This window comes from Dipteris shenzhenensis, chromosome 15 (genome assembly GCF_047967505.1).
Source record: "Dipteris shenzhenensis isolate YYH24624 ecotype China chromosome 15, Dip_SZ_1.0, whole genome shotgun sequence".
NCBI classification, from domain to species: Eukaryota; Viridiplantae; Streptophyta; class Polypodiopsida; order Gleicheniales; family Dipteridaceae; genus Dipteris; species Dipteris shenzhenensis.
This window is the reverse complement of record NC_141610.1, coordinates 10,840,030-10,984,208: the sequence shown is the minus strand read 5'-3', so window position 1 is coordinate 10,984,208 and position 144,179 is coordinate 10,840,030. Positions and strand designations below refer to the sequence as shown.

Here is a 144,179-nt window from a genome sequence, read left to right as displayed (position 1 = left end):
CTCATGTCCTGCAACTTGATCCAAGATTCCATTAGCAAAGGGTATAGGAAATGGATCAGTGGTGGCTGTCTGGGCATTTAACTTTCTATAGTCCACACAGACTTTAAGTTTGCCATTTTTCTTAGGCACAACCACAATATGAAAGAGCCAATCACACTATGATCAATGGCATAGATAAACCCAACATGCAGGAGTTGATCCAACTTGGCTTTTACTTGTTTGGCATAGTTAGGATTCATTTTGTACCTCTATTGTTAAGTCGGTTTAGCATTTGGCACCAAAGCTATCTTGTGTTAACACAACTTAGGAGGAACTCCCCGTAAGTCTGTGTAAGTCCATACAAAGACATCCTTGTATCAGAAAAACAAATCTCTTATCATCCCAAGTTGCTTGGACGAGAGATTGGCACCTACCACTACCATGGCAGGGTGGTCTTTTGTTCTAAGGTTCAATTCTTGTGTTGGCTCTAGAACCAACTGTTTAGTATTGAGTCTACTGATAGTCACTGGCACCTTAGCAATCTCTCATTCCCATTCAATATCTTCAGTGTAGTTACTTAGAAAGAGATCTTTTTGCTTGGCAATATGCTTGTCCTTCAACTTCTACTTGTGATCTATAACCGCGTGGAAAATGTCAATCTCACCCAGAGGTAGGATCTATAATTCCATCAATCGTGACTCAACATCCTGAGGAAATGGATCTATGACCTCTAGATTCTTTGGTCGACAACAACTCAGAACCTTTCAAGGGTTGGTTGGTATACACATGCTGTGGAGGCTCTCTTCTTGCAGCATGTGGACATGGTCCACATACTACTCTGCAATCTGGACTTGCTCTTCAAGTGTGCGTAGTCGGGCTTTGTTCTACTGGGATTGCGCTAACTATTGTTGAAGGGCTACGTTCTGTGTTCACAAGTCTCGTTTTCTCTCCGCAACTCCTCCAATTGCACTCATTGGGCTCGTTGAGCTATCCATTACCGCGATAGCTAAATCGAATAGCGTCCACATGCCTCCAACTGGGCAAGTGGTGACCTTGATTGCGAGGTTCGTGGAGATGTCATCCATAGTTGGCTGCATGCAGTGATGAATAGTGCTCGTTGTAATGGCATGGAGCACACCAACTTGTTGACATTATGGTCGTTCCTTGTGTTGGCATAGGGACAACACTCGTTTGCGACACTAATTTGCGACACTAAAATGCTCAGGATCCACTCCCGCTACACTGACGGAGGGACAAGCCGAATCCGACTGTGCTATCGATCACTAATCTAATGCTGGAATTCCCTACCAAAGTGCTCACCAAACTTGTTATCAGACAGGGAATGGTAACCTCGTTCAATGCTGTTGTCCTCGCTAGACTGGTTATCACTGCCAAACTGGGCTAGGTATCCGCATGCTCCCTGGTACCGTCATTGCTGCTGTTGATCATGACTGCGGCTGCATCATGACTTCTCCAAAAGTCGATTGAGAAGAGATTGGTGGAGGCACAAGTAACAACGACACTACAGACACCAACTAGGAGGAGACCGATGCAGGCAAGGGTAGCACGAGAGCTACTGAGGTCAGCGTCGCCTGTGTGCACACTTGCGACAAACTGTCACCCTCTTGATTGCGCTTCCTCTTCCTCTATTGCTCAGTGTGGAAGATGCTTGGGCCATCCGGCACTAGTGTCTCGATGCTTCTCTTACCTTGTAGCGTGATGGAGAGCTTTAGGTAGCTATGGGGGAAAGATGTACTTCCACACGTGTTCCAACTCCCCCTACCTAGAGGACTTTATGAGGCTTCTACTTCAGCATCAAGGTCTATGAAGTACATGAATAAGCTCCATTTAATTTTGGACCTGACTAAGTAGATGGACCTTGTGGTCCAAGTCCAATATGTGTTATCTTACTAAGTCGTGGTCCAAAAGATACCTTGGGTAAAGGGGTGGTCCAAGGGATACATTGGGACCACTCATAGTCCCAATCAATATAAAGTAGCTAACATGTGTTTGCAAGTCTATGTGAACAAAGATAATTCTCAATGTAAATCATAGGAGGGCTTTCCAAAATAATTCCCATTAGTTTCTTTAAGTAATCCAAGTATTAAATAGAAAATCTCCCAAGCTCCAAGTACGTGCTCCAAATCTTTTCAAGGAATGTGCAAAAATATATATAAAGAGTCTATCATACTTTCGGTCTCAAACCTTTCCTTCATTGAGGCCAATAGCAAAGATGAGACTAGAGCACCAAGGATCTGTGCAGTGTCTGCCACATTTATAAGGCACCAGATTGCTCCAAGGGTCGAAGTAGATGCTCTCGAATAGTGTCAGGGTAAAATCTCCGTTAGAGCCAAGAGATACCATACTCCCTGCATTTAGTAGGCCTCTTTCTAGACCAAAGTAATATGAAAAACTTCAATGCAACCACCTATTCCCATGGGCCATCATTATGTTGACAAACCTGTAGTACACAAGGATCCCCAAGGGTATAAGTGAGTGAGTGAGTGAGCGTGTGCGCACATGTGTGTGTGTGTATAGAGAGAGAGAGAGAGAGAGAGAGAGAGAGAGAGAGAGAGAGAGAGAGAGAGAGAGAGAGAGAGAGAGAGAAGATCTAGCAATATTTCCAAATTCATCCTTTGAAAAAACAAGAAATAGTTTAATTTCAATCTCATAAAGGTTGAAAACCATAAACTCCATCACGCATAGCTAGGAGTAGCTACTATGACATCCATATGGACATTATTAACACCCAACAATACGTATTAGACCACAGTATAAATATATGCTCTCAAACATACATATCCATACTTGAGCATTGTTGTATATAAAGGTCTTAGTATTGAATCTCAATCAACATTCCGAAGGTGAAGGGCCATGGCCAATGCTAGCACTAAAAGAGAAGGCTAATAAAAAAGTAGTACACATTCTTTTCATTCACGGTGTAACTCATTGTGAAGACTGTATCCCCCAATTTAGCACTTCTAAGCAAAATATGCTTAGACAAGCTAGCTGACAAGGGAATGCACCACTTTAGATAGAAAAACTTTATCATAATAGGATCATCCTCAAGATCATCTTGCTCAAACTGTCATCTTGCTCAAGCTGACATCTTGCTTCAACTGTGGTGGTGGTGCACGTGCTCCCTCCTTAACCGAGGCTCAAGTTAAGCTCCGTCTTGGAACCCTGTGGTTAGGAGTAAAGCATTCGATGGAGTGGTAGCGTTTCAAGAGGTTGCAGGTGAGTATGGACTCTAGGTAAGCCCTCATTCCCCCACTAGATCATACAAATAGAGTTTTGTATGACACCACTCCAGATTGATGCCATCTTTTAGACAGTCACTTATATTCATAGGGTTTAGACCTTACCTATAGGGAGACTACCAATGGTAGCACTGGAGTCGTCTATATGATTAGCTGAGAGCGGGGTTCGCATGGATTGGTATGCATGCCTTTCAAAATGGTTTCACAGCCAAGGTATTTAGATGGAACGTCTCTCCCCTTTGCATGGAGCAAAGGCTGCAAAGGAGCTACAAAGGGCCAAAATAAACACCCATATATAGGGGCCTATTTGGGCTGCTAGGGGCAGCCAACCAGGTCGGTCTTGTGCAATAGACTCCATTGAGGGGCTACTAGTAGGCTATTTTGACAAGGCCTTGACCCAAAAAGGAGAGGCCTTGGGCCTAACAATTCATCCAGTAGTGCAGCCTTCTAGGAGCAGTAAAGAGTTGGTTTCCCTACTACTTTCACGACACTTTTAATGATTTGATAGCTTGGAATCACAGAAGTTACGAACTACTGGAAGCAGGGCTTTCCTAGCACCTCATTGTCTTAGATTTGTAGGTCCTAATAAAAATAAACAATTGAAAGATTCGCCAGGATTTGAAACTTTTACGCCAAAAAAAAAAGTTTCGCTATAGGATTTACATTTTTTACTACAAAATTCAAAAGAAAATAGATAAAACTGGACTGCATCTTATCAATATTGTGAAACTAAAAAAATGAGTTCGATAAACTTTGGCCAATATTTTATATTAATATATAAGTATAGCTTTGATTAAAACATCCATGCTTCCATTGTAGTTAAATTGGTGGATGGAGGCACAACTCATCCCATGGGGCCCATGGGGGTACTCAAAGACATTAAAATCAAAACCTTTGGTCTCACATATTAGGTGTGCCTTGTTGTAATGGATTTCTGAAACAACCCTGGGTATGAGGCTATACTAGGGAGACCATATTAGGTGTGCCTTGTTGTAATGGATTTCTGAAACAACCCTGGGTATGAGGCTATACTAGGGAGACCTTTCTTGCATATGGAACGATTTGGTCCATGATTGGTGCTCCAACAACATTATCTAAGGAAAGATCAGCAAGTCGTGAAGCTTTATCTCTAAACATGGAAGGCTCACCCTATGTTCGAAAATCTATTTGCAAACAACTCTGCTGATATCAGCAATAGGTCTGTGCTAATAAAGATGCTTAAAGCATATAAGGACGAGGACAATGAGAAGGGTCTTGAAGACTCTTGGTGTGCTCTTTTACCTGTCTTCACTTTCGCAGGAGGTGCAGTTTCATGGATGTCTCATTTGCAGGCATGTACTACATTATCTACCCGTGAGGTAGAGTATGTTGTAGCTACTGAGGCATGCAAGGAAGCCATATGGCTTTCTCATTTAGTGGGAGACTTGGGCATTGCAGCAGAGATTCCGGCTTTGCATTGTGACTGTCAGAGTGCCATCCAATTGGCACAGAATCCTTTGTTTCATGCAAAGACAAAGCACATTGATATGAGGTACCACTTCATCAGGGAAGTGCTTGAGGACAAGTGTATCCAGCTTGTCAAGGTTGACACGGATGACAATCCTGCAGATCTTCTCATGAAGAGCTTATCCTTCGAGTGGTTTGCACATTGTAGACTCTTGATGGGCATCGAGTAGCATGTTTATAGTGTGTGTGTTCTCCCTTAAAGGCATGTTGCCTTTAAGTGGGATGTTGTTGGGGTTAAAGGCCTCATGCCTACTCCTTGTGTGTATGAAGACTTCACTCAATTTTGATTTCAAATGACCAAACATCAGTGGTTAAAATTGGAGCTCTGGTTTAGGTAATCAGATTATTCCCAAAATGATGACTAATTCTTTGGAAAATTCCCTCAAAACTTTAAATGTTATTGGGTGAAATCTAGGCTAGCAACATCTTGACAATCTATCTTGATGACCATCTCTTCTAAATCCTAGTGATGGAGTACTTTTGCACTCTTCATCCAAGTCGTCCCAATAGTATTGGATATGCATGCTGTTCCATGGCAATCACAAAGAAGCTAACTGTATAATAGATGCAACCTATAGAAATGATAGCATCTTGCAACATACCATTGGGGTCAACTGGTCATTGATCTGCCATGCACACTCGGGCTTATATGAATTGAACTTCAATATTTGAGCAATCTCTTGAGAGATGATGTTCACTCCTAAAACACCATCTACTATAGCTCCTTGTATGGTTTGTTTCTTAACCTTGATGGTGATCACTGGGACTTACTTATCAACTATCAAAGTATCAATTACATGCATAGTAGCTAAGGATTGCACCTCTTTTGTTTGTTCAGATGATTCCTTTATCTACTGAGCAAAGAAATCATGATAGTACGGAGATTTTTGCATATATTTGGCGAATGTAAAACTGACTTACATATTCTTAAATATTTCCCATGCTTGGGATAGCTCTACACTAGATTCTTGTGAAGCACTCAGTTCTATTTTATTTGCCTTAGATCTTGAGGATTCCCCTCTCTCGATAATAGACTATTGAATCTACTTGGGCATCTCCACTCTTGGAGCTTTTCCTTTCAACTCCCTTGAAATTTTGGCTGCCAACTTCTTTTGGGCCTTCCAATTGATGTCTTTACTCGAAGCATATTGGACAATCATAATGCAGATGATTCACAACAGAAGCACTTGATCTTAGATGGATCAGTCTTCTCCTTACCATTCTTACCTCTGTCCTTCTGCTCGAGATGTAGTGGTTTACCACTTGGTGGTCGAGCATCAATCGCCACTTGGTTTGCTGACACTTGGCAATTTTTGCTATTGCCAACACTATGATTCATCATGCCCAAACTTGGTGCAGGTGTTACAATACTTAGTTTTTTATTCCCCTAGCTTACCTTGAATGCCCAATTCTTTTAAGGCCTTCTTTAGCTTGGTTTTGAGTTTGTCTTTCTTCGCTAGTGTCTCCTCGGTATCACTGTCAACATCTTTCTTCTTTGTCTTGTTCTTTGAGACTTCACTCTTCTCCAAAGCAACTTCTTGGTCTAGTAGTTTCTCATAGGTTCTAGTCGAATTGACTATCTCTCACTTGTGCAAATCAACCTAGGTGCAACTTGTGATCAACCAGGCTCACATAGACTTGTCATCCGGAACTGTGCTAAATTGGTTGATGAGAGCTCGAATTCTAAGCACAAAGTCTTGAACAACTATCCTTTGTTTTGCTTCAGCTCACTTAGCTTCGTCCAAACATCTTCTTGATTGATCTCCTACCATAACCTTTGTAGGAATGCTTCAGACATTGCATACCCATTGGGGAAATATCCAATGAAACCATCTCTGGGCATTTTTTATTAAGGTGCACAAAAAATAAGTCAAATAATCTTTGTCTATTGTTGTACCATTAATATGATAGTCACACAAGAAACTTTGCAAGTGACTGTAGGGGTCTTCATCATGAGTACCTTTGAAATTTTGAAGTTCACCTTGATGTTGACTTCTCTGCTCCAAACCCGAGTAAGCAAGTCTTCCACTCGGAAGGACCAAGTCACTAGCCTTTCACCTATCAGAACTGCCTTCATGTATGTGAGGTCGTTGTAGACTCTCCCTCAGTTGGTTGGTACCAACTATCTTCAGGCCTTAAAGGTACAGTTCAACATATGCCTATTGGCAAAGTAGAATTTCTATCTACTATGAGAGGAACTCGAGCAAATTGCCTTTGTTGCTCCATGTTTACCTCGAGTTTTCAATGGCTTATCTCTCCATCAAAAGCACGCTGCTCTTCCTATTGGTTGGTTCTTTGACCATTAACTGTAACTGGCCTTCTATCTTCATAACTTTATCGCTGCAATCCCTTTGGAATGACGGATGAGTAGTGTCAAAGATGCTCTCTTCATTCTCTGAGTTGGTCTTCTCATTCATTCTGATATTCCATCAAGGAAATGGCCATCTACTTGAAAGCCAAACTCTCTGTAAATGAGTGCTCGAACTGCACTTGCCATGATGAACCTTCATCTGCCAATCTTCTGGGTTACCTCGGCCCAACACCATCATTTTATCCTGGCTCTGGGCAGTAGTCAACTTTCACCTTTGGGGTAGCATAGTCGAGTCTCTCTCCTCACGCTCGTCGCTCCTGTTGGACAGTCGCTTCTGCTAGCCTCCTTCGGGCATTAAACTCCGGTTTCGAGACCACTCCATATCTCATGTTGGATATAACCAATTCCTTTGGCTAAGGTACTCTTCACGCCTGGCTGTGTATCTTCTCTGTCTTTATGAGCTTTTTTCAGCCATCGATTAAGGCATAAAGTATCCAAGTATCAATCCAAATACTTTGTGTATCCCACACGCCGGTCTTTAAGCACACCACCAATTGATGCCACTCGTCTCGAGTCAATTGGAGGAACTTTCTGTAGTAGCCCATGATTCCCAACAACAATTGTTTTACTTCGTCACACGGTTAACATGAACCTTACTGACCTCGACACTGAGCTTACTAACTTGGTTCTCTAAATATCCTAACTTGACAATTCAATTGAATCCTCCGCATCAGCAGGATCACCAAAATGTTAACACTTTGATTCCCTCACCCCATGTGGGCAACATGTCTCTCTCGAACCCTAGCCACATTCATATTTGGTTGTAGACAAAGTTGCTCGATGTTAACCCAACCCAGTATTGTGCTTAGTGAAGATGCCTTCTCTTGCAATCCTTGCTCGGGTGCATAACAGATGGCAACAATTACACTCGGAGGTCAAGGTTTGCTGTTGCAAGAGAATCATATGAAGACGGGAGAATACTAAGTCTTACACACTTAAGAACACTTAAAGGAATACACAATGCATCACAATAATAGAGTCGAGTACATAGAGAAGCAACATCAACTTGTATTGAAATCACTCAAACTGTCTTGAGTACAACCAAGCCATCTCGGCTTGTAATGAACACACCCTATCCTAGCAAGCTCATGTCATATGGAGAGAACTCGGCACACTGCTCTCCGGTGAGATCTCTTCTCTGCCTATTACAACCATAGCAATCTACCTAACAAAACCACCTTATAAATGGATACGGTGCACCAACCCACACTTGCTGATTGGTGGTGACGCTGCAATCTCTTGCACCTCCACTGCAAAGGTAGTGCTCAATTAAGACCACTTCTTCCTTTCGAGGTCATCAGCACTCAGTGACCACACTTAGTCATGGCTCCATGTTAGCCTAACCCAAGGGCTAACATAAAGTCTGTTGGAGACCCTTCAAGATCTATGGGATTGGCGATTACTACCAACTAATAGTGATCCCTTACATCCACTGAGAGAAAATAATACTGGTAATGTCTTGAGTCCTGGTTGGGCTAGCTTGTGTGCTGGACCTAGTACCTTATTGCGATGTTCCAAATCTCTTTCAAGTAGCTTCCCAGTAGATTCTAAGATCTTTGATGTCCCCATATCACATATTGTTCATTTTCTACTTTCCATGTGGGGTAGATTTTTGCAGGTTCTTTCTTCTTTGAGGATTCAGGGTCTTGCCCATCTATCCCTCTCTACCTTAAGATCATGTGAGCTAGTTATAGTTTTCTAGATTAGATGCCTTTTGAATGTTGATATGTCTTCCCCCAGGTATTTTTGCATTCATAGTTGTCCATTGAGTTAGTTTCCTATTTATAAAACTACATTTTTGTTGCCAAGGTTTTGCCAAAGTTTTTGTAGCATTTTCGTGCATGCGCGCACGTGAGAGAGAGAGAGAGAGAGAGAGAGAGAGAGAGAGAGAGAGAGAGAGAGAGAGAGAGAATAACCACTATAGAATAATCCTTAGTCTCTTTCGTTTGGTAAGACTTAACTCCTCCCATTCCATGCCCTAGGGTTCACATTGTAAGGACTTTTCATCCGATGATTACTTCTTAATTGCCTTTGGCCTTCCATCTTGGTCTTCAGTCTAGCTTGTCCTTTCATTGCAATTGGGACCCTTCATCGATTGTTGCATACTTCAGCTTTGGAGTGTCAACACAAGGTCCTAGAATGATAAGGTGTAGCTAATTCTTGAGTGGTTTCGTAAGTATGACATTTGAGTTTATTTTTAAAAATAGAATATATATTCTATACAATATATGCAAGTAATTGTTCAATTAAAAGTCCACTACTTAACACCTAACAATTGCATGCACACATATCTAAGGATAGGCTCTAGTGGTGGTGCCAAAAGACTAATTGGATATGATAGCCCTAGCTTGTTTGACTGATCCAAAACTGGATCTAATAGGAATTATGAACATTATATTGACTTTTTACAAATGCAACGCTCTTTGAAAAAATCCAACATTATTTATCATCTTTCATTGGCTTCTTTCCCATACACGTCTTTGGAAAAGGTCTCTCAAAGGGATAAATCATAGTGTCAAATCCACTAGGGTCCCCATTTTCCTTTTTATACTTTTACATCGCTTTAGCTATCTTAGTGCAATGACTAAGGGTCACCAAGAACACCAAGTTCGTGATGTGTGTGTCTATATACACACATACATATACATAAGTGTGTGTGACCCATGAATAGCACGAGTGCTCTACAAACTATGATAGATTTTTCAATCTAACTAGCCACACTAGTCTTTTTCCAACTTTCACAAATCCTACACGAGTTTAAAAAATTCATTGCTCTTTCTTTGCTTAGGTAAATTCAAATATATTACACTTTTTTCTTCTCCTATTTTCCTTTGTACTCCATGCTACTTATTTTTTATACTTTTTCTTTTTGAGTCCTCTTGTCTTGTCCTCTTCTGCTTTGTGCTTATGTCTTATTCAGAACTTATACTTCTATTTGGTTTCATCATAGGCACAAGTGTGCCTCGATTGATCATTCTAGCGAGACAATTCTTTAACCTTTTTTCTCACTTTGTTGCAAGCTAAAATATTATTAACATCTATTCCTAAGCACCACCTATGAGCAGCACCAAAGCTTCACCACCCAACCAACATGAGTGGCAAGTGCACAAGTGGCAACCTAGATTGTCTTTTTCAAAATTTGGGGAAGGCTGTAGGGCCAACGCTGGATGCCACAAATGAAATAGAATTTTGCAATGGATTTAGCTTCATGGCTAAAGAATGCATACATTATGTCTCAAACAAACTAAACAAGAAAATAGTTTAGTTACACAACATCAAACATGTCATTCATTAAAAATATAAACCTCACATTAACATGCCTTCAACAATAGGGCATAAAGAGGAAGCGATGTAGCACACAATGCAAAAAGAAGCCTATGGGTGACAATCAGATGTGCAAAAAGAGGCAACAAATTACTTGATGTTGTCATCAATATAGTGAAACTATTTTGGTATAACAAAAGTATAAAAGAGTATCTCAAAACAATAAGGATGCAAGGACCACCTCACACACACACACTTGCCACAACACTTGTCTTTTGTGTCGTTTTTTATGTTGTTCGTATCTTATCCAATAAGAAATAATCTAGCATTTCTTATTCCTTTAGTAATTATGGATGTGTCGATGTGATGAAACCCAAAACTGCACTCAAAGAGTGGGGGAAGATTATCCTAATAAAGCCGTCATCAAAAATACGTAAACAGTGATTTCTGTAAATGTGGAGCCCCAGTCTCTCAAACCAACAGCATGTATGTGCCGACTACCATCTCTGTCTCTCTCAACTGCTAGGGCCATAGAAGCGGATAGCTAGTCATGATAGTCTACGTCACCTTGAAGTGTAGCTCTGACCTGGTATACATAAGTGATTATCTAGAAAGCTACATCAAGCTGCAGTGTGACCAAAACTTAACCTGAATGATCTGATGGGGGACTGATGGCTTATTGCATATCATCCTTGATAGCATGAGAACCTAGAGACACTCTACTCAAGCCCACTCTACATCCGAGATGTTCAGTCCCTAACAAGGGCTACAGTATATGCTAGCTAGCTGTACTAGGGAAGTCAAAGAGGAGAGCCTTGGTCCAAGGGTTGGTAAAGTGTGAGTGAAAGCACTGTCTCTCCAACTTGGCCAACAAGACATATCCTCTATTCAAACCGACCTACATAGCCGATCGCATCGTGAGAATAGGACCAGAAAAGAGAACCCCTAGATAAGTGTGTGATGAAACAATCTCAACTGGTGAGCCATCAAAAGCGAATTGCATAGCTACTTCGAATGTTTTGAAGATCATGAACTTGGTTTTACCAAGGTTGACCTTCAAATCATGTGACTCACGAAAACTAAGTATCTCTAGAGGCCCTCTACAAAGGAGGACAGCAATACAATAACATCTACATACAACAAGAACTAAATCAAGAAACGAGAGAGAGAGAGAGAGAGAGAGAGAGAGAGAGAGAGAGAGAGAGAGAGAGAGAGAGAACATCCTTTTGAAACAACACCAACCCACTAAATTAATTGTGAAGCTAGATGGCTAGTAACTTATTGGTTAAGATTGCCAAATAGCTACCAAGATGCACATATGCATCACTCATGCTTTTGATTTTCATGCATCTACATTGTTGTATCCAAATACTTTATTCTTAGAAGTTACAGTAGGTTACCTTGGTTATGCATTGTTGTATATAGGAACACTGCACTACCATTGGTGCTTTAACCAACAAATTTGTTACTTGGGATTTTCAGATAGCTACTTTACGATGCACGGTAGCATTGCTTATGCTTTTAATTATAATTGATTTGCATAGTTTTTGCAAGTCTTTTTTCCAACAAGGTATATGGATAATGCAAGCGAGAGAGAGAGAGAGAGAGAGAGAGAGAGAGAGAGAGAGAGATGATGACATTACCATGCTTTTGGAACTATCCACTAGCTAACACATAGCTAGTAAGCTGCCTACTAGCTAGCGACCTCAAAATAGTTTGTGAATGGCTAGACCCAATCATGCTACACCCCAATATCTACGCGCAACACAAAAATGGAAAGTCCAAATCTAACATTGTCAACCATGGAAAGCATCCTTTAGATCGCAAAAATACTTATTTAACCACTTCAAACCAAGCTGTTTCTGATTAAAGTCATCAAATATCAGAAATATGTGAACTGTATTGAGACTTATATGGAAATGTAGCTTTTATCCAATTACAAAAAAGAGTGCAATGTGCATTTTTGTGCACAAACATGCAAGCATAGGAGTACATTCGTACAAAAGTGCATGTAATATATAAGTATATGCATGCTTCCATGAACTTGTGCATAAACATACTATCCTATTTGCATGTGTGCATTTGCAACTACTTACATATGCACACATGCACAAACATTGATGCACGAAGTTTACATGCATGTGTGCATGTATGTATGTATGTATGTGTCACAAGCATACACAAAAAATGCAAGATGTGCATATTTACGTATTTCCTGGTTTATGAATGGACATGTGCATCTTGCATGCATACATGTGTGCATGTTTTAAAGTTATGCATCTATGTATGCACACATAAATGTGCAGAGGGGGGAAGAGAGAGAGAGAGAGAGATCATCACCTTGAATGTACCATCAGTTTCACCTAGAATCGCATTCAATTTAAAGGAGGACAGACTTCTCGAGCATAGGTACTGTTAATCACAACAGAAGACTGGATGTCTAGTGTGGATTAGAAATCCATTGTGCATGCTTCAATGATACGCAGTGGAGAAATACGATCCTATGAGAGAATATATTTTAAGCTCTTTGCAGCTGCACTCAATAAACGATTAAGGGAGAACTAAAATGTGCATGATGGAACTCTTATGGCTAATGAGAATGGACTAGTGCTTTAATGGAAGTGTAAAAATCCGTTCTTTTTCTTGCTGCATCATGAATCATGAGCTTTGATTGTTCAAGCGTTCTTGTATTTTGATTTGTTTACACTTGATGTTCAAAGGATTGTAATGCACCTCATTGTCAGGTTTGGGCATTGTGTGCATGGAAGCTAACTAGGTTAAGCTGTCCTCAAAACCTCACAGAAGTCTGAAGGCCCTTGGTCATATGTAATGATGAATTGACTTCCTGATGATGGACAGCAAAACTTGCAGTGGATGCAATAAGCTGTGGGGCTTGCTTCTGGTAAATTTTGGGCATGCAAATTACTATTTTAAGATCAGTTTCAATTATAGCTTTTTGAAAAGAGAAAGCCAAATCATTGCATGTATTATTCTACTGTTTGCAGCACTACTTATGTGGCCAATACTGGGAATGGAAGAAGCCCATACATTCTCCACCTGCCCTGTTGGTGATACTACAGTCACGTTTGAGGAACCTGTTGCACGATCAAGGAGCACTTGTAAGATATCCAAGCAGTAGCCAAGTTTTTTTGTGTTTCAGAGTATCAGGAGAGTCAGACAGAATGCACATACAGTTGTAATCAACCCAACCAATGCGCTGCTGCTCAAGATCATAGACCACAAGTCTGTCTTTTAAAACCAAATCTGCCAATAATGAAGACAGACCTCAGTAGGCTAACATTTTCACCAGGTATTTAACAATCCTACCAGCAGGACAAAATATAACGAAGTGCAGGCTATCTTTACCTCCCAAAATGGTGAGATCCAGGCTACTTTGTCCTGGATTTTGAAAGCCAATGCACCAACCGTTTGCCTGATGACAATAATGAACAGAATACGTTTCCACCGAAATCTTATGACAGGGGCAAGAGGACTAGAAGGTAAATCCAATTGGCAGTTGAAATTCATATTACAAGATTTGCGCTTCTTTCAGAGAGGACACTTAATTTCAGTGCCAACGAGATGTGTTCAACGAGACTTGTGCACCCGAATGTTACACCCTAAAAGGCTACACCAAACTCACATTGCTCAAAGATAAAAAGATTACAACACCCTTGACATTTGTCCAAACCAAGCATCTGTGGAATTCAACAAGATTGTACAGCAGTTATAAAATGTGCAAAAGGTTTATTACTATAGGTTTCCTTACAGAGATAACAGTCTCACACAGGCATCATCTGCTTGACGCAGTGCATTTGTAGACTAATGTAGTGCTCGAGGATGATGGAATTGAAACAGATCCAAGATGCTTAGTACTTTGCAAGGTCAGGGTGGTTCATCTGGTCTTGAGGCAAAGCAACTGGTCTATTCTCTAATGAAAGGCTGCAGCCTGAAAGGTTGATACAGAATACACAATCCCCTCTTCTGTAGGCTTAGAAGCTGGCATAAGGTCCTTCGGTACCTTACTTCAGACCACCTACAAGCATCCTGGCTTACCAATCTCTGTTCCAATTGCAGCCTGCTGGCTGTGTATCACTGTCTGTCCGCCCTTGCTGCTGCTTGCAGCAGCTCGAAGCCTTCTTGCCCTGGCAGCCTGTGCTGTCCTGCCATCCCCTCCCGTCGGAACCAGCCTGAAGCTCCCTGCCACTTTTGTAGGGGGCTGGCCCCTACTTGCCTTTTTGTTCGCTTGTGGGCTGTTTGCAGCTCTCTCTTAGGCTAGGCAAAGCCTGGAGAGGCCTTGCCAGGTGATCACCTTCCCTCCTTTTTTTAAAAACCTTGTTTCGATCAACTATTCAGGACGGGCCCCACAATGGTACCCAAGCAGTCCCTCGCTACTTACTAATTTTCACACCCATCCTTTATGACTTGCCTCTAGATTCCAGATTTTACAACTCTTTGATAGTGTAACCAAACTTATTAAAACTAACTCCATGTCTATTTCAGTTATCTGATCAATTGATAAGTGATTATGTGCCATTATTGAAACAAAGAAAGCATCTCCTAAGCTCGCTTCAATACCTTTATTGCTGTTAGTTCCAATGTCTTCAATTAAATGCGAAGTATTATCACCCATGATTATATTCAATTTTGATTTTTTGTTTGGATGCATCTCTGAAACCCAGTTCTTCTGCTAGCACTTGAATCGAACCACCAAATTGTTTCATCATTAGTCTATTCCATTGGTGCTAGATCTGTTGCATATTGAGAGATAAGGACTTGATGTTGAACATGATTTTAAATTCTGATCATTGGCATATGTGCTGATTGTCTTCGTTGTTGTTAGCAATGCTGCCCTTGACCTTGATTTTGCCTTTATTTCAATTTCCAATCCTGTCCATTTGCTATGTCTCGCTGGTTCGACCCACATTCTGTTCTCATTGTCACGGATACTAGAGTAGTTGCAATTTCATGTTCTTTTTTAAGCATTCCCTTGGCAACCTCCTTTATTGCGGTCGCCTCTACCTCAAGGGCATATGCTCCCCTACTGATTAGAAAAATGTTGCCAAGGCTATGAGAGCTTTAGATCAAAGTAGTCATGATTCTGAATAGTCAGGCTCGTGGTCTGTGTCAACAGCTTTGCAGAAATCCACAAAGCGACAGTAAACTCTCTGCTTATGTGCTCGGGCCTCCTCAATGACAGCTCTCAATGTGAAAATGTGGTCAGCATACTGATCGGAAACCTGTCTGCCCCATAGCTCTGAATCCCTCACACTCTACAAAACAGACTAACTTGAGTGCTGCAACTTCTCATGCCTTTGAATGGAGGCTTTGGCTGCCTTTTATAGCTGAGCTTGCCCTAGATCTGGACAGCAAGATTTGGCTGACTTGTAGGCAGATCCCCAACCCCACCAGGCTGTCAGCCTGCCTCTAGAGGGCTGACTTATTAGTCTGTAGCAGGACCAAACAGATCTGTGGCCTTAACTGACATGGTCTGGGCCTATTTAGCCTGTTTGCTGCTGGACACATTCGTGAATGCCATGGAAACCTGTGTGGATGCCACATGACCGTCTATTGCTGGTTTGTGTCTAGATTTAACAGCCTGTGGCCATCTACTTGACCAGTCTCAAAGGCTGCCAACCCTCAGCCAAGGTTCTTGACCCCGTGATAGTGCATATGACCAAACCTTGCCAAATACTAGGTAGCATAAGAAATCTGAAACACAAATATGCATATTAATAATCAAGCAATGTGCAAGGAATAATGTTCAGCCAATGTTACACAGCAAAGATATCACAGGAGATATGGGAATGCCTGCAACACTCTATGTAGCGATGAGTACCTCAAAGATAGTGAGAAGCGCAGGACAATGAGATTGGTCATGCATACATTCTAAGACTTAAAGACATCAAGTCGATTGGCAACAGTCAGAGAAACAATCAAACCATAAGAATTTGTATAAGTGTTACTGACCAGACTAGGTAAAGTTTATGAGGACTTGATGGAAAGCACTACAATTCGAAAGGACAAATCGATGCTTGAGAATTTACATTTAGTCTTCTTAGTGAAGAGCTAAGAATAAAATCAATTCAAGCTGAGAAAAGAGTATTAAATTCACTTGCATTTGCAAGCTTGAGAGAGGTAGAGCATTTATAGTAAGTTGAGTGAATAATTTTGTTTCAATTCAAATAAAAAATTAGACGATCATATACAAAATATGGGAATTTTATCCCTCATGGAATAGGCTATCTTTCAAATGTAAGTACTCTTAGAAGTATTATGAAAAGGATTGTAGAAAGAAGCACTATGAAAAATGTCATCATCTAGCAATAATAACAAAGGGAATTTTAGAGGACGATACCATCGGCATTATTGTCTTTATGCAAATCAGGTGCATGAAAGCATTGAACAAAGACAAGACATGTTTATCTCAATTCAAAGCATGGAAGAAGATTATCAACAAGCAAATGGCTAAAATGCAGCCTTTATGGAAGCAAAAAGCCAAGATCCATGGTGTATTGATCGTGGAGTGTCATCTGATAAAGAATGGCTCAATCTTGGAGTAGTCGTCGAAAGCCTCTTCGACCCTCCATCTAACTGAGAGCACCCGTATAAACATTGGTCCCAAAGCAATCTACTTAAATCTCTAGAAAAACATAATAAAAACACATGCCCTGTGAACGAGCATGGAAGAGAATACACCCACATGAAACACCATCATCTATTACGGGGGAGAAGATATATTACAACATTTCATATAGATTACATTCCATCCATACATATAACATCTATACATCAACGATCTACCCCTTAAGCCTAGCATGAGCTTGTACATCACATAGATCCAAAGTATCTCTAAAAAGACAAAACTTATCTTTACCCAAGGACTTGGTAAAGAAATATGCAACCTGGGCATCTATCCTCACATATCTCAAGTCAATTTCTCCACTTATCAACTTCCCTGATATAGTGATAGTAGACTTCTTGGTGCCGTTCAAGAGATTTTATCACGCAGCTCATAAGGTCTATTAGGGGTTTTATGGGGTGGGCTAGATGTACCATTCAAGAAAACATTTTTTACATCATTTGATATAACTTTCATCTATGCATGCTTGCCAAAGTAATCACGGTCCGTATAGTGGTCATCTTTGCCACCAAGCTAAATGTTTCATCGTAGTCCAACCCATAACAAACCTTGTCTTGTATCTCTTCACACTTTCATCCGATTTGCACTTCACTTTATAAACCCATTTGCAGCCAATAGCTTTCTTTTCTTTTGAGAGTTTGACAGTGTCCAAGTGTTGTTCTTATCCAAAGCATCCATTTCTTGATCCATGGCATCCCTCCGATCTGAATTTTTTTACAGCCCCCTCAAAACTTGAGAGCTCAACATGTTGCACTTTGCTAACCGTGTATGCGTAGTGCATCCAGTGTCTAACCCTTTCCGATCTTCTTAAGGCCTGTGTATTTGCCATTGGCTTTCTAGCATGCGGTGGAACATCTTGAAGCATGCTTAGTCTCTTGAGCCTTTACAAGCCGTAAATCACTCCCTTCATCACTACTTGCATCCTCAACACTCTCTTCCACTTCAACTTTTTGCTTGCCTTTGTCCACATGCTTGCTCCCCCTCAATCTACCACTCCATGGGCTCACACTATCAATACTTTTCTCATCTTGTGATGGTGTCATAGGCCCATGAGGCCCTCCTGTAGACGTTAATATTTCTCTCTCTCTCTCTCTCTCTCTCTCTCTCTCTCTCTCTCTTCCCCCTGCCTAAACGTCTCTACCCATTTGGTTTGGATCAAGGTGGACTATGTACAAAGATATGACTGTTAAATCTAATATGATGTAAAACTTTTTCTCTGTTCACAAAATAAATAAATCCCCTACACGGGATGGAAACACGATCACTGCGCATAAGTGCATAACACCATAGTAAGCCAAGTAGATATCTGAAACAGCAAAGGCGACGATGCAAGTATGTCAAAGAAGATTTGGGAGGGTTGCAGGGAAAAGAGCTTACCCGACTGCTGCTGTCCTGGATGAGATACTCATGTGGCTTAATAATCATGATGGCCCCCTCTCCTTTGAAGGTTAAAGTGATGGAGGGAAATTCAACATCAACACTGCATTTTGAAAGCCAATATTAGCTGAATGTATACAAGTTTAAACATCAATCCACAAGAAAAACCAAGACCACCTTGCAGATCTGCCATCATAACTTTGGGATTGGAATATCATTTGGATCAAGGTTTTGCCAACAAATACTAATGAGTAGTAGTGAAAACTAAGTTGAGTCATCAAAAGCTGCTCTTCAAATCCCTTTATCTTACAGACTTTGCAAGCCCTTTGAAGCTAGCCACCAAGCTCTAGAACCATGGGAGAGGGACCACAATTGGAGAAAGGAATAGTGAATTCACATTGCTTGAACACATTTACAAGCTCTTTTGCCAACTCATTGATCGATGAAAAAGAAAATGAGTTTCATCTTACTTTGCAAAACAAAACTTGCGTACATACGTATGTAAGTAGGTAGATAGCAAGTACGTATATGTTGATATGTAAACAACAGACACACATATATCTATGAATGTGCGTTTACACACACAAAGATGTAGTGAGTACCCTTGTGCACAATTTTAATCCCCATTGGTGTAACCCCTCAAACTCGTAGTTGTCCAGTCATCAATTCTCATGACATGAAGAAGACAGTTCAGGGGAAAACACACTATAACCACAGGGAAGGATTACACTAACTATATCAGGGACAAGTTAGCACCTGCCCTTGATAGGTACGCAAGTCATTCCTTGTGACTTATAGATCTCCAGTGGCAAGCTTTTAAGCATCTTCAAAACAAACCAGGGTAAGCCAAAAAAGAATCAAGAAAAAAAGTCGTCGTAAAAAAAAAGGTTTAGCATGTCTGCTATGACGTACTGCTTCAAGTAGCTGCTCATATACTGCGTTTGCAAAATAAGCAAGCGTAGTCCCGCTATCAATGATAGTGCCTCTGTTTTGGCTCGAGGAAGAGACTGCTGAATCAACCCGTATTGTTACATCATTCACGGTAATGCTTTGCAAGTTGACATTATAGTGGGCTCTGCGTAGAAAAATTTATTATCGTAAATACAATCATTTTCTACTAAATAAGATTATCCAGCTCACCTATTCTAGAACCTTCTTTTCAGAGTTTTCACTTACTGCTCTGGAATTATGGGAGTATAAACAAGCCCTGCCGTTTGCACTTGGCCAATCACAAGGATTCCACCACCTTGCCCCTCTCCCTCCAAGCAATGTGCAAAGACCCCAGGGGCCTGCTTTTGATTAACTAACTGAGATATAATTGACAATTTGGATTGTCCAAACCCCATGATGCCATCTAAAGCCTGACCCTGTTGCTGCAACTCCCCACTCTGACTGGTTCCACATCTGAACAGGACATGCAACATAGAGCCAATAAGCGGAACGTTGATGACCAGAAATTTTACCGGTAAAAATGTACTAACCTATCAAAAGTCGAGAAGACGCTCCCCAAATTGTTACATATCGTTTCACCAAATCAAAGCATCCCGCGGCGCAAAGTACACCATGACACGACGGATGAGGGTCAGCAATCTATTAGTGTCAGCATCACACACCCAAAAGTCACTGTAGTATTTGCGGTTCTCATTGAGTGGTTTCCAGCCACTATGTCTAGCTGAAACGTATCTCGAACAAAAAATCCCTGTGATGAACTTCCATCCCCATATCCCAGTTCATAAGGGCAAAGCTGCCCGGTCACACAATCCACTGAGGAGGCTCCACTACAATATGCATCTCCGCAGTAAAGAATGTGGCTGGTTGAGGATAATCCCGGATCGTAAAGAGCAAGACGCACCTGTGAAGTGCAGAAAACCGCAGTAGGGTAACGCTTTGTTCATATGCTTTAAGCTTGCACTCTCTCTCTCTCTCTCTCTCTCCGCGCCCGCGCTTGCATCATGGTATTGATGTATATGTCTGTGCTCTGTCTCTCTCTCTCTTTCTCTCTCTCACTCACACACACACACACGCGCCCGCGGTCGCACCATGGTACTGGTGTATATTTGTGTGTGAGCGTTTTTGTTCGTGTGAGGTTGCATATGTGTGTGAGGCAGCTTCGTACAGCGGAAGTTCATGTCGCCCATATATGATCCACGCATAAAAGAAATATAAGCCCATAATCCTTGCTCGAGCGTTTGAATTCTACTTACCGCGCGTAAAAAATCTGAACGTGAACACGGTTTCTAATTTCTATACGCCTTTGATAACAATTTGCCAGGGGGCAAGAGATCGTTACCCCGAGACCAGTTGACGTCGGACAGGTCTGGCAGGACGCGCAATTTAGCCACAAGAGGTCACTTCCGGTATCCACTTGTACGTAATATTTGGAAGGAGGTGTTCCAAGTCGAAGCTCTGTGAAGTATAGACTGGAAAGTCCAAACATGCACATAGAGAGTTTCAATTGCTGAGCAGCAACCAATTTCTTCTCATTAAAACGACCGAAGGCTTTGTCAATGTCGATCCCGTGAGCAGGAATTGCCAATTGGCCTTGAGTGCATGGTGCGCGCGCGGCAAAGACAGCTTATTGTTAAACCATGACAGGCCCATGAAAATAACATAGAGAGCTAGGGAGACCAAGAGAGAGAGAGAGACCCTGCAAGGTTTGGATCGGCTTTTCCACCCAGTCGATAAGATTGAGCGCCTGAGAGAAATCGGGTGTGACGCAGGCTGTCAAGCGATCGTAGGAAATGCAGACGATCCGAAGTGATAAGGTTGTTGGGGTCGCGCGGGTTGTATGTGGGGAAGAGCTTGAAGAGGGTTGAAGCGGTGGCCGTGGATGGAGCAAGCGCAAGCCAGATGAAGATGAAGAGCATCAGAGGCAACGCCGCCGCAGCCATCACTCCCACTCTCTCTGAGCTGCGCCTCGCACTCCATTACAGCCGCCCCGTAACAGCGCAGTTATTGGCCGCCTTTGCCAGTGCTTTTTGCTGGTCCTTTTGCGAGTGCCAACTCCCACAAGATAAGTAGGGTGCGGTCGGCCGCGTAAGGGGAAGATTTATATTCTCCTAAATGGGCCTCCTAAATTCAAAAATTCAACATCTTCGTGACAATGATTCTAATTCACGTGGAATTTTTTGCATCAACATTGTAATTTTGAGCTTTAATCATTTGTGCACTTCAAAGTCGATTGAATTACAAAAAAGAGAGAAATTTACACGAGTCATTACAAAAAAAGATTTCATTTGTTGTTGCATAAGTACTTTCATAACAAACATAAGAAAATGAAAACACCTCTTTAGGCTGCCTACCGTAAATACTAACATAGCTACTATCCCTTCCTAAAGCCTATCCTAATGCCGCTACAACAACGATCCCCAAAACTTTGTCTTGGTAGGCAAAATAAGTTTTAACACCTCATGTTGCACTTGGAATTGCAAGTCTAAGGGCAATCTCCCCCGATTAAATACTATGTCATTCCTAATTCGCCATACATATTGGATGGTGGATGCTCTCATAAGCTGCCAAACTTTGCATTGCTTTTGTTATAAACCCACGATCGCCCAGCAATACGGTCTTCCACCAAAGGTCAATAAGAAGATGAATCCTTGCCACCCATCAGTGCAGGCCACACCAAATCACTCAAAACTAGGTTGTGGTAGGCAACCTTTAGCCATGGTTTATAGAAGATGAAACTAGATGCAAAAACCATTATGAAGAAAGCTCAAACATGAGAAAAGAAAATAGATAATAACATAATCACATAAAAATATAACGTTGTTCTAGATAGGTTTTTGAGGTAGAATAATGCCCTCACAAATGGTCACATCCTCTAATCACACTCCTCTTATTTATCCTTGGCAATCATTCATTCATTGATCATTGAGTATATTTCATTGTCCTTGGGATTCATTCATCATAGTCCTATTTTATGTAACTACTAAGTGAAAATTGAAATTGAATTTTACCACTAAAGAGGGGGGGATTTAAAAAAGAGGGGGAAAAATACAATTATGGACATGAGACATGACACAGAGTCCCAAACCTCCTTGCAAATGCAAAGGTGGTGTTTTATTACTTATGTCTAAAGAATTGTCCCTTTTGAGAATTGAAGTACAACAAATACATGAATAAGGCTATGTTCACAAGAGCTCATAATTTTCTTGTTGTACTCTATATAATATTTAGAATCACACGAATAGAGGTGTTGGCATCCTTCGATCTTGCATTCAACTTGGCTACCTCTGCTGATTCCAAATAGTCTCTCACATCAAATACATGCATCAAAAGAGAGGAATGTTGTAAGAATTTAGATTCAAGTAAATATATCTAGGGCAAGGAAAGATGAATAAGCAATTTAAAATATTTTTATAATAGTATATAGTATAATTATTATAACCACATAGTGTGGGTGGGGATGCGGTGTGCTTCCATCCTGAAAGAGTGATAATTTGAGGGAATGGCCCTTCCCTAAGCATTGAGATTGAGAACATCGAGTAGCATTGCGATCAAGTCTCGTGAATGTATAAGTTACTGACATCTTACATGAATGTCAATAGTCATATTCGTATTGGTCAAGAAATCAAGATACCTTGCATGCATGGATCTCTTTCACTTTTTGCAAACATTCAAAATAACATTCAAAACAAAAGGCATATTAAAACACGACGTCTATATTCTTGAACAGCACATTATTAGCCTAGCTTTTGTTGATACTTCATATATGAATTACTATATGATTTTGTTGGGGAGTAAGCAACCTTTTGAAAGAAGAATGGCCCAAGATGCATTATTGTAATTCACAACATGAATAAGCAAGAAGCTTAAGAGGAAGGGGGGAAGGCAACACTGCGTGAAAAAGAGAGCAGAGGGGAGAGACACTAAGCATAAGTAGGCTAAGTGGAGAGAGAGAGAGAGGGGGGGGGGAGGGATGAGTGAAGACTTTGAACAAAGTGGGTCGGTAACTTGAGACTAGCACTAAGCATAAGTAGGCTAAGTGGAGAGAGAGAGAGAGAGGGGGGGGGAGGGATGAGTGAAGACTTTGAACAAAGTGGGTGGGTAACTTGAGACTGGTCCTCTCTCTCTCTCTCTCTCTCTCTCTCTCTCTCTCACACACACACACACACACACACACACACACACACCTTGGCTCCTTACGGAGCTGAAGTTTTGTGGTTGTAGCATGAAATCATTGAATCTTAAGTTTTGAACTTCCAACATTTACCATCTAACTTTCAAGGATGCAACTGCAAGCATGGAAAACTTTAACTTCCAACAATGGAACCACGAGCATGATCTACGTTCGAGGCTAGAGAATCAGAAACTCTATGGAGAATAAACAGAGGTAAGCACTAAGTTAGAAAAGCATACGAGAGGATGACACCCATTAGGAACGTCAATTGTCGAGGTCTCTGCATTATATTTGTGGCTATGTATACATACATGACAACCTACAACTAGTGTTTCTTAACATGCCCACATCTCCTTCATGGTTCCATCCTATCTCTTTTTCTCTTCTCTTTCAAAGATAAGAGTAATCTGAGAGCATAAAGCTTATAGTAGCCAAATTCATGGTAGCTTTCCCAAGGAACGAATGCAACAAAGGCAATGAATTTTATGGATGGACAGATGCAATATCTACATGGGGTTATGCTTAAAAGAGCTTGCGTTGGCATAAAGGAGCTCCAAGTTGAAGCGCCCAAGATCCATTTTACAGACTAATTGCAAATTCAATCATCTTATTCTCTTCAGCTTCCTCTAAGCTTGGCAACAATCAATGGCAGTGAGAGCAACACTCTACCTACTCATGCTATGGTGTTCGCTTGGCCTAGCGAGGGCCGTTTGAAGTCTCTCCTCCGCTTCTTGTCAGCTTTTGGCCTCTCATGGCTTCCTCGTCATGGCCCTATCCACACCCTTCACAAACTCCATCTCCTCTCGAACAATAGTGGCTCTAATTATAATCAACCCACATAGCAACCATAGGTAGAGGGCAAATCCAAGCTGAAAGGGGGCGACAATTAGAGGAAGGGAAGAAGCTAGTCAAATTTTCAAGGCTCTAGAGAGCAAGCCTGGGCGAATAGTGTGCAGATGAAGCGAGTGGTTGTACAAGAAAATGGAGATTCATGCCATATGTTGAGCATGTTTATAATCGATGTTGATGTAGAAGAGGAAGTAGAAAAGCTGAGGGACAATGATGGAAACCTAGATCGATCGACAAATTAAAGGTTATCGACGAAGAAGATTCAAGCAGACGTAAAAGAGGTGGGCTATCATTTGATTGACGCTCACTATGGTGGATGATTGAGAGCCTGATGTATAAGGTCCATTGATTGCCTCACAACTATTCTAACAAAAAGGTTTTAGAGGCATGATTAGCTAGAGAAATACTTCAATTAAGCCAACCGCTAGATATTCAAGCTATGGGTCAACCTGTTGACTACTTCTAAGTGGTTTGGTCAATGTTGCACAACTCTAATCTACTTCGAAGCTTCAAGGGTCTCGAGTCCTATACACAAGTTATTAAAGCTCAAAGAAAAGGAAAAACTAAATTAATCACATGTGTATGCTGAGGTTCATTGTGTGAATCGATTAGCTTGAAAGGGATCGAATACAGAGGTTCGACTATGAAGCATGGAGTCAAGCATAAATGCTCAAATTCAGAGAGTTCAGGCAAAGTAGAAACGATACCATCAATTATTGAGGCATTTGAAAGGGTCCATTGATTCAAGAAAATCTATCAAAGCTAATTGTGACCAACATGAAGTTCGGGCAAATACAAGCTCAAAACGAGACCTGAGTGAATCAATGTAGCATGGATTCGGGTGTTGAAGGGCTTAATCCATCATGTACTGAGAGGAAATTCAGATGTAATCAGGCAAAGAGGTTTTACATGCAATTCAATGCCTCTTTTCAGCAATGATTCCTTTTGAAAATGGATCTGTGTATGTCTTTGTTTGTTTACAGCAAAATTAGGGGCTCCGTTGCCCATTGTGATGCCATAAGAAAACCACAAATCGTGCGCCACCTTGTCAAAATTTAGCCTTGGTTTCATGGTCTTCATATCGATTGTTCCTCCTCTGGGGCTTTGCATTCCATGAAAGGTATGCTTGCTTTGGGTCTCCATAACAGGTAGTAAGAAAACAAGCACTAGCTTTTTCACAACTTTTTCAAAAAGCAATCCAAGTTAAAATAACAAATATATCCTAAAATAAAGGAGAAATCCCATACGATCCACACCATTGATCTTCATAAGATCAATATTTACAATTGTGACATGTGGTTTAATGAGGGCTCAAAAAAGGAAAACTCCGACCGTTCCTCTTCTAGGGTTTCACATTCCGTTAAAGCTATGCTCTCTTTGGGTCTCCTAATAGGTAGTAAGAAAACAAGCACTTCGAGAGTTGCAAGTTGCGAGATGATATCTATTCAAATACTTACATTTTAAAATGCCAATGGACCTATTATGTGACTAGCCCAACATGATAGTCAATTTTCCAAAGTGTATATGCACCTTTATCAAAACTCCTCACACTCCTACAATTAATAATTGATGTTTGGATCCATGTGGGGCTTAGTAGAGAGAGAATTCACAAAACATTTGAAAGTGGTTTTCAAAGATACGATCCACACTCTTTACATACACGATTCTTTTGGTAAGCTAAAAGCTACTCACAAACCTCCTAAAAATTCATTTGAAAATGAAGATCATAACCAAAGTAGATTGGTTGAGACAATTAGCAATCAACTACTCCTATATAAGGGGCCCCTTGGCCCCTCTTTTGGCATTCAGTCCTGTAGCCTTTGGCCACAATTCCAGCCCTTGTGCCGCACCTCTGCCTGCTCAAACAACAACCATACAGAAGCCGTACATTTAGAAAGATTTGTGACGTCTCCCAGGCTTGAGTTCACAATCATGTAGCTATAGTGCATGGGGTCCACAAGAGGGTAAAGCACAATGAGATCGAGAAATCCCTAGATGCATGGTATGTTTCCACATTGAAATCATGATGGAGAATCTTTGAATTCCACTTTCATAATATACAAAGATTAGAAGTGCACCTTTCGTTGCATCTAGCAATCAATAACCTTTGTAAACCATCATGGCATCTGGGCAGTACCTGCATGTGCTAGGTGCATAAACTTGACCAAATGCATCCAATATTATGCCTTTCGTGAGGAATCCCACCACATCTATACCCTAGCTTTCCAAAGGACTAGATTTGGGTACCAAGGGAAAGATGGAAATGAAGGAAAGCTGGAAATATTGGCATTTTGTCCCTCCAGTGAGCTCAATTACTTGAGAAAGTTTTTAAATGTTGTCTTGAGTCCGATTAATTTGAGTTCCTAAGAACATGTTATTCATGGAGTAGTGTATCCAATATTCCAGCCTGTCTGCTCATAGGAGGGTTTACTTCAAGAAGACAGAGAATGGCATTGTGGAGGCATGTCATTCTTCTACAAAGTCCTTTCCAAACATATTGTTCCTTTGCAAGCTTGCCTACATATTCTAGGTCGATTGTAAGATTCTCACTTGATGACAAAGCTTGGATCTATGGAAGGAGGCAAGATTTAATAAGAGCAGAAGCAAGCTTGTTGTTTGGTGCATTGGCTGCATGATGTCTTTCTTGTAAGGCCTTTTCTATCATGTGCCTCATATGCATGATTCTACACTATTTGTGCCTCATCCTATATTATTAAACTAGAAGCATACATGAGTTCTGCAAGTTGTGTGTTCATTCCAATGTTGTACGTTTGTCCTTTGTGCATAATAAGCAGGGTTTTAAATCTTTAGTATAACATCCTTCCACTTATAGGTTAGCATGTAGTTGAAGATTAAATAACATCAAGTTTGTGCGAACATTCAAAGATTGGGCCTCGAGGGGTCAGCTCTTACTTTGACATATTGTATTTTAATTGTGAGTGCAAGTTGATCTAGGGGTAGACTAGCCTATTGAAGCAATTGCAAATGCAATCTAACCACATCCGTAGATATGATTTAGTTGATGTTTGCATAGAAATGTCTTCCTTATCACTGTAAGACCATCTAAGTAGTAGATTTCATCAGCCCTCATGTCCATGCCTTATGTCCACTCACTATATGAAGCACTTGTTCGAATTATTTGCTCAAATGCTTCTTTTTGCTTTTGCTTTAGCATGGCCTTGATGTTGGTAGATTTCCAGTGCAAGTTAGCACAATCATAATCCAATTCCTCTTCTATGATGGGATTCATCACTATAAGGACATTTTCTATGATATTCCATGGGCCCCTATATCCACTGTATGAAGGACTTGTTCAAATGCTTCTTTTTGTTGTTGATTTAGCATAGCCTTAATGTTGGTACTAGGTAGCTTTCCATTGCAAGTAACCGCAATCATAAGACAGCTCCTCTTGTATGAGGGAGTTCGTCTCTTAGCTTGTTTCCTAGAAAGAGGGTGATGGCATGCTAGTGAAATCAACAAGCATCTTGTTACGCGCACACAATAAAGACTCAATCTTGTCAAGAGCTCATAGGCAGCAACAATTGTTTCACCAAGCAGTTGTTGCCGGCTTGGTTTTTGTGCCAAAAAACATATATCAAAAGTCCTTGAGCATAAGGTTATCAAATTGATGCCACACATTGACGTAGGTCATAGGGTTGCAAATTATTAAGATAGTGGAGGATAAAACTCATGGTTAGTGGTTCATTTGTGAATGACATGCCTCCACAATGCCATTCTCTGTCTTCTTGAAGTAAACCCTCCTATGAGCAACTCAAATTAATTGCACTCAAGACAACATTTAAAAACTTTCTCAAGGAATTGAGCTCATTGGAGGGACAAAATGCCAATATTCCCAGCTTTCCTTCAATTTCATCTTTCTCTTGGTACCCAAATCTAGTCCTTTGGAAAGCTAGGGTATAGCATGTGGTGGGATTCCTCATGAAAGGCATAATATTGGATGCATTTGGTCAAGTTCATGCACCTAGCACTCGCAGGTACTACCCAGATGCCATGATGGTGTACAAAGGTTATTGATTGCTAGATGCAACGGAAGGTGCACTTCTAATCTTTGTATATCATGAAAGTGGAATTCAAAGATTCTCCATCATGATTTCAATGTGGAAACCTCGGGGGGTCCACCTTACATAAGCTAGCTGTACAATGTGCATTCAAAAGGTATTTAAAAAACCCCTCTGTAACCACATTTTATCTTTTTTTGCTCATAAGAATCAAGTCGTGCAATGTATATTATGTAAGCAATCTAGCCTTCGGAGCACTCCGGTCTCTTGACACAGTTTGCAATTCCCCTAGTAGAATGCTCACAAGAATCAAGCCGTACAAGAATCAAGACCTAGGGATTTGCCTTCATTCCTTTGATATTAAATTGAGCATCTACAAAATATAGTTTATCTATCAAATTGTGCAATCAATGTGAGTGATATGGATCTCATCGAAGCTTGAAACATCCCAAACCTCTAACTAAAATTTCATGTGAAATTCCATATTGTGCATCAGAAGATGGATTGTAAAACTCTAAAGGACTACTAAAGGAAGAATAGACTATATCCAAGAAACTATGTTGCCCAATGTACAGGTGGTGTATGGCTTCCCTTAAAGATTCACTCTTTTAATTATATCTATCAAAATAGCTTATTATTTTATTTTACATATGGTCTCAAAATTATGAGAGGAAGCATGGGTCCTTCAAAATTTTGAATTGAAATATAGTAGAAATGGAATAAAGGGTGCTTTTCAAACTGAAAAATTGTCAGATGCATTAATAATTAAGATTCGAATTCAATAAAGAAGCTATAATATTTCATCATTCTATAAATTTTCCTTTTATAAATATGAAAGCATGTAAATTAAAGAAAAGTAAAGCGACATAAATTGAGAAAAAGGTATGGATTGAGTGATAATAAGCTTAATAACTTTGTGCACTTTATGATGAGATGATAAACACTATCTTTTCCTAATATAAAAAGTGGCATATAGGCAACATGATGCTAGTGCATGCATCATATTGAATATAAACACTTGCACTAAATCAACATAATGCTACTATATGCATCATATTTAATATAAAAACTCCCATTAGATCAACATAAGGTTAAAGTTTGGGCCATCTTCTTATAAGCTTGTGCCATTTTATTCATAGTTCAATTCAAGTTACTTCATGCAAATCTCTAGTAGCTAGTGACAATTTGGGAGCGTGCAAGGGAAACAAAATTGGATAAGGTGGAGTAAATACATGAGATTTTGGGAATTGAAAAGATCAAAAGTTGAAAATACGTTCTATTAGGTACTAGTATGGGTGTAAAGCATGCGTCTCCATGACATACAAATTAAAGGGTTTTATTCAATTATACAATATAATTTCTTATAAGTTGCGTCTATTTCAACTTACACTGAAATGTACAAGAGGAGGACAAAAATATAGGCTTCTCAAATTTTGAATTTATTAAAGGGATATAATTATTGATCCAAAAATTCACAATAGGGGTGCTAGGTTGCTTGCATACTATATATTGCACGACTTGATTCTTGTCTGCCAAGGGAATTGCAGACTGTGTCAAGAGACCGGAGTGCTCTCGGGGCTAGACTACTTACATACTATACATTGCATGACTTGATTCTCTAAGCATTCTGCAAGGGGAATTACAGACCGTGTCAAGAGATTGAAGTGCTCCCTAGGCTAGATTGCTTACATACTTTACATTGCACAACTTGATTCTCTAAGCATTTTGCCAAGGGAATTGTAGACCATGTCAAGAGACCAGAGTGCTCCCGAGACTAGATTGCTTACATACTATACATTGCACGACTTTGTAAGCATTCTGCCAAAAAAATTACAGACCATGTCAAGAGAACAGAGTGCTCCCGAGGCTAGATTGCTTAATACTATACATTGCATGACTTGATTCTCTAAGAATTCTGCTAGGGGAATTATAGATCGTGTCGAGACCAGAGTGCTCCCGAGGCTAGATTACTTACATACGTAACTTGATTATCTAAGCATTCTACCAGGGGAATTACAGACCGTGTCAAGAGACCGAAGTGCTCCCAAGGCTAAATTGCTTTACATGCTAAGATTGGATTCTCAAAGTTATGGATTTCAAAGTTATGAGCTAAGACAACAAAGGAGTAAAATTCAAATACAATTTCTTACAGTGTTTAAATAGTTATTCAAACATAATAGATATGCATAATCATAAAGTAATATAAACTTAGACCTTCTCATTTAAAGTTAGCCTCACCATTCAGATTGAAGGGGACATGGGGCCAAATCTCAAACAATATCCCACACAGCACGTGCTACTAAAATATTTTTAGATTTAGGCTTCCATTGAGCGTGATTCTTTTTCTTGGAGAAATTGCCAAGATAGAAAGAGGATGAGAAAAGGCCATGTGTGCACACACTTTCTTGACCAACTTTAAACTAAGAAGGCTAGTAGACCTACGTTTTGACACAAATCCACTAATTGAAGACAAATAGGGATATTCTTTGCTCATCTTGGAAAGAGCTGAACAACCACAGACTCACTTCTTGCTTTGATACTCTAGCCTTGCTAAATCATCTAAAGCCTAAGGATAGGGGACAATAGGGATGAGGTATGGATCAGAGTAGCCACACACAAGTTGGTTTATGTTGTCATCTCAAAACTCAAAGACAAAGGTTATAAATTCATCAGATCTTGAAAAACCATGGAAGAAAAGAATAGCACTTGTGCGCATAGCCTTTGTGGCTTCCATGAATGGGATCAGCATATGTAGCTTGCTCCTTATGGAGAGGCTGTGTTCCTCATTTCCTACCTCTCCATTCTACCTACCTCTCATCACTTTGCACACTTCCACTCCATCTGCTTTCTGCCTTCAAACAATAGTAGCAGTTCATCATACTTCTTTCCTAGAGGTTGTCTATGTTGGAAATAGGAGAATAGAATAACTCACATCTCTAGACCCTTCAGCTCCAAGTTAAACACTTAATAGATAATCACATTGACACTAAAACTTTACTCAAATAGCACATGAAAAAGATAGACAAAACTCAGAGTATATTCTTCCACAAAGTGTGAGGTAGACTAGAGCACAAAAGAAACAGAAAGAATGCTGTACAAAACTGTTGAGTATCCTTAGTATTCTCCTCCTCAGATGCACGCTGCTTCGGTTTAGTAGAATGCCAAATTAGGTGTAAATGTCTAATTAGACATGATTTATACAGTGAGAAATCTTCAGCAAAATAAAAAACGTCCCTCTAGACAACATTTTGATTGAATACTTTAAAGTTTGAATAATCAAAGTGGCAGAAAAGAAAAATGAGATTAAGAAGAGACAAAAGGTTTGATGATCACCTCCACATATTGAATAAAAGGCAAGGGAGCTTTTGCCACCATGCGAGCTGCCTACATGAAGAGTTCCAATGTGCTATGCATAGTTCTATAAAGAAAATCAAGCTTTCCATCAGCCAGTAGACATTTCAAGACATTTCCAATCCAATGCATAGCAGCCAATAAAAGGCCCTAGTGTCTGCAACATAAATTTTTAGTTTGCTTAATCTTACTTAGTTTGCTGTGTCTTACCAGATTACACATCTAACAAGATATGAAGCAGGATAATGGAAACAAGATCCCAGAAAATTGATATAAAATTCCTCCTCCAAAGCCAGTAGCTAAATCAGATGGAATGATAAAAATGATAGTAGGAAAAAGAAAATGAAAAATTACGATGCTCTCTGGCCAAAAGCACAATTTCAGATACAGGTTATATGTAGCAAGAATCGTGTAGTATAGGAAAGGCAGGGTACACATACTAGATTTTGAGGAGAAATGCCAGCTGATCACAACTCTGTCAATGTGCACAAATGGAGGAATTGTCAAACTTAATTTTTTCATGACTAGCAATCACCCGCATAAGCACATGCCGATCAATAATTTCAACATATTAATCAATAAAGGTTACATTTATATCGAGAAGAGAAAAGGTAAGATGATTCAACACTAAAAAGGGTGATTCTTTACCAGTTATTGTAAGAGCAAGCACACTAATATGATCAGAATCTCACTATTTTATGATCAAAATTGAAAACAAATGCTCATATAAAATTTCCCAGAATACTCACACAACTAAGGGCCAAAATTTCATCACACAATTAGGGAGCTAAAATCGATCTTGGAGGAGCAAAAGAGGAGAAGGAAAAACTCAGAACCAGAGATCAAAATGCAAGAGCGGAGGTATCCAGACTTCAGAGATTGATTCAGAGTTTTCCTCATTCTCTTTTCATCAGAGGGCAGCTTTTGGAGGCTCAAGAGAGACTAGAGGAGATTCATGGCAGGAGGGCCCAGTTCAAGTTTTACTCCCAGCAGACATTCTGGATTTAGAAGGGGGATAGATGCTCTAGAGAGTTCTTCAGGGCAGTGGGTCAGAGATACTCCTTAGACAGTCTTCGTAGACTTGTGGATGAGGCCGGGTCTCTTCAAATGGACCCTCACCATCTTGTTGAGATCACTTCTGATTTCTATTCCACTCTTTACACCGCCGATCCAGTCACCGAGGAGATGATCAGAGCCAAAGAGGAGATTTGGAGCCATGTCCCTTTGATGGTCTCAGACAGGATGAGTCATGTTTTGGATAGCCCACTATCACTCCTGGAGATCATGGACGCATTACATGAGCTGTCGAGGAAGATGCCCGGGGGAGGATGGTTTGTCGCCACTTCTTTTTAGAGCTCTTTGGGATACGATTGAGCCTCATCTACTCTCTACCTTTTCAGAGGCTCTCGATATAGGATCTTTGGGCAAGACATTATGCACAGGTATGATTTGTCTCATCCCGAAAGGGGGAGACAAGACAGTCCTACGTAATTGGAGACCCATTACACTTCTAGGGATAGCCTACAAGATCCTAGCGAAGACCTTGGCTCTTTGCCTAAAGCCTATGCTGCCAGATATCATCAGAGCTACTCAGGCAGGATTTGTCCAAGATCGGAGTATCTTGGATAACATCTTCACTTTTTGGGAGGCCACTCACTGGGCGAAGGAGAGTGAGCAATAGATTGTAGTTCTTCTTCTCGATTTTGAGAAGGCTTATGATAGAGTGGACTGGGGTTTCTTGGAGGGTACTATGAGGAGGCTAGGCTTCAGTGATCAGAGCCAGGAGATCATGATTTCTTCATGTAGCGTTGCCAGAGATGGGGTCCCACAGAGGTTAGCATCATGGAGCCGCAGGATTTGCTTTTGGTACTTGTACCAGCTCAGGATTCCATGCCTACTTCACCTACAAGGTTAGTCTAGGAGGTGATTTCCAGCATTACCCTATGGCGGATATGGTGTTCGTGATGTTCTTTTGTCCTTGGGGGCCATTTATGCATGGAGGCTAACACTCTTGCTTCCATTTGGGTGGAAATTATCTTCACTCTCAGGAGTCAGTGGGAGCGGTGTACAGGCACCTCTTTGGCAGCTCGTGGGAGACTATTATCCTTCATGAGGACATGGGACTGCTCATTATTTTTTCATTTGACCCCTTTTGGGATGTCGTGGCATTTTAGACCACCACCATGGCTTTTTTGCCACATTGTTGAGGCTAGGGATAGAGCACTTTCTCTCCCACCTGTTGTATGATTCGTTTTGAATGGAATATATCGCTTTTTCTTTTAATCACACAATTAACGTCCAATTACACTATCGGCAAATTTTAGTGAAGGCAATCACCCTTCTTCCTAATTTGATGACATTGTTAACATTCAATTACACTAACTAGCTTTGTGAAGGGCTGCAATAGTTTGCATAATATACCATTCCATTCCATGACGCTTCCGTGTGGGCTAGACATAGCACTTATGACATCGCTATCCATTCCTAGATTTTGAGAAAGCTTATCATAGAGTAGACTAGGGTTTCTTGGAAGGTGCATTCATGGGATTTTGTGATCCTTGGATCAAATGTGTATCCTCACTTTATAGATCAACCCATAGTCAAGTTCTTATCAGGGACTTTAGATGGGACAGATTTCAGATTTCTAGATCACTCTAGCAAGAGTGTTCACTTACTCCTCTTTCGTACTTATTTGTGGCGCTATGAGTCTTTTTCTTAAATCCTAGTATAATATCCTGTTTGAGACCCCTCCTTAGACAAGATCATGAGTTGTTGGATAGCAAGCTTGCAACTTTGGAGCATGACATCACTCACCTAGGCATGGAGGCAACATCCTTAAACCTTGCGACCTCCACCAATAGTACACCTCTCCATTTTTTGGAGCACACCATGATGGCTCAACCAACCTCAGTTCAGTTTGTTGCCTCTGCACAGTGTGCCACCATGCAACATCAGCATGAGCTTGTTCTTCTAGCCTTCACTATCATCAAATTTGGAGACTTGTGCTTCTAAAACAAAAACACTCCCACTGAGAAAAAGAGATTCTGCAAGCAATGAATAGAAAGGCAATGGGAGGGATGGGATGGGAATGAAAGAGCAATGGGAGAGATGGGAAAGAAGGCAAAATGGGAGCCAGGTTAAAGGCAACAAACAATGTTGCATGTCTGCACAGCATCCAGGACCAAACTTGAGCAAATTGGAGCTAATTTGGTGGTCAAGGCAAAGCAGAATCTATACATCTCGCACTGGACTGATAAATGGCAGAAAGATGGCTGTTCCAGGGATAGGTTGGAGGCGTTTTACAAGTTAGACTAGGCTAGAAAGAGTCTACAAACAGAGGATATGCTTGTGCAAAAGAAAGCAGTAAATGATGCAACAATCAAGCGCACTTTGGAGCTGTCAGACAGGTCACTTGCGAAGCACAAAAAGTGTTTGACAAGGTGCCAGTTCATAATGAGGTCTTAAGAGATGTAGTAATGGTACGATATGTAGAGCATGCACTTTGTAAGGAAGGTCTGAATGCACTCTAGTTCATGCCTAGAGGTACTATCACCACATGATATAGGCCTTATGCAGGGCACAAAGACCAACCAGTAGGGGCTCCCTACCTACATACCGGGTGTGATTTTTTGGTGAGCTTTTTGTCATGAGCTTTTTTCAATTTTCATGAATATTGCGAGCTTTTCATTCACCTGAGAGAGAGAGAGAGGGGGGGGGTCATGGAGTGGGGTGGGTTGAAAGTTTGGGTTGTGGTTGCAATTAAGAGGAGAGAGGGGGGGGAGGGGAGATAAAGGAAAGGGGGAGGGACGGGCGCATGGGTAAGGTGGCATGGAGAAGGGAGGGGAGGGGAGTTGGAACATATATTCATTATCATAGTGGATAACGTAGAGGGGGAACTTATAAGGTATGAAAAGAGGAGTGCAAGGAGGAGAGAGAGGATGAGGAATGTGAAAGTTATGTTCATCTACTAAATGTAAAGGGGAAGGGAGAGCATGTGGGAAATTTGTTTATTTTCAAAGTGTATAATTTGATAGATTTGACCTCATATTTGGATTCCTCGTCGAATTCCGGTCATTTTGAGTACCAACATGACCATATTCTGATAAAAATTGGCAAAATGGTGTTTTTGTCATTTTGGCCTGTTTGGGGCCTGTTTTGAGTCTAGCGCAGGCCCCAAACAGGCCAAAATGACAAAAACACCATTTTGCCAATTTTTATCAGAATATGGTCATGTTGGTACTCAAAATGACCGGAATTCGACGAGGAATCCAAATATGAGGTCAAAAGTTTCAAGTTATACACTTTTAAAATGTACATATCTCCCATAGTTCCTCCCTTCTACTTTGAATATGGACATATCTTCCATAAATTTTTGCCTCCTACTGCCACTCATATCCTCCCCCCCCTTGTGCATAGTATACACTCTTCCACCCCTCCCACATGCTATGAAAATGAACATATCCTATATTCTCTCCCTCTCTTTCTAACCTCCCCATCTTTCTTATAACAAAAACATGTATGGACTTCTAAAAAAAGCTCACAAAAATAAAGGAAATGGTAAAAAAGCTCACATTAAAAAGCTCGCCAAAAGATTCCCCCCCTACATACCCAACTCTATGGTGCCCAAAATCGACCCTCAAGTTGGCCTATTTGTTGGCCCACTTGGCTGACCTTGAGTGGCTAGGCATGGCCTATAATTAGGCCCATGTGTTGAGCACATGGACTGCTACTGCTAGTCCCATATGCATCTCTACAGACCCAAATGATGGCCCTGTTACTACTCATCAGATGGCGTCACAAAAACTATGACATACTGCCCTCAAATGTTATGCTAGTAAGGGTGGATAATCTACTAGGAGCTATGAGCTGAAAGGTTGGATTGTATGTGCTACTTGCCCAGAATGCAACCTGCAAAGAGTGTCTAGAGCTACCATGCCTGGCCAACTTTTTGGTCTATCCATCTGACTAGATCTGGTTAGCTCTAATGAGGTCGACTTAGTCAGCCAACCAAGGTTGACTGGATTGGTTCCTACTGGCTTTTCTATGCCCTTTTGCTACCTTGATGGGCCCTAGTCTTACTGTGCATGAGCTGGCCCTAGAGGACCCAATAGATCTACAACGATTTGGCATTAAAGAGCTTCAAACTTGCAAATGGATACCTTGACCTGTTGATCCACATGGTGGCTAGGGAGATTTGGAGGGTGATGTAAGGCATGGAGCCAAAACAAATTGATGTGTTGGCTGCCCCAGGAAAGATCACCAAACAAGACAAGGAATTGATCTAACCTAGTCCAACCAATTGTGAGTGACGTTTGGATCAATTATTTGAACATATTCCATTAACCCTCTCTAACAATCTGAGCATATATTTATGAAGCCTTGGTCACTGCTCAGATGCTGCTACATAATTTAATATGGATATCCACCAAATTTGACACAAAATTGACTTACATTTTCATCAATGCCTTGCCATCCAAGATACCAGATATGCATGATACGACCTAGATAAAGACACCAAATTATATCTGTACAAGACATCATTTATCCTATAACTAACCCTACCCAACCACATGTACATAGCCTATTGGAAGAAATTTGAGAACACACTCACCATCAACCTCTACTGGTGAAGATTGCCATGTAATGCAAAACTTTTAATTGCAATCAGCTTGCCCATTGCCATCTCCATAAGCCCTTCAAGTTCAGCCACAAGTACGATTTATCAACAATCAAGAAGAAATGCAGAGTGATAGCCCTCACTTTGAGATGACTTCAAAATTCATCCGTAGATAGTGCATAATTAGGATGACTTTGAAACCTATGAGGCGGCTTGAAATTATGCAAAACATTCAAGGCTGCAAAGGACAAGAGAGTTGTGTCAAAAGAATCACGTTTACCTTCATATAATCCTTGAGGAAATATATCTTGTATAACAAGGATTGCATCAACAATGTAGTACCATCATACATGGCTGCCTTGAAAGTTAGAAACATAGTTGAGCCCTACTAGTTTCAAATAGGACATGAGGGGAAGGCTATGGCATCAAAAATGGAAATTCTAGGATATAAACCCTGCAAAGCACATGAAATACAAGGCATAGCCTATTTCCAACGTAGTGCATAGCCAGCTTAAGAAAGTTGCGAATTTCAGCCCCAAAGTTAGGAGAATAAGAGCCACAGCTTCTGGTAATTTGTCACTAAAGAGGGTTGTGATGCCCTCCAAAGAAGATATTTGGCAATCGGCAGGCCTACATTATCAATGCCAAATATTGCTTTACCTTGGAAAAAAAAACTATCTCTAGTTCCAACTCTTTCAATCTTCCTGGGAATACTCCAAGATATGGACCTGCAGTCATTCACCAGCATATGATTCAGTCAACATCATAAAAGCATGCTTGCAATAAGGCAATGTTCCTTTTAATTCTCCTGAAGCTTGCACTATAGAGCAGATTCCATAGCTTTTTAGAATGCCACCTCATTTTGGCCCGCTGTCACAAGATCGAGAAAGCCATGAAACAGGACGGATTCCTGTGCTGCTTCCTACAAAACACTTCCTGGCACGTCTACATTGTCAGACAAAGTAGTAGCCTTCTCCACACTAGAGGGAGGACCCTTGACCACTTTGATGACATCAAAAACCTTTGAAGTCATCGAAAACCTTTTTCTTCCCATAGATGACTGCCAGCAGTGTATATGCATATTTTTTGGTCTGAAATGCAGGTTGCGATTCATCATTCCTCAAAAACATGATAACCCAAACCACCAGAACGTCAAAAAAATAAATTCTATGTACGACCATAAAGTGCCCCAACAGATGAGTAGAACCTAAGCTCCATAATGCTATTCTTGGTCCTTGGAAACTCGAGAAATTCCTTCCCCACAAAACAGTTCTATTAATCGAAAATGCCCAAGTTGGTTGGTAACAACACTGAGCTGCCACAGCTAGAAACGTTAAGAAAATCCTCAGCCATGAAAGTTGCTAAGATTACATAGTTGCTGCTGAGACACTTCTTGGTCAGAAATGTGGTAGCTACCCAAATTCATCAGATCATGGAGATCACGCACCAAGCTAGGATGGGCAAGGCATTTAGGGCATGAGGGCAACTCCACTTGCTACCATTCAAGGAATTGTTCTCCATGGCATGGAGTTCCTGCTCTAGATTACGAAAGCATCTTGGCTGTAATAAAATGACTGGGCAGTCTTATATTGAGCCACAAGCTCTTGAATCGTCCCCCCTTCCTTTCTACTTCTGTACCATGCCCATCAGCTTCTCATCTTCTCTCTCTCGATCCCTTATCTTATATCTTTCTTCTTCTTTGCAGCATAATCAACAGGCCAAAGGCAACGAAGGGAGACGAAGGGACCAGATAACTTCAATAGGCACAATGAAAATCCCCTCACAAAACCAAGCAGGCCAAAGGCCAAGATGAGGAAAGGAAGAGCTAAGCATCATAAGGAATGGATGAGGTAGCAAATTGCCCGTCCTCTCTAGATCTCCACGAAACTTGGATGGGGTTACCCAAGCTCTAATTCCAACTACATAGCAACCTACCAATGATTTCATAGAGGATGCAAGGGACAAGCTAGGCCCTTCAATGATGTAAGTGATGTAAGCCATTCTGCTGATAGTTGCGATCATTTGGATGCTTCCATGTGGATTTATTTGCTCATCACTCATCTAGAAGGTGCTAAGGCTCCAATATGAGGCGACATTAGGTTACTAAATTGTCACTATCTCAAAGCATAGCTTAAAAGATACAATTTGAGTCCTCTCTCTCTCTCTATATGTGTGTGTGTGTCTCATTGAATCCAACACCAATATCTTATTATCATGAATACGAGGGCTAGTTAGCACATTAAAACTTTGAGCTACCCATGAACAAATTGTGACTGCTCTTACACATCATCCTAGATGAGACAATATTTAAAAAATAACTTTTAATTTGGATCTGAGAATAAACACACCCTACCTGTTAATTTAAAAACGGTGTATAAAATTACCCCTACTATAAATATATTTCTGTAAGTCTTGAGAATTAAAATACCCCTCATTTTGAACTCTCATAGTATACTTACATTTCCCAGATGGACCCCCCAAGGTGGAAACATACCATGCATCTATGGATTTCTCGATCTCATTGTGCTTTACCCTCTTGTGGACCCCATGCACTATAGCTACATGATTGCACAATCATTTCATCTATAAGCGTACTTGTAGGGGTGTATAATAGTTGGGTTGCTAAATCTCCACATTTCCATATGCCTTCTATTTCTATGAAAGTGTTGGATGACCAAATTTTTCTTAATTTTCTAGTGCCTTACATTTGTAACCCTACCATCTTTAACCTTCTATAAAGATGGTATCCATTACCATCTTCTATGGTTGAGTCACTAAATGAGCATGGGTATCGCTTCACAATCCATACAGTGACCTTGGATTCAACACATCTACATGGTCTATATGTCCACCAACAATGTAAGATCATTTCATGAAGTAGTGGCCTAGCAGGCTGTGATTATGTGGTGGGACAATGTATTTTACCAAAAACAAGCTTGTGTCTTAATCATCAAGTTCTCTCACTTTGTTAGCCTCAACAATACTAGTAGGAGGGGGCAATGTGGAAGGCCTCATATCTAAAATTCTATGACAGATAGGTTTTCCAAAAAGGTTATCTGTTTGTAAAGCTCCTTAATTCGATTTAGAAAGCTTGACTAACAATGCTAGTGTGATTTGCACTATGCTATCTAGGTTTGATTCCCAAACAAGATTGGTTGCATGTAAATATGATGAAAAGGTATCGACTTGCCACAGCATTGTGCACAATTGCCATTGTATATCAGTATATTGGTGCAATTGTTAATGGCTGGATCCTTTATTGGCAAGTCAATGTCTTGCCTAAAGATCACAGTGTGCAAACTAGTATCCTTCAATTCTTAAGTTTGCCTAGTTTTTATCTAGCCATGCTAGATGGAAATGTTCAATGCTTGCTCACATAAAATGAATAGTACTAAATTTTCATGACATTATTTTGTGCACGTTCTTGTGTTCTACTCTCCATGCTGGAGATCAGGTAGTTCATGCTAAAGATTATTTTGTCCCAAACTTTTTTCCTACTTTGAGATCTAGTAGGAGATTACAATAGAATACATCCCTTTCATACAACATTGTAGGTCCATCCACATTGTAAAAAAATGGTATGGGTTGAACAATTCTAATCCCTTATCACCAAGTAGAGCTAGTCCAATCATTGAGGTGTCAAATCCCAACCTAGGGGGCTCGGTTTGAATCCACTGGTGATTGGTTCGATTTTGTGAAACACTCTCTTAGGCAGAGTATGAGGCCACCCAAATTTTATTCTTGAGCCAAGCGTGACTCAATTTCCAGCTTATTTTTTTATGCATGATGGCTAGATGCTAGTGAAACAAAATAAACTTAGGTGTGAATTCTCATTGACTACGTTATTATACACTAATCAATGGGTGGATGTTTGTGAAACATCCTTAGGCTCTACAAAGAAGACCTAAAAGTTTTTCCAACATTTTGTATTGTAGTCATGCATTGCATATTGGCATGACGTGGTATAGAGAATCGTGGATTTGCTAGTAGTTCATGAAGTATATTGCTTCAATTCTTAAACGGGCACATGATAATGCAAAAGTTAGTGTACCTTCCATCTTCTTCCATGAGCGAGCATGCCTTAGGGTTGCATATGGCAAGCCTATTCATGGGGCAAAATGCTATGACCAAGTAGGTTCAGCATCTATGCGTATGGAAACCCAAGTGTATTGTGTGTATATCCTATGATTGTTTGCTCAAAGTTTCAATGTGAAATGTAAAATACAAGCCTTCCTTTGTGTTTGGTCATTTGGTTCATCTTTCGTGTTATGGGTACATGCATAAAAAGAAGTTAAGTTGTTAGCATCTTTTCTACCTTTACTAAGAAATGTGCATGGTCGCAACATTTATCATGCATTGAAGAAGAGAATTAAACTCATAGTTATGCACTTAGCAAGAATGTGTTTCACATACTTTTCACCCGATTTGGGACATTGAGGGAATGTCCTCACCAATGCAGTTTGCTTGTCTGTATTGGACTCCACTTAGTTTATAGTCAAGTGTGATTGCAAAGTCTTTTGGGAGGCAAAAGAGCCTGTAAAGAAAGAATAATGGTTTGTTTATATAGTGGGCAGTAGTTGATTTTGGCATTGCTAATTGTCTCAATCAATCTACTTTGGTTGTGATCTTCATTTTCAAATGAATTTTCAGGGGGTTTGTGAGTAGCTTTTAGCTTACCAAAAGAACTGTGTATGTAAAGAGTGTGGATCGTATCTTTGAAAACGACTTTCAAATGTTTTGTGAATTCTCTCTTTACTAAGCCCCACATGGATCCAAACATCAATTATTAATTGCAGGAGTATGAGGAGTTTTGATAGAGGTGCATATACACTTTGGAAAATTGACTATCATGTTGGGCTAGTCACATAATAGGTCCATTGGCATTTTAAAATGTAAGTATTTCAATAGATATCATCTCGCAACTTGCAACTCTCGAAGTACATTTTTAGAGGCTAAGCTTTGCAATGCATGCTGACGGTGCATTACTAGGAAAACTTGCATGCTACATTCAAGGGGGGTAATATCAGATTCCTACTTACATGCAAATCTTTTAACTTTTTTGATTTTGTGAATTGAATAGCTTTTCCATATATGTAAATATGTTTATGTGAATTTTTTCATAGGACAAATAACCCATTTATACTAAACGTGTGTGAAATGGTTACATACTTCTTTGGTGCACCCCTCAAAGACTACACAACTGCAATAAGATATCAGGGTTCTTTTGTGGGTTAAATCAAGTGTGGAATATTTAAGTATCATGTACAAAATGTTTACTATATACGCATGTAGTAGGTATTCTTCCTAGCATAATTCTGTAGTGGAAGGGAGTTTAGAAGTTCTACCGATTTTCTTAGTCATAATTCTCCGTGGATTGAATTGATACTTGTTCTAGGCTTAGGAGTGTAGCATTGCTACATGTTGTTTTGTCTATATTTCTTGGGGAAGGATGGCTTTGTCTATGCAGTAGTGTTCCTTTACCTACTCGAAAGAGACATTCTACAAAGTCCTTTCCAATCATATTGTTCCTTTGCAAGCTTGCCTACATATTCTAAGTCAATTGTAAGATTCTCACTTGATGACAAAGCTTGGATCTATGGAAGGAGGCAAGAATGAAGGGCAAGATTTAATAAGAGCAGAAGCAAGCTTGTTGTTTGGTGCATTGGCTGCATGATGTCTTTCTTGTAAGGCCTTTTCTATCATGTGCCTCATATGCATGATTCTATACTATTTGTGCCTCATCCTATATTATTAAGCTAGAAGCATGCATGAGTTCTGCAAGTTGTGTGTTCATTCCAATGTTGCACGTTGGTCCTTTGTCAATAATAAGCAGGGTTTTAAATCTTGAGTATAACATCCTTCCACTTACAGCTTAGCATGTAGTTGAAGATTAAATAACATCAAGTTTGTGCAAACATTCAAAGATTGGGCCTCGAGGGGTCAACTCTTACTTTGATATATTGTATTTTAATTGTGAGTGCAAGTTGATCTAGGGGTATACGAGCCTATTGAAGCAATTGCAAATGCAATCTAACCACATCCATAGAGATGATCTAGTTGATGTTTGCATAGGAATGTCTTCCTTATCGCTATAAGACCATCTAAGTAGTAGATTTCATCAGCCCTCATGTCCATGCCTTGTGTCCACTCACTATATGAAGCACTTGTTCGAATTATTTGCTCAAATGCTTCTTTTTGCTTTTGCTTTAGCATGGCCTTGATGTTGGTAGATTTCCAGTGCAAGTTAGCACAATCATAATCCAATTTCTCTTCTATGATGGGATTCATCACTATAAGGACATTTTTTATGATATTCCATGGGCCCCTATATCCACTGTATGAAGGACTTGTTCAAATGCTTCTTTTTGTTGTTGATTTAGCATAGCCTTAATGTTGGTACTAGGTAGCTTTCCATTGCAAGTAACCGCAATCATAAGACAACTCCTCTTGTATGAGGGAGTTCATCTCTTAGCTTGTTTCCTAGAAAGAGGGTGATGGCATGCTAGTGAAATCAACAAGCATCTTGTTACGCGCACACAATAAAGACTCAATCTTGCCAAGAGCTCATAGGCAGCAACAATTGTTTCACCAAGCAATTGTTGCCGGCTTGGTTTTTGTGCCAAAAAACATTTATCAAAAGTCCTTGAGCATAAGGTTATCAAATTAGAATTGCAAGATGTTGCCACACGTGTGCTCTCTCTTGCTACATCATGTGGTGCATGTGAGCAAAACTAGAGTGCATAGAATTTCATTCATTTGAAGAGACACAACAGATTAAAACCATCAAGAGCTAATGACTTGGTTTAGCGAGACAGTTGAAAGGGTTGAATATTGTAGCTAAGGTATATAGTGGACCTAATGCTTTAAGAATCGTGATGAACGATTAACTATAAAACTATTAGGCAAATATTTCCACATATGTGTCGTAGAAGTCGACATCTTAACAAGCATGCATAGTGACCATTGTGTATTCATAACCCGTATGCCCTTGTAATCATCCTCAATTGAGCTTCCCTTCACCATCAAATGGCACCAATTCCCTCTACAGCCCACTTTTGAAATGACATAAAGTGAATGAAATTAAGCTTGTAGACATCAGTTTTCATGCATTAGAAATCAATCCATTGCTTGTGACCACTTAAAAATAATAGCAATGAAGATCTTCATGACTTCTCATAAGGCAAACTCACTATGTAGTAGCTGGATGTAGCTAGGAAGAATACCTACTACAGGCGTATATAGTAAACATTTTGTACACGATACTTAAATATTCCACACTTGATTTAACCCACAAAAGAACCTTGATATCTTATTGCAGTTGTGTAGTCTTTGGGGGGTGCACCAAAGAAGTATGTAACCATTTGACACAGGTTTAGTATAAATGGGTTATTTGTCCTATGAAAAATTCACATAAATATATTTACATATGTGGAAAAGCTATTCAATTCACAAAATCAAAAAAGTTAAATTTTTATAAAGGGAAAGGAATGTAGGATTTGCATGTAAGTAGGACTTTGATATTATATGGTTCATTGCAGGATTAAGAAAGAAAATCCGAAAGGATATGAAAAAGATAAGTAGCTATGAAACGTTCAGTGCAGCTCATGCAGTAGCCATGGACATTGAGGATGGCATGATCGACTCAGACACTAGCAGTGATGACGGCAGATCTAGTACACGAGATAAGTGCTCGAAAAAAGGCAAATCTAAGTTCCCTGCCGAAACATCAAATGAAGATCGCCTAGAGGCCATGACCATGAAGCTGAAAGAAGACATGATGCAGGCCATGAAACAAAAACTTTACTTGTCTCAACTGCCAACTCAGACATATCCATGGCGAGAAAATGTCTGGTGTCCACACTGCATGGCCAATCATACAGCAAATGAGTGCCTATCGGTCCTAAGAGCCAGGATCACTACACAAGCAAATCCACCGCCAAGGTTGTGGTGCCATATCTGCATCATCGACGGCCATGATGAGAACACTTGCATCTTTGACTTGCACAACAACCCGCCTCATCCTCAACAATACCAAGCGGCATCCATGCCAGTATATAGGCAACCTCTGCACTTGCACAAGCGCCCCCAGCTCCAAGGCTAAATTCGGACACAAGTACCACAACTACTCAGGAATCCGAATCCACGACCATATCCAAGAGCACCAAATCCAACTCCTCAGGCAGTTCCAATACATAAATTATAAGCCGAGGAAGTAGACTTGCCATTTGAGTATGAAGCAGAGTACCTAGTATACTATGTAAAAGGTGTAGAGGGTCTAATACTATTTTATGCAAATCAAGTACATCCCAACACATATCATGCACCAATCAAGTGCTACGATCGTGGAGAAAATCATCGGATCGTAGAGTGTCCTCATCGTGGTAGCCCAGCTACTTTCCAACCACTTTGTAGAGATTGTGGCATAGGACATGCTTGTATGGATTGTCCCATGAAAAATAAGGTCCCAGAACAAACAAAGGTTAAGCTTGATGTCCCCATCGGCATCATTGGGGTGGACCATCAAAGTTTGGGTCTGGCAAGTGTAATATCACAACCTGTAAATGTAATTACACACCAACAGAAAGAGGCCACCAAGGACCCTAACATTCCAATCCAACCAAAGCGACTTCTGAAAAAAAAGCACAAGTGCGTCCACCTCCGCTAAGCAATGAGTAGTTGCCGAGCTCATCCACATCAACTCCCGAGCCTCAAATAAAAGAAGCTCCATACCCAAATGCAGAGGTGGAGAAGGCTCGTTTTCAGGCACTTCAACAATGGGTACAAAAGGAACAAGCTCAATTTGACACTGAGAAACAAGCTCAATTTGAGGCTGAGAAACAAGCTCAAGACCCAATCCATGACTTGGCCCCACAAAGTATTGATATTGTACTCGAGCCTCTATTCCAACAACAGACTCCACAACATAATGTACCGCCACATCAACTTGAAGGAGCTGCACTCTCTAGCATCCTAAGTTGCCCTGTGTCAATTCCCATGGGAATCCTCCTACGGAATTGTCCCAATCTTTAGGAGAGTTTCAAAGGATGAATTGAACTCGCAAATCCCCCTCCACCTATGAATGGCATCAAAGATATCCTTGTTCAGATGGGTGAGAGAGATGACATATGCAACATTACTGTGCCTTTGATCTACAAGGCATATAATGAAATCCAAGCCATAGTGGATGGTGGAGTACGTGAACCCAATGTTGATAGTTGGGACCCTACTTGAGTGCCGTGGGTCTTGATGAGGACCATAATATTTAGATCATCCTATAGACATTACTTCACACTCTTCAATTAATGCCTATGCCTAGCAAGACTCCCAAGATGATCTTTTTTTCATTGATGGTGGTAAACCTTTTCCATAAGGTCTGATCCATTAAAGTTTGACTTAGTATCCACATTTGTTGTGATCTGTTACCATAATCCATGGTTGAAATCCATTCATCATCATGAATTGATATGAATTCATCATTGAATCTATTATATAGAGATTCTAATGTGGGTGAGTAATTTGTAATATTTTGTTTACATAGGCTCTTTGGATATATTTTTTGATTTAATTGATCCACCCTCTTTGATCATCCCTTCGTGAATCATCCACAATATGCATGTAGAGTAGTATCCAACCACTTGAAACAACACTCCAAAAATGACAATTGAATTTATTGTCCTAGTTACTAACAATTGGAGCTAGAAGCCCATAAAATGCACAAGTATGTTTCACAAATAGACTAGCTAATTAGGAGTTTTTATCTATGCTTTGTACAATTGACCCTTATGCAAAGTTGCCTCCTTTGCACACAATACAATCCATAGAGATGCTTTTCCATTTGTATGATGGAATCTATAATGTGTGCAAGCATATGTCTATCTTTAGGTATTTGACTTTGTCGACTAATATTTGTTGCTTTTCATTATATAGTCCTTGGAAATCATTATTCATTCCAGGCCATTAAAACTACTTTTTAAAAAGTACAGTGCATAAGTCTTCTAAAGCCTCAAATTTAAATTATCATGACATTCATTAAGAATTTGATGCTTGTCACTATTATCAAAGATGTATACTCTAGCCTTGTAGAGTATATAATCATCTCCTATGCTTTTGTTCTTTCATTTAAGTCCTTCTTCACTAGTATTTGGTGTGTCACCATTTTCATGTGACTCCTCAATGGAAGCCTCTTGATTCATTGGATCCCTCTCTTTAATTTCTTCCCACGTTTTGAAAACATAGCATCAAGTTTACATTTTTTTTTCCATTAAGATGGGAAACTGGAATATGGGAATCTACTATCACTTTAAATTTTCATTTTTGATACCTCGATTGGAAACCATTATTTTGATTATATTAGTTTGTTAAAGTTTTTTTCCTTAAGATCTAGCTATTACAAATCCATTTGATGCTTTTCGAAGACTGCAACTTATACCTCCTCGTGAGAGTAATTTTGCTATATAAGGTTTATCTCTTTTACCTTAAAAAATATAAGGTTTATCTTTTTACCTTTAAAAGCTATGGATTTGTAAAAGCAATGCACATATTACAAAGATACTAGCATCCATCTCAATTATGAATGGTTCACTAGGATCCACTACAACTGTAGTTATTGCCACTTTAAATTATTTAAACTTCTTTGGGCTTCTTCCCAAATGAAGGTATTTCCCTTCCCCTTAAGTTGATGCACTATAAGAATAGCTACTTTAGCATAGTCCTTAATGGATTGATGTAAGAATATCTACTTTAGCATAGTCCTTGATAGTAAAGAAACCTATGAATATATGCAATTTCTCTAAAATAGTGAGATTTTCCCCTTCTAATATGGCCTTCACTATATCACCATCCATACAAATTTGAGCTTGAGATATAATATGTTCCAAACACTTATTTCAAGTGTTGAAGATGTACCTTTTAGTTTTACTATAAGTATAGGTACCATCCAAAAACCCTATTCTCAAAATTTCCCATATAGTTCTTAAGACACTAGCATTACTCAAATCAAATGAAATTATTTTGACCTCATAATGCCTATATTGAACTTTAAAGCTTGTCTTATGCACATTCTTTGTCCTAATGCTTACTTGATGATGTCTTTGAGTCTATTTTAGTGCTCCTACAACTAATCAAAGAGCTTATTAATGCAAGGTATTAGCTATTTTTTCTTTATTTTGATTTTATTTAATGCCCAAAATCTATGCATAGGCACATAGTATCAATTTTTGCATAGAGCATAGTATCATTCTTTTTCTTCACAAATAGGAGTAGTGAAGCCCATGGAGAATTGGTTAAATTTTTCCTTTCTAAGACATTCAAATAGTTATTTCTTAAACTCCTATTGTTTAGTTTTACTAAGTCTATAACGGGAATTAAAATTAGGGATAGATCCATGAATTATTTTTATACTATGATTTACTTCTCTAAAGGCAAACCATCAACCAAAATCACTTGAAAAATGTCTTTCAATATTCATAAAGGAAAAATTAATGCTTATTAACCCCCAAAAAAGCATGTCAATGCATCCTAGATAAGAAATGGAATCACAAAGAAATCTCTTGTTACAAAATTTAAAATTATATTGAACATAGTATCATTATTTTTCTTCACAAATAGGAGGTGAAGCCCATTGATAATCACTTGGTCCTAAGCTCATATTATTTAGATTTATTAAATCTATAAGGGGGATTACAATCAAGGATAGATCCATAAATTATTTTTATACTAGGATCTACATCCTACTCTAGAGGCAGAACATCAAGCAAAATCACTTGAAAAAATGTCTTTAAAAATCCAACCAATATTCATAAAGTAAACCTTAAGCTTTTCCATCCCCAAAAAAGCTTGCTTCTTTTCAATAGCATGATTAATTAAAGCATCATACATAAGAAATAAAATCACAAAGAAATACCTCTGTTACTAAGGTCATTTTTAGTTACATTATGCTTCCCTTAAATATGAGATATCTTGCTCTCTTTCTAAAAATAATGGTGGTATTAACATTCCTTGGAAGGACAACATCTATAGTATCAAGATGCATAATTTGAAAAAGTACGGCATACTCATAGCCTTGGATTTCCAGCTAGACACCATATATCATGGTATTACAAAAACAAATTGCCTTTTCCTTTGCCAAAGATTACCACATGATTGTCTTGCCCTTTATCAAAGACTGCCACATACTTGTGTGCACTTGAATAGTTTTAGCAATTCTGGGATGCAATATCATCAATCATCACATGTACTTTATACTTTCTTATATTTCCATGCATCCTCAATAAGTCATGAGCTCCAAAGGTGGGCTTCCAAATTATTGATCACAAGAAGCACATATGAATAATGATCACATTTATATGGGAGTAGGTGAAACCACACAAGAATTTGTAGATCAAACAGGACTCCATATACACATTTTTTCATGGAAGCAAGTTTTTGGTAAACAGGTAGGTTGACCTCATGCCTCCCATGCTCAATCATACCAACTTATGTCGTGAGAGTTGTGTCATTCTCCTTACGACACATCGACCATTTATAAGGGTTGCTTCTAAGGGATAAAGGAATTGGTATGTTCATAGGGTATTTTTCAAACTAAGTCGGTCTTGCCATCTTTTGATAAAACCATTAAAGAAATCTTTATATCTATCACACTTTCCCCATTGAATGTTGCTGGTTTTAAGCCTTTTATAAGATTAGCAATTTCTCTTGTCCTCTAAGTGGAAGAAGAGGTTCGTTAATGACACTTTGAGTAGTTAGCTAAGAATCATCTAACTTTTGCATGCTATTTGGAAAATCTTAAAGTGAAATTAACATGGTTGTTGAATGATTTCCTATTTCAGTAGTTGTTCCATTCTTGAGTTTAATGAATTTCAAGTATATAATTCCAAAACATCTATAATTTGTTGTTTGATCAATGTCATTTTCCCCCCCCAAAACTAATAGTCTCCAAAGGAAACTTTTTTTTTTTTGGGGGGGGGGGTGTTTTCCATTTTCCAAGCGAAAACCCTCGAACAACGAGTGGACAAAAGGTGGGAGGAGTAAAAAATATATAGTCTCAAGTCATTTTTGGGGAGCACAAAATTTCAAAAAATTTCAAGGAGTATGTAAGATAAATGGCCAACCCATGACCCGCAACAGTTGGATATAATGGCTCACCAAGCCTATGGTTGTCAGTTCCTATTGAAGGCTGCCTCACCTGTCTGCTACCATTAGAGCTATTTTCAGATCTGCCTTCATGATAGCTACAAGGATAATTCTGAATAGTGCCTGGGCTGAGCTCTATTTCCCATGCAGAGGCTGTGCTCACAATTGAATAATGGGATCGGGAATGACAGCGACAACATTACCAAGGTACACATGTCCATTCTCTCTCAATTTCTTATGGTGCGAGATCTCAAGCTTATCGCATTTTATTTTCTCTCAACGAGCCCTCAACCCACCGTGCTAAATGTGTATTTCATTAGCGTTGCATTGTAGAACAAGATGTTAGTTTGTATATTCTTGGCGATGCGTGAAAGCAAGCTACGAATTAGTGGATACAACTTTTAGCTATGGATTAGTGTATATAAAAGTATGGTTCTTTGATGCGCACCTTGGGAGATAGTATTGATTGTTGACTGCAAGTGTAGACATTAAGGTTGGTCAACTGGTAGTTGCATTGCTCTATCTAGGATCATCATTTGTCCATGCTTACCTGAAGACTTTGACTTCAGTGAAGAGTCCTTTGAATTCGTTGAAAGACATGAGAGACATAAGCTTTTTGTCAATTACTTAGAGTTCCCTGGTGATAGATTAGAAGCAACCCCATCCTTTCATCCAACAAACTCTACCTCTAGAGAAACAATCACCCAATTCCTTTATCACATTCTTTCCCTCCTCCTTGGCCCGCCAAACCACCACTTCCTTCACTCCTTGACATGGCAGGATAGCTCAGAGAAATTCATGTGCATGCGGCCTATTTTGTTCCCTCTTGGAGGAGCGCACATATTAGTCCTTTTGATGTGCCCCGAATCCAACATGACTAACGAGGTAGTCCAAGCTTACCTTCATAATTGATGCCTAATATCTACAATCACCTATGCATAGATGAAGTAAGGGAAGCTCATTCTTCTTTTACGTTCTCATTTAGGGAGCATGTGTGTGATCACGTATGAGCATGCGTGAAATCATCTTGGGAAGGAAACAAGGATGTGATTACACAAGTCTGATGCATTATTTTATCGCAAGGCTGCCATTCAATTGTTGCCGCAAAAGATAAACTAGAGTGGCCTCTTAGAGAAGTGGGATTCCATATTTCATTTAAGATTGGCCTAGAGAAGAAAATTCCATCAACATTGAGAGCCACTAGATGGCACAATATGTAGGACTTTTTCTTAAAATTTGGATTTTGTTGAGCTTGAGATCACTCAAGTTGTACAATTTAGGTATGTGTTAGCAATACCACCTGTGAAGAGATTTTTCTCAAGAAGAGCTGCAACATGGGTGCGTCGTTGGCAAATACGTAGTTAGATTAATTTCATTCGACTCAAGGTCACCAAAGAAGAGTAGTTGCCACTTACCAATATAAGAAAATTTTCTCCTTGCTAATTCCCTAGCCATGGAGGTAGAGGACAAGACAGTAAGGTCCCTTTGATTAAAAGAGAGACAATAAAAACAAGATTTAGGAGCTCCATTAGGAGTTTGCCAGTGAGTTGATTATATGCTAGCTCAACAATGTGCAAGTTCTTGCATTTTTCGAGTGCAGCTGGTATAGTTTTTTTCAAGAAATTGTTAAGGATGATCGACAAAACAAGGACATTCTTGGTGAGATCTAGTACGTTAGAGAGTTGCAAGTGTCAATTTCATCAAGCAAACTACTAGATGTCTAGATAGTTGGTTACATTATCTTGGTCTATTCCTAGAATTTTTCAAGATATCGTTGAGGCTTGGCCACAAGTTTCATTCAGGTAAAAAAAGGACTCAAGAAGTGCCTTAAGAGAATACATCTCTTACCATGTTCGAGCATGGCAAGAGTAGTGCTAACAAAAGCCAAGGTCAAAGAATCCTCAAAATCTGATATTTCAAGAATAAGATAGTATTAGGCTAGACGCTAAAGGAGGAGAGCCATGAAATGAGAAAGCGAGACCAAAGAAGTGAGGATTTTATCTTGAAAGAAATGTTTACATTTTATAGGACCAAATTGGTGGTTATGTAAGATTGTTTACACCAAGCACCAAGTGTGAAGGTGGGAGTGCCCCTATGACATTTAATCTTATATATTACAACAAAAAGAATTGAGTCAACTTTCATCGACACCATCCTATCCACTAAGATCTATCCTAGATGAAGCTTTCTTTGTAGGAATTGGTCCTTATCGAAAGAGTTAGATCACTCAAACTTGTATATAAATGTGTTAAGTGCCAAAGCGAATTTCAAAGGTAAAGTCACTAAAACTCATGGGTTTTTCAAATGTAATCAAACATGAGTAGTTTAATTACCCATAAGCAAGGAAGATAGGAAGGTTGGCAAGTAGGAAAAAAACACAAGAGAACCAAGGCCATTACCCGATGAACAAGGATGGGATTGTTCGTGACAAAATTCCACCAATCAATTTGCATGGTGGCGAGTTGGAGTGAGCAAAATGTTTTTTACAAAGATTGCATGAGTGGAGGCTAGCTAGGGCTAGGCATAAGGGAAAGGAGGAGATGGTCAAAATTAGGCATTCAAGGCACCTCCCTTGTTTCATTAAAGTGCAAATGATATTAAGAACTTTTGTGACATGGCAACTTTCTTGCAACTTTGTTAGCTTACATGGTCAGAGTTGGGTTGCCAACCATGATCCACATCAATGTTTCTAGAATGTCACGACGGTTACCATACCTTGTGCTTGCAAGAGGTGGTTGGTGCATGATTGGATAATGTTGATGGGTCTAAAATAGCAATGTTTGCTTCTACCCTTTTCTCATGGAGTGTGGCACCTCTACTTTAATGCTAACAATTCAATAGTCCCACTTAGTAGTCGTTTCTCAAATAGTCAACTAAAGGGTTTACGTTTTGCTATTTATGTAGATAGCTTTATGTTTCACCATTTTATTGGCCTGCATGCCTTTGTTAGTCCTTGGGAATGCACGACTACCACTACAACAAAAGACACAATTGATCGCTCCCTAATAGTTGTGTCTATGCATGCTAGGGATTCGTAATGATGGAACATGACAACGAAGCAATGCTTCAATCCTTTGGATAGTTGGGGCCTTGGTCTTAAGTGATGGTCAATATAAAACCATCTTTTCTTGAATAGATATATAGTAGATACAAATATAGACTCAGATTTAGAAGTAAATATAGAAGCCTCCATCCAAAATCATTACCATCGTTATGGAGATAAAGTCAACAATGAAGCAACATAATTAGAGTCCAAAGGTTTGACTAAGGGTTCTATATTGACCGTCACTTAAGACCAAAGTCCCAACCACCCAAAGGAATGAAGCATTGCTTTGTTGTCATTTTCAATTAGACTGGGGCTTTGTCATTACGAATCCCTAGCATGCATGGACACAACTATTAGGGAGTGATGCATTGCATCTTTTGTAGTAGTGGGAGTTGCACCTTTCCAAGGACTAACACTTCTTCAATGATTTGAGCTTGAGTGCGCCATGTTGCGACTGGCAATCATTCCTCCCATGCTTGAACAAAGCAACACCAAACATGCTTCATGAAAATCAAAGATAAAGGATGCTAAATCATTGCAACATAGAGCTACAGACATGCAATAGCCTAATGATCATTCTGTGGCACTAGCAGCATCCTCTAGAAGTGGCAATATTCTTAAGCAGATCCTCTACTGAGAAGTGCAGCCCTTGGGAAGCAAGGAACGAGAGGGACAGTCGTTGAAAGGAGAGGCAATGGAGGGGGTGGCTTTAATGAGGAGGCGAGAGAGAATTTGAGAGGAGAGAGAGGAGGCAATTATGAAGCAGAGGAGGATCAACTTCTTGCCAAGAGACCACTCAAAATAGGGATTTTGAAATATAAAGTGTGGGCGGTAAGGCATGGTGTTGAAAGCGTGAGTTTTGAAAGGCTTTCTCGGCAAGGTGGCATTGGCAGAGGGAGGAGGCATCACGTGGCACATCTCCTAGCTCCTGCTACACTCGAGCTCCTTATGTCACGTGGCACATCTCCTAGCTCCCCCTACACTTGAGCCCCTCATGTGACATGGCATAACTCCTCCTTAAGAAATAGAATAAATATATAGTAGATAAAAATCTAGATAGATTTAGGAGTAAGTATAGAGGCCTCCATCCAAAGGCATTACCATCTTCATGGAGATGAAGTCAACAACGAAGCAACCCATTGTCTAGAGTCCAAAGGCTCAAATCTAGGAAAAGTAAGGAGGAGTTTTGCCACCGGACATAAGGAGCTCGAGTGGAGGTGCCACGTGGTTCCTTCTTCCTTTGCTAATGTTGTTTTGCCGACAAAGCCTTTTAAAACTCAGTCTGTCAACATGATGCCTTGCCACCCACACTTCAAATTTCAAAATTCCCATTTTAAGTGATCTCTTGGAAGGAAGTCGACCTTATTCTGCCCTGCCATTGCCTCCTCTCTCTCTCATCCTCTATAAAGCCACCCCCTCCATTGCCTCTACTTCAATAATTGTCCTCCCACTCCTTACTTTTCAAGAGCTTTGCTTCTTCAATAGAGGATTCACTTGAGAATATTGCCACTTCCAAGAGGATGCTACTCCTGGGGCGCCAACTCCCTTTAGTAAGAAAACCTATCAAAATCTTGAGTATGAGATGAATTTAACAATATGCCATGATTAGAAATTATTCAAATTAACATGGTTGTATTCTACACTAAAAGAGCTTCAAATATGTATTCACATCTTGAAATTTGGGTAACACATGAAAAAGTTACATTAATTTGAAAGGAGATGGGCTTCCATATTTTAGTGTTATTTTGTTCTACCCCCCCTCATCCAAAAGAACCCCGGGGCCCTTTGGCCTCACATATTATGAAAAATATATACAAATCTTAAAATCTTGCATACTTTTCAAGCTACATACCTTATATTTTGTGGGAGGGGGAACATGAAATTTTCATATTTTTCCCTTGCATATTTGAATTTTTTTAAAAGAAATCCATGCATATTATATATAGACTTTGTCCCCCCATACCCTGGATTTTGGACGAGGGTAGTCACATATTACATATTAAGTTGGTGCCCCAGGATGCTACTGCCACAGAATGATCATTAAGGTATTATACATTTATAGCTCTATGTCTGTAAATATTTATCATCCTCTCTCTTTAATTTGCATGCAACATGTTTGTTGTTTCTTTGTTCAAGATGGGAGGAACGGTAGCCAACTGCAACATGGTGTACTAAAGCTCAAATGAGTGAGGAAGAAAGGCAGCAAGCTGCTGTTTCAGTAGGGTAATGGCACTCGTAACAGCTCTGTCTGCATTTGCTAGGCTTAAATCTGTACTTCTTGATGGAGGGAGCTCTGAAGCAAAGTCGTGGTGTGGAGGGAGCTCTGGTGCATATACTAGGCTTAAATCTATACTTTTTTTGTTAGTGTTCTAAGACAATGCATGGATTATTGCCAACACAGAACTCTAATTTTCCTTTGACAAATCAAGATGTTGCTTGCTTTTAATCAAGAACTCTCGCAAACTTTCAATGAAGAGAGAGAGTGATAGAGAGAGAGAGAGCATGTGTGTGCACGGGGGGGGGGGTTTGTGTGAATGCTTTTCCCTCCATTAACATCACATTCAGTAAACTGAGAATAGAGCCAAGCCAAGTGGTGCCTATGGTGGAGGGGTTTTGAAACTTGAAATTCTATTGCTTGAAATTACATGCATTTTAATATCGCACCTTGAGACCCAGCGGAGCACGTCTCTAACCCATTGTGCATGCAAAGAAAGCCTCCTCTTCAAGCTTCAATGTTGTGCCGAGGTCCTCCACCCGCCGTCTAACAAATCCCATATCCCTTGGGCTAGCTACAGTGTACCCAAGCCCATCCTGAAACGTGCCTTGCCCAACACACTGTTTAAAATTTTGAATTTTTGTACCTCTGTCCACCTCATGCTTAAACTTTTGAATTTATGTACTTCTTGAGCTAATCTCTTTATTTCTAGCTTGCAATGCATCTGTACGCAGTGTAAGAAAGCAAGTTCAAAAGTTGCAAGTGGAAGGAATTGCAGTGGGAGGTAGTGGTGACGCTACCAGATTCGATCGATGCGAGGGGAAGCGACTCTCATTTCAAACTTCAATGGGGGATTGTAGTCATACAAGATGTTTTTCTAGAAGGCATAGCAAGCTTTTGCATCATCATTGCTAAGCGGGGATTGTTAGTCTCAATGGTAAACAAATGTTCATCAACATTCAACAAGTAAACACTTACAAAAACCTCTTGCTCTCATCACACAAGATCTTGGCCTTCTCCATGTTTCCCTCTCCGCTACCTTCAGTCCTCCATTTGCAAGCAAGTTGTTAAACAAGAGCCCACAAATGTAGATGGCAAAGCAAAGCATCATTTTTCTTCAACTTGACTCTCATTGGTGCTGATGTGGAGATGTCTTGCACCTGCCGTTAGCTCAAGGTATGTCAGATTAAAATAAAGACTGCTTTCCAAGCTTACTGTTCTAGATCACCTTGGCATTGGTACGCGAAGATTTTTGTGGGCTGATTTAAGGAGTGGGTTTCCTTGCTCAATGTTCAAGAATGTTTGGATGGAGGCTTGGATGAGAGCTTTTGACAAATGAATCCTCAACTCCTTTTGTAGTCACCCTTCTATTGGATCTTTTGGAGATCTCAAAAAGATCCTTCTAAAACTCAAGTACCAATTCACACACATTTATACAAACAGCTTGATAGCCCTGTGCACCATGTTTTTGGACAAGAAGCCCAGTGGTACTTTTACCATTAGTAGCTCTAGATTTGTAATTTGCTTTTGAAGGAAACACTTGAAAGCAAGTTTCTTATTAGTGTACAATTGCTCGATATATTTTCAAAGAATTCAAAGTATCACTCTTCTTTGGGTTTTTTACATTTAAGTAATCAAAGTGTGCACTTTGCTTTGTCTAAATATACGGATTCTTTGATAGTGAATACAGTGTGATAACCACAAAAGCAAGCAAGAGAAAGCACCCAAGGATTATCCCTTTCAACAACTACAACATGCCATTCATTAACAACAAACACTCATTATTCCAAGATTTTTGTATATGGCATAATCTATACAACCCACAACAAGACACAGTTGAGCAACAAACTCATGCCACCTATAACTCCATCAAACAATGGCAACAACTTGACTTTAAGATCAAGTTCCGCTCGTTTCATCAAGAAGAAATAGCGGTCATGCCTTCGACCTCGGAAAGAAATGAGCCTGCACAATATTGACATATGTAATGATGCCAAATGACGCCTACTAATTCTTGAGGAAATTGAACTCTGAACCGCGTATGCCTCTAGATGACATATTACTCAAAAGGCCTACAACCCCATCAAATCGGCCACACTCGTTCCTGTTCGGCAGGCACATTTAAACCTTTTACCTTCTTGCTAATAGTCCAAGCTTCGTTGCGCCAATACTCAGAGTGTCAAACTTCAAGATGTAAGCTTGCCCAAAGTGCTTCTCCTAGCATATATGAGAAAAGCAGCCTACAACATAGGAGGCACAACCGTACATTCATCCCTTCATTTTTCGCTCATATCCTCTCATTACACAAGCCTGGTTCTTCCAAGCAGGCCTGATGAATATTATTCACCTTGTTGTAATCCAGTGGATAGGAAAGGGAGAGAGTTCCCAGGGAGAAAGAAAAAGGTTAATAAGAACAATCCAGGATATAATTTTGAGTATCATGCTTTCATTCAATTTGAAAACTCTCAAAGCTCATATATAACATCCGACGTATGCCATCCATGCAAGAGGCTTTAGTGAAGGGCCAAAAGGAAAATAGAGGCAAGATAAAAGAGCGTGGCTAAAATGAATGTGATTGAATCTTGCAACAATTGGCTTTTCTTCACATCGAGCGATCCTCAAAGACAAACAGATCAACATCGTTATACAATCTTTGCATTGCAGATGTGTTATAAGCCTCTTGTAAGTAACCGCTAATAGAATTTAGGTCAAGGCAAACATTGCTACGGAATAGCACTCTGTTTCAAGATAAATCAGTCCGCCTTGTTGTATTGCAACTTGTCATAAAACAATGTGCCAAAGCAATGGAGCTCCATCACTATTTGCAATATCCCTACTAATTCAATCACGCACATTGCGCTCTGAGAATCATGTATGCGATCTAGAAAGGCTGCAGTCGTCTCTGTCAAATTCTCATCTCATGGTTGCAAGAACCCTTCCCACGGTTTGCTCCTTGTTCTCTTCTCATTTGCCTCGGCTTTCTGGTCCTCTCTTGGTGCATAACTCACTCTTGTACTATTTTGAGCAATCCCTTGAACCTAGTTTTTGCACTATTGAGGACCTCAATCTTGCACTCCTTATTTAATGCATGTGCCCAAGAATACCCATGCTTTCCTCCTTTCCCACAAAGGTCCATCCATCAAAGTCCTGCTTAGTAGCCAGTGTGAAGCCCTTGTTCCTCTCTCCCTAATCCACCCCAATGATCTTGCTTTACAATTGACATAATATACAACAATGGGCTGCTGAAGTGTCAGAGATGCAGCAAGACTATGTGAAAAGAGAGAGTACAGAAATGCAAATACAAAGAGAAAGTATTACGCAAGAAAACTGCAAGATATGTGCTGGGAAAACACTAGTTTACTTCTTGAGGAAAATCGCTTTGGAAGCTCTTCTCTAGTCAGGCCGACTGGCCCCATTGAATGGCTGGTTGGCTGGTCAGTTTAACCCACTAGTTGAACCAATGCTCGGGTGGTTGGTTGGCCTGACTGGCGCAACTAGTCCTGCTGTTCCTGGCCATGTGTGGCCCTTACCAGCCCCTTAACCAAGGCCTATATGAGGCCCTTCATCCAGACTACAACCTTGGCAACTTGCCCTCGCAAAGCCCCCCCAATTAACAGTAAAAAGCTAGGGGGAAAGGAAGAGAAAGCTACAAGTATCTTGAACTGGCACACCCTTATAACCTCCCTCACTCCCTGGAGCATAGACAGGAGATGCCCAGAATTCTAACACCCCCTCTCAACTCATGGACGTTGGACCAAACCCAGGGAGCTGGGATGTTGACCACATATCTATTATGGTAGACGCTTTGTACCGCATTGTCCTTAGTTGAATAGAAGGCTAGCAAGATGGCAATATCTAAGATCTTCCCACGAATGAAGTGTCAATATATCTAGACGTGCTTGGTCCCAAGCAATCGCGACATAGCTTTCATTGCTGCACTGGATGACTGTAGATTCCCCTTGCTGAAAACCGATCTCACCAAGGAACCTCCATAGCCACACCACCTAGCATGCAGCAACACAAGCAGCCCAGTACTCAGCCTCAGTTGAAGACAAGGCCACGGTTGGCTGCTCCACGAAATCGCTCCTGAGCCAAGGGTGAAACAATATCCTCATGTAGATCTCCTTTTGTCTGTAGGAGAACGTGTCTAGATCTCCTCCCCAATCAGAGTCACTCCAACCCTCAAGCCCCGACTCTGGTCTTTACTACTGCTCTAGCATCATAAAAAACTCCTTGATCCTTCGTACCCTACAAATACTGCAAGATCCGCAACCCAGCGTCCCAAACAATGAATCTTCAAACGTGCCTTCATGAATGAGCTCAACAACTCCAATGGAAAACTCAAGTCTAACCTGGTGTTGAGCAGCTAGATCAATGAACTAATAAGCTTCCGACACAATGAGGCATCAACCCACTCACAAGGATCATTCTAGGCCTCCAGCAACTCATGAGCAGACTGCTGCAGCTGCAAAACAAAGAACCCCCTCTAAGTCTACGAAATCTGAAACCCAAGAAGAAATGGAGGAGAAGTTAGTCATCTCAAACTCCTTTGACAAGGCCGCCTTTGTCATTGCAATGTGTTCCATCCACATGACTACCAATCAATATAAGATCGTCAACATAAAGAATGATCAAGGTGACAATATCTCGCTCCCGAAAGAGATACAAGTTGGGATAGGTAACTGATCTCCTAAAACCCTTCCATAGAAAAGGCATCTAGCTTTTGGTTCAAAGCCCTCAGAGCCCTCTTGAGACCCTACAATGCCTTCTTCATTCAACCTGTGAACCATACCTTTGGATTATAAACGTAAAACCCTAGAGGCTGCTCCACGTACCCCTCCTTTTACAAGTCACCATTAGAGGATGTTGATTTTACATCCATCTAGTACACGAGCCACTGTTGATGAGAAGAAAAGTCAAGAACTGTCTAGATCGTGACCATTCTCCCAGTCTTCGCAAAAGTGTCCTCGTAATCAATGCCTAGCCTCGGTGGACTCGTGCCTATCAACGGACCCATCTAACGTGTACTTGGCGTTGAAAACCCACTTGACACCAATCACTAACGGTCTAAGTGGCCTCGGAACCAACTTTCCAAGTCCCATTCTTTTCAATTGCTTCTATCTCCACTTGCATGGCTGTCCTCCAAGTCTCCTGGGGGAGAGCTTCTTCGCTGCATAGTTTACTCGTAGATGCTCCTCTATCAGGGCTTTATCACGTACTCGGTGGGCTCATCAAGTCCCTTCTTCCATGGTCCACTTGGAAGGATACCCTGTCACCCTGGATGATCAAGTGTGTCCACCAACGACTTCGATACTCGTCGAGGACTCTATGCCTCCTCCTGCTGTGGTGGCTCATCACCAACCTCTGAAGCATTCTCTTCTATTGGCTGAGGCTAGCAAGAGCTCAAGATGGATCCTCAAAGTCACTTGGCTCTCCAGGCTTCTGCCATGAAACTTGGAACACACCTTTGAAAATGACATCACTGCTAACAACCCCTCTCCTCACTGGGTCATACAACCTGTAGCCCTTTTTGAAAGGGTGTCTTATCCCACAGAGACAAGCCTTCGGGGCTTGCAGTCAAGCTTCCAACTCTGCTTCTTCGGGATATATGATACATAGGCATCACTTCCAAAGACATGAAAATAGGGCGCATCTGGTGACCTCAGAAAGAACAGTCATCGGAGAACGGTTAAGGGTATGGACAGCCATTGCCACAGCCTCTCCCCAAAGTGAATGGAGAAGGTTGAGATGCTCCAACATCGCCCTCGCCATCTCCACCATAGTACGGTTCTTCCTCTCTAGTCCGGTCTAAGTTGGATTTCTTCTCCGAAGACTTTGACCAAGAAAACTTGCAATTACCCTTATTGTTGGTGTTGTTACACCCCTTTGAGTGTGCCAAGGCCTCCAATCCTCTACCGTGTGGAGGGTGCTTGAATCACTCCTCCTAGTGTAAGTTCAACCATCGGCACAAGCGCCTCCCATGTGAGTGTCGAGTCTCCCACCAGTAATCAAAGAAGAGTAGGAATCCTGCTCCTTCTACACTAGGATGCCAAGGTCCTCCTCCTACATATCTTGCCTTATAACTCGAACCAAAATGAATTCAGCCAGGTCACAATATTGCTGCACTCAGTCCATCATAACATTCCAAAATACCATAGTTGTTTCCATCCAATTGACGGTCCACTGGGAACGTGGGAAGGATAGGGATCTTCACGGGCTTCTCAGCCATCTCAGGCAAATCCTCTATCTTGGGGGAGTGAGCTTGCTCTTGTGAAGGGAGGGTGGGTGGCAAAGAAAGGAAAGAAGAGGCTGCAAGCTGTTTGCAAGGGTTGTCTTTCAGTAGTGATGCCTCATTTTGGCTACTTCACCTTGTCCCAAAGTTCAAACTATCAACATCTGCCCTGATCAGCAGCAACCACTAATTGCCCGTGCGCTCTTCTGTGTCCAACGATTCAAGCTTCCTTATGCTCAGATACCATGCTTGTTGATGTACCTGGTTGCTAATCTTCGGATTAGTGGACTTAATCCAATGAGCCTTAGAGAGTTATCGATTTCAAGGAAAGGAAACTCTGGAAAAAGTTAATTAGAAGTTTAAAGGATAGGCCTAAAGAAGACTCGACTTGGAGTCGATCATTATTTTGCCAAAGAACTTTCCCAATTTCATGTAGGAGTAAACACTTCTAAGAGGGAAAGGATGTTATGTACCTGGTTGCTAATCCTCGGATTATTGGACTTAATCCAACTGGTTAGGTTAAGTGAAGCAGACTAACATAGGGCGATAGTACTTAGAACAATAGCAAGGGCTATATTCAGCCATGATGCTTCCTAGGAAGCAGGATGCTCTTTTATGTAAGAGTGGCCAAGGCTATGGGGTTGGCATTCAATGTGTTGCACCACTAATTGGTCTCTCTGGATGACGAGCCTAGACTTCTTGTGCATCACGAGATACTATGCCGAAGGTCCCTAGTGTACAGGTTCCAGTGGTATGGGATGCCGGAACTTTGGGTATAGCCTTGTGGGAGTCTGAAATCTAACCTGCATGCTCAGGGGTGGCTGGGAGGTGAGTAGCTTGCTGATCTTTATTTTGGTTTTGCTAATTATGTTTTTGGATTGTGTTTAGGGTTAGATCCTAGTGGGGGTGTTTCAATATCAGAGAAGCAGCAAAACTATATGAAAAGAGAGAGCAGAAATGCACATAGAGAGGAAAAGTACCGCACGAGAAAACTACAAGAGGTGTGCTGGGAAAACTCTGCTTTACTTGCTGAGAAAAACCACTCTTGAATGTAGAAGAGTGCGCCAAAAGTTCCCTATATAGGGGGGAACCCTGCTGCTCGGTCTGCTCTAGCCAGGCAGACTAGCCCCACTAAATGGCTGGTTTGTTGGTCAGTTGGTTGGCTGGTCAGTTTAACCCGACCTGGTTCTCTGGCTGACCCAATGAGATGGTCAGGTGGTTAGTTGGCCTGAGTGGCCCCAACCAGTCCTGCTGTACCTGGCCATATGTGGCCCTTACCAGCCCCTTAACCAGGCCCTATATGCAGCCCTTCATCCAGCCTACATCTCTAGCAACTTGTCCTAGCACAGCCCCTCAAACTAGCAGCATCCAAGGAGAAAGGAAGAGAAAGCTACAAATATCTCGGGCAGGCACACCCACATAGCAGGCCTCACTCCCTATAGTACAGATAGGAATGACCAGAATTCTAAAAAAGTTGGTTGAGGCATGCTATTGTTTAAGTCCAAAACCCTAATGGCAAAGAAAAAGAAAAAGTAACAAACATGTATCAACTATAAACAGCTGACCTGGCAAGATCATTTCCCCTTCCCTTTGTAGACCTTATCTTGGAGACGATGAGTTGCCACGAAATGTATACATTGTATGACAGCTACTTCACCTTCTATCAAATTTGTATAGTAGAGAAGGACATCTTGAAGACAAATTTACCATACGATGGGGTGCTTTTGCCTTCAAGATTACGCGATTCTGACTCAACGAATGTCCCGACAACCTTTTTTGCAAAAACATTACTTCATTAAGTATGAATGAAAACCGCAAGAGCATGCTCTAATGCGGGAGTACATCATGCCATGCATGATTAAAAAATCAGCTAAAAAAGAGCTAACAAAAATCCAAGGTGGAGGCTGAAAGTGCCACCTCAACTCTGAAGGAGACTCAGAGAAGAAAGGAGATCTTCTCCAAACTCTAAAAATAGTACCTCTCCTGGCTGTAGCTATTGTGGAGGATCCCTGCATGCTCGCCGAGATGGCCACCAATGTGTGTATAGTATCAGTCCATATACTGGCCATAGACTGGGAATGGTGAACCTAGGAACCCTCCATCGCCTCCGTACATCTGGCCCTCCAAATATATGCTAGCAAGAATCTCCCATGATGTGTCCACCGAGGCATGAGCAGCTCTGATGTTCCCTTCAGTCTTGACAACTTTTCAATGCTTCTAACTCACAAATGTCCCGACTACTTTTCAACATTTCTGTAGATGGCCTCTTCCCCTTTTTTCAGTTCGAGGTATTCCTAGATGATTTCTATATTTATTCCACTACGAATGAACAAGTTATGAAAGTCTATTTGGCTTTTCAAAAGATGGATGGAGCAAGTCAGGGACCGTTGCTTGTTCCGATAAATCTACCCCAATCCAAAGAAAGTAGGCCATTTTGAGGAGTTTTCCACTCCAGACAGAAAGGCATTGTGCAATATTATCAATGCTCCATGCTTGAATATGGGACCATGACCAAACCACGACTTCTCAAGGAGAGGCGATAATTTTTTGGGAAAGACAACCGTCACATAAGCTTCGGCAAGATTATCTTGGATATAAAGTTCAGGAAGTGGAACCTACATGTTTGCCAACACAGAATTAATTATCCACATAGATAAATCCAAGAGCAGGTAGTTTTCACTTGATGGTCATCCAAAAGGTTTAAAACCATCAAAATAGCACGCATATTAGGGAACAAAGAAAGTCCTTAGAGAAGGTAATTGATAGGAAAAAGGCATCACTTAAAGCATGGAATGAATTTCATAATATCAACTGGTGATAACTTGCACAAAAATATCAGAGTTGGAATCTATACGTGTACCAATATGCAGGAACGATGCATAGCTAAATCCAAGAGCATACCCAAATGCGTCATGTAAAAATGTAGTTTCAACAACCTGATAGTCACCAACAAGGTTAAAAACCATCTCTATCAACCATATTTGGACTCGTTATTACTTGATTCCCAAAATTTTCATTACCATGGATTAGGGATATGGTTTTTCGATTGAGGGATATAAGCTCAATGTTACTCTAGCTGGACTGTAACAACGTACATCTTCTTGATACATGAGAAATGGGAGTCGATTGCAGACATAAATGAGTTTTGCATGATGTCAAAATTTGCACTTGACAGCATACAGGAGTGTAGAAAGCAAGCTTGTTGCTATAGATAAAGCATAACCAGTATACTTTTCATTTCTACAAAACTTAACCGAAATCTGTTAGTGGTTATTCTCCAATTATGTCATAATGACTCTCAATTCTAGACGCTATTGTAATTAAAAAAGATAAGATATTTTTTCATGTTTTAAATACTGCAAAATTACGACTTTGCTATATACTTGCGGCCCCAAGAGTTGCATATGGAAATCTTGCTTGGAATTTCAGATATGCTTGTCTCCCCAAGAGTTGGATATGAAAATCTTGCTTGGCATTTCAGATATGCTTGTCGCTATTTGGTCCGCATGTGACTTTCTACGTCCATGGGAATGGCTCTCCCGGCATTGGCCACACGAGATGTAATTTGAGTTGAGGATTACAGCATACATGCCCCACAGACACTAAAAGAAATAATATTACAGAAGCAATAGCATGTACAAAATTTTAACCAGTATGGAATGAAAGACACCCAGCCCCACCTTAACAATTTCCACTCATAATTAGTTGAGAGCCAATTCATTAAATCATGAATCAGAAAGATATATACTGATCCTTTGTAAATCTTATTTAGGATATCATTCTCAAATATTATATCTATAGGAGGAAGGTCGTAAATCTCCAAAAATTCCTGTAATTTTGGTGTTCCATCTGCTAAAATGACTGTACAACTGACGGGTTATAAGCAGAAATGATATTAAAGCCAGAAGCAAGATTGTACATAGACCTGGAAATCATATAATGAAACCATCGGGCATACAAGAAAATAACTCACATGTAAAGATGGCTGCTGGGTCATCAGGTAGGAACTCTTCAGCTGATGAACGAACTGAATCCAAAGCTTGAGCTTGCTGTGTCTGTATAGACATTGCTTGGTATCAACAAAACATAGACTTGTGGAATGCTGAAACTTGTACTGTCATACGGTGATGAAAGTACCTTATCCATCTCAGAAAGTGTTTTTCCCCACTTCAGAACATTTATGTTCAAGGTTGAAATCTGAGAGTTCATCAAGTTATTTGAAATGGAACATCCCTCATACTTGGGAGTGAAATGACATTTATGTTCATGTTGAAATCTGAAAGCTTATCAAGTCATCCAAATGGAACATCCCTAAAAACTTAGGACTGAGATGCCATATCATATTTTACTCAATGGAAATGTAAGTGCTTAAAGGAACCATCAAATGAGCAAACTTTTCAGACCTCAGATAGAATAATCTCTTCATTTTTGGGCTCATAAGGACCAAGATTTGAAGCGTTGATGTAACCAGTCACCCAGCTCGGAAAAAACCTATATGTTACCTATATTAGAAAGCAGGTAAATCAAACCATTATAAGGATATTTGATAGTACAACCATTGCAAATTTCAGAGGAAAAATTTATGGATTCTAGAGATACAAAGTTCTTGGGCAATTTTGATGAACCAAGGGAGAACATGAGTGATAGGAGCTCAAATTCAATCATTTAGGAGACTTGCATCTTCAATAAAAGATAGAATGCATGCTGACTCCAGAGCAGATTGATCAGCGTGCAGGTTTCTTAGTATTGCCATCAAGGTTCCTGTGTCAGCCTAGAGCCAAGAAGCTTCTTAGAGATTGAAGACATTGCATTTCACCAAAGGTAGGTAAATACAGCACTATGTTTGTTTATGTAGACGAGAAAATTGATAGACCAGACACGTACACATATATGCATCTCATTAATCAAAGCATTAAACTAGATACGATGCCATTTCTGCTACCCTAGAACATCGTGCAAACTTATGGTACTTGAAGGCACATGGTGGAAAAGGAGAGAGAGAGAATGATACTCAAAGAAAGGCATAATGAAATGGAAATGAAATGACTAAGCAATGAACAAATGAAAGTACTCACATGTAGACCAAAGAGCTTATACTTGATTGATTTGACACTAGACAACTATAGCTCTTATATAGAGCACACACACACATATGAACACCAATCCATTTGTAGGCTTCTCTCATCCTCTGGGTAGAGCAAGGAGAAGGGAAAAATAGGAAGGGAGGCTCTGATACCACATTAAGGCACATGGTGGAGAAGAAGAGAGAGAGAATAGGCTAGCGAGAGAGAGAATGATACTCAAAGAAAGGCATAATGAAATGGAAATGAAATGACTAAGCAATGAACAAATTAAAGTACTCACATGTAGACCGAAGAGCTTGTAGCTTGATACTTGATTGATTTAACACTAGATAAGTACAACTCTTATATAGAGCATACACACACATATGAACACCAATGCATATGGGATAACTCCCAATGTGACACGTGGCATCCATAGGATACACTAGACTAGAACTCACTAGAACACACCAAACTGACTCAACTTGGCTTTATGTTCTAACAGTACTGCTACTAGACCGCTTTGAGCATTTCCTTCTCCTTTTAAGGATTTTTTACTATTCATGCTTTTGCCTCAAATATTCAAATGAGATGAAAATATATCTCTCTCTCTTGGCAATAGGTTCTAAATCTGAATGACAAGATTCAAGCCGCAAATAGCATTGCCATACTCTTTCAACAGTAAATCCTATCATTCTAATTGATATCTTCCTTTCAGCTCTGTATATCATTGCTAACATTTACTTACAAGATAGGATGTATAGAGCACCAATAAACCCATCAATTAAGGGAAAATATTTTCCAGATGGCAGAACTAGAAAGTATGAAATTAAAGGAGCTGCAGCCTGCTCCCTGTCGTACTCCTTCCCCTCCTCCGACCTAGCACAGCTTCCTTCCCTTCAGCCCAAACCCCCCTCAGCCTCCTTGCCTCCCTCTGCCCTCTACCCACCTCTGGACCTGCTCATCAGCTTGCTGTAACTGCTGGTTCAATCTCCAGGACCAATCCTTCTTGAAAATCATGTTTTCTGCTCAAGTTTCAAGCTGTTCCTATCTGTGATTCTTTTCCAGAACCAGCGCATGAAGACTGCTTCATTTTAACTGTCAAACCTTGGCCAGGAAAGCTCGCCGATATTCTAGATGGCTCTTGGAGCCTTGATGAAGATGCTCAACTTGCATGGGTGGTTGTACACACGTGGTGCATGGCACCAGCTATGATCCTCCAATCTCCTTGCAGTGGTTTTGATATTTGAGGGGCTCAAGCGGTGGAACATACAGTGAAGATGTTCTCTATATGGAGCAATCTGATACTGTGTTTAGCCTCTTTGTTGTTGCACAAAATGAGAGTCGTGCATCCTTCTTCCATCTTCTGGTAGAGGGTCATAGAACAGCTGCTCCTAGTAGAGGGTCATAGAGCAGCTGCTCTTATCGAGTCAGCCTAGAGTCTTTTCCGAGTAGGGTCCATAGTCGACTCTACCTTTTATATCCAGACAAAATCCCCGGTGGGGGTGAGCTGTGCATCAGTCTATGTCCAAGAGTCCTGTGTCGATTCCAATATAATCCTTTCCTCATTCATCTATCATGTCGCAATCATTTTCTGTTATTAGAGTATTTCATGGAGTTGGATGAGTTGTGGTACTTTAGAATCACGTTATCTTGTAGGGCTGGTTTTTTCATGGTAAATCTCGAAGTCTAACAACTGGTATCAGAACGATACCTTCTTGTGACCTTGTGGGTAATCTGACTTGAGGAGCTTGTGACAAATCAATTTGAGATCCTAAAGAGAGATTGGCTGCCAGAAGTCTTGAGAAGAGTCATGAGGATTTGAGCATCTAGTTCTAGAGAATCTGTGAGGATTGGAAGATCTGCAGGTTTGTGAGGAATTTGTGATAGATGAATTCCAGTGAATTTTCTAAGGCTACAAGTTGCATGGTACAAAAGTAAGAGAGTTGTGATTTTGGTTTTCAGCAACAAAGGAGAATAGAATGGGGTGGCAATTGAGTTTGCGCAGCGAAAGTGTGATGAATCAGTGTGGTTTTCAGGCTGCAACTCGTCTCCTCTTTGTTTCCATTCTATAGCTCCAAGTTTGAGCTGTAACAGCAGCAACTAACAGCTTCAAAAAGGTGCCTACTCATATCCAATTTTGAGTTGTGACAGAAGCACTTCTCAGCACCAAAAAAGGCGCCTGCTACAGCCTCATTCTCAAATCCTTTCAACAGCTCTTGAATCTCAGCCCTTCCCACTCCCTCTATCAACCCCTCCCTCTCCCTCTATTAGCCCTTCTCTTTCCCTCTCAGCCCGTCCCTCGCCCTCCTCCCTCTCAGCCCCTTCCTTTCCCTCTACCAGCCCCTTAGTGTCTACATAAACAGACTCACATGTCCACAGGTCCCACGCATCTACATCATAGGCTAGGGGCTGGATGCTTGCTGCTCTTCATCATGATCTCGCTCTCCACATTTCAGATGTTCGACTTTTGGGACGATGATTTTTTTAGATTGCTTTCGATTCTTTGGAGGTCACGAGACTGTAGAGGATTTTTCTCACCCTTTCACTTTCGGTTTTGATCAGGTAGAGGAGCACAGACGGGTCACTTCACTATTCATCAGATTTCCCATAGACTCTTTGCCTCGATCGGAGCATTCTTTAGGCAAGCGACAAAGATCCCCCTACTCCTTGGGGTCATAGTAGAGGTAACCAGATCGGATGGGGTTCCCAGGGTTTGGGTTACTTTTTCTTATCTAAACGTATCAGATCATCATATTATGCTCCAGGGCCTAGATGGTTCGGATTTGTAAGATCTTTGGGCACTTTGCTAGAGATTGCCCAAAGAAGAAGAAAAAACCTGAGAAATCTTCTGGTGTGGCCCCCCCTCGTCCTCGGCAAAGCACTCCCGCAACACCTCCTACATGTCCAGCACTAGCTGTGCGTCCCACACCTGTTGCTCTAGCTGCTTGTCCCATTCCGACCACCTCGCATTGGGTGGCAGTTAAAGTTGTTGCTCGCTCCCCACCCACAAATCAGGAGGGCACTTCTTATGCCGAGAACCCTGCATCAATGCGGGCTAATGATATCCTAGTTATGTTCTTGATTAGTGACTCCCACAAGCTTGATCAGACCGTAGCTGGCGATGCCCTAGTCCCAAAAGTTTGGACAAGGCTATTGATGCAGTCCTTCGGATTGTCGCCCTCAGTCCGAGCAGCCCCCTCACCTCAGCTCCTTATTCTCCCTTCATTGATTAAGAAAAGGGTGTGGCTCCTACATCTTCTTCCTTTGTACATGCAAGGATTTTAGGTGCTCCGGCATCGTCGTTGGCTCGGAGAAACTCTCTTCCTTGGCTGAACTTAGACAGATCAAGTTTGTAGCTTCTTCTTTTGGAGATGTCGTTCTTGTATTCATGTGAACAAGGTGTCTCCCTCCACACAGCTGTGAGAGTTCTTTCCACTCTGAATTTATCTCCTCTCCAGTACCCTAGGAGATCTACTCAGAAGGGAGTAGTTTCCGCCACTAGGTCAGATAAGCTATTCCACCCTAGCTTCTCTCGCCAATGAGGATTGTTAGCTGGAACATATAGGGCATTAATGGTGTACCTCATCACCACCAAAGATAGCTGATTTGGAGTCATTTCCATCCAAGTGTTACTAGGGGACCATTGATACTCTTTTTATTCAGGGATACAAACTAGATGCCAGAGACTGTCCAAAATCAAGTAACCTACTTTCAAGTAGTCTCCTGCTTTGGGAACCAGAGGGGAATGTGTATATCAGAGTCAAATTCTTTTCTTCCCCTTATGGTTAGACATGGTGTCATTATACCTTCCAGAGCATAGTGGATTATTATGCTAATTGAGGGATGTAAGTTTGGTCTTCTCAACTCCCAGACAGTGTCCTTTTCTGAAAGAAACTTGTTTCTTGGGCCCCCATTGCAGAGTCATGGATTATTGGAGCGTAACTTCAACATGGTGGAGTTTCATATTAAAAAGGAGGAGAGAAGGTGGCATTCATTCACTAGAGAGAGCAGCTTGGGATACCTTTCTCTTTTGGGACAAAGGCGGAGATGCTTGGATTGATGATGCCTTTCATACTTTGCCGCATTTGCTCCTATTCTTTTGGTCGAATAGGAGGTTACAAATGCCCATCCATGCACGAATAGACAAATCCTAAGTTGATGATTGGGCATTGGACAGAGATGGTTTAGTATGCATTGCACCAGGGGTTTCTACTTCATATCATTTTCCAGTGCTTATGCTGATTTTTGAGACTCACTTAAGATGCTGCCCTACTAGTATCAGAATTCCAGATGCAAAGGAGGGCCTCATGGAGGAGATATTATAGATTTGGGTGTCTCATTTACACAATGGAGTGGGATCTCCTTCATTTGTGGCAGCAATCCTCTTTGGTATTAGTAATTTATCATACTATTGCTAGAACCAGAAGAGCTGAGATTCTCAGAGGGGAGATTGGCCTCAGACATCAGTTAGCAGCCCTGCATAAGGAAGAGCAGCACAAAAGGCCCATGGATGCTTGGATTGAAGAGTGCCTTGTTGCAACAAGGGCTTATCATCAGGTGTTGGTAAATGAGAGAGAAAAGTATGCCTTTCATGCTAGAGAGTCTTTTGGATATAGATGGGGGGAAGAGCCAATAAATATTTAGCTAAGCATGGAAGAGAAAGTGTTTCTTAGCTTATTGACTCAGATGGGGTCCTTCAATCATAACCTGATGCCGTCTTATGCACAACTACAGATTTTTATGCATCCCTCCTTTCAACAGATCCTGACACACTTGCCGAAGATGATGACACATGTAGAGTATGGCATGATATTCCAGCTTTGGTGAAACCAGATATGAGAGCTTCACTTAATGCACCTTTCATCAATTTAGAATTTCAGGACTGCACTTCTGCTCTCCCCAAGGAAGCAAGTGCATGTTTTTAATCATCTTTTGGGATATGATTGGGGGCCACGTTGCCTCATCCCTACAGGGAATTTGGGACTCTGGTATTATGCCTGATTCGTTTACAAAGGGTCTCATTCATCTTATCCCGAAAGGGGGTTGCATAAATTAAATTTCTCAATGGAGGCCAATTACTCCCTTCGGCACTTCTATATGATTTTGGCCAAAGCAATCAGTCTACGCTTGCAGCCCATCTTTTAGACCTCATCCATTATACACAGACAAGATTCATTCAAAGCATCTTTGATAATACATTTTCATTTTGGAAGGCTTCGCATTGGGCTTGCCATTCTACTCTTGGATTTCGAGAAAGCTTATCACAGAGTAGATTGGGGTTTTTTGGAGGGTACTCTTTAATGCTTTGGATTCTCAGATGGATTAGAGGGGTTCCCTCCATGTGCAGATCAATCTACAGCCACATGCTTATTGGAGAGAGATTTCAGATTTCTACATCAATCCATGGGATGCCCTCTTGCCCCTTCCCTGTATTACTTGTGGCTGAAGCAATGAGCATATTTTTAAATCTCAAACAAATGTTATTGGGATGAGAATCCCCTTGGATAGGATGAGGAGCTCTTAAAAAGTGACTCTATGATCGGCATGCCATCTATATCTATTCACTCTGCTAGTATGGATGCATCTATCTGCTGCATCCTAACTGCAGTCCCTCTAAGATGGCCAACTGATAAGAGTCTCTGATCCTCTGGAAGCTTCCTAAAAACCTTCCAACAGGCCCCTACTATGGAAGTGGGTCCCCTCTCCCATCTAGACCACTGTATGTAATGTGACACTCCTAGTAATCTGCCATGCTCATCCAATATAGAGTCATTCCGCATGACTGGCTGCCTATCTATTTCTTCGTAAGAGGAGGGTGAAACTCTCCGAAGAGTGCTTCTGAAGCTGCCCCAAGCTTTCAGAATGGCAGCCATGAGAGGGGAAGAGGGAGATCTAAGATGGGATGAAGTAAAGATCCATCTCGAGCTGTCCATCCAATCTCCCCCATGAGATGGTGTATAAGACTGAATGCTGTGTAAGAAAAAATCTTTCCAAGGCTCCTGTCCAGGCATCAATCCTCTCACTACAAACTTGCACAACAAGGCCATATACTACAAGTTTGGATCAATAATAATGAGACCTCCTTTCCCTGTGGGCAAAAATGAGAGTCTTCCAAGCCACCCTGGCTACAACATCTGAGGTGCCATCTAACCCGCTCCATAGGAAGTTCCTGATAGGTCTCATGAGCTGAGAGATACAACCTCTAGACCTCCACCAACATGAGCAAACGAAGCAAGCAATAGCCAATAATACCTGGTTCACAACCACTACTCTGGATGCAAGGTCAAGACTCGCAGAACTCCAAAAAATGAGTTTCCTCCTGATGCTCTCCAACACGGGAGCAAACTGTTGTGCTGGAGAGATGCCCACCCCAACCTGGCATCCTAGGTACCTGATGGAAACACCCCTCTAAATCCATCAGTCTAGAGTGTCCTCATCACTAATCCAAAAGCCATTGGATTTGTTCCAATTAATATGAGCCACTGTTGCAGTGCAAAACAAATCCAAGGCTGTCCTGAACGAGGTGAGTATCTATGGTGTGGCAACCAAAAAAACAGATGTGTCATCTGCCAACTCACTATCCAAGAGCTCATCCTCCTACCTCAATGGAAGCCTCAGTTCTATAATATCATCTTGAGCTTTAATGTAATAGCTCATAGCTTCGGCCACAAATAAAAAGAGAAAGGGGGCTAAAGGACATTCCTGAGTCCTGACACACCGATCTGGTAATTTGAAACTTATCTCCCATGACTCCACCAATAAGAACCTGGCTATGTGCTGATCTGTACAGAGATGACACCCCTCTGATCCATGCATCTGTGAATCCGAAGTGAACAAGGGTACCCTCTAGAAAGCCCCAGCCTACTCTGTCATAAGCTTTCTCAAAGTCCAGGAGTAGAATGGCAAGCCTATGGCCATTATGCATGGCCCAGTCATAAGCCTCCCAAAATGAGAAGATGTTATCGAAGATGCTCTTGCCATGCACAAAGCCCATCTGCGTACCATGTATAAGATCTGGAAGAAAGGGCTGCAAACGTAGGTTGATTGCTTTTGCTACGATTTTGTACAAAGTACCCAATAGAGTGATCGGTCTCCACTGAGACTAAATTTCTGCAAGCCCCTTTTGGGATAAGATGATTGAGGCCCTTCGTAAGTGAGTCTGGCATCTCATCTGAGTCCCAAACGCCCTGTAAGGCTGAGGTAATGTGATCCCCATCCCAAAATGAAATATAAAAGAGGGGTTAAGTCCATCTGAGCTAGGGCACTTGCCCTTGTGAAGGGCAAAAAGAGTAGTCCTGAACTCTATGTTGGTGAAGGGTGCATCAAGTGAGACTATATATCTCCAGTCACCAACATAGGTAAGTGCTGCCAAATAACAACTCAAGCATCAACTCTGGCCTGTGTTTTAAGATCTGCTATAAGAAGGGATCTACAAGACGGCATCTGGATGTGTCTATAAAACTCCGCTTGAGTCAACAAGCTGTGAAACACTCTCCTTACTATGTCTGGGGCCAAGAGTAGAGAAGAACTGCTTGTTGACCCTACCTCCCATCTGAGTCCAAAATGACTCTCTGGCATGAAAGGCATACTCTGCTCTCTGATCTAACACTGATTGTTGCTGAGCCCTTGTTGCAGCAAGGCGCTCCTAAACCCAAGCATCTGTAGGCCTCTTCTACTCTTTCCTCTGAAGAGTAGCCAATTGATGGTGGATACCTATCTCTCGCTTGAGGATCTTACCTCTCCTGATACGAGCAACTAAATGATAAAAGTAGCTAATATCTGAGAGGGATGCAGCTACATCTGACGGAGAAAGCTGCCCATCGTGCATGTGAGATACCCAAGTCCGCAACACTATCTCTGAGAGACCCTCCTCTGCGTAGAAGGCATCTGGAATCCTGATACTAGTAGAGCGACTCCTCACATCAGGATCTGAAATCATCAAAACAACTTAAAAATTATCTGAAGTGGACACCCCAGGTGTAATACATACTGTCCCACCTTTGTCCAAAGCCCAATCAACCACATAAAATCTGTCTCCTTCTTTCGTTACACAATCATAAATGCCAGTAGTAGAGGAGGCTCCGAAAATCCCTCAGGAATAGAAAGATCACTCTCTTCTTTTGGCTTTCTATGCATGGAGGGATTGCAGTGAACCTGTGGAGATTCGGGTTCGGGGCTGACCCTACCTGTCCTCGATGCCACGCACAGTTGAGTCAGTTCAGCATTGCCTCTGGGAGTGCAGACAGGCGAGGACGATCTTTTTTTTTTTTTTTGGTAAAAAAGAGACTTCTATTAAGTATTAAAGAAAACCGTTAGAGCAAGCTCCATACGGGGATACGGGATACACCATGCAACCCATGAAAAGCTCAAGAGCCAAAAAGAAAGGATTGGGGCTGATAGTGCCATCTCAATCCGTTAGCAACCTCCGAGAAAACGAGAGAACCCCTCCAAACTCGAAGAAATACAGTCCTCCTAGAAGAGGCTGCCTGTGAAGGGCCCTGCATGCTAGCCCATATGGCTATCAAAGTGTGAACCGTGTCACTCCAAATACCCGTGAACACCTATGATGGGTGTATTTGGGTGTCATCCAAGGCCTCTGTGCATCTGGCTCTCCAAATGTGCCAAGAGGAAATGCTAGCCAAAATCTCCCAAGAGGTGTCCACTGAAACATGTGAAGCTCTGAAAGGAATATGTGGTACATCCTGAAGAGAGCAGGGCTCTATCACCTGTCGGCGGATCGAGAGTGCCCAAGAAGAAGGCTCACCCTCATAAAACACCTGGGGCCTAGTAAGGGATAACCATGCAACCGAGCCCCAAGTCATGAAGAAAGGGGAAGTATGAAAAATGCTGAGTATCCGAGCAACTCCTTTCCAAACAATTCTCGCTTGATTGCAGTCCCAAAGGCAATGTCGCACTGACTCCTCTGCAGAATGATAGCGACGGCAAGTGGGATCAGCCCCGAATCATGATCTCCACAGGTTCACTGCAATCCCTCCATGAATAGAAAGCCAAAAGAAAAGAGTGATCTTTCTATTTCTAAGGGATTTCCAGAGCCTCCTCCAGAAATTCCTACGCAAATCTCTAGTGATGAAGAAGCTATCCCAATGGGGGGCTCTGGAGCGAATCCAACCTCTACTACTCAGCTGAAATCTCTTGGCATTTTCAACCGTGAAACAAAAGAAGGGAATCCCCCTCTCTCGGTGCCCATGATCTATCCACTCTCACTCTCCTGGGTCCCACTGCAAGCACTTGATAGGTGCACCTCCATATAACCACAACCTCCAGGATCCCACGGCCAAGAGCAGAGGGTCGGGGTCTAAGTACCACTGCAAGCCCGCTCCATGGTCCACAAAACCAGCAATCCTGACAGGCTGAAAGGCAACCTCTAGAAGAATATCATCCGTGAATCTAGAGAGTATACCTCCATCCCCAACGTCAAAGACCAGAGCATCTTCCTCGAGACCTCGAAGAGCGATCACCTGTAGAGGAACTGTTGTTCTCGAAAAAGCTCCCATCCAAGTGGTGGTAGTAATAGGCATCTCAACTGTCCAATCCACCGGGATGGTTGCATCTATTTGCTGAATCCTGCGTGCTACCCCTTTGAGGTGACCCACAGACTGTAGCCTCTGATCCTCAAGTAGCCTGATAAAAGCCTTCCAAGTGTCTACTGTGTAGGTGGGGCTTCTCTCTCATCCAAACCACTGCATATAATGGGAAGTGCCCAAAGGTCTGCCATGCTCATCAAGTATACTATCGTTCCAAATGATTGGCTGCCTATCAATCTCTTCAAGGGTAGAGGGCGGAACCCTTCGAAGAGTGTTCCTGAAGCTCCCCCAAGCTTTGAGGATGGCAGTCATGAGAGGAGAGGCAGGAGACCTGAGAGAGGCAAAAGTAAAAATCCAGCGAGGGCTGTCCACCCAATCATCTCCTAAGGTAGGTGTGCAAGCCTAAATGCGTCCAAAAAAGAAATCCTTCCAAGGTTCCTGCCCAGGCATGAGTCCCCTCACCACCACCTTACAAAGCAATGCCTTGCACTGCAAGTCCGAGTCAATAATATTAAGGCCCCCTTCCCAAGTAGGGAGAATAATGGTCTCCCAAGCCACCCTCGCTACAACATCTGCCGTGCCATCAAGTCCACTCCATAAAAAATTCCTGACTGGTCTAATGAGCTGAGTGATGCAATCCCTAGACCGGCACCAGCAAGAACACACAAACCAGGCGATGGCCAAGAGAACTTGGTTCACTACCACAACTCTAGAGGCAAGGTCGAGTTTGGTTGAGCTCCAAAAAAGGAGCTTTTTCCTTATACTTTCTAGTACTGGGGCAAACTATTGTGCTAGAGAGATGCCCAATCCTACCTGGCATCCCAAATATCTGACAGGAACACCCCTATGAATCTAAGAAAAGCCAATGTCAACTCCCCAGCCTGGAGTGTCCTCATCACTGATCCAAAAGCCAAAGGATTTATGCCAATCAATGTGTGCCCCTGCAGCTGAGCAAAAAATATCCAAGGCTGTCCGGAAAGAATCAAGTGACTACGGAGAGGCCTCAATAAAACCATATGGCAGGAAGGTGATCAACAAGCGTTATCTCAAGCCCTTCTTTGTGTGTGATGGACCCAGGCATGGAAATGTGTCATCAGCCAACTCATAGTCAAGAAGCTCTTGCTCCTATCTCAAGGGCAATCTCAACCCATAAAGCTCAGCCTGAGATCTAAGAAAGATACTCATAGCTTCTGCCACAAAGAGAAAGAGGAAGGGGGCTAAAGGGCATCCCTGATGAACTGATCTGGAAATCTGAAACCTATCACCCCTTACCCCTCCAATCAAAACCTGGCTGTGGGCTGATCTATAAAGGGAGGCCACCCCTCTAATCCATGCATCTGAAAATCCAAACCGTAGAAGTGCCCTCAAGAAAACCCCAATCTACTCTGTCATAGGCTTTCTCAAAGTCCAGGAGTAGAACTGCCAACCTCTGCCCGCTCTGCATAGCCCACTCTGTGGCTTCCCAAAAGGAAAATATATTATCAAATATGCTCCTACCATGCACAAAGCTTGTCTGAGTATCATGGATGAGGTCTGGAAGAAGGGGCTGCAACCGGATACTGATCGCCTTGGCTAGGATTTTGTACAGAGTGCCCAAAAGAGTGATGGGTCTCCAATGGGATACAAAATTCTTGTTGCCACCTTTCGGGATAAGGTGTATGAGTCCCTCGGTGAGTGAGTCAGGCATCTCACCCGAGTCCCAAATGCCCTGCAGGGCTGAAGTAATATGATCACCTATCATATCCCAAAAGGCTGTAAAAAAAGGAGGAGTAAGATCATCGGAACCAGGGCATTTGCCCTTATGAAGGGCGGAGAGAGCACTCTTGAACTCTGTGTTGGTAAAGCGTGCATCAAGTGAGCATATCATCTTTGGTGTGACCAACACAGGTAAACTCTGCCAAATCTCATCTCTAGCCACATCTCTGGCCTGTGTGTCAGGATCTGCAGAAAGAAGGGAGGCATAGAAAGCTGTCGCTAAGTGCATGACAGTATCCGGATGAGACTGCAAAATGCCGTCAGAGTCAATAAGCTGCTTGACACTCTCTCTACTATGTCTGGGACCAAGTGTAGAGAAAAAGTGTTTATTGACTCTCCCTCCCATCTGCATCCAAAAGGACTCTTGTGCATGGAAGGCATACTCTGCTCTCTGATCAAGCAATGCCTGCAAGTGAGCCCTTGCCGTAGCAAGGCGCTCCTGTACCCAAGCATCTGATGGTCGTTTCTGCTCCTCCCTCTCCAAGGCTACCAACTGCCGGCGGATACTAATCACCCGTACCTCACCTCGCCGAGCACTAGCAACGGAGTGATAAAAGTCGCTGATACCAGCAAGTGCTGTGGCTACATGTGAAGGACCGGCCACCCCCCCTGCATGTGAAAAACCCAGATCTCCAAGACTGCCTCTGTGAGGGTCTCATCCGTGTATAAGGCATTGGGGATCTTGATACTGTGAGACCCTCCTCTCAGATGGGGCTCTCAGATGGACAAAACTTCCGGAAAATGGTCGGAAGTGGAAACACCAGGTGCAATGCAAACTATCCCCCCTCTATCAAGAGCCTAGTCATCCACATAGAATCTGTCAATCCGGGCATGGATAGGCATCTGCATCCTATGGTTTGACCATGAAAACAAAAGTGACTGAGACTGAACATGAAATGCATCATCTGACCAAACATCTCTGCCACTGAATCTGAACAAGAAGGCATCCCAAGCTGCTCTCTCGAGGAAATAAATACCACCTTCTCTGCCCCCTTGCTTATCAGAAGGTGCCTCAACCATGTTGAAGTCACCTCCAATAATCCACGAATCTGCAATGTCAGCCCAGGAGAGCAACTCTTTCCAAAACAGAACACGGTCCCCTCTGTTGTTCGGAGCATAGAGGTTGAGGAAACCAACCTTACATCCGTCAATCAGAAGTAGAACCCACTGGGCCCTGGAGGGGGTTATGGTACCGTGTCCAATGATCAAAGGGAGAATAGAATCTGAAACTGATGTGCATGTACCCGCTTTGGTTCCCAAGGTAGGAAGCCAAAAAGTCCGGCCTGAAAGCAGCTTATCTAACTTGGAGCAATCTCTAACATCCAGTTTGTGTTCCTGAAGAAAAAGCATGTCTAGGGAACCACCTGAAACACCTGGATGGAGCTGATTCCTGATCAGCTGTCTACGACGGCGATGAGGGATGCCGCCCAATCCCTGTATATTCCAACTGGCTATCCTCATCGGCGGGAGGAAGCGGGTTGGAATACCTTACCCGACTTGGTGGCGGAAAAAGAAACCTCCACCGGAGCTAACCTCCTGCCATACACACGAGGTCCAAGGGGAGGAAAGTCCACAGGTGACAGAGAGAAAGATCTCTCAAAAGGGATGCCAATAACTGGCTCTCCGAAAGTGGAAGGTACAAAATCATCATCTGGGAGGTCAGAGGGGTCCTCCGGAGCGGAAAAGGAGTTCCGCTGAGCCAATCCTGGGGAGGGGGTACGGAGAAATTTTTACGTCGCACCACTACTCATGTCATTCAACTCTATAAATCACCTGCCACAATGACAAATACTATTGAGGCTATGGAGTACTTCCAAGTAAGGTGCCTAAAGATGAGGTGACCACAAACCACAAACCACAACTTGCAGGAGTATCGAAGTGATGTCAAAGTTCACATACAACCAGTTTCTCCATAGAATCAAAAGTACTAAAGTATGCTAGTTGATGAAAGAATGATGTTGGCAAGCTCCAAGAAGAATAGATAATTCTCAAGTGAACTACTCATAATGTCAATATCCATAAGCGTTCAACTCGATTCTATCCATGCCTCTAGGCAATCTTGTGGCGAAGCCCGAGAAGGCTACCCCCTCCACCTATGCTCTCAGATGCCTCACACTCCCTCCCTCCCCTCTCAACTACCCCGCACCCCCTCCTTGCCCCCCGCCTCCATTCAACGTCCCCCATCCTCTTTCCTTCTACCCTGCCTCCTCTCAACCCTCCCCTGCCCCCTCTCTCTCCCCTCTCAGCCTTTTCCCCTTCCTCTCTCCTTGTCCTTTCCCTTTCCCCCTCCCTCCAAGCCCCCCCTCTTTCCCCCAAGACAGAAAGAGCCTTTTATTTCAGTTTGAGTCGATTTTGACGAATGGTGGATGTTCAATCAGACAATCCCCATTCGCTTCCACCGGCCGCAAGAACATGTACTTTTTTGAAAGACGAGTTGCTGCAGCTCCCAGAAGATGTGGAATTAGAGTCTTTCACCACCCTCTTCCCTTGATCTAAGGGTTCCATCCTTCCAGGCTACAAGCTAGGGACCGCATGCTTGCGGCTTTACCCTCGAGCCTCATCCCACACCTTAAAGATGTTTGATTGTTGGAACCTGGTTTTTTCCAGGTGGTCTTTGATTCTCTGGAAGCTGCCAACTCTGTCCTCAAAGTTAGCCCATTGCACTTGGGCTCTAGGAGGATTTTTTTGGGACCTTTCATACTGGACTTTGACCTCTTAGAAGAGGATAGCTAGGTCATTTCACTTTTCATCAGGTTCCCTTGCCTTCCTCAGGTGTATCATCAGCTCCTTGCCTCGATTGGAGCTACCTTTGGAGTGGAGTGGTCACACAGACCCTTCGCCCCCCCTTTTCCCTCGTTTACCCTCTTAAGCAACTGAGGCGATTAGATCAGATGGGGATCCTAGAGTTAGGGTCATCATTTCAGACCCTAACTTATCCAATGACCATATCATGCCCCAATTCCCTGATCGTTCTTTCTTTCGGCAATGAGTCGAGATTGCGGGTAGACAGGATCGGTGCAAGATTTGTAGGACCTTTGGGCAAGGGATTGCCCAAGAAAGAAGAAGCATCCCAAAAAGCCTTCTAGTGCAGCTCCTCACCGACCTCGACATAGTGATCCTTTGGCACTGTCTTCACCAATCGGGGCTTTAGACATTCCTGTTCTGGTTGCAACTAGTAATACTCCTGACCTTGTTCAGGCTGCGACCAAAGTTGTACCCGAGACTACTATTGTTGCCCCTTGAACAGCTCAAGAGACTATTGCTACGGATGCTGCCCAGATTGCAGCTCCTCACCTTGACCCAGCCATTACTGTTGTCGATTCGGTCTTGGCTAGGACCAGCGTTGGAGCCTCGGTAGATCTTCATGGTCATGGTCCTTTCGAGCAGCCCAATTCTTATTTGCGTCCTCCTTCATGAAACGAGGGAAGGGGATAGTGCATACCCTTTCACCAGCTTTGGATACGGGGATTTTATGTACCCCAACACCAAGCCTATTTCACAAGAACTCTTTTTCTGCCTTGGATCTAGCAGATTTTCTTGAGGAGGATTTTGTGCCCTCTACCTTTAGTGAGGCAATGATTGGTATTCCTTTTGATAGGGTGTCTTCCTCCTCACATAGATGAGTTCTTTTCCCCGTGGATTTTCCTCCACTTGGTTCCCTCCCTCACTCTTTGAGCAGGAGGTCCTCCCTCATGGAGGGGTTTGTTTCCGCCACTATATTAGGTAAGGTGTTCCATTCTACTTCCTCCCATCGATGAGGATTGTTAGTTGGAACATATAGGGCCTTGGTGGCAGTTGTAGGCAGTGATTCAAACTCAGCTCCATCTAGGTGTTACAAGGGGTTCCATTGACATTCTATTTATTCAGGAGCACATGCTAGATGCTAGAGATTGTGCAAAGTCAGGTAAACTCCTTTCAAGTCACACGTTTTGGTCACCTACTTTGGGCATAAGGAGTGGGACTTGCATTTCAGCTTTAGATTCTATTCTTTCCCTGGTAGTTGGGCATGGTATCATCACTCCCTCTAAAGCACAGTGGGTCATTCTTTTGATTGGGGTCTTCTCAACCTCTATGCCCCCAACAATCAAGGGGACCATGTCCTTCTGTAGAAGGAACTTCTCTCTTCGGCCTTTAGATTCATGGGTTATATAGGAGGTGACTTCAACATGGTGGAGTTGCCTTCAGACAAGAAGGGGTAGAGAGGGAGGCATGTATTCTTTGGAGAGAGCAGCCTAGGATGCCTTCTTGTTTTAGTTTAAAGGCAGAGACCTTTGGTTAGATGATGCCTTTCACACTCAGCCACAATCACTCCTATTCTCATCGTTGAACAGGAGACCTCAAATGCCCATCCATGCACGCATTGACAGATTTTATGTTGACGATAGAGGTAGATTGGTATGCATTTCTCCGAGGGTTTCTACCTCATACCACTTTCCAGTGGTTTTGATGATTTCCGAGCCTCATAGGAGAGGTCGCTCTGCTAGTATGAAGATTCTGAATGCCTTCTATGCAGAGGAGGATCTCACAGAGGTAGTTTTACGGATTTTGGTGTCTCATATGCAGGGTGGAGTGCTGCCCCCTTCACATGTGGCAGCAGGCTTGTCTTGTATTATGATGTCTATCATTCGGTCGTGAGTACCAGGAGCCATGAGATTCTCAGACACTGTAGGAACAAGAATGGAGAAGAGTTGTGAACACGAGAACAAGAAGTAAACACAAGTGAACTCTAACTGAAATGTTCAAATGAAACAATACAACTACTTGGTATATATAGTACCCAAGTACTGGTCAGCCATATAGTTTAGTTATGGCCTACAACACCATATCATCGTAGATATCTCTACAAACACGAGTTTGGTCTTCGCCAATAGTTGGCAGCCCTATAGAGGGAAGAGCAGAAATGTCCTACAAAATCTTGGATTCAGGAGCACCTTGTTGCAAGAAGGGCTCATCAGCAGACAGTGTTAGATCAGAGCTAAGTATGCCTTTCATGCACAGGAGTCTTTTTGGATTCACATGGGAGACAAAATCAATAAGCATTTCTTCTCTACTCATGGCCTGAGACATAGTAGAGAGAGTGTCACACAACTAATTGACTTAGACAGGGTATTGCAGATAGATCCAAATGCCGTCTTGCGTATAGCTATTGTTTTTTATGTCTCCCTTCTTTTAGCAAATCCAGATACATTGGCTAGAGATGATGCCAGGTTTCATATTTGGTAGCATATTCCATTATTCGGAAACCAGCACGAGGATGCCTTGGTCTTTGATGTTTAGTAAGGTGGAAGGCTGTCTAGATCTTTAGGTAATATTCACTTGGGCGTTCCCTTTCAACCTGTCGGGATCATAGGTTGTGGAGTATGGCAAGGATTCAGAGTGGCACGTAGATCCAAACCCATGTCTTACTCTTTTGGGTTCATGGAGGATTGGTTCTATGGAGGCATCTACATTAAATTTTTACAATGGGATCCCGGAGAGTGGGAGTGGATTGATGCAGGGCACCGAGAGAAAAGTCGCCCCTTCTTTTGTTATACTGTAAGTAATGCTAGGAAATTTCAGATCAGTTGTAGAGGCTCAACGCCCTCCAGAAGCCCTCATTGGGAGAACTTCCATATTTCTACTGACTTGTAGAGAGTCTTTTGGAGAAGACTCTGGAAATCCCTCGGGAATAGAAAACTCAATCTATTCTTTTGGCTGTCTACTCATGGAGGGATTGCAATGAACATGTGGAGGTCCAGGTTCGGGAAAGACTCTACTTGTCCTCGCTGCATCATTCATCATTGCTTATGGGATTGCAGACATGCGAGGGTCATGGATTGCTAGGATCTTCAGTACCTTTGCTTCTTCCAGTTTCTCTATGACCTAGGGCTCTATTTCTTGGGTCTCTCTTTCAGGGCCTCCGGTCTTCTTTGAGAGGTAGAACTCAACATGGTCTATCTCGGTTCGGCGACATTTGAGTATTGCTCTCTAGATGATGTTCCGTTCTCCCCTTTCAGACTAGTGCATGCTTCTATGGATACCTCGAGATACTGGCGAATATTCCAGTGTGGCATACCTACAGAGCCAAATGCACAAAGGCATTTGATGGATATTAGGTCCATCCCTCTCACACCATGGCCAGTATTTGGACTGATACCATACACACTTTGACGGCCAATTGGGCAACCATGTAGGGTTCCTCCCAACAGCCTCTGCCAGGATATTTTCCTTAGGGAATGGAGGGGCTCTCCTTTCTTCTCTGAGACTATAGAAGGATTGAGGTGGCACTTTCAGCCTCTACCTTATCTTTCCGGTTTATACTGGGGTTCTCTATTGACCCATTTTGGGTGGCCTTTTTGTTCATGCCATGCATGATGTACTTCCGCTTCGAGCTTGCTCTTGAAGGTGTTTTTCATCCTTAATAGAGGTCTTTTTCATGGAAAAAAAAAACTCTCCTCCACTACAAGCTATACAACCATTTCACTATGTTGGGGTTGAGGCTTATGGGGTAAAGTTTCATAGGCCAACGGCATAGAAAAGAAAGTAAGGAACGGGATGCCTCAGCCAAGATAAAGTAAACGAAAGCATAGCAGATAGAAGCTATAGCAATGACACATTTCAAAACTATGGTAAAGCCAACGAATGTATTTCAATCCTCTATTGATAGAAAGTAGCAAATAGCTCGATCATTCGCAAAAAGTTGTTTCTCCATGATGGTATTCTAAGTGTGCATCGAGTTGATAGAGTAGGAGAACCAAAAACCACAGCGAAACCGCAGCCGAAGGAAAGGGCTGCAGGTGTTGACAAAGACGGACAGGAGATGGAACTAGGAAGGAAATGGGTGCAGAAAAGAGGGAGCAGCTAGAGGCTGCCTTTGAACAGCTAGCCTAGGGTTGTGAGGCAGCCTAGAAGGAGCGCAAAAGGTGTCCTCTGCCACAAGAATCAAGCAATATGATGGCTGCACAAAAGCAAGGGAAGGTAGAATTGAGAATGGTAGGCCAATGTGCTACATACACAATAGCTATAATAGGAGATATTGCAACAGGGCGGTGGTGAGAAGTAGAGAAGATATGCCAAAGGTCTAGAGAGGATATTTTGCAAGGCTTCAAATAGGGTGATTTCAACGCACACAACGTTCCATTGTGTGAAATATCTTCGTTAAGATGCAAAAACTCATAAAATTAACATGAAAGTCTCTTAAGAACTTGTGTGAATTCTTCTTGCATCATGGGAAAGACCTCAATGATGTTTAGCATGATACCTCAAGGACATGGAGACAACAAGTTGGGTATACCAAAAGAAATCCTGTGACTTTATCAATTCTTCCAACTACTTTTTGAATAAGCTCAGTGTGATAACCTACAACAACGTACAAAAGACACAATTTCAAGACAAACCTAGTTTTGCAATATCTGAATGCAAAAATTATTGGGTGAAGTGACTTTTAAAGTCCGACAATGTTTTCAAGAGCCTTGTTGAACTACAAGAAAGCTAAACAATGTTTAGGAAGAGTTAAAAAGGATCCATAATTTCTCTAAATATCCAAAGTGCAAAACGAAAACAAATAGAAATATAATTTAAGAATCACCAGGTGGACGAGGCCAAAAAGTGCAAATGTTGCAAGATTAAGCTCCCAGATCAACTCGCTATTCTTGTAGGAGATTTTTGTGTAAATTGCAATCATTGTAGGGGCCTATTGTCTTAGTCACAATTTGTATGGAGCGCAAAAGCCAGTTGTCAGGTGCAAAAAATTGCCTGATATCATGAATTTTAAGAGTTTGTCATAATGTCAAGATGAGCTTGAAGCTGATAAAAACCCCAGTCCCAAAGGATGCAAATAATATGTAAAGGGACTCCTCTGGCTGAGAAGACACGTAGTTGATGAGCCTATGCGCCCAGAGTCTAATCTGCTCCTTGTATTCAATCAAGGGTATAGCCGTGTCAATCTGCATGAAAGCCTCGTAAAATCTGGCTATAATGTGACACTTGGGCGAGGGCAACTCTCTCCCATCTAGACCACTATATGTATTAGTGGGCATCCTAAGTCCTCAATAAAAAAACTCGTTCCGCATGATGGTTGTCTATCCCTCTCATCCTGAGTTTCAAGAGGACTCCGCATGAGGGATGCTCTCAACTATCGCTAGGCTCTAATGATTGCTGAGGCCTGCCTCATGCAACGCTACGATGGTAGTGCTCCAGGTCACTTTGGCCCTTGTGTCCTATGTACCATTAGATCGTCCCAAGAGAGAATACCGTACCAGTCTCCCAAGTGGCCAATACAAGAGCGCAAAACACCCCAAGAGGAGGTGATGTACAAAATAGAGGCTCTTAATCTTGGTTCATCAAAAGGGCTCTGGAAGCTAAATCCAAAGTGGGCAAGTTTCAGTTTCATTTTATCTACACAAGCAACATGCAGGTGGTCACAACCATCTAGGGCTGAAAACCACTCGGATTAGCCTAGCTACCATAGTTTAAATAAAGAGTGATATATTCCATTCAAAACAAATCATACAACAGGTGGGAGAGAAAGTACTCTATCCCTAGCCTCAACAATGTGGCAAAAAAGCCATGGAGGTGGTCTAAAATGCCACGACATCCCAAAAGGGGTCAAGTGAAAAAATAAAGAGCAGTCCCATGTCCTCATGAAGGATATAAGTCTCCCACGAGCTGCCAAAGAGGTGCCTGTACACCGCTCCCACTGACTCCTAAGAGTGAAGATAATCTCTGCCCAAATGGAAGCGAGAGTGTCAGCCTCCGTGCATAAATGGTCCCCAAGGACAAAAGAACATCGCGAACACCATATCCGCCATAGGGTAATGCTGGAAATCACCTCCCAGGCTGACCCTGCAGCTAAAGTAGGCATGGAATCCTGTGCTGGTACCGGCACCAAAAGTAAATCCTGCGGCTCCATGATGCTGGCCTCTGTGGGACCCCGTCTCTGGCGACGCTGCATGAAGAAACCGAGGTCTCCTGGCTCTGACTCAAAGAGAGTAAAGGCTCCAGATCCTCTCCCCCAAAGAGCAGCGCCCCAAGTCATCAGAAAAGACTCAGATGTAACATATGAGAACAACCTAAAGATACCTGTCCATACCACTCTAGAGCTGGTGCAACTCCATAAGCAATGCTTGCTAGATTCCTCTGCAAGCTGACAACGCATACACAAGGAGGGTCTACCCATCTGCTGGAGCCAAGTACCCACAGGTATGCCCCTATGTATAGTGAGCCAAAGAAAGTAGGAGACTTTCCTGGCTCTACTGATGCCCCAAAAGTGGGTCCAGTAGCTCATCAAGAGCTCTGCAGTAAGTCCCTGTGCGTGCCAATGCTGGGAGGCAGATGGAAAGTGATGAGAGTCTCTCTGCTGAAGCCTGTAACCTGCCCTCGTCGAGTACTGGAAAAAAGGTAGAGGACAACGCCTGCCATCGGAGCAGGCCATGCCCACTCACCTGGGTCCCAGTCAAGCTCCGCAAGAGGTCGACCTTGAAAAATCCAAAGTCTCCATCTAATATCCTCTGCAATGGTCAACTTGGAAGGATCGGTGGCCCATTCCTTACCCAGGCAACCAATGACCCTGACTCTCTGCCAAAGAAGCTCCTGACGATCCAGGGGCTGAGTGGGATACAATTTGTGAGAGGAGTCCGTCTCAAAATAAATAAACGGTGCCGGTCCTAAGCGAACTCCAATACATAGCCCAACCTCACTAAAACAACCTGACCAAGTAGAAATGGGATCAACATAGGCTGGATCTGTAAGTACATCCCTCCACTCTTGAGGAATAGCTCTCATGATCAGTAATCTGGTGGTAGCAATCTGTCCAAGTGGCCCATGTCTATCTCTGATCACCTCCTCTGACATCTCCACACCTCCCCTGAACCAATCTCCGACTGTCACAACCCCCTGAGCATGCCATCTGGCCAAGGGAGTCCTAAGTTCTGTACCAAGGGAAGATCTCTGGTACCGAACTAGGGGGTTATGGTAAAGTGGCTGTCGAGCAATTTCCTCTCTGGAGGAGGGAACTGCTCTGATGAGGTGCTATCGAAAATGATCCCATATCTGAACAAGCCTTTTCACAAGTGGTGAGGAAGGCTGAGAATGCTGGTCCGTTAGGAAGATCCAACTGACTCTACCTGCCCACTGACCTGCTGCTCTGGGGGTGCACTGGTGAATCCCATGCAGTAGGAACTGCTTCCACGGCTGATCTCCTGGAGTCAAACCTCTAACAAGAAGTTTGACTAAAAGGGCTCTGCTCTGCATCTCCGGATCAAGAACCCCAAGTCCTCCCTGCGAGAAAGGTAAAGTGATAGTATCCCATAAAACTCTGGCCCTAGTGTCCTCAGAACCATCACCACCACTCCACAGAGAGTTCCGAAGCAATCTCCTCACTTGACGAATCGAGTCAGCATGAAAGCACCAACATGACGCAACATACCACATAGTCGCTAGTAGAACCTGGTTGAGTACTAGCGCTCTTCCGGCCAAAGATAGTCTAGCCGTACTCCAGTAGGCTAGCTTTCTCCGGATACTCTCAAGAACTGGGGCAAACTGTTGCATCGCGGACACCTCAATGCCAACCTGGAAGCCTAGATATCTCGTGGAGGTGCCTCTGGGTAACCATACAAAGCCTTTGTCTCCTCCCCATGCTGGGGTATCCTGTTGAGCTCCAGTCCAAATGCCTTTTGATTTGCCTAGCCTTTGGAATTAAACTAACCACATGTAAGGTTAAACTAACCAAACCTATCATTGATCTAACCCTTCTTATAAAAAATAAAGAACAAACAATGTCTGCAACAAGCAGCCATGCATCACATAATTCGCTCAAATGTCCCAAGCCTCGCTCGACTTGTTTTTCATTGAGATTCATTGATGCCTCTCAGTTTTGATTTCATTGACCCAGAGTTTCCACGTTGTTGACTCTCTTCCTCATGTATAACGTTATGCTGTGGTGATTTGAGGCCTCGTACGAATAACACTTGCATGTACATAACAGATCCTTGTGCATCTAAGGCTCCGGAAACATCGAGCACATTGACAAATAGATTGGCCAACTACATCTTCATGAATTTACACATTTGTATAATACAAGTAAATGTATATCATGCAGTGAGCTACTATCATTGCTAGGGTTATCTTTCAATATGCTATAGGTAGACAACAAGATTACCATAGTGTCGCTAAACAGGTAGAAATTGATGCAAGATTACGTAGAGAAAACTATCGTTGGAATTGACATATCTCATGATAATCATCTAGTGACAATGCATTGAGGAGGCCAAAAGAACCAAAGGAGACTTTCAAGTATAGTAATATAATTGAAATAAGTATACTTGAAAAGTAAATATACTTGTAGCTACCTTGTTTTGTGTATTTGCTGGAAGACATCTACAATAAGAATAAGGCACCATCCTTTTGCATGTGATGCATGAGGCTAGGTTGACCATATTAGATTGATAATCAGCTAATCCCTTAAAATAATAGAGACAAGCAGCCCATGCATGAGCATGAGGAGTACTCGGAGCACATGATGGTAAATATGCACCAATAATACACTGCAGTATCCCAATGCATGTGGGCTTAGGATCCTCAATGTCACATCCTCAAGTGCGACACAAACATGACCAAGCATATTAGATATTACATCATTCAAAGGAATTATTTATATGAGCTTCTATTTTGATAGGGTGTCATGCCTCCTATGGAATAAATCAATTGGTGTCTCTTACTAACATGATAAAGTTCACAAAGGCATGTCCGGTTCAGTGTATTAAAAAAATATGACTTGAACTGAACATATCCCCCAAATGCAGCAACATGGAAAACCAAGTGCTAGAGTATTATCATGAAGTCTAACCTCCATCCAGAGCCTAGGAGCCAAGCCGTCACTTTCAAGCATCATTAAGCCGGGTGGTCGGTTAGCTAAGGTGATTGGCCTAAATTTCCATAGGGAAAGTGCTCACTAGTAGGCTTTCCAAGGAAGGAAGACAAACATGGGCATGAAGAAGGAAAGGACAAAAACCACCCTTCGAAAAGATGTGAAAGACAAGGGTAGGGAAAATAGATAGACCCACAAAAGAAACATTCATAATTATCAAATAGAAGGAATCCCAAGAAGAGATACCCATGCTGAAATAGGCAGATGGTTCACATTGCCCCTCAAGGGCAGAGAATGCTGAGGTCATTGTGGATAACTTTAAGAAGCTGCTGGCAATAGAGACTGAAGTTAATCATTCTGTACTTCAAGCTAGATCAAAGTGACAACGGGCCAAGACCAATCTGTTGCTAAAGTAGACTTATTACAGCTGGAAGTACCAATGACTCTCAAGAAGTTGGAAGAGACTGCTAATTTCATGGCGAACGGCAAAACTCCTAGAGAAGATGGGACTCCCCATAGAGTTCAACTGAATATTCTGGCAAGTAGTTGGACCTTACCTACTTGAAGTCTAGCAAGAGAGCCTCTCGAATGGATCTCTCCCTACTCGCCTCAATGGGGGTATCATTAAGCTAATTCCAAAAGGTGGAAACATGAAGAAACTCAAGAGCTAGAGACTTCTAATCATGCTTCACTACAGCTACAAAATTAGCTAAGACATAGGCTCTCAGAATAAGGAAAAGGATGGCAATCTGAGCAAAAAGATTTCATTAAAGGAAAACATATGCTTGAGGCTCTCATCCACCTATGGAAATGATGTGAACATGCCAAGTAGTCCAAGCAGAATACATGTTTACATAAGTCTCCTCCTCTCTAATAGTTCAGCCAAGATAGAGATCAATGGGGAGATGTCTTAACCCTTCCCAATTAAGAGATCAATGAGATAGGGTTGCCCCATTGCCCCTCTTCTTTTTCCATTGTTGCAGATGCTTTGGGATGGCTCTTAGAAACGAGGTGAAGAAGAGTCAAATCAATGGTATTGATTGCCTGATGGTTCTCAGCAGCTGATGAATCAATAGTTTGCAAACGACACAACCCTCACTCCAAGAAATGAAAGAGAATATGCTGCAAAGATGATAGATTGCCTAGACATTCTGTCTTGCATCAAGATCTCTCATCAATAATTCCAAACAGCCTATTGTCCCCGACTCTCTGAGGACCAAACCTTTCTTCATGCTATGAGATGCCAAAACTTTAAGAAAGGAATAGTATAAAGGCTTTTGGGAATTCCTATCCATTTTGAAACAAGATTCTAGGCCAAAGTGCAAAAATGGAATGCATTTCAAGATAATCTCGCTAGTAGAAAAATGGTCCCAAATCGTTGTATTTACGCAATGGCCATTTTCTTTCTCTCATGCTGTGCCCCCTATTAGAAGGGGTGAACCAGTTTATTAAGATGTGTACATCTTTCCTTTGGGTGGAGGCTTACACAGGAGGAAGATCTCCCAAGTCAAATGGTCATTCTATGCAAAGGACAAAAAATAAGAGGAATTCGGGATTGTTGACATAACAGTAGCTACACGGAAACTGGCAGCTACATTGGTTGTTAAGGCCACGCTCAACCCTTTAGTAGGGGAGCCTCTAAGTGCCATTTTGTTAAGGGGTTCTTGCAAGACCAAGAGAAAAGATTGGACACAGATTAAAGCCAACGCAATCTGATTCATCTGGATCTCTAGAAACAAACTCTTTGTTAATAATGAGGAACCGTACCAGCCCGTACAACGGCATGAATTGTTTTCGTACAGATCGTACACCTGCAGCTTGCCGTACCAGTCTAGGACTGTTTCCGTACAGTCTGTACAACCCGCCATTAGCAGTCATGTCCATAGCTGCAGTACCGCCATCCGTACATTGGTGCAGCTACCCGTACAGCCGGCCATCCGTACATTGATCCGCACACTTGCTGTCTGCTCACCATACCATCCTGCACAGCCAGCTCCCTGCTCCTGTACCAGCTCATTGCCTCTGCTCCCCGGACCTGCGTACCTGCCTCAGCTTATTGATCCGCATAGGTATCTTGCAGATTGCATTGCACAGGTGCTATTGGACAGTTTTGGGGTTATTTCAGCTCAAGTGTTGTGCATTTCGAAGCCAAGTGTTGGCTCAAGGTTTATGCACATTTTGGATGCCTATTGAGCAAGAAATTGCTATCGCATTGTGAGCCAGTGTTTGGCTGAGATTCAAGCTGATTTTGGGGCAGAAGTACATTGCAATTTGAGCTAGTGTTTGGCATTGCCTTTTGAGCCAGTGTTTGGCTGTGATTTAGGATACTTTTGGGGCAGAAATCTATTGCTTGATTGCATTTTGTATCCAGGAAGGGATTGTGTTTTGGGCAGATACTTTTGGGCAGTTTCTCTACTATTTCAGAGCAGCCACTGTCAGTGTATGCCATTGCAGTGATTGCATAGTAGTCAGTTGTCTTTCAGTTGCATTTTATTTGCAGGTACATTTGCCCTCATTATTGAGCTTTCAATCATGTCTCTCAATGAGAATTTTGGTACCAAGAAGTTAGATGGACCCAACTATGCTTTGTGGTTGTTCACGCTCAAGAATATTTTGGTTGGCAACGGCTCAAGAATATTTTGGTTGGCTTATGGGACATTGTGAATGGTGATGAGACTCGACCTGGTGGACCTAGCAGGAATGCACCTTCCACTAGGGTCCTACTAGCACTACCCAGGTTGCTACCACGGAGGATCAAAAGAGGTTTGATTGCAGGGATGCCCAAGCTTTGTCTTTGATTGCATTATCAGTGATGAAGACGCACATTAAGTCAACCATTAAGTCGTGAAAGCATGCAAAGAGTGCTTGGGACAAGTTGAAAAGTATGTGGAATGTCAAGCTGAGAATGCAAAAGCTTCACCATGCTATGATGCTCTTCATGCTTCATCTGGTGATTCTTCATTTTCTGCCATAGATACTTGGTATTTAGATAGTGGTGCATCAAAGCACATGACTCACACAAAAGAGTGGTTTGAAGAAATCAAACCTGTTTATGGCAGGCAGGTTACATGCATCTCAGGACATCAAAGGAGTGGGAGATGTTCCCATCCTTCTAGATTCAGGAAAGAAAAAGTATGTCCGTGACATCTGGAATGTTCTTGACTTGAGAAAACATCTCGTTTCAGTTCCATCCATGGCCCATGATCAGCACATGCTCGTGGAATTTCAGGATGATCAATGCAGGATCAAGGATCCAAAGAAAGGGTATGAGATTGTGGCTACATACTCTTATGAGGCCAGCATGGGTCTTTACAAGCTTCATGCTCAGCCCTATAATCAGCATGCTTTGGCTGTCTTGTATGCTACTCCTAGTGATTTATGGCATGCTAGATTTGGTCATGTGCATCACAAAGCTTTGGCATACATGCATAATCATAATATGGTTGAAGGTTTGCCAAAATTACAGCAGCCCGCTCAAGAGGTGTGCACTTGGAAGTTACATTGCCTACCTTTCAAAAATGATGGCCCAAGTTCAGTAAGAGCACACAGGGTTTTTGTGCATAGTGATGTTTGTGGACCAATGAATGTAGCTACCCATAGAGGGTATCGGTACTTTGTTACATTCATTGATGACTATTCTAGCTTCACGTGGCTCTTTCTCATAAAATGCAAATCTAAATTGTTCAATTGGTTCAAGGAGTTCAAGGCTTTGGCTGAGAACCAAACCAATTCTAGAATTGGAACACTTAATTCCGACAATGGGGGAGAGTACACTCAAATGCCTTCGAAGGGTACTTAAAAGAGAATGGGATAAGGCATCACAAAATAGTGCCATACACGCCTTAACACAATCCGATTGCAGAGATGAAGAACAAGACTCTCATGGAGATGACACGATGTATGCTAAAATTTAAGAAAATGTCAAAAGCATTTTGGGGTGAGGCAATAGTTATAGCCACATATATTCAGAATCAATGCCCTACACAAGCATTGGTTGACAGGATGCCTTTTGATGCATTTTATGGCTATAAGCCCAAGGTGAATCATATCAGGGTATTTGGGTTAGTTGCATATGCTTTGGTACCGGCTCGGAATCGATCCAAGCTTGATGATAAGAGCACTAAATGCATCTTTGTGGGGTATAGCACTAAAAGTAGAGGCTTCAGACTTTATGATCTAGCCTCAAGGAAAGTAATCATAAGCATTGCTGAGCATGATAGCATGCAGCCCATCAATGAGGATTTGCCTCCACATGATGATACACCTCTGGATAAATGGAGTCAAGTTGAGTCGGTTTTAAAATGTTCTAGTGAGTCCTAGTATGAGTTTTATAGTACTAGGTGTCTAGGAGTGCCATGTGTCATATTGGGAGTTATCCCATATACATTTGGTACTTAGTGTTTGTGTGCCTATCCTATAAAGGCATTGTACTTGTCACATGTCAAATCGCTTAACTCATTCAAGTACAAGCTACTTTGGCTTACATGTGAGTACTTGTTCATTGCTTTCATTTCCTTTCCATTTTATTTCCATTTCATTATGTTTGCTATCTTTCCATTTTGTTCTTCGTGTTAGCTTGCTTCTCTCCCTACCACTATGTTCCTTCATGTGGTATCAGAGCCATGTTCCTAGCCTTCTTTCTCCTTCTCTTTCCAAGAGATTGAGGTGAGGGAGGCCAATGAAGCTACTTGAGCCTCTTCCTCCTTGGAAGGCCCTCTTCTCTCTTGAGCTCCTCTACCTCTACTCCTTAGCCTCACTGGTGAGCTGTTTCTTGCTGTAGCAACCAACAGAGAGTGGTTTTCCAGTCCACCATTTCTGCCATCAGTCTCCTCGTCACTATTGAAGCTGCCCGTGCCACGTCAACAAATAAGGGTCGCAACGTTTATGACATCTTTGCAAACCAAACGACATCGAATTTGAAGTGGAGCCAAAAGAGTAAAATGTAGATCTCATTGAGAGCTACATTTTTCCTTTTAACAGGATTTCAATCCGACGTTTCTACGGAAAGATATGGGTATTTGAAGATATGCCTGCCCAAACTGTCCTAATTTCAAATTTCTTTCCCATTTCTTAAAATTTTTTTGGGGATTTTGGAATTTTTGTCTTGAGCTACACTTGGGGTTACAACTCTGCTTATTTCAACCAGTTGTTTACCAACCCTAATTTTTGAAAGAAACCCTAATTTTTGCAAAAACCCTAATTTTCAAAATTTAGGGCTTTTTTGACTTTTACAATCCTTTGTCCTAATTGAAGTCTTTGACATGTAAATTTTTTGGGAATTTCTCAAAATTCAATTAACATTCATTTGGGCATTTTGCCTCCTTTAGGCATAATTGCTCAAATTTGAGGCTCTGCTCTGATCTTGGTGACTCACATCGCGAAATTTTGAGACTCGTCATGTGATTGCTCCTTGTAGCTGCTCCCATGGCCAACATCAACATATCGTTCAGGGCATTCTCGCCATGATCTTCATTGACAAGGGATGTGGACATTAGTGCAGGCAGCCACTTGGAGATGTTTTATGGGTTCTCTGCCCTTGCTATGCATAAAATGAATGACATATTTCCTATTTTTTATATGTTTGAGTCAAGGGTATTCTCCCTGGGTAACCCCCCAAAATGAATGCAATTATGGTTTTCTTGAGTCAATAAAGGTTCTCTACCTTGGGATAGTCTCCTAAAATGATGTATTCATTTGTTTATTTTCTTGTGTGTGGCTCCATGTCCCTCATTAGTCCCTGGAGCCAAGGGGAGATGTATTGAGGGAACCTACTCTGTATTGGTCTTAGATGGATCTATCTATCAGGCCTGACATTTGAGTTCCAGGATGTTGGTGCTCTGGTTTCCTAGACCTTTGAGTTGGTCATGCATCCATGCTAAGACATGAGCCTCTAAGTCATGTTTGGGACGTAAAGCCATGAGATGCTCAGTCTAACCTCTGAACCATGCTCAGACTACCATGCTCAGACTTTAGCCTATGAGATTGCATGGGAGCCATGTCTAGTTCAGACATTGCACAATCCGATGACCATCATAGATCTTGTTTTGGGTTCCATTCCATTAGTCCCTCACCTTTCCTCCATGGGGGGTGTTAGGAAATGGAGTCAAGTTCAGTCAATTTTGGAGTGTTCTAGTGAGTCCTAGTATGAGTTTCATAGTACTAGGTGTCTAGGAGTGCCACAGGAGAGTGATAGAAAACACATTAGTGGCGTTTAGCGCTAGAATTTGATCGCCTTAATTAATCAACCTATTTCAGTAGCCAGACTGCTCTACAGCCGTTTTCAATCAACGTTCTCCATATGCAATGATCTACTTTACAACCAAACCAACGTTCTCCATGTACAATCGCATGAGCATGAATTTCTAAAGCAAATTTTTCAATCGTTCTTTTGCAGACCAAGAGCTATGAAAATTGACTCTCTTGTTCTCTTCCAATTCTGCTTTCGAAAACCAAGAATTACAACAAAGAGGCAAGATAGTTGCAATTTTAAGAGACAATGCTTTATGGGTGGCATTCTCTTCTTTTGTAACTGGGCTCTCTCTTCTTGGAGCTTGCTCTCTTCCAATTCTGCTTTCTGAAAACCAAGAATTACAACAAAGAGGCAAGATAGTTGCAATTTTAAGAGACAATGCTTTATGGGTGGCATTCTCTTCTTTTGTAACTGGGCTCTCTCTTCTTGGAGCTTGCTTGCGTCCTGTGGTTTGTTGAAATTAAAGAGAGCCCCATTGGATAGAGCATAAAAGATGGCGCACTTGGAGCTTGCTTGCATACTGTGGCTTGCTTGCGTAGTGAGTTACGCCCTTGGAAGTGAGACGTGGGCAGCTAGCTTAGGTGGGAGAAAGCCATCCTTAATGAGCTGCCACTTCTGTCATATTGGGAGTTATCCCATATACATTTGGTACTTAGTGTGTGCCTATCCTATAAAGACATTGTACTTGTCACTTGTCAAATCCCTCAACTCATACAAGTACAAGCTACTTTGGTCTACATGTAAGTACTTATTCATTGCTTTCATTTCCTTGCCATTTTATTTCCATTTCATTATATTTGCTATCTTTCCTTTTCGTTCCTAGTGTTAGCTTGCTGCTCTCCCTACCACTATGTTCCTTCGAAGACCTTCTACCTCTTAGACTTCAATTGAGTTGCCACATGTTGAGGGTGTTTCTCCCTCAAATGGTTTAGACTTGTAGCCAGCTCATGGAGAGGGACAACCCAATATTTGGAAGCACTATCACCATCGTGCAAAGGATGCAACTCCGGGTGCACTTCCAGTTGCTATTCCCAGTGGTACAGCCAGCGGTACATGTGAAAAATCAGTTCCAAGATGGGCTAGGTTGATTCTTGCAAATGCTAGACCAGGGCCAGCACCAAAAGTGCTCATAATCAAATCATTTTTGCCTTGATGACTACAGTGATGGAAGCTGAATCAGAACCTCAACGTTTTGAGGATGCCCAAGGACATCCCGCATGACAGGAAGCCATGAAATCAGAAATTAGATCCATTGAGAAAAATGGTACATGGGATTTGGTTGATCCTTCTATAGGCAAGAATGTGGTTAAATGGATCTACTAAGTCAAGTATCATGCAGATGGTACTGTTAAGAAACACAAGGCCCGTCTTGTTGCCGAAGGGTATCCTCAGGAAGAAGGAATTGACTATGAGGAGACCTTTGCTCCAGTAGCCAGAATGACTACCGTTCGTTGTGTCATTTCCTTAGCGGCAAATTATGGTTGGCCAGTCTTTCAGATGGATGTCAAGACTGCCTTTCTGAATGGGGATATCAAAGGGGAGGTCTATGTGCAACAACCCCAAGGTTTTGTGATGGAGGGACAAGAGCACAAGGTATGCAAGCTGAAAAAGCCATTATATGGGCTCAAGCAAGCACCTCGTGCATGGTATCACAAGATACATCAGTTTTTGCTGTCCTAGGGCTTTGTGAGTACACATACGAAGCCCAATCTCTATGTTCACCAAGAAAACACAGATTTGGTCATTTATATGTGGATGACATTATACTCACTGGTAGTAATTTGCAAAAAATTGCAGCACTGAAATCCGTCTTATGTTAGACATTTGATATGACAGATCTGGGATTACTTCACTATTGTCTTGGCATTGAGTTTTGGTAGACCCAAGGGGAGATCAACATGTCACAGACAAAGTATTCCAAGGGCCTCTTGCAGAAATTTAAAATGGAGAATTGTAAACATGTGGCCACTCCATTGGAAAAGGGAATGAAGCTGAGTAAGCATGATGAGTCTGAAAAGTTTGATGGCACACTCTAAGGCATGGTTGCCCTTGTTTAACGTACGGAACATTCCGTACGTTCCGTACGGTATGTTTTAAAAAAATAAATAAATAAATGTGCGTTCGTTTGTTTTGGATGACTGGTTTTGTATTGGTGGTGGTTCTACCAAACTGATTTTGGGCCTCCCAAATGGCAAGGTTCCATATAAAACCCCTCTCTCCTCACTATGATCTCACACTAACCATCTACCTCCGACTTAGTCTCGACTCTCCCTTCTCCATCTCCAACAAGTGACGAGGCTCAAGCTGCATCAAGCATCTTCATCTCTCTCTCTCTATCTCCATCAAGCACCTATATTACATGTTCTGTACAAGTTTTAAAGCTTGTACAAGTACCTACTCCAAAACTCTAAAATCTTTGTCTTTTGTTTTGGGTATCGAACGTACCATCGGACGTACGCCTAAGATTTTTTAGTTCATTTAGTACCGTACTAATATCGAACGGTACGCATCGAACGTGATCGTATGTGTCAACGATGGTCTAAGGCAGCTAGTGGGTAGTCTTATCTACTTATGTTCCACTAGACCAGACATTGCCTATGTCACAGGGTTACTCAGTCAATTCATGCATTATCCCACAGCCACGCATTGGAACACAACAAAAGGGTTCTCAGATATGTACATGGTACACTCTCTTATGGGCTGCATTATGCTCCATATGGTGATGTATTGCTGAGTGGTTTTTCAGACTAGATTGGTCAGGGGACATTGATGACCGCAAGTGTACTTCAGGTTATTGCTTCTCATTGGGCTCCGCGTGCATATCATGGCTCGGTAAGAAGCAAAGCCGCGTCTCTCTCTCCTCCAGTGAAGCTGAATATAAAGCAGCAAACGCAACCACTATGAAATGTATGAGGTTAAGGAAGCTCCTGCATGATTTGCATCATGCTCAGGATGGTGAGGCATCTTCGATCTTTTGTGACAACCAGAGTTGCATCACCATAGGCAACAATCCTATCTTCATGCTCGCATGAAACACATTGAAAATCACTATCATTATGTGTGGGATGGTATTCAGGATGGCTTCATTGATCTTACATATTGTTCCACTGAGGACAATGTGGCAGATATCTTTCACGAAAAGCCTGTTAGCGCCTCTCTTCGCACATCATCGACGCGGCTTGGGGATCAGAGACATTCAAACAATGTCAAGGGGGGTTGTAAAATGACATTGTTTTTCTTTGTACTCCCATAGGTTGCTATATCTACATGTGGATGAATTTGTGTAACCATGGTACTTTAGGTACTTTTAACATCATTCCAGAGTACTTCAGCTATATCATTGAGGGGGGATTTGTAGAGATATACAATGATACGATGGTGTAGGATAGACTAGGACTTAGTCTATTTTGAGTATTAGTACTTGGACTATATATACCAAGTACTTGTACTTCATTTGGTTGAACATTTCAATTGAAGTTCACTTGCGTTTACTTCTTGTTCTCTTGTGTTCACAATCCATCTCCATTCTTGTTCCTACAGGAGCGTCCCATAAGAAGCCATTTCAAAGGTGTGGTGTGAGGGCCTAAGTTGAGGGAATCAAGATACCAAAGGTGGAGGTCAATTGGATGGGACAATTTGCCAAGGCTCGAGTCCCCCTTCGAGTCTGCTTTATGTTCTATCAATTCAAATGGAGAAAGAATGAATCTTGCAGGACATGCCCTTTTGTCATCTATAAAATAGGTTTGGGCGGGACCCTTCATCTCGAGCGCTCTGGGAAGCCTTAACTATGTGCTAGATTCATTGTAATGGCATAGGATTAGAATCATGGGAGATTGTGGAAACATTGGTCCATCGACCCCAAACCCCTCAAGAACAACCATTGGAGACTCTAGCTCTACAAGAGCCATTCTTCTAGAGAGGTACACTAGGACCAAGGATAGTGGTTCTAGCCTGCTTATGTAGAGCAATCTGACAAGACAATATGGAAGCCTTTTCTCTCGTACACCACTCATATTGGTAGTCACCCACACTTAGCGTCCCTGCCCCTTGGACCCACTCATTGGAGAGACATTTATTGGAGTAATAGGCTTACAAAAGATGCTCAATAGGTTTTGGTGTCTAATATGAACCAGCCTCCGGCAATGAAAGATATTTGGTTGGGCATGATTGGACCTTGGCTGAAGCAGATGGGGATGGTACCTATCACTGTTGCATGGCAAGTGACTTTGAGATGATTGCCCAATGTTTTTGGAGTTTTGCTTCAGCATAGAGGATCTTGCAGTGATCTTACGTGTCATATTGGGAGATATCCCATATGCACTTTGGTACTCTATGTCCAATGTCTAGATTATATGAGGTTGTACTTGTGATTGTGTGTCATATCATTGGAGTCAACTTCAAGCTTTCACAATGTAAGTCTTTCATTGGTTTAGTACTTTCATTCATTTCTCTTTCATTTCCATTTCCATAGTTGCATTCCTTGCTTTTCTCTTCCTCTTCCTACCCTACCTCCTCTCCCTACTCCTCTTTGCTCCAACACATGGTATCAGAGCCAGCTCTCCTCTCTTCCTTCCTCCTTGCTTCTCCAAGGGAGTGAGGTTGAAGGAGGCCAAAGGAAGCTACTCTCCCTCTTCCCTCTTGGAGAGCCTACCTTAGCCTCTTCATTCCCTTCTCCTTCATATCATACTACGTGACCTTGACTCTCTCTTCCCTTCATGGGCGCTCCTCATTTGGCTGCACGGGCATCTTCCTCACGTTGGCTGTGAGTGTACGATGGCTACTGGTGTTGTCTACGTACGAGCATAGCTGCTGATTCGTGGAGCTGATTTGGCTGCTGGTGCTGATTCATGGAGCTGCCGTGTGGAGAAGCCACGTTTGAAACTGATTTGTTCCTGCAAAGAGAAGGCGCATTGGATTTCTGATTCAAGGTGCTACTGTGGAGTTGGTTCGTGTCTGCTGTGCGGAGGAGCCAATTCATAAGTATTGCGTGGACCTATAAGCATCGATGGGAGGCTGTTTACAGCTGCGTGGCACGAAGAAGCTTGGGTGATTGCAATTCATGAGTAGGACTTTCGGTCGTTCATTTTTCGCTACTGTTGGGACTGATTTGATTCCATCTATTTGCTGAGTTTACTTCACATCGAAGGTCTGCAATATCTCTCTTCCTTCTTGCTTCATTCTTGCTGAAATGGAGCTTTCAAGTCTGCTATTACCATTGAGGAATTCTCTGGCAAGAATTTTCCCACATGGCAAACCAAGCTGAGGCTTATTCTTATGAAGGAAGGTGTGTGGAATGTTGTTAGTGGAAAGGACAAAAAGCCTTTAACAGATGAGAAGAAAATCCTACAATGGGAAAATATCAATGACAAAGCTCTTGCTATTATTGGTTTGGGTTTGTCTCATGAAGTTATTCATAATTTAGATTTTGATTACACTGCACAAGAACTGTTGGAAAAGTTAGAACGCCTATTTGGTAACAAAATTATCAACTCCAAAGTATTTCTTAGACATGTATTCTTTAAGCTTCAAATGAAGCATGAAGATTCTCTCAATGCACATTTGAATCATATGGAATCTCTCATCACTCAACTTGCTGCGTTGAAGGCCCCCATTGGGGAAGATGATCAGGTTGTTGTCCTCCTTTCTAGCATTGAGGATATTCCTAAATATTGTGACATTATTCCAGCCTAAATATTGTGACATTATTCCAACACTTCGTGTGGTTGATGAAGATGGTTGCGATGCTTATTGATCATGAAGAAGACATAAGGATGACCATGAGAAAGTGGCATTGTTTTCTAAGGGTAAAAACAAATTCAAGCCTCTGAAGTATACATATTGTAAGAAGCTTGGCCATACAGAGAATTGTTGTTTTCATAAGCTTGCCAAGCAACAATCCAAGGACCATGCTAACTTGGTTGTAGCTGCCGTTAGTGAAAAATAAGAAAACATCCCGACACCAACTCATGCTCTTACTCAAGAGGTAGATGAGGATGATTTTGTTTTCTAAACCTGTCCATGAGTCATGGGTACTCTGCCCTGGGTATTTTCCCAAAAATGATTGTAATAATCTCACGAGTGTTTGTCTCCTTGAGTTCTCCACCTTGGATAGTCCTCCTAAAATAATGTATTGCTTTGTTATGTGTGGCTCCATGTCACTAATTAGTCCTGTTTTGGAGCCAGGAGGGGATGTATTGTGGGAGCCTCATGGGTTTTTTAAATTAGGCCTAGCCGAGTTCCAAGATGTTGGTGTAGCCCCTAGACCTATGAATGGGTCATGTAGCCATGCTAAGACATGAGCCTCTGAGTCATGTTGAGTCTCAAGCCATGAGAGTGCTTGAATCAACCTCTCAATATGCTCGGACTTTAGTCTCTGAGTTACATGGGGTGCACAGATTAGTAGATCCCATTATTGCCATGTTCCGTTCTCGGTTCCATTCCAGTAGTCCCTCACCTTTACTCCATGGGGGGTGTTAGGAAATGGAGTCAAGATGAGTGAGTTTTATGTGTGTTTTAATCTAGTGTGTCCTATGGATGCCATGTGTCATATTGGGAGATATCCCATATGCACTTTGGTACTCAATGTCGAGTATCTATATTATATAAGGTTGTACTTGTGATTGTGTGTCGTATCATTGGAGTCAACTTGCATTTCTCTTTCATTTCCATTTCCATAGTGGCATTCCTTGCTTTCCTCTTCCTCTTCCTACCCTACCTCCTCTCCTTACTCCTCTTTCCTCGAACAAATTCAAGATGCTTCCCATACCCTGCCATGCAAATCGGAGTGTGTATATGAGTTTCTTTCTACATAAATTTGCAGATTTTCTATGATCGATTTCCTAACCTTGATAAAGATGTCTGTATGCCCCTTCTCTTCCGATCAAATCTCCTTAATATATTCATTCATTGATATATCAAGTCTTCAAAGAGCATCCTGCTTTCTTGGTCTTTTGATCTTAAAATTTAACAAAGTCTTCTATGTCATCAGTCCAAAGCTATTTTGAAGGCTGTAGTCCCTAGCTAGTTGATTTGTACACAATTTATGGGTGATCAAGACTGTCCTCTTTGTCACCCACAGTCCCTAGCCTAGTTGTTTAGCACACAATTTATTGTGTGATCAAGATTGTCCTCTTTGTGGGCCTAGGAGTACTCTGTATATTCCATTTTACACACAAATTCCTGATAAGGAGAGGAGGAGGAAAAAGGGAAGGAGGGGGTGTGTGTGTGGGGCTGGGGGGGGGCGGGGGGGGGGGGTTTGCGGGGGAAACCCATCTTGTCCCCTCTATCCTGTATACTATGTACCTTTTGTCATGTGGAATTCCCTTCGTCCTAGTGAGAATTTGTGCATGTTTTTTCAGCTCTATGTGTTGCAGTTATTGTCTGAGTCCATAATGTTTAAATTACAGTATGAAAATGATTTTAGTATACACAAGCAGAGAAGCTATGCGAGGTAGAGTTAGAAGTCATGGCTCATCAGAGAGAAAAAATTATCACGAAATTATGGGAGCATATTTCCACGCCTGTCATGTTTTGTGCTCACAGGAAAGGGTGTCTGGTCAATATTGAATTGTACAATACAAACCAACTTCTTGTCCCGAAAAATCTGTGCTTGGGAACCCAAAGATAAAAGGGCCATGGTAAAAATTGGATGGAGTCTGGGTAACGAGTACATCCATCACATAGACATTAAAAGAAACTTTGCATGAGCAGAGCACAGAACCAACTGAAAGTGTGTTTAGGAGGCAGATACAGAACATGAAGGTACATTTGCAGCAATTGTCACTCGGACTAAAGATGACAGTTATTAATAGCCAGCCCAACACCACTGAATAAATGAAAGCAGCAGTTTGGTAGACCTTGGCATGATGACAGGGGATGACAACAAGAAGGACAGTTGTCTTTTGAGCCTTCTCCCTGAAACTAAAAAAAAGGCTTGAGATATGCGGAACGATGTTATAATAAGTTGATGACAGAGCAACGAGAGCCAGGCTAAATTGTTGGGAGACATTGGTATCATGGAGTACGTCGTCACCAAATTCACCGATGATGCTCCACATCTGCTAGTGAGCTCATGGAGCTTCACCTTCAAATTGTGAATTCATGTTTGAAGTACATGGATTCCAGTGATCATTATTTCCTCTTTGATTGTTCTTCACAGTACTGGATTCATAGCTCATGATTTTGCAGTAGCATGATAGGATGTTCAATGTTTTTGCAAGCTTCCAATCAATTATGAAGAACAAGAGAACATTCTTGCCATACTTTGAGTCTCTATTCTTGCAAGTAGGGGAATTCGCATTGTCCTCATAAGCCATGCAAAGTTCAATGATCCGCTAAAATTTAAAAAGAAAGGAAAAGCACCAATATCAAGTAGATGCCCATGGTAAATTATGTTGTGAAGAAGTAGGGCTATCATCTGCAGTTCCCAGATCAACCTCCTTTTCATGCAAAACAATAGCTGATACTAGCCGCCATCCATGTATAAGACTCTGTCATCAGCAATTCGCAAGCATACCTAACCAAATTGTGAGACAACCTGTGACAAAAATGTCAGTACATTAGCAGGCCTTTGTTTGATATGAAGATTTCTCATTAAGACTCTGTCCTTGCATACACGGATTGGGAACTCTTCCATTCACTAACCCCTCTCATAGATAGGGGTTCTTCCACCTGTGATGAGAAAGTGAATTCCTAAGCATTGCATCTTGTGTTCAAGTCATAACGTTAAAACAACAGAGTGCAAACCAGAAGACATGGTATGGATCGGAAGTTTATTGTCAGTGATTATATACCCAATCGACCCTCCTACGATTTGTGCTTGATTTTAGTACTTTATGGAGCCTGTTATGAGAATAATTCTGTACTTAAAAATGCTGTATAGTCGCAGTAATCAAATAGTCAAAAAGCTGGTTTAAAATTAAATTCTGTTATCTGCATGAAATGTGTGTAATATGCACAAAGACAACCATGTCTCTATGTCTCAAGCAACCAACATTGTCGCTCGTATATTTTCATAATTGCTTTACATGAATCATCATCAGGACAGTATCCTTTATATGCCAGAGTATCACAATAAGGGTTAGGCCAATACTTGATAGGTGTTGTTTACTCGTCTCTTTATTTACAGTCTTGGCAGCATACATAACGCGACTGACAATTTGCCTCTGATATTGCCAAACAAGCCTAAGTTATGAGAGGGAAAGGCAGACTTTGAATGCATTTCATTTTCATTAATACAACTATTAATTATACAATATGATACTTTCATCTGGGCTTACAGCAACAAGGCTACCTTCAGGTCCAAATATCTAAATAAAGTAAAAGATTGCACATGCCATCTGGTTCACAAGTCTCAACTCGCAAAGCTTCAAACCATTTCAAAATTTTACTATGCAATGAGCTATGACACGTGTCCATAAGATCATCCACCATTAATGAATGTATGTAGAGATAAGGTCATTGTTTACACACACATGAGCATGTTGGACTTCCACCACATTTAGATACTCATCATTGAGTCGCAGAATTAAGCCATGAGCCATGATAGCCAATTTCATGACCCTATAATCACATTAGCCAAAATTCTTGTACTTGATCCATGCAAATTGTTAAATTTCATATGGTGAGAGAGGAAGAGAGACAATGATCAAATGATGGAGGCAGGTACGGCAACAGTATTCATGTATTGACATGATGACATAGCAAAGTACAACTGGCCTCTTTCATAGGCTGAGGCAGCCTTATCTTCCACACACTACACACCACAAGTCACACAACCACATCTAATCTAATTTAATCCCAAAGTTCAAGTGACCTTTCAAACTCACACAAGTCGCAAACCCAAAACCCCTTTCACACTCACACTGAAAACTGAAGCCTAGTTCTCACACTTGGTTCCAAGGGGTGGTTTCTTGGTGTGCAAGAGTTCTTGTGTGCTTTGCATAGGTAGGATTTTGAGGGGTATTGCTTGGTATATACAGCCAATAAAGGCCAACATCTTTCTTTCTTAAGGTAGCAGCTAGAGGTGGTGACGATGTGGCCTAAAATGAAGAATCAGCAGCAGGAGCAGAGATGATAATAAGGGAAGCTTTTCCATCGTGGACAGGAACAGCGACATGCTGGAGGAAACTTGTGAGTTGTACTTCAGAGAATATCATATCAGTGACAGACTATGTAACGGGTTGTATGTTGCTGATGATGGACAGGGAATGCTGCCTTGGGCTAATGAAAGATAATAGTTGCCTCATACGAAGTGATTAGCTGTGAAGGACAATGTCTTATGAGAAAGAAATCGATGGGCTGTAGAGGTCGACTGCAGAAACATGACTTCTTTGTTGGGGAAGAAGTGACGGGAAGCATTAGGTGGAAAACAGGCTTATAAAAAATGACAATCTCCAGTCGAAAACGGCAGGCAGCAAGAACGACGACCTCCAGCTCTGATGACGACCAGTCAAGGATGACCAGTTGCTGGTTGCTACGTGAAGAACATGAAAGAAGTAGGGGAGAAAGCCGGTGAACCGAAGAGAAAATGTGCTGGTTCAGGTATTTATTTGACCAAGAAAGAAGATGCCCTGAAACAAACTTAGCCTCCTCCAAGAATGGCAGCGACCAGCAGCAATCAACGCGACTATTTTCACCGGCAAGCATCTCTAGGCCTGGCAGATGCAAGAAACGCCAGCTCTAATACCATGTTAGATTTCACATCGTAAGAGAGGGGGAGAGACAATGATCAAATGATGGAGACATGTGAGGCCACACGGTATTGATGTGATTACTTAGCAAAGTACAATGTGCCTCTTTTATAGGCTGAGGCAGCCTTATCTTCCACACACTACACAACACAGGTGATGTCACACAACTAAATCAAATCAAATCTAATCTCCTCCGAAAGGTCAAATAAAATTTCAAATTCACACACGTCACAAACACAAAAACCCCTTTCATACTACACTCACACCGAAACAAAAGGCCTAATTCTCACAATACGCAACACATATCAGGTTTCTTTCCAAGTTAGTTGGTACAAGGGAGCTGGACCAAATCCGTTGAAATTTTTCAATAGAAACTAATACATGCATCACTCTTGTTGGCTTGGGCATGTGCGTTATAGTGTCTCAGATCTGATTCTATGGCGAGATCTAGATGTCCAAGGAATATGCCAAACTTTACATAGTATGTGCATTGATAGGGTTCACGCAAATACCAGCATCATGACAACATTTAAATACTTTGTCAAGGCAATCGAGATGGATCTCCTCAATCACATTAATCAGAAATACATTCTCCCCTAAACTATGCTCAAACAAGAGAACTGCTTGGAGTGTGTTGAAAAGCAGGAGAGTACATTTGTAAAGAAGTAGAAAATTAGCACTTCAACCAAAATTTTGAGGGATTTCATGTGGCTCAAAGATCGGCACAAAAAGGGAAACTTTATTGCTTTGGATACAAATTAAAGCTTCAGAAGACCCTCTATGTATCTAACTACACAAACCCAAGTTCTATTATTTATAGATGGTGCATAGGTCATTAAAAGAGTGACCAAACACTTGCAGCCATCAATACTAGACCCTTGCCTCATTTTAGTAACACATCGAACTGATCATTTCTTCTAAGCAAGGAAGATATGTACCCAACTCAAGAATGTGATAAGGCCACCTATTTCCTGTTTCTAGGTGATAAGGCCGTGATAAGGCCACCTATTTTAGAAAAGCATTTGGAGGAGGCTCTGGAAATCCCTCAAAAATAGAAAGATCACTCTCTTCTTTTGACTTTCTATTCATGGAGGGATTGCCATGAACCTGTGGAAGTCCAGGTTCGGGGCTAACCCTACTTGTCCTCGATGCCACGCAATAGTTGAGTCAGTTCAGCATTGCCTTTGGGAGTGCAGACAAGCGAGGACGATCTAGAAGGGTGTTCCAAGGATTCTTTGCCGACCGCGGCCATGGTCTGCTGAGAAGTAGAGGATAGGTTTGTTGATCTTCGGTCATATCCAACACAACAAAGTTGGATAGAAATGTGACTCCACCAATCTTCATGTTGACACCTTTGACTTCTCCAATAGGCTTTACTCTACGTTGATCAACCATTCAAACTTGGAAATGGAAGTCACTTGGTAACTTCAAACCAAGTTGTTGCAGCGTACTTTTGGGCACGATGTTCAAGGCAAGGAAGAAATTGCACCCCATTGATGTCCACTGTGAGCCTTGAACTTTGTTCACACGTGAGGCCAGTGTACGTAGAGTAGTTATTTGGTGTTGGCCCCTCCTTACCAACTCTGTCTTGAAAAGGTCCCTTGTGTCGATCTCTTGGCATGTGATTCAAGAATGCAATAGTCTGATCCTCCGAGCGTCTAACCAAGGGTCAAACCTCACTCGAAATCGAGAGTGTAAATCTGAATTTCCAGCCATTGTCTCTTGTAGTGTGTCTTTCATCACCCGCTCCCCTTATCTTGTGTAGTACTATGTCTCACTAGCATCTCGTTATCTTTGTTGAGTGTGCTTTTGGAGGGAGGGTGGAAGGTCTTGCTTGCTCTTCCTTGTCCATGGGAAGGAAACTCAGGTGCGCTTCCTTCGTCCTTTAAACTTGATTATCGATCTTTGGTAACACTCTGAACTAGCTTGGTATCTTGAAGGCATACATTGTTCACCTAAGGGACCACTCTTAGAGCTCGTGAGATAGGCCTTGATGGCCGTGTGCCCGTAGAGATTCTTTTGGATCCACTAATAATAGACGACACACGAGATATTATTGGGCATATTGTCCACCGCAGAGGGAGGGCATGACTTTCTTGAAGCACCGGTGGGGATGCACTTGTACTAGATTTGGTGACAGACGTGGTCTTGTCGTCAATACAATTGTCACCTTCGGTTTGTGACCTTGTCAAAGCTCCCAACAGTGTCACAATCACATGGGGATTGTCTCTCTTCCCCGCCACTACTACGTCTCCCTTCCCCGCCACTACTACGTCAACCATATTGACTTGAGATGATGGTTCCTTCTATTACCGGCCTTCAAAGAACTAAAGGGCAGTAATCTTTATCTACTCAATCATAAACCTCATAAATAGCCGTAATGCAAGCTTCAGTCAATTCAGTCACTTAACAATACTTAGAAATAAACTTCAACAACAATGGGGAGGCTAGAATGCCCCTGCTCAGTGAAAATAGTACACAACATGCCCACTGGTCCCAAATGCCTTGGCACCCCTCTCAGTATTTATTTAATGCTTCTGAATGGAAATGCTTTACACCAAGGGTTCACCCCCACACTGTTCCTCTCTGCAAATCCTCTAACTGTCTTCTGGGCATCAAATCCAAGTGTACCACTAGAATCCAACTGGTAAGGCAATCTTAGGCATCCACTTCTGAACTGACCCAATTGAAAGGCATCCAAGCATCCAAACCACTAGCAAAGTGTACCCAAGTAGCCTTGACTCTAGCAAAGTGTACCCAAGTAGCCTTAAGGCTATCACATGCATCCACACTATCTTTAAGCCTTTCCCCAAGAACACCCTTGCCTCTAGGTGCTTGCTAGAACTTGAGAGAGACTGCAAAACACCACACATGCATTGCAAAATGCTTCAAAGCAAGAAATGCAAACAAATGGAAGTCCAAATCCAAAAGCCCGCTGTCCATGTCAGAGGGGCGAGCTCTGTTCCTCGCACCTATCCCCTGTCAGGCCCCTAGCAGGGTGTAGGAGTTTTCCCGCTTCCAAGAAAAGAGAAAAGGAGCAAATAGAAGGCGGAAGGGAGGACCAGAAAGAGTTGTAGAGGACAAAAAGTTGCCACATCTGCCCCGAAGTCTATGTTCCAGGATCTGTGCCAAGAAAACCTCCTCGGAAGTGTGCCCTCCTCGAATCTCACGCCCAGAATAGTTCGTACAGCCGCTTGGATAAATGCGCCAATTGTCCGTGCAACTACCTTGGACTCATGCATGCAGCCTTGGGCTGTGTGCAGCAGCGAAAAAGGGGGAGGAAGCCAGCCAAAAGGTGAGGAGTGCAGCCAACAGCAAAAATAGCAGGAAAGAAACTAAGCATGATGTTGAAATCTGCCCAGAATGCTTTTACTAGGCCTTGAATGCTCCAGGAGGGTGAGAGGAGAGAGATGGTAGGTGGGAAAAGGGCATGCACCTGCATGCATGACACTTGGCCCTTCATTAAATCTCTAACCCACCTGACCAAGGACAACGTTGGTTATCCTTGGGCCCAACTTTTAGACCCCTCTCTAGTGCCTTTGCCTTGCCCCTAGGACCTAATGGCGCCCTTAGACTTTGCCTATAGGAACTTCTCGGAAGTTTGCACTTCCTCTAGCTAGTCCTTCACGGCCAAACTATTACTAGACTTAACCATGGTTAATCCCAAGTTAAGCGTGGTTTGAGTTACTTTACATCACTTTTCACATCTCTGTGACATACCCTCCTCAAACTACCCAGGTTGCTGCTTAAAACCCACCGTGAAAGTAAAGAAAATAGGCTGAAATAGCCCATACAAGAATATACATCACCTATAAAATTCAACCTCGTAATGAACATATAGTCTAGGAGAGAGCGCGAATCCATCCACAGATCAATGCATCCTTTGTGGGGGAGTGTCTAGAACACCCATCATGGAGACCTCTGTCACGAGGGCGTGATTTCTGGCGCTTGCATGTTAGCTTGCATGTGGGTAGGACCCTGGGAAAACAAAGAGCGTTGTCAAGGGTTGCTTCATGTGCTAGAACCCCTAGCATTTGTGCCTTGGGGGTGAATTTGGGGGGTTTGGGACAAGAGGGGGCCAAAGAAAAGAACCTTAGAGTTAAGGTTGGCCATTGGTGGGCTTTTAAAAAGGTCCCACTAGAGGGGGGCCTAGGGGAAAATGAGGCCCTTGGGGGCAACCCAAGGCATGGGCTGCCACATGGCAAGCCCATGCATACCTTTTTGGAAAGGAAGTCCAAGGAAGGCCTTGGGCCAAGGGGTTGACGGAGAAGAATGGCGCGGGGGGGAGTTTGACAAAAAAGAGGAGTCCTCACGGAGATGGGCCCCTGCAGCAAAGAAACGAGACGAGACAGAGTCTGTGTCCGTACAACAGTACGGTAGATGCGTACGGAGCATTAATGGCCACCGTTGATGTACGGACGTCCATGGAGTACGGACGGTTGTGCATGCATTAAATGCGACAGTACGGAAAAGGCTACGCGTGCATTAAATGCGCTATATGAAAGGGTTATGCAAGAAATAAATGCTCATACAGATAACCTTACGAAGCGTTGGTACGGACAGCCATACAGTGGTACGGACAGCCGTACACTGGTACGAACAGCCGTACGTGACATTATTTCCCCAAGAGTACGGACGATAGATGGGCTCCCGAAACTCCCACGTGAGATTTTCAGGCTGAGTGTACAAGCATTTGGGGTCCAAGGTGCTGGGTGCAGCCCACTACGTGGCCACGTGAGCAAAAAGCTGGTAGAGAGTTGTACAATGGCTCATGAATGAGCTTGGTTGAGCTCTTGGCTGGTAAAGGGTTCACTCATGCTTTCTAGTGATTGCCCGTGAGCATTGGGCTGTGTTTTTAGAGAGACTTGCTTGGCAGAATGGTTCACAATGAATACTTGCAAAGGTTGTATGTGCTTCTGAGCATTGTGGGAAGTTCAATCATGCTTTCACCCATTGTTTGGTTATTCTAGTGAGTCAGTGGACACTTGTGATTGTGTGGGGAGTGTGTGGTCTTGTTTGGGCTACTAGTAAATGCTCTCGGGTTAAATGCAGTTGTTTGCACTGAGTATGAATGCCTATGGTTACATGGGTGTGAGAGCAAAGCCCTGCAGGGCTAATGTTTGTGATACTGATGCCTACTGAGACTGGAAAGAGCATTGAATGCAAGCGGGTTTGAATTCATTGTGTATCTTATTTGCTAGCTTTGGCTGGTAACATGTTCCGTGTGGGAATATGTTTTTGGTTTCTTTAAGAGATGGGTCACATGCAGGCAGTGGTTGCTAGGCAAACGGCACATCTTTGGTACATCAGTGATGTAGCTTACTGTTTGAAGCTACCGGATCTTTGAAGGATTCATAATGCTTGAAATGTGAATCTTCTCAAACCTTTCCAAGAGATGTGCCAGAGGATATGCCTTCTGTGTGTAGCCAGAGCATGAGGAACTTGATGATATCTTAGTTCCACAGCAGGTATTGGCACATAAGGGAAGGAAAGTCAGAGGTAAAGTTTCCCTGGTTTGTATGCAAAATGGCTGGAAGAGGGTGATCTGGCAGATACACCTCAATTGTTTCAGCTTTACTTGGAAGCTTTTTAGCTTGAGCCAACTTCAGTTGTGGCTCTTTCAGGCTCAGCAGAGCGTAGGTCTAGAGCATTGCATGATGCTCAAGAGAGGGATAGTACCTCTGTCTCTTTGTTACAGACATGCTCAGATATTTGGAGGTCGCATGGTGACATTGTATGTTTCACCCGAGGTACTGCTTGCTGACAGTATATCTGCCTTGGGACCTCTATGATCAGTGTACTAGTCACTAAGAGGTTTTTGTAGTGTATATGGATTGCTAACCTAAGATCTGAACAATCATATATGCTATGCCAGTTTGTGATACAGGCTCTAATGATGGTATATTCACATGTGTTTCAGAATGCAATCGACAACGCTTGCAATCTTTCAAGAGAGGGGTATGTCACCAGGGCGTGATTTATGGCGCATGCATGTTGGCTTGCATGTGGACAAGACCCAAGGAAAACAAAGAGCGTTGTCAAGGGTTGCTTCATGCGCTACAACCCCTAGCATTCGTGCCTTGGGGCTGAATTTGGGGGGTTTGGGCCAAGAGGGGGCCAAAGAACCTTAGAGTTAAGGTTGGCCATTGGTGGGCTTTTAAAAAGGCCCCACCAGAGGGGGGCCTAGGGGAAAATGAGGCCCTTGGGGGCAACCCAAGGCATGGGCTGCCACGTGGCAAGCCCATGCATACCTTTTTGGCAAGGAAGGCCTTGGGCCAAGGGGTTGACGGAGAAGAAAGGTGCGGGGGGGAGTTTGACAGAAAAGAGGAGTCCTCACGCAAATGGGCGCCTGCAGGAAGGAAACAAGGAGGGAGAGAGTCTGTGTCCGTACAACAATACGGTATAGGCGTATGGAGCATTAATGGCCACCGGTGATGTACGGACATACATGTACGGACATACACGGGAGTACGGACGACTGTGCATGCATTAAATGCAACAGTACGGAAAAGGCTACGCATGCATGAAATGCACTATATGGAAGGGTTATGCAAGAAATAAATGCTCATACGGATAACCTTACGAAGCGTTGGTACGGAACAGCCGTATGTGACATTATTTCCCCAACAGTACGGACAGTAGATGCTACGTGTACAAGCATTTGGGGTCCAAGGTGTTGGCTGCAGCCCACTACATGGCCACGTGAGCAGAAAGCTAGTAGAGAGGTGTGCAACGGCTCATGAATGAGCTCGGTTGAGCTCTAAGCTGGTAAAGGGTTCACTCATGCTTTCTAATGATTGCCCGTGAGCATCGGGCTGTGTTTTTAGAGAGACTTGCTTGGTAGGATGGTTCACAATGAATGCTTGTGGAGGTTGTCCGTGCTTCTGAGCACCGTGGGCAGTTCAATCATGCTTTCACTTATTGTTTGGTTATTCTAGTGAGTTAGTGGATACCTGTGATTTTCTGGGGAGTGTGTGGTCTTGTTCCGGCCACTAGTAAATGCTCTCAAGTTAAATGTAGGTGTTTGCACTGAGTAAGAGTGAGAGCAAAGGCATGCACGGCTAATGTTTGTGATACTAATGCCTATTGAGACTGGAAAGAGCACTGAATGCAAGCGGGTTTGAATTCATTTGTGTATCTTATTGGTAACATGTTCCGTGTGGGAATATGTTTTTGGTTTCTTTAAGAGATGGGTCACATGCAGGCAGTGGTTGCTAGGCAGACGGCACATCTTTGGTACATCCTCGTGGCTAAGTAGACTGGCTAAGTAGACAGGGGTCGGGAAATCCATGCTTGGAATGGGAAAGTATCTTTGGAACCCCGAGAGGGAGGGTACAGATGTGACTGCCATAGTGTTTGTTGTATTGTGATGCTAGATCTCTTTTGGGAAACAAGTTTTTGTATCAGGATATGTGCGACCCGTAGGGTAAGAAACTATTGGTCAGGGCAATCCTAGACAATAGAGAAAGCTTTGGTATGCTTTCTTTCTTTGCTTTGAGCAGATGGATGACGAATTGGGAACTGGTAACAGCTATGGGGAACTGTATGGCCAAGTGTAATCAATAGTGACAGTTCCAGGCTGTGTGCAAGCTTCTTGGACTAGGGATGGAGACCTACTGCCAGGAGTAGTGAGAGCGGTGAACAGTAAGGGCTATGGAGGGTATGTGGTTGCTCACTAGGATGTGGAATTCCCCAATTGTAAGGAGTATATCCTTTATGGAGTCTGGATTTCAAGGCCTCTCCCCTAATTAAAGAAATACCGAAAGGGGCGCCAAGGTTTGGGGCCAATTTGTGTCTTTGTCTTGGTGCAAGGTCACTCTAGCTCCCAATCTGCTACAAACATTTTTGCTTAATTGTTAATGTAATAGTGTTGACTGGTTACTTGTTAGTTTTACTACCCTTTGAATTATTGAAGCCCGGTTTCACCTCACGACAGATTTATTGTGAGCAAGCAGTATCTCGGGTGAGACGATCTGTACCACCAAGCGATATCCAAATACATGAGCACTCTGAATCAAGGAAGGGGAGGTGCTACCCTCCTCTCGAGCACCAGGCAATGCTCCAAATCTCTGCTTTGCTGAACCGGTAGGAGCCAGCACCGCAATTGGATCAAGCTGAAATGCGTCTAGGTAGAGCACCCTCCTCCATCCACTTCACATCCAGTGCAGGATAGTTCCTGAACTTCACCAAGTAGCAACGGGAAACTCTACCTTTTACTTTTCTTTCCATATGTGCCAAAATCTGTTCCGGAACCAAGATTTCATCCAACTCTTCAACCTTGGGCTGATTCTCATGAAGCAAGTCAGCAGGCACATTGCCCTAGAAAGGCTTCAATAAAATCACATGAAAGGCATTGTGTATGGTCCAATTTGAAGGTAGCTTCAGCCTGTAAGCTACATCATTAATCCGTTCAAAAACCTAAAAAGGACCATAGTACCTCATCTTCAGCTTTGTGTAAACTTTGTCCTTGCCTTTCATCTTCTTGAGTCGTGCTTTCTGGAAACACAGCAGCACCCAATCTCCCTCTTTCAAGAGTAACTTGTAGCGATGCTTATCTGCTGCCCGTTTGTGTTTGTCCTGGCTTTTCTCGAGGGCCTTTTTGACATTCTGGTAAGCAATATCTAGACTTTCCACAAATCTGTCCGCTTCACAAATCTTCTCTTTTGTATGCAGAATGGGAGGTACCTTCCGTTCTCCTGCCACAATTTCAAAGGGTGCTTTCCTTGTGGATGAATGTACAGTGTTGTTGTATTCGAATTCAACAAGTGGCAGACATCTTCTCTTTCGTATGTCGAATGGGAGGTACCTTCCGTTCTCCTGCCACAATTTCAAAGGGTGCTTTCCTTGTGGATGAATGTACAGTGTTGTTGTATTCGAATTCAACAAGTGGCAGAAATTGCTCCGATTTCGATTGCTGATCCGAAACATACCCCTCGAGACGATCAAGGGCAATGGAGTTGGCTTCTTCTGACTGCCCATCTCAAATTCATGATGGAAAGAGGATGAGAAATTCAGCGTGGTGCCCATATTATCAAAGATACCCCTCTAGAAAAGACTTGTCATCCGCAGGTCTCGATCACTAACAATTGACTGAGGCGTCCCATGATGTTTTTTTTTTTCAAGAAAATTACTTCATTAAGTATGAATGAAAACTGCAAGAGCAAGCTCAAATGCGGGAGTACATCATGCAATGCATGAGGAAAAAACAGCTCAAAATAAGCTAATAAAAAACCAAGGCGAAGGCTGAAAATGCCACCTCAACCTTGAGGGAGACTCAGAGAAGAAAGGAGATCCTCTCCAAACTCTGAAAAAAGTAACTCTCCTGGCACTGGCTGCTCTGGAGGATCCCTACATGCTCGTCCATATGGCCATCAGAGTGTGTACTATGTCAGTCCAAATACTGGCTATATACTGGGAAGGGTGAACCTGGATACCCTCCATAGCCTCTGTATACCTGGCTCTCTAAATATGCCAAGTTGCAATGCTAGCCAGAATCTCCCAAGACGTGTCTACTACTAAGGCATGAGCAACTCTGAAAGGAGTAAAGGGAACATCCTGGAGGGAACAAGACTCCACTGAGTGTCGCCGTACAATGAGAGCTGGATCTGGATCATGTCCCTCAGAAAACACCTGAGGGCTAGTAAGAGATAACCACACCACTAAACCCCAGGTCATATAGAAAGGTGCTGTATGAAAGATACTGAAAATCCTAGCAACACCTTTTCAGGTCGTCCTCGCCTGTCTGCACTCCCAAAGGCAATGTTGTACTGACTCAACTACAATGTGACAACAAGGATAAGTAGGGTTAGCCCCGAACCTGGATCTCCACAGGTTCACTGCAATCCCTCCATGAATAGAAACCCAAAAGAAAAGAGTGATCTTTCTATTCTTGAGGGATTTCTGGAGCCTACGCCAAAAGTTTTTCAGCACAACTGCGAAAATCTGAAAACTATCCCAATGAGGCGCTCTACTACTGAGATGAAACCTCCGGGCATTTCTGTTAGTAAAGCGAAAGAAGAGGAAGCTCTTCTCTCGGTGCCCCTCATCAATGCATTCCCACTCCCCTGGGTCTCACTGCAAGAACCTAATAGGGGAACCACCATATAACCAGAGTCTCCAAGACCCCAGCGCAAGGAGAAGAGGATCAGGGTCAAGACACCACTGTGAGTCCCTGTCCCACTCCATGAAACCGGCAATCTTGACACGCTGAAAGGCAACCTTCAAAAGAATATCATCAAAAGATCTGATAAGCAATAGACAAAAGACACAAAACATGTAGCAAAGGATTAAAAATACTAAGTGACCGTAAGTCCACTGCAGGTTTACATACACAACTATCACTTAAAGTTGGCATGATCGTTGAGATTTGCTCAGGAAACTTTGACGTGATGGATGGAATTGTTAACGGGGCTAATGGAATCTTCATGCATTCAAACATTTAAAAAAACATTGCAATAGCTTGGATAAAATTCGAAGACAAAAAAACGGGTCAAAATACATGCTACAAAAGCAAGGAACTATATGATGAAAATATACCCGACAATTGGACACTAATTCTTGAAAACGCTCCCCACCAAGTGGACTCTGTGATCGGCATGTCATCTGTGTCAATCCACTCTGTCAGAATGGCTGCCTGTATCTGTTGTATCTTGACTGCACTCCCTCTGAGGTGGCCAACTGCTATAAGTCTCTGATCCTTTGGAAATCTCATAAAGGCCTGCCAAGCGCCTACTGTAGAAGCAGGTCCCCTCTCCCATCTAGACCACTACATATAATGTGACACTCCAAGTGGTCTGGCATGGTCATCCAAAATCGAGTCATTCCACATGATTGCCTGCCTATGAATTTCTTCACGAGAGGTGGGTGAAACTCTGCGGAGAGTGTTTCTGAAGCAGCCCCCAGCTCTTAGAATAGCAGCCATGAGAGGGAAAGGGGGAGATTTGAGATGGGGCTAAAGTAAAGATCCATCTGTTGCTGTCCATCCAATCTCCCCCCTGAGATGGGGTACAAGAATGACTGCTGCGTGAGAAAAAATATTTCCAGGGCTTCTCAATCCACGTACTACGAACTTGCAGAGCAAGGCCATAAGTGCTGCAAGTTCGGGTCAATAATATTGAGACCTCGTTCTCCTGTGGGGAGAATGAGGGTCTTGCAAGCCACCTGGCTACAACATCTGAGGTGTCATCTAAGCCGCTCCATAGAAAGTTCCTGATAGGTCTCATGAGCTGAGCGATACAACCTCTAGATCTGCACCAACATGAGCAAACGAACCAGGTAGTGGCCAATAATACCTGGTTCACAACCACAACTCTGGATGCAAGGTCAAGTCTGGCTGAACTCCAAAAGATGAGTTTCCTCTTGATACTCTCCAACACGGGACCAAATTGTTGTGCCGAAGAGATGCCCACCCCAACCTGGCATCCCAGATATCTGACAGAGACTCCCCTCTGAATCCAAGTGAACCCTATGTCGTTTCCCCAGTCTGGAGTGTCCTCATCACTGATCCAATTTCGTGAAAGTGCATTTGCAACAACATTCTTCTTCCTAGGCACATGCACAATCTGAAAATGAAGCATAGAAAGAAAATTGGCCCACCTCATATACTTCTCAGACAACTTTCTCTAAGTGAGAAAGTATCGCAAGGATTGGTGATCGGTCTGAACATGAAAATTAGCACCTAAAAGATAATGCTTCCATGTCGAAAGAGCACGTATGACAACCAACATCTCTTTCTCATAGATCCTGAAATTCATTTCAGCGTCTTGGAGTCATATGCCACCACCCTACCATCCTGCATAAGTACCCCGCCTACGTTGTTCCCACATGCATCTGCTTGGACAACGAAAGGCTTGCAAAGATCAGGCAATGTGATAACATGATCGGAGCAGAGCTTCTCTTTCAGATTCTCAAAAGCTGCAATTTCTTTGGGACCCCATTTGAAAGTGACCCCTTTCTTCTGTAAGGCATGGAGTGGTGGTGCAATCTTTGCAAAATATCGGATAAATCTCCTATAGTACCAGCACAAGCCCAGAAAGCTACGTACTTCATGGATGTTCTTCAGGTGTGGCCAAAACTTTATGGCCTCTACCTTGGCGGGGTCCATCCTAACTCCATCCTTGGAAACAATGTGCCCAAGAAAATGGATCTCATGCATGAAAAATTTGCTTTTCTTGGCATTGACAAGCAACTTATGCTTTCGAAGCTCCTCAAAACCAATTGCCAGGTGCTTCTTATGTTCAGCCTCATCCTAAGATATCAACACCTGGATCCCTGACACTATCACTCCCATTCACAAGGCAAGGGATCCCATGAGCCTAGGAAAGTACATAACCATTATGATTGGAGAGCTCTAGAGACTCAGAGGTGAGGGATAGGCAAGCTTTAGGACCAATCATGGGACTCTGGATCTCATACTCACACTTAGAGGTGTCGTTGAGGAGGCCAGAGAATGGAGACAAAGGGTTTATTGCTGCTTTGTGGATTTCTACAAATCTTTTGATACAATGCCAAGAGCTTGCCTCATCAGATGTTTGTACGAGTTGGGTATGATCAAGAGAAAAGTGGGGCAGTCATGGCACTTTATGAGAGAGTCTTAGGTAGGTCCGAATAGGTTCAGAGTGAACAGAGGAGATTATGAGCACTATTGGGGTCAAACAAGGTTGTCCATTATCACCGACCTTGTTTGGCCATATATAGATAAGCTCGAGACTTTCATTGGGACCCTAGGGGAGACTGGCTGATCTAGATCCTTGATGCAGATCCTCCTATACACAAATGATGTGGTCTTACTCTCATCCTCATCATAGGGCCTCTAGCAACACTTGGATGCACTTCATACTTTCTATGAGACACATGGCTTGAAGGTCAACCTTGGTAAAACCAAGATCATGATCTTCAATACATCCTAGGCAGCCATGCACAAAAAGCACTTCATGCTAGATGGATTAATGATGGAGGTTATTGCACCCTATACATACTTGGGGTTTCTTTTGTCTAGTCCAATTTTCACTATGCAACCAACGATGCTGGTCCGCCTAAGCAGGGGATACGCCGCGCTTGCTAGACTTGAGCAACAATGCGTTCACTCTCATTTTTCAGATTCCCAGAGTCTCCTCTCTTTGACTCCTTGGTCCACCCAGTGGGTATGTATAGCAGCCCCTGTTGGGGGCCACCCCTATTAGAGAATTGGGCTTGAGTGGAGAGGCTTCTAGTTCTCTTGCTTTCACAGATGATCCACACTTAGACTTCAATCCCACATTAGATAGTCCTCGCTAAGTTCGGAGCATCCCCACTACAGCTTGACATAGCATTCAAAATTATCACAGATCTTTACCGCATCAAGTATTATGGCTCTCATACTACAGACCAATGTAGGCTACAATGGCTGGCCCTCTCGTCATCCATGGCTTTGGTAGCTAAAGGCTATTCGAGGGGTTGGTATGCATGTACATGCAGATGCTTTGAGAGTTTGGAGATCCACATGGATAGATTATTACCCCCCGCCCCCCCTTTCAGTATAGCATTGAGGCTCCCTTTGTCCCACTCACACTACCTATGAAGCTCAGCTTCTATAGGGACCACTTTGCGGATTTCAGAGGGCTTCATTGACCCACCAAGATATACACAGATCATCTACCCCACTCTTTGAGGATACCGATCAGGAAATTCCATGTCTCATTACACTAACTTCACATTGAGAGTGGATGGGCTAAGAAGATACCCAAAGAGGGTCGCATATGTACCTTACGTGATCGATAGGAGATCAAGTTGGAGGAGCACTTCGCTTTTAGATGCACTGTGTATTATGAGATCCGAGGTCGATATATTATTGTCTCTTCAAGGATGGTTTTGGACCCTTATCTAGTTTCTTATCCTACCAAGCTTATTTATGAGGCTATCCGACATAGAGAGCATTTACTCAAGACACATAGGCAAGATCAGGGTGTACAACTAGATTGTACAACTAGATTCCACTTAGAGCATGATCACTAAGCTTTTCTAGTCCGATAGCATGGAGCCGTAGGCTCGAGGGAGATGAGAGATCCAAGGACCAGAACAACGGGTTGTGGCACAAAACAGACTTTGGGACCTTCCCTCCATGCTCCCAAATCAGAGGCATGGCCAATGGGGGTGATAGTGGCACTTGTCCAACGTAAGGCCGTAGCTAGGAGACTATAGATGGACCACACACATCGATCACCGCCAAACTGTTTTATGCTGTCACAGCCTCATACGTCGTCGGGCTCGCTTTTAGGCTTGACCCCTCTGCCAGATCATCGCAGTGATGTCACATCACGGCTTCCTCTCCATGAGCTCTAGAAAAAATTTATAGGCTCATACATGTTCTATGTATTGGGGTTTCTATAATTATGGTTGTTGTATCTGTCTTGGGTGTTGATGCCCACTTAGAGGCTTCACCCTTTCACGTCATTATATCAGATTCTTTCAAAGGATTTTAATACTCCCTCTCTCTCTCTCTCTCTCTCTCTCTCTCTCTCTCTCTCTCTCTCTACACACTAGATCACATCTTCACTCTGAAGGCTATCATTGAGGAGGCGAGGTCCAAACACCAGAAAGTCTATACATGCTTAGTAGACTTTCGGAAGGCCTTTGATACAGTCCCACAATCACACATGATCAAGAGACTACAGGAGATACAGGAGACGCTGATCTAGGGTGTGATGAGCCTATATGAGTCAGTCAGAGGCAGAATTCATGTCCCAAGTGGTCTATCGGATTCGGTCGAGAGCACAATCGGGGTGAAGAAGGGTTACCATCTCTCATCGACTCTCTTTAGACTTTACAACGATGAGCTCACATCCTTCATAGACCACCTACGAGGGGAGGGATCATAACTGGCCAACCTCATGATACAGATATTGCTATGTGATGATGACATAGTCCTTATATAATCTTCAACAAAAGGGCTACAGAGACATCTGGAGGCCCTTGAGGCGTTCTGCAGAGAGAGAGACCCGCATGTCAACCTTGGGAAGACCAAGGTTATGGTCTTCAACACCTCACGCGCAGTGCTCCGTCGACTTAGCTTCACTTATCGTGGCAAGCCAATGGAGATAGTATAGTCCTACACATATTTGGGAGTAGTCTTCACTTTGCGATGACCCATGCAGCCCAAGCACGACTCACACGAGGGCGGAGTGCTTTGGTTCGGCTAGAGCGATAGTGCTTCCAGTCACACTTCTAGGATCCACTGACGAAACGCTGGCTTTTCGATACGCTAGTGTAGTCGATTGCCATGTATGCAGCACCCTTCTGGGGATGCGATCTCTCGAAGAGAGAGTGGAGGCGGCATGCCATGCAATCACTGGTACGACCATGATTGCAAGACAACAAAAAAAGCATGGAAAGCAACCAATACGACTAAGAAGGGGGATTAAAAGTCTACAAACAAAAGGTGAGAGGAAAAAAAAGAGACTTTCTCAAGAGCAAACAACTTGAGAGCTTCGAGGATCTCAAACAAAACCCCAGAAAGTTTTTTCAAAAGCTACATGGCGACAAACAATAGGAGAGGAATGCATCATGGGGAGATATGATACAATTTGTCAAAGAACTATACGAAAGAGAAGGAGAGGAAAAGGTTAAACACAATTTTTCTGTCAAAACAGCACACAATGCCATAACGGAAGAAGATGTGGAAAGTGGGCTGAAAAAACTAGCAAATGGAAAGGCGCCAAACACCCAAGGATTGATGGCTGAAATGCTTAAATGGGGTGGGACAAAGACAAAGAGGACTGATACCAATGAAACCTCCTTCATGAAAGACAGCAAATACACTCTCATAAGCTCTCTCTCTCTCTCCCTCTCTCTATAGATACACTAGGGCCCAAGACAATCGTCGGGCTGGACCCCCCCGAAGGTTTTTATTCATGAGAGAGAATCGGAATACACAGTTCAGCGTAGAGCTGCTTCTCTAAAAATCCAAAACGTGAATCAATCTTTACAAGAGCTTCACGCTCATTCCAAAATGGCAACATGCCATGTCTAAAATACTTGATCGTGAATAAGGCTCTAGAAGAAGGTTTTCCCATAGAATGGCACACTAAGTAGAGTTGTACCACTCCACAAGGGAGGGGATAGTAACATGGCAAAAAACTAGGATCATCATGGTGAGTAGCCTGATGGCCAAACTATATGGAACCATTCTTGAGCAATAACTCAGCAATGAAGGAACTGGAAGGATGAAAGGAGACAAGGGAGCTTGAAGGAAGGAAGCATAACTTGAACTGGAAATGAAATGAAATGGAAGGAAAGGCAAGAACCAAAATGAAATCGCTTACATGACCAAAAGCTCCACTGAGTTGATTGATGTGACAAGTGAAGGTACAATACTCATATAGAGTGGACACACACACTCAAGACTCTTTGACTATGATTTCTCCAAAATCGCCCCTCATAGCAAAGATTGTGAGACCCAACACGCAAGGAGTAAACTGATCCCCCCTCCACCGCAATACTGAAAAGAGCAAGTCCAGCTATCCAACACCTCGTGACTTCTCAATCAGCTGCGACCGGCAATGAGGACCATCACTCGTCACCCCCCCTTACTCTGAACTGGGTAGGAGTCTTGCATAGCCATAAGAGTAAACAGCCAATACAATCACTATTTTCTTTTTGGGGACTACCCAGGGCAGCGTACCCTTATTGACTCCAAAGCCACAAAAGCATGCATCATTTTAGAGGGACTACTCAAGGCAGAGGAGCTTTATTGACGTACATAACAGAAATCAGAATACATATGGGTTGTCATCCTCAATGAGGGCGACATGGGCAGTGAGTGCGTGGTCGAGGTCTGGAATCTCCTTTGGGATCTCCTCTGTTGCAACCAAGTTGGCATGATGCTAATGTTGTTCTTTCACTTTCTTTGTGTAGCAATTTGCTTCCATATGGCCCTTGCGCTCACAATATCTGCATGTGATGTTCTTATGGGTTTTCCACTTGCTGGTAGAGGCAAGAGCCTCTTCAGTGCCTTATGTAAAGAGCGGAGATTCTTTGTTCCGGCAGTTATTTTCGAGAAGAAGAGTCATCATATCATCAAAGGTTGTCGCGGCAAGCCTAAGTACTTCAAGAGTGTTCTCAAAACAAGAGACTCCTTCCATACTCTTCGTGAGGACAACCATTTTGTCCTCGTTGTCAAGTGGACACTTCACACTGGAAAGTTGTTGAACAAGAGAGTGCATCTTTGCCAAGTGTGCATCACTATTCTCCATTTTTAACTTATAAAATTGCAGCTTCAAGAAAACCTTGGAATTTTGTTACCAAACAGATTCTCGAGACGCTTCCAAATCTCCTTGGCCGTCGATTTGAAGTTGATATGATGAATCAAAGTGTCAACGACGCAAAGTCCAATAAGAGCAATGGCCCTTGAGTTGTGTTGCTTCCATATCTTGAGTTGTTGAGGATCCGTTGTTGTAGCGTAGTCCTCGTCCGCAGTGACATCCCATACAATTTCTTTCATGAGGTACTAGTAGTTGCACTTTAGTTTACCAAGTGGGAAATCCTTCACCCGTGAACATCTCGACAATGAGGGACGTATCGGAAAGAGAAGTCATGGTGGCATCTCCAAAGAGAAGGAAGTGCCAAGAGAAGGTAGCGGGCAGCACGAGTAGTAGAAGAGACACCGGGTAGCGGGCAGGAGGAGGGGCTGATGGCGGCGATCAACAGCAGAAGTGGGGTAGAAGGGGAGGCGGAATGAGCAGTAGTAGTAGGAGGCAGAATGAGCAGCAGCAGGAGATGGAATAAGCAGCAGTAGGAGGCGGGATTTCCAAGGCAGCAGCTCCACGAATCAGCAATAGCAGCTCCACAAATCAGCAGCACATGGAGAGGCTAAGGGAAGAGAGGGAAGGGCTGTCCTTTGGGAGAAGATAGCTTCCATTTCTGGGCTACCTCACTCCTAAGGTTTGCCCAAGGAAGGGAAAGCTAGAAAGGGGACATGGCTCTGATACCACATGAAGGAACTCGAAGGAGGAGGAAAGGAGACAAGGGAGCTAGAAGGAAACTGGAAATGAAATGAAATGGAAGGGAAGGCAAGAACCAAAACGAAATCACTTACATTACCAAAAGCTCCACTGAGTTGATTGATGTGACAAGTGAAGGTACAACACTCAGAGTGGACACACACACTCAAGTACCATATGTATATGGGATAACTCCCAATATGCCACATGGCACTCTCTCACACAAAGACTCATAAAACTAGTTTCTAGTACACACTAGAACACACTCTTTGACTATGATTTCTCCAACAAGCAAGTGGGCAAAGGCAGAATGGGTCAGTGCGCCGTCACAGGCGGGGTTCTGTCCCAATCACTCGATCGTAGATCATCTAGTAGCCATAAGAGTAGCAACAACTGAGGGAGGAAAACATAGAAAAGGGGCCATTTACTGCTATTTTGTAGACTTCAAGAAAGCATTCAACCTAGTACCACGCAAAAAACTATGGGAGAGTCTAGAAAAGCTCCAAGTCCCCCTGGAACTTAGAGAAGCCACGTACTGACTCTACGAGAAGGTACTAGCTGAGCTAGCACAACCACTCGTAGATGGATCCAATTCCAAAGGAAAGGTCATCATAAGCAGTGATATAGAGGTCAAGCAGGGATGCCCCTTGTCACCAACTCTCTTTGGTCTCTTCATAGAAGAGTTGGAAGATTGGATGACAAAAAACAACAAAGCAGGAGCCCAGGTGGCTAGCTACACATTGTTGTTGCTCATTTATGCGGATGACGTGGTCTTCTTTGCAAACGCTAATAGTGCTATGCAGGCACACTTGGATGCCCTATAATAATTTCTGCCAAATTTCAAAAATGCAGGTCAACATAGCAAAACCAAAAGTAATGGTGATCGGGTCTCGAACTAAACAAATAAATTTCACATTCGAAGGGGAGACTTTGGAAGTAGCTGCTTCATACAAATATTTAGGGCTGGATTTTACAGATAACTACAAGTGGAATGCATGTGTGGAACGTAGGATTTTGGGAGGTTTAAAAGCATTGTAGAGGTTCCAAAACAAATGCAGAAAGGCACGTTTGTGGAACTGGGAGATGAGGAAATTTTTATACACCATGCTTGTGCAAACAGTGGTTCTCTATGGATGTCCAGCCTGGGCGCCCAAGCTCTCCAGGGCTTATTGGAAAAGGATAGAAACAGTGCATAACCGCTTTATTGTAGGCGAGTTGGGAGTTAAAACGCAGACACCGTATCCCATCCTGTTAGCTGAAACAAGTATGATACCACTAGAAGGTGAAGCACTATGCCATTATCTAGGATACCTCAACCAGATTAAGAAGATGGATGCACACCGGATACCACATAAAGCAATGGAAGCCACTAAGACCACGGGCTTGTGCAAAGATGGGGAGGAGTGGATGGAACTATGGGCGACAAAGGTGGCTGATATCCCTGAAGAATAACGTGACATTGGGGACTTAGTGACGCTGAAAATGATACAGAAAATATGGCACGATCCGGGAACAAAAATGCAGTTCTACAAATGAGAAATCAACCTGATGGATAGCTATGCAATGCAGAAATATCTTGGGGAGGACATCTCAATATTCAAAAGGAATTTAATATGCAAAATAGGGACCAGCTCACATGATCTAGAATTGGAGAAGGGTAGATGGATACAACCCAAGATCCCACGCAAGGCGAGGATATGCAAAATCTGCCCTACAAGGGAGGTAGGAGACGAGCAGCACATGCTCCTAAAATGTTGAGCATCCGCACACATAAGGGAGAACCATGGCAACAATAGTTGTAATCTGAAGAATCTATTGGAACAGCCAGCCCACAAGTTTGGAAGCTACTTAAAAGTTTTCTTGGAACATCTCAGCAAAATTCTCGGACTAGCACAGAAAATAGTCCAGCAAATACTCACAATGTAGAAAGATTTGTGAGACTTTTATTTCAATGGTTGTAATGGACCACTATTTAATTTAATAGTGGTCACCAGTCCCAAAGATCTTGAGGGTCTCAAAAGGACTTTAATACAATCATATAATCTGTGTGTGCGTGCGCGCATGTGTGGTGAGAGCAGCGATGGAGAGCTCTGCTGCTCCTCCACCCTCGTTTGTACCCTTGTCGACCTCTATACCCTGCCCGTACATGCCTATACGGCCCTCGTCCCCTTCCGTACCCTCCTTCTCAGCCTCTGCGTCCGTATACGAATCTTGCAGGCTTCGGTCTCTTCCCCGTGCGCCTCCGTACAGCTCCCGTACATTTTCGTACATAAACCGTACCCTGCTGTCCAGCCCACAGTCCTTTCCGTACCGCGTTCGTGTGCTTCTGTACAGCCACCTTTCCCCATCTTAGCCTCTACCGTACCTCTATCGATACCTTTTCCCTCTCCGTCCGTACATTTTTCCCTGCCTATCCCTTCTCTCCAGCAGCCAACTGCTCCTGCTCTGCAGTCTTCCATACAGCAGCCATCTTTTCCTTTCTAGCCCTCCGTACTGGATCTGCAGCATTATGTACAGCCTCGGTCTTCTGCTGCTTTGTCTGATGGTTCCTTTGTTTCGCGCTTGCTCAAGTCAGCAAAACTGGATATTGCAGATGGTCCCTCTTCTCCCTTTCAGTTGGAACTTCTTCGTCAGCTGTGTGTTGCTTCTGTTGCAGAAGTTCCCTCCTCGGGTTCACCTCTTGCTCAATCTTTGGATTCATCCCTTTTGGTCTCCGGTTTTCGACAGGCTCAACAGTTTGGGGTTTGTCTCTTTTTAATGGGTAGGATTCTTTCTACAGCACAACTCTGTCGATGGGCTGAAGCGGCAGTGGGCCCGAATATTATTTCTTCCTTTGTCTTTATGGGCAAAGGGTTTTATTACGCCCAATGTCCTACAACTGAGGTGGTGGAGAGTCTTATTAGCCGTGCTGGGGTTCCTGGGGCAGATTTCTTTGCTTATGTGATGCCCTGGGATCCACTTTTTGATCCGGCTGCTTCTCTTTTGACATATTGTCCGGTTTGGATTACCCTCAAAGCGCTGCCTGTGCCTCTTCTTCAGCATCTTCCTACCCTTGCAACTTTTTTGGGGAGGCCTCTGCATATTCCGAGGCAGGAGTTCCTGCAGGCTACTTGGGATGTTCGACTTTGTGTTCTGTGGGAGATGATGCAACCCGTGCCTTCTACTCTGGATCTTGATTTGGGATTTGCTCATCTGATGCGAATCAGGCTGCATTTTGCCTCTTTTCCTACAGCATGTTATCGGTGCTGCCAGGTTGGTCACTTTGCACGTGATTGCTCTTTTGCTTCCAAGACCACTCCTCCTGCTCCTTCCTCAGTTGTCAAGATTACTCTCCCTTCTCCTCCAGTTTCTGCTATGGCTTCACTAGAGAAGCCTTCTCTTACTGTTCCAAAGCACTATTGGAGAAAGGTAGATAAGTCACAGACCAATCTTTCTACTGCTGCGGAAGTTCAAGATCGGACTCCTATTGAGCATCACCAACCTCCTTCTCCTCAAGATATCAATGTGCCCCTTGATGAGGGCATTATACAAGATAATGTGCATGCTACTTCTCCAGTTGATACTCAAAGTGAAGCTGATATGATCAGCCCTGATTTATCCGATGCAGCTCCTTCGTTAGAAAGTGCAAACATTGCTCCAGTTCCTTTGCCTGTGATGACTATGCCAGAGTCTCTTTCTCAGGATGCAGATGTCTTTTTTTCCTCTGGAGTCTTTTCATCCTATGTTACAAGGGCAAAAAACAAGTGGTTTTTATTGATGGTGCAGTTTCTTCACTGCATCAATTTTTAGAAAGCAACAATATGAAACTGGAGGATGTTGTCTTTGATCCTCCTCCAGTTTGAATCTTGTAACTTTTTACTTAGCTGCCTCATGACTTTTGCTCTGAGGCTTTACTTGTAAATTTTTACTTTGTACTTATTGGTGGGTTTTTACCTCTTTTTGGGGTTTCCCACACAGAAATATAAGATTTCACCCAAAAAAAAAAAGTGTGTGTGTGTGTATCTGTGGGATACTCTCCATTTTTTGGAGACTTTCCCTCTTGTAAAGTTATGACAATATAAATACACTGCACTGGATTTTACCAAAAAAAAAAAAAAAAAAAAAAGTGTGTGTGTGTGTGTATCTGCATGCAACAAAAAGTATTTATTGCGATCAACGAAAGTATAGACTACAAACCCGAGGGGAGAGTGGAAAGTCTCCTAGTACACAATCTAGCAATGAGGTACGGGTGAGATGAAGCACATCATAATCCTCCATTGCACAAAAAGATCACCTTAATGACAAAGACCAATCCAATATTAAAATAGAAGAAATATATTTTAAAAGTTGATGTATTTGCAAATATAATGCATGTTCATGTTTGATAGAGGGTCTAAAACCTACAAATAGTAACATCATCCATTAAAATGGCTCCCCCATTGCATGATTACATTTAGCAAATATGAAACACACATGAAACACGGAACAAACCACATATCTTATACTCATATGATTATTAAAATGGGCTCTTGAGGCCATTGCTTGGACCACATATCTACCCAATGCTTATACCCCATTATGCCATGGTTTCCCCTATTATGGGGGAGTGTGTTAACACGCACCCCCTTAAGGTACAAATGGACTCTTTAATCCCTTGCTTGGACCCATGTCACACTACCCGATTATGCCATGGTTTTCCCTACTGGGGGGGGGGGCAGGGGGGTGTCATAACATGCACCCCTTAGGCTACAAATGGGCTGTTGACAGCCTTTCTTGGACCCATGTCGCACTAATTTGCAAATGCTTTTTTAAGCCCTATTACCACAAGGTTTTCCTTTTAAAATGGGGGCATGTTAACACGTACCTCTTAGACTACAAATGGGCTCTTGAGGAAAACTCTATATCAATATCCTACTCTTTAGGCCATATTTTGCAATGGTTTTACATGTGCTCACACCATTCCCTTGGCCATGCAATAACACAATGCCCATGCCCATGCAATAATACCATATCCATGCCCATGCCCTTTCACAATATGGCCGTGCCCTTGCACGATGTCCGAGCCCATGCCCATGTATAGCACTAAAAGTCTCTTCATGCAAAGAAGCTAGTAAATCTCATTTGATTTATACTTGTGTTGTCATTAAGAGAGTATGCCATGTAAAATGGCTTATACCAATGTGCCAAATTTGTTGTACTCTAAAATGCTATCTATTATGGAAAAACCCCATGTGTTTGAAGAACGCCATTTGGCTATCCATTTATGATGCAAAGACGTAATTAAAGCAGCTAAGAAAACTAAGGAGTCTCCTATACCAAAGATGATTATTTGCAAAATCGGAAAACAAATTACTCAATACCTCAATAGAAGGATGGTAGAAAATAATTTTAGTTGAACATCTTTGCAAGGAGAAGGAACCTTTCACGATTTATTCTTGATTGTAAAAGTCCTAAATCAGCCAACCATGATCATAGATGCTTAAGAGAGCAATTTTACCCAGCCCCTCACCTTGGGCTAAGTTGGCATCAAAGTAAACAATTCTCAACCATAGGTCCAAGCAAAACTACCATGACAAAAAGCCATCCAAGCTCGCACAAAGCTTGACCATAAATGCCAAAGCAACTTATGGAGGGCCAAAATTATAATGTTGAAGCGAGGGAAACTTAATTCTTTCCTTTGCTTCATGACCAACAAGTTGGAAAACCTGAATGAAATCCTAACTCTTGGTCCCAAGAAAGATTTCTTGTTTCTCTTGGGAATCTCCCTATTACATTGACAACAAGCCCAAATAAAGGATATGGAATGCATTTTGCATCCAAATAGTCACAAGGGATCTCAAAAATACTTGTGGTGTGGTCTCGTAGCACCTATAAGCAACGAGCCTTTCAAATATGTCAAGAAACCATATTCCCTATCATTTGTCTAGGGACTACAATTGCAACCGATATGATTAAGGCACCTCATCCTCTCTCAACACAATGGCAATAACTTTGTCAACAATGTGCCGCCCTATAAGTGGTCTTCCATACACTTTTTTTGTGAGCCATGCAATTGCTCCTCAAGTTTTAAAGAAGAGGATTTACTTGGCATGCCCATCCGCACCAAATAAGTTCCTTGCCATCATCAAATAGCTGCCAACAAGAAGAATGAAAAAGTTGCGATGGCAAATACTATCTTTCTTTTTCTTTTTTTTCCAGAGAAAAGAACTTCTATTAATGCTTGTAAAAAAACGATCATACAAGTTGGCAAATACCATAAAAATGCCAACCGTGAAAATCAACGGAAAATAAATGTTGGCTGTCAGAAAGACACTCCTGATGCGAAAGATCCCAGCTCGGCAAATACTATCTAAGACTTTGTTGTTGAAATGTGCTTGCCAATCTGATTGGTGTACACAAAGGTGTCTAGGTGGTCACCAAGGGGCTCTAACAAGTCTTTTTTAAGTCCACTTGCAAGGTTGCATTACACTTTTGAAGAGGGTTGACCTCAACATACTACGCGTTCCTCATGCTATACATGTAGATCCTGTAAATAAATCCTCAAAATATACCACCCAAACAAAGTGGAAAATACGTATCGCTTGGGGAACAATAGCTATCAACCATGTTATTACTAGAATACAAATACTTGGTTGAGACAGGAGATGCCAAAGATGAGAGAGATGGGTTCGCCAAGTTGTTGAGTGTTGTAGCAACCATTCCTAAGAAACAGATCTATGAATCTCTGTCAACCAATGGACTATACCTTGAGAAACTCATGCTTGCCTCCCTAGCATATTTATCCAAGGCTTTCTCCGACTTCACCAAATACCAATCAAAGAGGTAGGGTTACTACCCTATCTTGATCGCTCAAAGTAGAGTCTAATGCCTAGATGAATCCTCAAGTTTGCCCCAAATATATGGATAAAGAATGGTACCTACCAAGGTAGGGCCACTATCCTATCTTGATCTCTCATAGTAGAGTCTAGATGAATCCTCAAGTTGCCCCAAATATGTGGATAAAGAGTGGTACCTACCAAGGATAAAATGACAAATCAAGTGTCGTAATTTGTACTCTATAAAACCCCATCTAAAACCATGGTTGCCACTAATATAAAATCCAATTGATACATTGTGTTAAGTCTATAACAAAGCTCAAATAACTCAGATAAATTTTAGCCTAGGCAGCCTTTAAATGGCATTGTAAATAAGTCATAAGCATTGTGGTATATTTTGCCCAGGTCTATACGTATAAAAGGGGGCCCTGTTGTACCTTGCACTCATCTCATACTTTCAACAACTTTGAATTCCATTTAAACAGCATCTGTAACTAATCTCCAAGCTAATCTAGGATTATCCTTCCTAGCCTATTGCTTGTGCAGCCCATCACAAGCCATGGATTCCAAGCATTTCTCTTGGTAATTGTGCATTTGATATTACATGCTGTTCTGTTCTTTTGTTTCTAGTTGTTATCTCTAGGCTTCCCTAAGCTAGGGGTTAGGGCAGATCTAGTTAGGCTGTTAGTTGGCATAGATACATTGGTATCATAGCACTTTTCAAGGGATTGATGGACGAATTCTTGTCATTTCATTCTGAAATTTGGGGCATAAACATACTTAATGAAATAATCTTTTTTTTTTGGGGGGGGGGGGGGGGGGGGGGGGATTTGCAGCATAAACTCTTGAGCCTTGGGGCTACCTCTCTGCAAAAAATTGTCACGGACAGATGCCTCAATCTCCTGATGACACGTGTCAGTCTCTGAGATCACCAATTTTCCAAACTGCTCAGATTTGAATGATCTGTACCTCAATGTGATCAAGCTGATCATAAGCCCAAAGGTACTGCAGTGAAATTCCCACAGTTAGGCCAGAATTGCCCAGGTTTATGTGACGCAGGCAATTTTCTAAATTTGCAGCGATCTGGACATTTACAGCTCCAAATGGTATTTTGACTGCATTTAGGGAGTCATCTGAGCTGCATCTAACCATGCTCCAGGTTTAGTCCTAGTCAGAGATCATTTTCTTTCTCTTCTACCTCAAACTCTGCGGTGAATTTTTCTGTCAGCAGTCAATGTGTTCGTGCAGACCCTGGAATTTGGGGCTTTTCAGTTATACATGCTATTCTGCTCTATCCTATTCTTCTCATACCTAAATTCCAATATTCATTGAAGATTGAGCCCTTGAAAGTTTGAATTAGGGCAATCTGTGGATCTGCCATGCGGATAGTCTATCTACTATCCCTGGCAGTTGGCATTACTGTTCAGACTGAGTCTTTCCAACCAGTGATTCTACATTGATCAAATAGTGTGTCTACAAAGTGTTTTGGCAGAGTAAACAGTGTTCTAAACATAGCTTTAAACAGTGATCTAAACAGAGTTTTGACAGCACCTCAAATCTAGTTGATTTGAATAGCAAATATGCCTGCAAGGAGGCCTGGCAGTCTTGTCTAAGAAGCAGCAATGGGGAGATTTTGATCCCATCCCTGAGGATGATGCTGTAATGGATACTAGAAGGTTGAGCATTGGTTCTAGTGAGGGAGTCCAAAATGATGGCATTGATAATATTGATACCCTGGGTAGTTGCAGACAAAAGTTAACAGAAGTTCCTTTGATCTCATGTTCCATCTGCATGAAATATTTTGATAGACGCTTATTGTAATTATATGGCCCTCACCTTGATGAGTCTCTGCGTCTCTCTCTCTCTCTCTCTCTCTCTCTCTCACACACACACACACTCATGCCTCTGAAAGGGACATGGCACGATGAAGGTCACAACTGGAAAAAATGGAGGAGGCCCCTTAATCCACGAAAAATTCAACACCCCCACGAAAGGATTAGTGCTCAAGTGTGGTAAGCAAACATAGTGCATGCATGTGTGAAAGGAACGTGCATCATCATGGTTGGGGTAATGAAGGCTTTCGCCTTCATTGGGGGTTGAAGGGGTTTAGGAGGAGTTTAAGTGTTAGAGGGAGGTTCAAGGTTTAGAAGGAGGTTCCAAGGTTTAGAAAGAGGTTCTAGAGTTTAGAAGAGGTTCCAGGGTTCAGAAGGTGTTTAAGGGCTAAAAAGAGGATCCAAGGTTCAGGGTAGAGTAGATGGTGGAGAACTCATGTCCCTCGTAGATCATGGAGGTCAAGGGTTGAGAAGGAAGGAGGAGACAACACCCTCAAAGGGGTCCAAATCGAAGAGACCATTTGAAGCTGCCAATCCGAGTGGTGTAGGAAAGGACAAGGATGCTAAGGATTAGATTGTTTTGTCCAAGTTTAAGGGTTAATCTTGTACCCAAAATGAGCTGGAAGAGTGGTTAAGTTAAATGGAGGATTATTTCATGTTATACCCTAAGAGTGATCAATGAAAAGTTAAGTTTTTCTGTGCTACACTTGGAGGACAATGAGCATACATGGTGGAGGCACCTCCAACAAGAGGGGACACCTATCAACACATGGGAGGACAAAGTAGCAGATGTTTCAGACTTTTGTCTCTCCCCTTGCTAGAGACAAGCTTGTGTGTGAGTGGTAGGAGTTGACTCAACAAGGGACAGTGAGAAACTACATCAATAAATTCTGGAAGCTATCTCTGTTTTCCCATGGCATTGATAATAGCAGCAAGCTACTCAAGTTTATACATGGTCTTCATCCAAGCATAGCTGCTGATGTGTCAGCTCAAAACCCCAGCACTCTTAAAGAGGCCATGAGTCTTGCTGAAATATAAACCCAAGTATACTGAAGGAGAAATGTGTGGGTATTGGTCTCTTGGACAGCATACCTGTGAGTAAGGTTAGCCCTCCAATGGCTTCAAAGCAAGAGGAATCTTCTTCAACAACCTCTCCTGTTCCCAGGTATCGTACTGTGTATGGCAGCAAATTGGGAAACAAAAAACCATATAGGGATGAGGATGCAAAGGCTTTAATCAGGCCTAACCCTAAGGAGGAGCCTAATGTAAAGTGGTGAAGCAAATGTCTCAAGCTATCATTGATAACAGGAAGAAGAAAAACTTATGTTATCTTTGTGCGGACAACTGGACCCCTGGGCATAGGAATGTTTGCAAAGGTAAGGCAGGAGCAAAGTTGAGCATGGTAATTGATATTGAAGATGACCCAATTTCAGATGACCTTGCAGCAGAGACAATTCCATGATTGCAAGAATAAAGGCCAGGGTGATGCTATGATTACTCATGGATCCAAAAGGGAGCCCTTCTTTCCATTCGAACCAGGTGGAACTGTGATTACTCATTGTTCCAAAAGAAAGCCCTCCTTTCCATTTGACCCAGGTGGAACCTCTAAGCCTATTCAGACTGAGGTTGCTGAGAAAACTTTGATTTAGCAGAACATCATTAGTTTTCTATGTTGCTCGGTCTGTCAAAACTTACATCTGACCCTCGAACAGAAGTTTTAAACTGTGCTTTGGAGGTCCTTTTTAATCTTTTGAAAGAAAGGGGTTCAAAATTCTCACCATCCTGGTGGGAGAGCATATTCTATGATGTTCTCTTTCCAATTTTCAATCATATCAGAGATGCAGTAAAGACTATGCAAGATTCAGCTTCTGCAGATGTTTGGCTATGTGAGACATGTATACCTTCCCTACAGCTCCTTTGTAATCTATTCAGTACCTTCTACAAGGAAGTTTTGTTTATGTTGCCATGCTTGCTGAGCTTCTTGCTCGACTGTGCAACAAGACCAGACCAAGCATTGGCCTCCATCTCAATAGGGACTCTCACGTATCTTATGGAAGCGGGAGGTCACCACTTTGATAAGAAGCATTGGTCCGCTACTTTGGAAAGTTTGAGAGACGCATCATAAGATACATGGTCATACACACATAGGCTGATACACAGTGGAAGATTAGAGTTATGCTGACTGCTACTTAATTGATTGTGGCCTTGGAAATCACAAAGAGCTCAATGGATATGGCTGGAGAGGTTGAAAGGGGCTTGATGGTGAGTAATTGGGAGGCTGAGGGGCCTGGGGCCTGAAAGAGAAGTTATTGATGAGGTATTGCTGAAGGCTGGAGGAAGAGTTCAGAGATCTGTTGGCCATGTACAGCGAACCACCGGAGCCTGCTCGTCTTTTAGAGTGCTTACCAAATACAGTGAGGCCCTCAACTGCATCTTCTGGAGGTCAAGGAGGTGGCATAATTGCCGTGAATGAATCACCAGGAGAGTCTAATCCTCCAAGCCCTGGATGGTAAAACACTAAAGGTATGAAGGCATCACTCCCCTGCCAATTATAGGTCCCCTGCCAATTCCTATAACACCAAGGAGAATTCCTCGACTTCATGAATCAGCACAAAAAATGATCACCGGCCATCATCAACAGTGCTGTAAAATCTACAGGGATGTCAGGAAAGATCACGAACCGGATTCATTTCATGCAAATAGCAGTCAAGCTATTATTTTCAGGAGAGGGCAAAATTTGTGATCAAGTATGCCTTGAGCTGGAACCCTATAAAGAGTACTGCTTTGCAGACTTACTAGTAACAGTGTGACCATGTTTTTTAGCTTTGGAGAGGCTACTACAATGAGCAAAGAGTCACCTGAGAAGCTTATTGTGGTGCTGACATGTTTGAAACAATGCAAGAAATCCTTCCTCAGATTGACATTGTTTTTGGAGGAAATGTATCGGCACAGTTTGGTGAAGCAACAATAGGCTTGACACTAGGGTGCCATCTTCCATGAGTGTCGGGGTTCTTTCCCTTGTGGATTTCCTCCTCTCCACTATTCCAGGAGATCTTCTACTAAGGAGTTGTTTTTATTCAAGGACACAAGTTGGATGCTAGAGATTGTGCAAAGTTAGGTAGACTGCTTCCTGGTCATACCTCTTGCTTTGGGCACTAAGGGAGGAACCTGCATTTCAGTCTAAATTATTTCTTCCCCTTGTGTTTGCACATGGTATCATCACAATCTCTTTAGCACAGTTGATCATACTATTGATAGGGGAACGTATGGTTGATCTTCTCAATCTTTATGGCCCCAATAATAAAGGGAATCGTGTCCTTTTCTGAAAGGAACTTCTCACTTGCGCCCCCATTGTAGACTCATGGATTATTGGAGGTGACTTCAACATGGTGGAGTTGCCCTCATACAAAGGAAGAGAAGGTGGCATTCACTCACTGGGGAGAGCATCTTAGGAGGCCTTCTTTATCCAGTTCAGTGGCAAAGATGCTTGGAGAGATGATACTTTTCACACTTTGCCTCATTCGCTCCTATTCTCAGAGTTAAACAAGAGACTGCAGATGTCGATCCATGGGAGGCACCTCGGTATGCATTGCAAAGGAGTTTTCACCTCAGATCACTTTCCGATGGTTATGATGATTTTTGAGACACTACTCTATTAGTATCAGGATTCCAAATGCCTTGCTTCTTGTGCCGGGCATCCTTCTCTCAGATTTTGCCATCATTGCTAGCCCCTCTTGCCGAAATTTGCCATCTCTACCTAGCGCAAGCTCTGTAGATGCTTCTTCTTCCCGGCTGAATTCTTAGTCCCTATGCTATCCTCCTCTTCTACCATTCCTTGCAGCCATCGCCCTTCTAGTGGACGATTTCCTTTTCTTTCATAGGGATCTCAAATCTTAAGGATTTTAATGAGTCCAAAGTTTTGGGGAAACATCTTTAGTTTCCATGGGTATAGATAGATGCTTCGACGCTAGTCAAGTTAGTTTCTAAGTGCACAGGTGTATCTATTCCTTGGACCAAGAGTTGGTCCCTAGTCTCGAATTGTCTTATACTTTTTGAGGGTTTTTTTGCAGTTTGTGCTTTTTGGTTGGCCTTTAGTTCGCGACAGATCCACAAACTTGTGTTGTAGCAATCATACCATGTGCGTATGCGGTGTATTGTGGTGGTATGGGGATGCCCTAATCCATCACATGCTGCGGGGTTATGCCAGAGCATCCAAATTTCATGTAATTCAACGTATACCTCAGCAAGCCGAAGAAATGAAGAATACCATTGCCTCATCGGTCGCGGCAACGTGACGTTTCTATGGAGTCTAGTTTTGCAGGAAAAACTGCTAGAAATATGTCAAGAGCAAACGCAGGCAGGCAAGCAGGTCATCTTGACAAAGCTACGATAGTCCTCCTCGCTTGATTTGTAACAGGGTTTTTGTTCGCCGTCCGCATTACGGTCGGAGAAAAAAGGGCACGACGACGACTGGATTTTTGAGTGGCAGAGTTGGAACCTAGACGGAGGTGGTCTCGAGGGCCTCACAAAAGCCACATATTTCACTGCAGATTTCCACAGCATCAAGATTTTGTTCTGATCGCTGCAAACAGATTTTGTTTTTGCATCTTGTAAACGGATGCTTCTTAAATCGCAAATCACGATGTGGGGTTTGACAATCGAGGATGCAGTCAGATTTTGGACAATAATGGAAAATGGACTGTTTCACCTATTCATCGAATCACCAGAACTATGCACTGCAATGAAATTCAACAATCACACAATCAATGCTGAAAGCTGTTGAATCATTCACATACCCTCCAATTTTCACCGTTTTGCGGTTATTGTGGAAGAGGATCCTCTGACATGGCATAGCCCCTCGATCGACATATGGCATAACCTTTGATCACCACGTTAAACTCATAAATAAGAAAGATAAGATAAGATAACAAGGACACATAACTTCCCTAGCAACATAACTTTTGCTTCTACTAGCTTCTATGCTAGATTATGCCACGTGACCAGGCAGCAAAATGCTCTTATGAGTTTTTGCACACTAATTGAATGGTGAATGCTTGCTTGTTTGTCTTTTGGTGCATGTACCGTTACTTGCCCCTTTCAATTTTAATATGGCTCAAACGATTACTTGCCCCTTTCAATTTAATATGGCTCAAACGATGCATTTCCAAAATTTTGTGAGCAAAGTATTCTACATTAGAAAGTCCTCCTTTACAAGACAATGGGCATCGCACAAGCTCTTGCTTTATTTCACTTGCACATGCAAAGAACAAAAATGTAGTCACATTTGTTACACTAATTTTTGAATAAATGGGTAGCATGTATTCTGTAGGTGTATATATTCTTTCTTTTTTTTAAATTAGAAAGTGTGATTGACCAACAAAATACAAGCAAGAAAGGAAACAGTCTATGTGCTACACCAGGCTTTGCATGAGCACATGTGTCCCTTTGCATGTGTAAAGTAGCTCAAACATGGTGGTGAAAAGGAATGAGAGGAGCAATTCACATGTAGGGATGGAGGATCAATCAATTGGAGCTAGGAGGAGAGAAATGAGGGAAAGTTGGGGTGGAACGCCTTGTCACAAATTTGAAATCCCCCAAAATATATATTTAGTAAAGGCCCATCCAGTGAGCTAGCTTCATTTAATAATTCATTAACACTAACCCTCACATTGCATTAATCCAAAACTTCAAGTGTAGCTAGTTTGAAAGTCGAAACCAAAAAGCCATCAGTTCATAATCCCCTTATAGGGATATGGAGAAACACACTATACGTCCATGTACATGATCAGGAACACCTTGATCAAGCTATGGACCATATATATATACATATGCATAGATGTAAATATAAATATAAATATCAGTGTATATATATATATATATGTATATATATACATATATATATGTATATAGACATACATGTATGTATGTATGTATATATACGTATGTATGTATGTATATATACATATGTATATATACATACATACATATGTATATATACATACATACATGTATGTATATATACATACATATATATATACATACATACATACATATATATACATACATATATACATATGTATATATACATACATACATGTATGTATATATACATACATGTAAGATACATATATATATACATACATACATGTAAGATACATGTATGTATATAGACATACATACATGTATGTATATATACATATGTATATATATGTATAGATATATACATATATATATATACATATATATACATATATATACATATATATCTATACATATATACATACATACATACATATATATGTGGATAGACATGATCAAGAATACCTTGATTGAGGTACATACATCATGGAGGGTGAATTCAAAGCATTCATTTTGAACAACCTATATCTTTTGATTTCCAAATCCATACGGGGTCAAATCAACATGTCAAGGTGTGATTTAGATGACCATCATGTTTTGACAATAGTTAATAAAGTTACCTTCACCAAAATAAGCATTATACGATAACTAATTTTATCCTCCAAATTTGGAGCAAGGTCTCACATTTTAGACTATCATTATCAAGGACTGCGGATGAAAATTATCTTTGGCAGGCCTGCCTTGACCATGGCAGGTCTCCTTGTTTTCCTCCCATGGTGGCAAACTATCCGCTACGATGCTCACATTTTCCATTTGGTTCAACCATTTGGCCCAAACTTTAACTAATCAACTCTCTCCCTATTCTCTCTCTTCCAAAACATTTCAAACATTCATTCCCACCATTTTCTAGTAGTTGGTTGCAAAATATCTTCATTCCACTCTTGATTAGTCATTCTCTCTCCTCTTTGCTCATGTTTTTCTTCCACATTCAAAAATCTCTCAGAGAAACTTATGCCCAAGCTTTGTTGCTGGATATCTTATGGGTTGATGAATATGTTGGATGCAAGGGTGGAACCAGAGGGTCTTTTGGTGGGGGGATGGCTTCTATTGGCCACTACATCAATAGAGTGGCTCAACACATTTTGGTCTTCCATTGACAATTATCGCCAGGTGGAAAGATGAATATCATGAAACATTGTTTCCTTTTCCATGTTAAGTAAAGTTGAGTATTATTTCCTTTTGCATGTTCTATTGAGATCTGAAGTTTATTTGGCATGTAAATAAATTTGAGATTGCACATACAAAGACAATTCAAAAAAAGACACTTTATTATATTGAAAAGAGGCTAATACAAGACTAATGCCCGCAGGCAGAGTACATGAACTCTAACTATCGCCCAAGGTGGAGCATACAACATTCCTAGGTGCCCTTGGGCTTCCTAAGATGGACAATAAACTGCATGTCTTTGGCGGTCACAATGATCCTTTTCGTATGGATGGCAGCCAGCTGGGTGTAATCCATGAGGTCTACTAGGTAGGCCTCAGCTACATGCTGCATGGCAAGCAAGGCATCTCTAGAAATATGGCAAGGCATCTCTAGAAATATGCCATCGAGCATCCACAACTCCACACCTATAATACCGGGACATTGGGCTATTGTTGAGGTCCTACATGACCTCGCGTACCACCCTTGCAAAGCTCGCCATCGGGATGAGCAGATCAATGGATTTTTGAAACTTTTTGATCTCGCGAAGTACCATCGTCCAGGGCTTGAATCTGTATCACCTCACTAGAGGAGGGCCTCTTTGCCCTTGATGTGGAGGCCTCTTCCTGGATGTGGAGGGTCTCTTTGCCCTAGACCTAGAGCTCGATGTCCTCTCCCCCCGTGGGTGTGGACCTTAATTCTCTGCTCTTGACTTAGTCCTCTACTCTATCCTTTGCTGCTGCTCTTCCTTGCACTCCTCCTTTGTGCTCTCTGAGTCATCGGCCTCTGCATATGATCCTCTTGTGCCTTTCTCTGTCCCTCTGTCTGTGGGCCTACCCCTTGCTCCCTCTCTAGCCTCCGGAATGGCAGTTTCTCACTTCGACGAGGATCATCGGGGTGAGAGGGGGGGAGATATCACTCTCTTTCTCTAAGTCTGGAGGTGGGTCTTGCTATGCCAGTCTTCGTGGTGCCTTGATCTTAGGCTTGGCCATGGGGGATGGAGAGAGTGTGCGAGAGAAAGGGTGAGGGTGCTACGAGAGAAAGGGTGGAAATGTCAGGGGCAAGTGGGAGGTGGTGTGGGAGTGAAGAGCTCTTTAAACAATGAAATGAAAATGAGGGCCCATTCTTTTATATAGGGCCCAAAACCCTATTTTTAAAAAATATTTTTTTAAAATAAAAACTCTAAAAAAAATAAAATTGTTGCAACCTTGAGCTAAATACTTATAATTAACATCCAATAACTCAAAATTTCTCATTTATGCTGCAACTCATGGCCATTATACGTTGGCTTTACTGCAAATTACATAACTAAAATTACAAATAAATTTCGAAATTTATGCATGGGCATCCACATTGGAAGAGTCTACCCCATCATTTTCATCTGTCTCCACCCATATGTGCCCTTGTCTATGACGGGTTGCACACCACCTTGCATGATATTGTCTTGCATTTGATGAGTTGTATATTCTTCTTTGACGTTCCGCGTTAACATCTTGCACTGCATGGGACACTAAGGACTCTTTGAATGCTAGTGTTGTAGCTGCTCTTATTTCGATACGCATGTACCATGATTGAACCAATTGAACCATTGGGCTTGACTTAGTTCTACCACCCCCGTGTTGGGTCACTCTATTATATGCACAACGTGCTTGCCAATGCGATCTTTCCATGCCCTGAGTGGACCACACTTTGATGCTTCCATAATTGCATGCCATGTATGGTGCATGAACATATAAAATGTGCTGCCAAATAGAAAAACAAATTAGTAAATATAGGACCATTCAATATGCACATCTCAATGTCGAAGTTAGAGATTACCATGTACTGTGTGAAATGATTCTTTCCTAAAGCTATCTCCATATTCCGGTTAAAGTCATTCACAACATTGATGAAACACTGTGCATCATCATCTTCAAATCTTTTCTTTTGTAGAGTAAAAATACCAAGCCATCAAGAGCTAACCACATGCGCCTTTTCCAATCTTTTTTTGTCCCTTTCCCCGTCGTTCACAACAAGCATTGTGTAACTTTCTCCATACATCAAACTCATTAGCACATTTAAGCTTGTCATTCTTCTTCTTTGCAGAAAGGAATTATTTTAAAGCCTTGACACCACCAAAGCTTAACTTACAAGGAACATTGCCTCTTTTTCCATATCTTTTCTCATCTTTTGTAATCTTTTCTTGCCCAGAGTGTAGTCCCATATCTGAAAGAACCTTTTCAATTCTTGCAATCATCGTCTCACTCTCTTGTTGGGGCTTCAAGTTATATGCATCAATGATGTACATATGCACCAACTTTTTAATCATTCTCACAATAGCATGAAGCGTACAAATGTGTACTCGCTCTCAAGAGGAATTTTAAGATTTGGGCTCCATGATGGATCTTTTCCTAGAGAATCCCTATCCAGTGCCTTAGTTTGATCTATCTCTGCTAGTTCAGAGGCCCATTGCTTTTGATTCTTTTTACCACCCTTTGTAGGTACTCTCGTTTGCATGCACAGTGGACAAGGATGGCTTGTATTTGCTCCATGTGCCACATTAAACATACATTTGATAGTCTTCAGGTCAGCAGCTAGATGCCATTCTACACAATAGCATCCATAGCCCTCAACTTCAAGTAGGTTACCATTGTTATGACCTTTGATCACACTTGGGATATTAGTTTGGTCAAAAAACCACTTCAAAATTAAATGTGACTCTTTCGGCACCTGCCAAAAAAACTCATAGGTTATCTCAAAAATTCTAAGTCTTTTTACATTATTGCATTAAAATTCAAATTTCCATTATATCCAAAGGCAGCCAACCACCAAATCTCATATTTTGATTGCACATTGAACTATCTTGCATCATCAAGCTCAACTTCAAGGTCTAGTATTCTATTCATCATTGTCAAACTAACTCTTTCTAAATTTTGACCTTTGACCACCTCACTTTCATCAAGCTTTACTACAATCTTCCAAGTACCATTGCATTCCTCCATAGGCATATCATAAAACTTCACCATGGCTTGTAGAACTCTTCGAACATCCATCACAAAGTTATTGTTGAGTGTCTAAATCAAGTATGCCCAAATTGAGTGCATGCCTGGCCTTATCAACATCAGTTGGTTTAGGAAGCGGGGCTTTAGCTTTTGCTCCCATAGAAGACATGCTATGCTTAAGCTCTTAAGTATGAGTCGATATGCCCTTGTACTTATCCTTGTAGTATCAAAACTCCCTGTGCAGTAGTTGCATTGAAATGCTCAACAACTTTGTTCATTATCTCAGATGTTATCTCTGATTTTAGACTTTTGAATTTTGGATGTTGTATAACAAACTCCAATAATTCTTTCATAAACACTTTACCGATAGCACCATAGTGTTCATCATGGATAAACATAAG

The 144,179-nt window shown here is 42.2% G+C and overlaps 2 protein-coding genes across 5 annotated transcripts; both read right to left on the bottom strand.

Moving 5' to 3' along the window:
• Window positions 1-12,852: 12,852 nt before the first annotated feature.
• LOC147893348 (aspartic proteinase 36-like) lies at window positions 12,853-21,398 on the bottom strand. 2 transcript variants are annotated; one of them, XM_087385747.1, is made up of 10 exons: window positions 21,047-21,398; window positions 20,691-20,820; window positions 20,014-20,252; window positions 19,577-19,804; window positions 19,313-19,475; window positions 19,157-19,224; window positions 18,401-18,503; window positions 13,747-13,813; window positions 13,573-13,644; window positions 12,853-13,475 (listed from the first exon to the last, which is right to left on the bottom strand). In XM_087385747.1, exons 1-10 carry the CDS (start codon window positions 21,289-21,291, stop codon window positions 13,327-13,329), a joined length of 1,464 nt encoding a protein of 487 aa, XP_087241873.1. In that variant the 5' UTR covers window positions 21,292-21,398; the 3' UTR covers window positions 12,853-13,326. The 2 variants fall into 2 exon arrangements, with proteins under 2 accessions (XP_087241873.1, XP_087241874.1); XM_087385748.1 differs by lacking the exons at window positions 12,853-13,475; window positions 13,573-13,644; window positions 13,747-13,813 and adding an exon at window positions 13,870-16,092.
• Window positions 21,399-65,064: 43,666 nt separating this feature from the next.
• LOC147893347 (uncharacterized) lies at window positions 65,065-138,652 on the bottom strand. 3 transcript variants are annotated; one of them, XM_087386047.1, is made up of 10 exons: window positions 138,532-138,652; window positions 129,286-129,382; window positions 105,535-105,607; window positions 85,589-85,686; window positions 66,661-66,753; window positions 66,386-66,484; window positions 66,120-66,179; window positions 65,956-66,037; window positions 65,760-65,843; window positions 65,065-65,542 (listed from the first exon to the last, which is right to left on the bottom strand). In XM_087386047.1, exons 2-10 carry the CDS (start codon window positions 129,364-129,366, stop codon window positions 65,499-65,501), a joined length of 714 nt encoding a protein of 237 aa, XP_087242173.1. In that variant the 5' UTR covers window positions 129,367-129,382; window positions 138,532-138,652; the 3' UTR covers window positions 65,065-65,498. The 3 variants fall into 3 exon arrangements, with proteins under 3 accessions (XP_087242173.1, XP_087242174.1, XP_087242175.1); XM_087386048.1 differs by lacking the exon at window positions 66,661-66,753; XM_087386049.1 differs by lacking the exons at window positions 65,760-65,843; window positions 66,661-66,753 and having other exon boundaries at window positions 65,065-65,584.
• Window positions 138,653-144,179: the final 5,527 nt, after the last annotated feature.

Bases quoted from the DNA above. Each gene is read 5' to 3' on its own strand.
- LOC147893347 (XM_087386047.1), bottom strand. From the start codon at position 129,366: ATGGAGGATTATGATGTGCTTCATCTCACCCGTACCTCATTGCTAGAT. The intron at 66,754-85,588 runs GTATCATGCTAA...TCTTGGCTCTAG, and splicing joins GTTGTCTCCATGTCCTTGAG to GCTGACACAGGAACCTTGAT. The intron at 66,485-66,660 runs GCAAGTCTCCTA...TTTCTAATATAG, and splicing joins TTCTATCTTTTATTGAAGAT to GTAACATATAGGTTTTTTCC.
- LOC147893348 (XM_087385747.1), bottom strand. From the start codon at position 21,291: ATGGCTGCGGCGGCGTTGCCTCTGATGCTCTTCATCTTCATCTGGCTT. The intron at 13,645-13,746 runs GTAAAGATAGCC...CATTATTGGCAG, and splicing joins GGATCTCACCATTTTGGGAG to ATTTGGTTTTAAAAGACAGA. The intron at 13,476-13,572 runs GTATGTGCATTC...ATCGTGCAACAG, and splicing joins TGGTTGGGTTGATTACAACT to GTTCCTCAAACGTGACTGTA.